This window comes from Vanellus vanellus (assembly GCF_965231255.1).
Source record: "Vanellus vanellus genome assembly, chromosome: 2".
Classification (NCBI taxonomy): domain Eukaryota; kingdom Metazoa; phylum Chordata; class Aves; order Charadriiformes; family Charadriidae; genus Vanellus; species Vanellus vanellus.
The window spans coordinates 73,492,103-73,636,281 of record NC_138906.1 but is presented as its reverse complement, the minus strand read 5'-3'; the positions used below and the strand labels follow the sequence as shown (position 1 = coordinate 73,636,281).

General features: G+C 42.6%; 2 protein-coding genes and 1 long non-coding RNA gene across 4 annotated transcripts; 2 read left to right on the top strand and 1 right to left on the bottom strand.

The window, feature by feature from the left end:
* Nucleotides 1–37,586: 37,586 nt before the first annotated feature.
* On the top strand, nt 37,587–54,491 carry TMEM170B (transmembrane protein 170B; the record flags this gene model as incomplete). The annotated part of the gene is made up of 3 exons (XM_082479850.1): nt 37,587–37,683; nt 48,617–48,787; nt 53,801–54,491. The coding sequence occupies 3 exons, from the start codon at nt 37,587–37,589 to the stop codon at nt 53,929–53,931; spliced, it is 399 nt and encodes a 132-aa protein (XP_082335976.1). The 3' UTR covers nt 53,932–54,491.
* Nucleotides 54,492–96,416: 41,925 nt separating this feature from the next.
* Nucleotides 96,417–130,974, bottom strand: ADTRP (androgen dependent TFPI regulating protein; the record flags this gene model as incomplete). The annotated part of the gene is made up of 6 exons (XM_082479720.1): nt 96,417–96,490; nt 105,336–105,487; nt 110,447–110,562; nt 122,002–122,103; nt 123,549–123,683; nt 130,822–130,974. 6 exons carry the CDS (start codon nt 130,972–130,974, stop codon nt 96,447–96,449), a joined length of 702 nt encoding a protein of 233 aa, XP_082335846.1. The 3' UTR covers nt 96,417–96,446.
* Nucleotides 118,522–123,864, top strand: LOC309669118. Of its 2 annotated transcripts, XR_014268882.1 has the most exons (4): nt 118,522–118,587; nt 118,687–118,785; nt 122,413–122,508; nt 123,538–123,864. It is a non-coding gene; the product is annotated as an uncharacterized lncRNA (long non-coding RNA). The 2 variants fall into 2 exon arrangements; XR_014268883.1 differs by having other exon boundaries at nt 118,530–118,785.
* Nucleotides 130,975–144,179: the final 13,205 nt, after the last annotated feature.

The following is a 144,179-nucleotide window of genomic DNA, read 5'->3' as shown; positions in this document are numbered from 1 at the left end:
TTTCCTTGCCTCATTGCCGGGAGGGGAAGGGGGGGCGGGCAGGGAATGGAAATGTGCGCGTTAAAGATGACCAGCGGTAGCAGTGATTGCGTTTCTTGGTCTGCGGAGCGTGAATGAGTTTAGACAGAGACATTATTAAACCTGTCTCGGAGAACAGAAAGCAGCTGTAAGAATCTTTCCTGCTCGGAGGTAGTGCCCCATTCCTCGCAGAAAGCTGGATTCCTGAGCGTGACCTGGGAAATTCCAGCCCTTCCCCTGCCTCTGGGGGGCTGCCAGCTTCCACCTTAGTTATACGTGGGAACACAGCCATTGCCAGGCAAAGGGAAAAATAATAATAATAAATAAAAAAGCGGAAAGCTTTACAGGCCACAAGCACTCAGGAAAAGGGCTGCATTTAAAGATAAATCCATTTAGCTCTAAATACAAATGGCATGTTTGTAAAATGGTGCAGCATCTCAGCTGCTGAAAACAAAACAGTGATTAGCGGTGATGCTGAAGTCTGTGTCTTGAAGGGTTTGTCTTTTTTTATACTTTGTCCCTTCACAGTCTCCTGCCAGTACACAATGTCCTGAAAATGCCTTCTGCTGCCCTACGCCTCTCCAACAGCATTTTACAGCAAACGAAATGCATTTTTGTCTGTCTTTTCTTCGGTTCAAGCCTGCAAATGATTGACTTTTTAAATTGCAATTCCATGCTGCCTGAACCGAATTTTCACCCGGAGGCTGCTTTATACCACACCGGCAATGCCAAACTGCTGAATTGCCGGTGTGGTATAAAAGAGACCTGGACTTTAATAAAACATCCTTTCATGTCTCTAGAATATTTTCCATATTCTACAGAAGTACCAAGTACTTCTGTTTTCTCAAAAGAAAAAAAAAAGCAAACACCCATTTAATATTCTTACTCCCCATATATACCATATGGTATTTTAAATACCATCTTTCAGGGCCCTTCTTTTTTAAAAACAAAGAAGTTTTACGGCATAAATATTTTCCTCGTGAGGTTAGGAAACCAATGTGTCAGACACTATATTTTTTAACAGTTATGGTATATTAGATCATGGTCTTTTGTGGTTAGGTATGACATCAGGCCACCACAAAGCCATACCAGGAGAATCAGATGGAGGAAAACACGTCAACTTAATAGCTTTCAACATTCAGGGGAGTTTTAAAAAGCCAAAACATGGGTATGTGGAATAATCTGTTGTTATTCTGACAAAGCTAACCTGAGGTGACTTGCAAACATGAGTACTTATAAGAAGTTTAGAGGAGGAGATGAAGCGAAAAACATCATTATTTGGATGCTGCAACTTCAGTGAAAAAATCGGCAAGGCAGACAGGGCAGCCACCACCCCCACTTGCCCTCCAGTAAATCCCTGATAATTTACCTGCAATCTAAAGCTCTTGGTACTGGCTTTCCTAAATGAGAATGGCAGCTCAAACTACTAACAGACCCAGCTCGTGTTCCGGTGCACCTGACCTGCCACTTTGGTAACGTTTTTATTTATCCATTCCACTGATCTGTGTTGTTGTGGTGTTTTTTTGTCTTAATGCAGCACTGGCAATTCTTCGACCTTTCGGCCATCATCAGGAGGAAACACACAAGAAAAACGACTTTTCTCAGAAGACAGATCTGCGAGAGCAAGTGCCAAAATGTGAGCACAGTGATGCCTCAGGCTGGCTCCGGGTCATTTAGGTGGGGGGGAGGAGGCGGAGCTCGGGACCCAGCCCTGGGTGGATATAACCTGCTGTGGGGGGTTGTCCCACTTTGGGCTGGGTTGTGGAACTGCCCTGACTTGTCACGGCTGCAGAGGGATTAGTTCCTGCCTTGTGCTGCCCTTATCCTCCCGCGGCTCATGCCATCACTGCTCTCCCACCCAGAGCATCTGGGGAGCCTGGTTTTGCTCTCCTGCAACCTCTGCAGCTGCAGGCAGCGATTGCTGTGGAGCAAGGGCCTCTCCCAGACACACAGCATAGTTTGGGAGGAAAGCAGATCTCGGCAAGGTCTGCCCCTGCGGCAGGCAAGCAACCATCTAGAGAGATTTGCATCAGCTGCTGAGACGTCATTGCCTCCATGGAGCTCCAATCCTAAAGTTGTGGAGGCAGGGCGGGGGGGGGGAAGTGTTTTGGTTTTTTTTTTTTAGAGCAAATGTCCCCAACTTTATCTGGGAATTTGCTATTTCTATTTCTGACCCATAAGGGGACTCTTCTACCTGTAAGGTTTTCTCCTTTTTTTAACTCTACTGTTTGGGCTGGTGAAAAATATTTCCTCTACCTGTAAGCTTTATCTTGGCTCGGACTTACTCCGTCGCTTTCCCAGCAGAGAGCAAAGGGCTGTCCCCGCTGCTGGCCTTGTATGTGGAAGGATAGATGCAACACGCGAGATATCCTGTATTTCCGATAAGCCTCGGAGAACCTGAGAGTTACAAGCAGTCTCATATTGATGTACATACATATGTGTACTCATGTATGTGTGCATACATAAAAGGAGCTATCTCAAATGGCAAAGGCAATCTTTATATTGGCATTTCTTAAGTTCTCAGCTTTCTAAGCTAATTAATGTCCTAATAGCATAGATTTGCATTTGAGCATGTAATAAAATGCTTTCAGATGCTGACACCACCAGCTATTTTATGTCATCCAGATTACAGATTCATTGATACAACAGTGGCAGGTTTTCTCCCCAAAACAGAAAGGGTAAGAGAGACTTTACATTCAGATGTATTTTATACACTGATGTTATGAACCTCTGCTACTCCTGCTCCATCCTCTGTTGTCACTGCTGCCCCTGTCCCTGCCGCAGCAGAGGGGCAATGACAGATGCAGCGATAGGAACAGTTTCACCCTCAGCAGCAGGGGATGCAGTTGGTACCAAGTTTCTCTGATTTCCCTTTTTGAGGAGGGACACGTCTTCTACACCAGTATGCCTTAGGCACTGGAAAATACATTAGTTGTTGGGACTACTCGTACATGCAGGACTCTCCTGGGAGATAATCCATTGATATTCATTTCCATTATAGCATATATTGATTTGATGGCTATACTCAGTAAAGTCTGCAATATTTTTTTAACTGAAAAAGTGCCCTATGACTATTTTATTATTTTTTGCCCTTGTAATGTTTATATAGCTATTACGACCTTCTATTCTTAATGAGGCTTTCCTTTGCAACATGTGGCTGAGATGTATAAACAAAAGATATATAAAAACAATTTCATATGATCCATCAGGTCATTCAAACTTAACCAGTCTGCCTTGTACTTTGAATACTGACTATTCATGCCGATGTGATTGCAAAGGTTATACAGCTTGGGGATTCCTGTCAGACATTTTTAGGGACATCATTCTAAATAAAGAAGTCATTCAGATTTAATGGTTTTTTTTCAGCTGTTTACAGACAATCTACAAACTCAGTGAGAGAATACATTTGTGGACTGCGTTGCATAAAATTGTAGCAATTACACAGAATCACAGAATGGTCGGGGTTGGAAAGGACCTCTGGAGATCATCTAGTCCAACCCCCAAGCCCGAGCAGGGTCACCTACAGCAGGTTGCACAGGACGGTGTCCAGGTGGGTTTTTAATGTCTCCAGTGTGGGAGACTCCATAACCTCTCTGGGCAGCCTGTGCCAGTGCTCTGCCTCCCTTGAAGGAAAGAAGTCCCTCCTCATGTTTAGATGGAACTTCCTATGCTCAAGTTTGTGCCCGTTACCTCTTGTTCTATCACTGGGCACCACTGAAAAAAGACTGTTCCCATCCTCCTGGCACCCTGCCTTTAATTATTTATAAGCATTGGCCTGACCTGCCCTGCTGCTCTCCTGAGTGAATGGACACAGAGGAGAACTGGGGCTGTAGGACGGGTGAGGCTCGAAAAGAGCAGAGGGACCCCTTTTTCTTTGCAAAATGACAGATAAATACAGCAGGCCGAGCTCCCAGGCACATCCTTGGGTGCTGCACCGAACACTGGCCTCCAGTAGCTTGCCTCTAGATTTTTAAGGCACTTTCCTGAGTGGGGCTGGGGTCTTCGTAAGCACCTCAAAGCCACATCGCGCTGCACCCTTGTCCTGCGTTAGCCTCATCTGTAGCAGCCTCCTGCTCGTGGAGAGGTGGGGGGAGCCCTGTCGGAAACTCACGTCTCATTAGACCCTCTAACAAAGGCAAGATACTCAGCCTTTGCCTAGTGTTGGGCTGCGCTGGGCATGCCTGTGCTTCTAAGCCTTTAAGGACAGGGAAACGCAAAACTGGGTTATTGTGAAACTCGGTTATCAATGGTTGACAGGTATTTATCGGAGAGTAATAAGGAACTTCCCGACTTTTCAGGGAAACGTTTGCTGTGCCTTTTCTAAACCACCGAATAAGGATTATGCTCGTGATTTTCAAAGAAAAACCCTCAGCTGGGCACAGGAAGGAGAGAGGTGGTTTCCACAGGCAGCAGCACCCCACAGCTCCCCTTCCAGCTGTGGGGAATTAGCACAGGGAGCAGCGAAGCAAAGCAGCTTTGTGTGTTATCTGCAGATGTTGCTGAGGATAGCACTGGCCTGGGGTGGCCCAAAGGAAGAATTTGTCCCAATCACAGCAGAACCTTTGGAAATTAGCAGAGTGGTAAGATTCCTCGTCAGTCTAGCAGCGAAATCCTCTCCCCCCTGCGTTCTGTGAAAAAGATGGAGGATAAATATTCTGGGCTGGGAATTGTACAAAAGGAGCCTTTGGAAATTTTGCAGTCCCTGGTTTTGGGCCCTTAGCAAGGGATTGCTTCAAGCTGTAGGAAAGGAGTTTAATCATTCCCCAGTTAACCTCTTTTCTTTGTCCAGAGTCTTCTCATGTCTCCAGCTGCTGTATTCATGTGCCTCCACAGCTGGAAGGGAGCCAGGCACGGGGCAAGCGAGTCTGCGAGCGCAGAGACTCCCTCTCTTACAGTGTATGGAGAGCAAAGTGAAAGTGTTAGGGAAAATCAGAGGTGGCTCTTCCCTGGGCTGTTTGGTAGTCTTTTGGTACGCTCTTACCCCAAAAGCTGGCGATCGCTAGCATAAGGATTGCCACGCCGGTGTTTTTCCATTCCTAGTGGAAGATTAAAGTTTCTGCTTCTGACTGGTGTAGCTCATCGCAACTATCAATAAAAGCAATGGGTGAAGTCCTTGAACTCTGCGTTGGCGAAGGTCCAAATCTTGTGTCTACTTATATTGGTGTGCTACAATATACTATAAGCCTCTAATCATAAACTTAGATAAATACTGCTGAGGCAATGAGTAATGCCCAGGGGTTAAAAAAACCCCACACAGTTGTTTGTTGCTAGGATGGTGCTTGTCTGTTAGAGGAGGAAGTGTTGTCTTTTTTCTGATGCTGACAACTTTCCCTGGCAGAACAACCAGCCTTTCTAAGAGCAGAAATGTGACTGGCACTTGTCTAAAACCTGTCTCTCTCCTACTTTGTATACTAAACGGTGCATAAAAGACCATTCATTCGTATACTGGACAAATATGCTAACCCCTTTGAAGCTTGTCAAAGGAAGGGTTTTACTTGTTATTTTTCAGGCAGTTCTTGGTGAGTTCTGGGCACACAAAACATACCAAGGCCACGAGACCCTTCCTCCCCTGCCTCTCTTGTAAGGAATGGACCTTACGTTGTAGAGGATCATGTTTTCACGCTGTAAGCAAGCTGTGGTGCTGTTCACACCAGCATGGTTTAGAAAAGCAAGTTTTGTTCTCTCTTTTTGATAGCTTTTATTCAGAGGGAGTCATGGACTTCAGTTTTCCATTTAAAAAACAACCTGTTTCTCTTACTTTTTGTAATGGAAGGAATCACATAAGGTACTTAATGCTGGACTAGACGTTGTTGATACTGCTTCTCAGGAGACTCAAAGTAAAACCATTCATAAGGCTGATGGCCAAATCAAAAGCTCTGCTGGAGGCAGGACAGTGGGCTTTTTCCATTTGTATTACCAATGCTTAATGGGCAATTTGTCTAGTGTGGTAACAATCTGGACTGGACGAGGTAGAAACGGTAAACTAAAATAGGCAACTGGGCATCACCTGAAGTGACATCTGTTGCAGTACCAATGAAGCTCCTGGGAAAGACTTATTTAAAGGAACATAGAGAAATGGAGTATCTTGTCCCTGTACTACAATCCTCCACCATCACCACCATGAGCTTCTGTAATACGTACTCAGTGAAACAAAGCAGTCACCGTTAAAATTTTGCTGGCAGAGCTCATGGAGTTACTTGAATTATTCTGTGTTCCTGCTCTCAGAAGCTGAGGAGGACAAATACAGTAGACCCATCCTTCACCTCTTCACCTCTCTCCTTCACCTCTCAAGCACTTTGCCTGATTACACTTCTCTGCATTTTCAGGTGCCTGAGGACTGGAGAAAAGCCAATGTTACTCCAATCTTCAAAAAGGACAAGAAGGAGGACCCAGGAGACTACAAGGCAGTCAGCCTCACCTCCATCCCCGGAAAGGTGATGGAACAGCTCATTCTGGATGTCATCTCTAAGCATCTGGAGGAAAAGAAGATTATTGGGAGTGGTCGGCATGGATTCACCAAGGGGAAATCATGCTTGACCAACCTGATAGCCTTCTATGATGACATGACTGGCTGGATAGATGAGGGGAGAGCAGTGGATGTTGTCTACCTCAACTTCAGCAAAGCTTTTGACAATGTCTCCCATAGCATCCTCATAGGTAAGCTTAGGAAGTGTGGGTTAGATGAGTGGACAGTGAGGTGGATTGAGAACTGGCTGAATGGCAGAGCTCAGAGGGTTGTGATCAACAGCGCAGAGTCTAGTTGGAAGCCTGTAACTAGCAGTGTTCCCCAGGGGTCCAGTCTTCAGCATATTCATCAATGACCTGGATGAGGGGACAGAGTGTACCCTCAGCAAGTTTGCTGATGACACAAAACTGGGAGGAGTGGCTGACACACCAGAAGGCTGTGATACCATACAGCGACACCTGGTCAGGCTGGAGAGTTGGGCGGTGAGGAACCTAATGAAATTAAACAAGGGCGTGTAGAGTCTTGCACTTAGGGACGAATAGCCCCATGGACCATTACAGGTTAGGGGCTGACCTGCTGGAAAGCAGGTTTGCAGAGAGTGACCTCGAAGTCCTCATGGACAGCAAGTTGACCATGAGCCAGCAATGTGCCCTTGTGTCCAAGAAGACCAGTGTTATCCTGGGATGCATTAAAAAGAGTGTGGCTGGCATGTCAAGGGAGGTCATCCTCCCCCTCTACTCTGCCCTGGTGCGGCCATATCTGGAGTATTGGGTCCAGTTCTGGGCTCCCCAGTTCAAGAAAGACAAGGTACTACTGGAAAGAGTCCAGTGGAGGTCTATGAAGATGATCAAGGGACCGGAGCACCTCTCTTACGAGGAAAGGCTGAGACACCAGGGTCTGTTTAGCCTGGAGAAGAGAAAACTAAGAGGGGATCTCATCAATGCTTATAAATATCTAAAGGGTGGGTGTCAAGAGGATGGGGCCAGACTCTTTTCAGTGGTGCCCAGCAACAGGACAAGAGGCACCAGGCAAAAACTGGAACACAGGAAATTCTGTCTCAACATGAAGAAAAACTTTACTTTGAGGGTGACAGAGCACTGGAACAGGCTGCCCCAGAGAGGTTGTGGAGTCTCCTTCTCTGGAGGTATTCAAAACCCACCTGGACATGGTCCTGTGTAACTTGCTGTAGGTGAACCTGCCATGGCAGGGGGGTTGGACTAGATGATCTCCAGAGGTCCTTTCCAACTGCTACTATTCTGTGATTCTGTGATTAACTGTAGACTACCTGCCTGATGGACCTAAGGCCTAATTACAGTGGGTGTGATTTAAACAAACAGATTCTCTTAAGATTTTTTTTAATAGATATTTGATAAGGAAAAAAACCTTTAAAATTTGAATAATTAAATTAATTAAGTTCAAAGCATATTAAATTCAAAGCACAAATCTGAAGTTGAAACAACCTCCTTCCCTCCCCAGCCCAACAAAAGAGTGTATCTGGATTTTTAGAGTGGAAGGCTACTGGTGGGTGACAAAGGAGACCTTTGTTCTGCTCTTGGCCACACTTCTTGCTCTAAGGCTGACCTTCTTCAGGCCAGCCTCTCTCACCCTGCTTAAAAAGGGAGTGTAATTATATCGACCTATTTGGCAAAGGGCTGTGAGACCTATCTGTGAAAAAGTGCTGGGGGTGAGTTGCCTATGCAAACTTTGGATGTTTCACGTTGGTATGCTACTTCAGCTTGGAAAATATTACTTGCTAAATTTGGACAGGTTTTAGTGTTTGTGATTCATTCACAGGGAATTCCTGACTCCTTTAAGCTCTTCCCTTATTTGTAGGTATTTGCTAACTAGTTTACTAAATGGGCTGTTCTGAGGCTGTTTGCTACACTTGACATCACTTATCCCTCCGTGCGACTCAGTCAGACACGGACCAGGTCTTACACTAGTGTGTGGCTCTTAAGATAAGGTAGACAGAAGCAAAAAACCTCATCCTTGAGCACAACCTACAGCTTGGTATGTTGGGGTGGAGTAGGGTGGGGTGGGTGGGGTGGCAGCTCCACTTCCCCCCCAGCCTGGACCCTGTGGACGGGTGACTCAGGTCTGGCTGAGCCGGCAGCTGTGGGACTTCTGGCGGGTCAGAGGCTTGATAACAGCTGGGGACAAAGAGTAGTTGTTATCTGGTGTGCACGCAGAAGTACTCTCGGTGCAGACAGGGTATTTGGCACGTAAAATCATGAGCTAAGCACTACATGCAAAAGGTAACCGTAATAGTACACTGAACACATTTTGTTCATGGTTACTTCCTTGATAAAATAAACCATAAACTGCGACAGCTCTTTCCTTTAGCTCCTCTTATGAATATTCCTATTCCATATTCTGAAAAAAAAAAAAAGTTTCTCATTATTTTGAAGCCTCCTGCAGGGAACAAAGATGCAGTTACAACCTGCTCATGCTTTCTCATAAATTGATTTAAAACCTTGTTACGTGGACATACTGTGATGTCAACTGGTACTCAGACTGATGTCTTCAATGAAGACTCATAGCTGACCCTTAATGAGAGATTAGTGATTCAGTAAGGTGTCTTTTTATTACCGTTGTTTTCTCACTAATGAAACAGGCTTGTGCCATGTGCTATCAATTACATTACGAATCATGTAATGTGATGACTTGGTACTTTTTTCATTTTAATAAAATGTAGCTCTAAGCTTTGTTCAGTCTGATTATTTCATGGCTTCAATATTTGTTGACCAAGTCCCTAGTTACTGCAGCTGTAGATAAGACTTGAAAATCTGAATCTCTTAAAGCTCAGGAACATGACAGAAAATAGCCCCTCAAAACTGTCACACACAGTTTGTTTCTGTGGGAGAGGAGAAGGTGAGGAGATAAAAAAGGTGACATGGGGTATGTGCAGGTAACACTGCTGTCGGTGGGGCTGCTGGCCCCGTGCGGCTCTTGGGGCTCTTTGGAAAATTTTCTCTGTTGAGCCTCTGAGCCTGAATTCCTCCAGCCTTGTTTAGTCTTTCTGGGCTCCCTTAAAGGTCAGCTGAGAGAAAACATGAATTGGCCCTTTCAGAGGGAGCGGCCGCTTCTCTCTCTCTCCGTTTGGCAATGCAGGGAAAGTATCTAAAGCACGGTGGTGTGAGAGAAATTAGCTGCTTCTGCTTTCTCCCTTCCCCTGTAGTAAATTTTGTTCCCTGAATGAATGAGCCAGACTTAGTACCAATTTTATTCCCAACAGTCCTTGATACGCAACCTAAAAAAAACTCAAAACCCACACATATCCCTCATAGCCCACAGCTTTTTCTGGAGCTGATGAAAAACAGAGCTGATGTCATGGGCTATTTTTATACAGTGATGTCTAAAATACTTGATTTTTGTAATTGTGAATGACTGCACTATACTTGTAAGTAAGTTATTTTCAATTTTATTGTTTCCATTTATGTAAATTGTCAAATAGCAGAGCTGAACTCAGATGGAGCAAGTCTTTTTTTTTTTTTTTTCCTCTCTAATTTCTTTCAAGTTCTTAAGACCCAATTCCACCCCTGTCCTCTTGCCCCAGGTCTCCTCCAACAGCAAACACCAAGGTAACACCTGCCAGGGATGGGCTGAGCCCTCAAGACAGTGGCCCTTGGTCTCAAAATAAGAGCAGGTAAGTAATTGCATGCTTACAGCTCTGGACCTGAGCGGTGAGTGCTGCAGCAGCGGCGGCACATTCATTTGCAGTCCCTGGAGGCAGACGCCGTGGTCCTGTCAGCCCCGCATCCTCGTGCTGTCCTAGCAGCTGTGATAAGCCACCAAAGCTTCACAGGGAAGTTCCTGAGATGGTGGAAAAGACAGAGAGAACCCAATGTCCCACTTTGATGTAGGATGAGCAGTTGCCATTAGCCATGTCAGAGGGAGGCGGGGTGTTTCTCCTTTTTTTTGGTTTTCTTCTCCTTCGATGCTGCTGAACTGTTTAGGCAGCCGGTCTGTTCTCTGTCAACTCCCACTTTCACTTTTGTCCTTAAAAGTAACATTAAAAGTGCGTGGTTGGGTTTTGCTTGTTTGTTTGTTTGTTTGTTTTTCAGTATCAAAGAGTAGCCCAGCGTGCAGAGTCTTTCCTGCTGGGTTTACATTTCTGCCAGCTAAGTCCCTGCCCCTGTCATGCACTTGACACCCTCTTGCTGATCACTAGCGACCCAGGTGGGGACAGCACAGCCTTTGTCTCGGAGCCATCCATTAGAGTAAAGTGCGTTCTTTGGCAATTCAAGCCGTTGCTGATCTGCAAAACTGAAAAATAGAAGTTCACTAAGTGGAGCGCAGGATGCTACTGAATGCGGAGCTGTTTTAAAAAAGAAAGTGTTTAATGAAAGCAGCACAGGTTCTCTCCATCTTTGCTTTCTAAAAATCAAAACAAAGAAATTAAAATGTTTTGGGTTTTATTCATGCCCTACTTCGGCAGCATCTGCCTTACATGAGGGAAACAGGAGTGATTAAGGTGGTAAGCAAACGGCTCTTTTCCAAAAGGATTCAGGTACCTGCTGTCAATTTGAGGTGCTTCTGTCTAAATGCAGATCCTCAAAACGTCTTTGCTCTCCTATGGGACCAGAAAACCTAACTCAGCAATTATATCAGAGCTCTGCATCAAACGGTGGTGGCTGGTTTTTATCTGCTCGTTTTTGAAAGGGGAGTTAAAAACATTCATATCTCTTTACTGCCCAGGGACATTGGAATTCGTATATCTCACTTCCGCGGAGAATGTCCTAAGCAGCTAACTGGAGAGTATCCTGAAGTGTTGCTCTCTTTGTCGCAACAATTCCTGGCTTAATGTAATTACATGTACAATTATGAAGGTACTGACTCTGCCTGTGTGGTGGTTAAATACTCATAGTAGGCCCCGGTTCTTACTCCAAGGTTGTTAAGGTTTATTTAAATATTTATTTATATAAGTCTAGTATTCAGTGAATTGTTTAGTTCAGAAAGGAACAAAGCGTACTGATTCTTCATAAAAGCTTCTGTTAATTCAGACCCACCATTTGGGCCCGTTATACATACGCAAACACACGGACTCTAAAGGCCAGACTCCGTGATATTTCACTGAGCAAAACGCTTTGCAGGCAGCCGTGTTCCACTGCAGACCAAGTGCTGGCAGTAAGCACCCGCCTGCGTAATGGAAAGGAAATACTCTTGTTGCCTGCCCATAAGCAGGTGCGGCATCAAACGGGGATGTTTTCATAAACACAGTATCATACTTCTCTGTTACATCTGTGTCATGTAAAGAAAAATAAAAGGGTAATCTTCTCATTGCCATCTTCTCTGCTTCCAGCTTTCTGAATCTTTTTCACTGATTTCATGGCAGGAAATGCTGATCCTGTGTTGCAATACGTAGCCCAGGCTGGAATAGTAATTGCATCTTACATGCTCAAGGTAGAAAACATATTCCATTAACTTCTTGCCACCTAAAGGGTCACATTAATCAACTTTTTATCAGTATCTTCATCAAAGCATTCTCAAATTGCTATTATATAATATATGCTTTTCCACTGTTTTTTTTCAATATCATTTTGTCTGACCACTAATACACCATCTGCCTCTGGAGTACAAATAATTACCCCAAACCTGCAGCGTGCTTACTTATCTGTGGAAAAGTAGTCACCAAAAGCAGCTGCTGAAACCCTTGGCCACCAAGACGAGCGTGCTGAACTTGCTTCAGACGGCCCTGGGGAGACTGCCTCCGTCCCCCAGCTGCTGTGGGCCAGAGAAGGGGGAATCCAGTCCGCGAGAAATGGAAACAACATCAGAGGGTTTAGGCAGTTTTGCCCACTGAGGCTGAGGGAAGAAAGAGATCAATCAGTGACTGTCAAACAGCAGACCCATCTGCATCGGCAGGGTCTGCAGACCCAAGTTTTATGTGGTCTACACAATCTGGCAAGTGTACCATGGTACGTGGCAAAACACTATTCAGAAGAAGCAGTCTGAAGTTGCACCTTTTTGATCTTGACAGCATCCCGGCCCCTCAAAAGGTGGCTTTTGCATTTCTAGTTGGACCTGCTATGGTCTGATGGACTAACACAGTCCACCAGACAGGTTGCTGTAACCTGAAGAGCCAGGAGAAGCGCGAGGTAAGTCGCACAATTTCAGCCCAGTGTGATATCACTATGGATTTATTAAGACCGTTACTTCCCTCTCAGGAGTTTGTCCTCTTGAATGCCCAAATGCACCCCCAAAATCTCCGTCCTCCATGAGCACCTTGCAACTGACATCTGCCTCCTCTGTATCTGTTGTTTTGATGGAGCTGAGCGTAAACCTGCATGATGTGGCTGCCCTTATTTCTCTCTCCCTTCAAGATTCAGCAGATCTTTTCATAAAGAACCAACCTTTCCTTTTACTAAGTCTAGCCCTTTTGGAGAAGTGCCCTCTCCTCAGAGCCATGCCACCTTCCTCAGAGTGTTTATGTCCTCTCCCCAGGAAAGGATTACAAATTATGGCATGACTGCATTTTTTAAAACACATGACCTCTTATTAGACATTGTTTTTAAGTAAAACAGCAGGTGAGCTTGTTAACTCCATCTGCCACGCTTCTCGTGGAGTGTATGTTTTTTAAACAAACTTTAATATCCTCTACCAAATTAAAGAAGTGTTGTTTTCAACATGAATATCCTGACTGTAATCATGATATACGCGTGCCCTTTTTTTAAAAGAAAAAACACAATAACTACCATCTGCCGCTTTCTTAGTAAACATTGTGATATTATGTCATGAACTCAGTTACGCGGATCACTGGGGTGTGGACAGCCGGTTGCTGCTTTTTAAAAATAAGTGTTGAAATAGAGCTTTGCTTTAGGTGCAGCAAATCCATTACTGAATGTTCGTCAAAGAGAAGGGGCTTATTTCAGCCAGCTGTGAATGTTCCCTTACGTCAGCGGGGAAACTGCCTGGGCGCAACTGGCTTGATTCTTATTGACTCGTGTAATTACAGGCAGGGTTAACAAATGGCACCAGTCACTGCATTCTGCTGTCTGTCTTTGGCCGAGCCTGTTGAGAAATCATATCTTCGATCCGCTTTTTGACCAAGTGTTCTCTGTGGAAGGGGATGCACGTCTCCGGCTCGGTTTTAGAAATAGATTCATTTATTTAGAAAAACGCCAGCCTGAAGGGCTGAGACGCTGCTAGTACAGGGGAGGAAGAGGAGGCGAAAGAGAGTCCTGTTCACATGAGGAGAAGGTTCGGTGACCCCCTTGAAATCTGAGGTTGGAAGCCACTGGGGAAGATCAGAAGGAAAGTGGGGCTCCGAATGGGTAGAAAAGGGCTTAAATTCACTAAGCAAAGGCGTTGGGCAGAGATAGAGAGAGCATACGAGAAGAAAGGCAGAAAAATAGCAAAAAGATTTAACGATCATTTAAGGAATAGAATAGGGGTGCCTCCTCCCTCTCCCCCAGGTCCTAAGAAATCACAATTTATTCCTTAAAGAAATGGTGGAATCTAGAAAGCTAAGAACTCCAAAGTTGAGATGTTTGTTTTAATTTGAGCCTTTTTAGATATAAACAATTAGAAACAGTTCTTAATTGTACACTAGGTGTGATCGTGCAGTGTGCGACATCTACTAGTTGAATGAGGAAAGCATCTTTTAGGAAGGGAAACAAGTTCCAAGTCTAGAGGCAATCTATATTGCAAACCTAAGAGGACAGTAACGGTTATGATTCCTAATTTATTACTCACAGGACACTGAGTCACCTTCTCTGGAAAACCTACAGAAATCTACTGTGTTACACCAGGTATTATTCAGAAACAAGTTTCACCCTTTTTCAAACTACTACTGGCATCAGTTTCAGCCTGACACTTCAGGACTTTTGGCTTATTTCACGTTCACAGAACATATGGGTCAGACTGCCATCATCCTGCTTCAGTATTAGTTGTAAATTGATGTTAGGTTGATACACCTGAAATGACTCCTGGGAATTTTTAATACCTTCTTGCTCTCTCTTCATTTTGGCCTGTCTTCTTTCCCCTCCCTACCCAAACTGACCTGCTGTTTCTTACTGATCTTTTGAACAGGTGATGTGGAGGGAATGAAACCCAGGAGCAAGACTCCTGGTGACTTTAATGGAAGAAGAATCAATCCAAACCCTTTCACTCTTCTTTTGGGTGTTTTGTTTTTTTTTTTTTCCGGTTGGTTTTGGGTGTCTTTTAGGCCAAAACGCAATAACATGCTGTGTAGATGTATCTATTACATTCAGCAAGACACAAATAGAGAGCTTTATAACGTTCCCATGACCTGTTTATTATTCAGGAGGTGTCTGTGTTTGATGTGGTGGGCACATTGCGCCTGATTCGTTACACCTGTTTGGTTCTCAGCTGAAATCCACTGGTGCAAAACTGCAGCCCATTGTACGAAGCAGACTGGTCTTTTGGCAGGTTCATGCTGAGTAAATGATACGTATCCCTCTGGCTCGGTAAGACCTTGATGAATTTGTATCAAAGGATTTTCTGAACTCCTTTTAGGAGCATGATGTGAATTATATGGAGCAGGTGTGAGTGCCAGAGGAAGGCGGAGGTTGGTGTCACACGTCACAGCTGAAAGCCACCCACCATCAAGGCTGCTTTTCATGTGCTCTGCCAATGTGAACCCTACTGGAAACAGAAGGCCCTCTGAGGCTTTATGGTAAGCCTGAAGGGACAGAGCAGGCTTTTGATGGAGGAAATAAAAAACACTGGAAAAATTCCTGCTTCAAATCAAGGTATTTTTTAATGACTTGTAAGTCAAGACTAGACTGAAGAAAAAAAAAAAAAGACATCATGATTTACAGAAATCCTCTCCCTTGCCTTCAAAGTAAGACAGACACTTTCCAGGTCAAATCAGTTGTATCACTCCACCACAATAAAACAGAAGAAGGCTTTGTAGAGAGAGCCGATCACAGTCCTAGCATTGTGGTGCTACCTTCTGTTAGGAAGGTATGTGGGTTTGTGTCAGATTGTGTCGTGTTCTAGGCAGTGAGAGTCCTTTAGGGTGGCAAACAATTGTCTTGATGGGGAAACAGGACCATGCTGTGTGGCCTCTTTTCCCCTCCAGGAAACAGCAATGCTTGGATTTGACCCTTTTTGTGCTATAGGTGTTGGGTTAGAGCTACCTGACACCTGGACTCTTTCCTCCTGGAGATACAGTTTGATGATGCCCTAAGGCTACAGGTAGAATGCCTTAAATGGGACAGCCTGTGGCTTTTGCTTCCAGCAAAATTCATGAACTGCTACAGCTGACAGAGCTTTTGTAGGTGTGGGGAAAGAAGTGTATAAGGGTTGATGAAACTTGCTTTAACAAAGTGATTTTTGGTGGCTCCGAGCAGTTAGGGAATGCTTATATTGTATGCATATCGGATGATATCAACTGACAAGTTATTCTCATCACTGTGTTTCCTGAGGCACTGATTTTTTTTTTAATTATTGTTCTTCTGATAATGCCCCTGTGTATCCAGTGTTAGATGCTGCAGAAGACACCTAAGCCTACAGTAGATATTCCAGTGCACTCCATGGAGACTGTATCTCTGGTCCAGTGTGGGATAAACCCGAATCATAAAGTAACAGAGCTTTGGGTATCCATGCTCTATGAGCTGCTCTGGTTAAGTATTTGGGTTTTGTATTGATTTGTTTGTTTTTCAAACTGAGTTGGCTCTTCTGTATTGATTCTCCCTTGACTAAAGGAAGCCCCTGGAAAACACTGCCATGGAAGGTTTCTACACTGTAGTCCCACTAAATTAAAATGACGGCCCTTCACCATAAAAATGTTGTGCCTCCAGAAAAAAGTTTCACTAGTTAAATCTGACTAGTTCCAGCATGTTTTGCAAGGGGTGCAGGTCTTTGCCTGAAGGGAACTGGGAATGGGGGATGCCTACAGCGGTTCTGACAAAGTTTCGTTTTCAGCAACTGAAATTGGGGTTGGGGGAAAAAAACAGAAAAATAGAAGTAGTAGGAACATAGTAAGTTACTAAGAGTGGCAAAAGGAGCCTGAAAGACTGCCATATGAAGCAGACTTCCTGAAAACTAGGTAATTTCTTTGCAATGTTGGCACATATCCGAAAAAAATGGTAAGCTTCCTTACATATTTCTGATTACTTAAAAAAATTGGGGAAGGTGGATGACAGTGTTACCCAATATCAGCATGCTTTATGTAATTCTAAGGCAGTAAAGTTACAAAATTCAGAGGCAGTTTGTTGTTATTTTTTAGAAGATTTTAAAAAGTACAATGTGTAATAACAGTTGCTAACTATAAAGGGGGAGGAACATTTTCTGCCAGTTCTTAAATCAAGGGTTATGTTTGCAGAAGTGACCTTGCTTAGGGCTTTGCGTTTCAAAGCTGTAATGAAGCCATGTTCCTAGTAAAGTTAGTTCTGTTGGTGCAAACTGTGATGCCTACGTGTGCAGCCTCACATGCAATGGTTAATGTTTGAACTAAGCTTCTGGCTGAATTGACACCTCTCACAAATAGCAAGACATTTAAAAACAAAAAATATTTTTTTTTCCCCCACTTCTCAAAGTCAGCATAAAATCCTCAAAATCTTATTACTTAAATAACGCAAGAGAGAATCTCAGGTAATGCATTGACATCTGCAAACCAAAGTTAATTAATCCTTATAATATGCTTTTGAGAAAAAAACCTCCTTTACCATTTCTTGGTGAGAGGGGGTATGGATAACAACAGGTCCCAGTGGGAAAAGCAGGGCGAGCCCACAATCAACTACCGCACTGGCAGCAGGGACGGACAAAAAGCAAATCTGGGTAAATCAAAACTACTGTTTCACTTCTCCGTAGTCTTGATTTGGCAGCTTGCTTTACCCTTTGACCAGAGTCTATCGTGCTATACATCATCCTCTGACTTACTCTTTGCAGTTTGAGAATATGAGAAAGAATATACTTGGTTCCCTGATTAAAATTCTGCCAGTGGGGCTAAATTAAAAGAACACAATGCCATAAGGCACTCCAGCCAATGGACAAGCAAAACAGAAGAGGTAACAGAATAGCAGAGTTGGAGCAGGTATTACTGGGCACCAGTAAAAGTCTTGAGATGGTAAGAAGGATGAGACTAATTCTCCTGGTATTTTATTACGGATTTAAGGATAGGGCATCAGAAGGGACTTTAGGCTGCTGTAAGAAAGAGGTGAGGGGTAATGTTTTTCTAGGATAGCATTTGCCAGCCAAATGACCTGCACAGGATTTGTAAGACCATAAGTGACTGCAAACAGCATTTTGAAAGTAGATGCCTGAGGGAGGTTAGATGTAGAAAAGCAAAGACGACAGTCTCTCCTTCATTTTCCCTTCTCCTGAGAAGAGTACGTGTGATGTGCCACCTCCACCACTAAATGGGCTTTGTATTTGTTTGCATAGCCCCATACCAACCTCATCTCTTCCACCTACCTCCTCCTGCATGAATGCTTTTGGCCGCACATTTCTACTTTGATGCCAGGAATAATAACAGGGAGTGAAGACTATCAGAGGAGAAGACTTCTTAACCAATCTGCTGCATTCTGATGTACTTTTAATCTCATGGTGGCCTGGTTACCTCCCTGCTTTCTTTTCCCTTTAAACACCAAGTAATGTTGTCCGTGATGGATATCACAGATGTAGGTTGGTTTAACACCCCCTTGCTCTGGCCTCCACTCATGGTTTATGGCTACTTTAGTTGGGCTGGTTTGCCTTTTTTAATATAGCAGGTGGCAGGTGCTGATGGCTTGGACTAAGGAAGTGTGATGTAGCTTTAAACGTGATTTAGGTCTTCTAGCTATTCCTTAGATTAGCAAAGTGTATTCCCTCTTGCATCAACCCAAAAAATAGTTGAAAGCTGTAGCTATAAATATCCATCAATTAGGAGCAAAGCCTGGGAAAACTAAAACCAGGAATCTGATGCTTTTATGCTTTACTTTCAAATAAGCCTATTTTTCAGCTGGATATTATTTAGATGCCTCCTCTGGACCAGGTATCATGGGTTTTACTTGTCCTAAATTCTGGTTTTAAAGTAGCTGCAGTGCAGTTAAGGCATTAAATGACAATGGGCACATATCAAGGCACTGCTTGGAAAAAATGATATGACAGAAGAAAGGTCTTCTGTATCAAGCGCGTCAGCATGCATCTTGTTCGTATTTTAACAGTGACTAAGTCAAAATGTTGTAGGGGGTGTGGGTGAATACAAGCCAGTAAACTGTCACAGAGCCTGCCTCTTCTAAACATATAATGGAGTCCCCCTCCCTCTTTTGACCTCTCTTGAATTCAGCTGGATTAAAGCGGTGAACAAATATCGCATAATTGTTTGCCAGGAGTATGACGATCTGTGACAATTATAGTACAGGGGAAATGTGCCAAAATGCCCAAAGCTCCTCGCCATCCAGCAATTATGCTGGTATGACACTGAGCATAACTGAAATGCTGGTTAATAAAACCGTTAATGAGATAGTTCTAAAATTTGGTTCCTATTCTTCTGCTGGGCAGTATGAGAGTTTCCTAACCACCAGTGGCATGGAGGGACCTTTATAGGAAGAGAAGAGGAAGTCCAGAGAAAAGAATCTGGACATCTGAGCATGGAATTGAACCTAAACAAAGATATTTTTTTTTCTTTTCTTTCCTAGAAATGTGAAAGTTTTAGGACATAGTTACATGAAGCATTTTCTCTGTTGGCAAGTCTCATCTAAGGAGACTACTGACCCCTTGCTCCTATGACTGTGCTGCCATATGGCAGCCTCTCCGTTCTGTCAGTGCAACCATCTGTGGTGCTGCATGCTGAGTAGTTTCCCCTGCCAAAGGACATGGAAGGCCACTGACCACCCCCACGAGCAGCAGCAGCAGATGCTATGTTGAAGAACTTGACAGGCTTTTCTGGATAAAATCATGCAAACGCAGCGGCTGATGATGCAGTGATAGGCCATTCAAAAAAGCTGAAAGCGCCTCTTGGAACTTGGAGCAGAAGCCCTTAGGAGGGCATGGAGGTCTGATTTCTGCTTACAGCTGGGTTATGAATTTTGGAAGGATCGCTCTACTTCACAAAACGCATTGCAGGAGACTATTCTGGTCTTGCCTACCACATTTTCCGAAGTGCAAAATAGCACATTGGAACATCCAATGTCTCCGCTTCCGGCTTTCCCAATAAGATCTCTATGAATTGTGTTTGTCCCTTCTCTTCCCCTTTATCAAGAGGTAGAAACTGTGCTGCACTGAGGTCTGTAGTGTGAATGAAAGTTTAGACATGTAAATATTCAGCACATTTCAATTGCCCTGCAGGAAGAAAAACTGCCTGACTCTCCTTAATTCCAAGCTTCTGTGCACAGATTGGTCTTTTACAGCTTCAATGCGCTTGTCGTAGTTACTGTCTTGATTAAACAATACCTGTTTGCTAATAAATATGCCAATTGTTCTGAGGTATAAATTGAGGAGGAGAGAGGATTGCAGGTCATACCTGACAGGACTGTCAAAGGATATGCAAAGTCTTTGACAGAATCACAGAATCACAGAATCACAGAATTATCAGAGTTGGAAGGGACCTCTAGAGATCATCTAGTCCAACTCTCCTGCTAAAGCAGGATTGCCTAGAGCACATTTCTCAGGACTGCATCCAGGCGGGTCTTGAAAATCTCCAGGGAAGGGGACTCCACAACCTCCCTGGGCAGCCTGTTCCAGTGCTCTGTCACCCGAACCGTAAAGAACTGTTTCCGTGTATTTGAACGGAACTTCCTGTGTTCTAACTTGTGCCCATTGCCCCTCGTCCTGTCACTTGGAACCAATGAAAAGAGCCTGGCTCCATCCTTCCCCAACCCACCCTTTAGATACTTGTATGCCATAATCAGGTCTCCCCTCAGCCTTCTCTTCTCCAGGCTAAAGAGTCCCAGCTCTCTCAGCCTTTCCTCATAAGGGAGGTGCTCCAAGCCCTTAATCATCTTAGTTGCTCTTCGCTGGACTCGCTCCAGCAGTTCCCTGTCCCTCTTGAACTGGGGAGCCCAAAACTGGACACAGTATTCCAGTTGTGGCCTCACCAGTGCCGAGTAGAGGGGGAGAATGACCTCCCTCGACCTACTGGCCACACTCTTCCCTATGCAGCCCAGGATTCCATTGGCCTTTTTGGCGACAAGGGCACATTGCTGGGCCATGGATAATTTACTGTCTACCACAACCCCCAGATCCTTCTCCTCCAAGCTATCTCCCAGCAGGTAAGCCCCTAACCTGTACTGGTGCCTAGCATTCTTCCTCCCCAGGTGCAGGACCTTGCACTTGGTTTTGTTGAACCTCATTAGGTTCTTCTCTGCCCAGCTCTCCAGCCTGTCCAGGTCACGCTGGATGGCAGCACAGCCCTCTGGGGTGTCAGCCACCCCACCCAGTTTGGTATCATCAGCAAACTTGCTGAGGATACACTCTGTCCCCTCATCCAGGTCATTAATGAATATATTAAACAAAATAGGACCGAGTATTGACCCCTGGGGGACACCACTGGTTACAGGCCTCCAACTAGACTCTGTGCCGCTGATCACAACCCTCTGAGTCCTGTCCCGCAGCCAACTCTCAATCCACCTCACTGTCACCTCATCTAGCCCATACTTCCTCAGCTTCCTAATAAGGATGTCATGGGAGACAGTGTCAAAAGCCTTGCTAAAGTCAAGGTAGATGACATCCACGACTTTCCCCTCATCCAGCCAACCAGTTATAACATCATAGAAAGCTATCAGATTGGTCAAGCACGATTTACCCTTGGTAAATCCATGTTGACCACTTCCAATAACTTCCTGTTCCTCAACGTGATTGGAGATGACATCCAGAACGAGTCGCTCCAATACCTTCCCAGGGACAGAGGTGAGACTAACCGGTCTGTAGTTCCCTGGGTCCTCCTTCTTGCCTTTTTTGAAGATTGGAGTGATGTCGGCCTTCCTCCAGTCCTCAGGCACCTCTCCTGTTCTCCATGACCGTTCAAAGACGATGGAGAGTGGTCTAGCAATAACATCCGCCAGCTCTCTCAGCACTCGCGGATGCATGCCATCAGGGCCCATGGACTTATGAATGTCCAGCTTGGCCAAGTGGTCTCTGACCCGGTCCTCCTCAACTGAGGGAAAATCTTCCACTCTCCAGACCTCCCCTTTTGCCTTCAGAGGGTGGGATTCATGAGGGACAGCTTTAGCAGTGAAGACCGAAGAAAAGAAGGCATTCAGTAACTCTGCCTTCTCTGCGTCCTCCACCACTAGGGCACCTGTCTCGTTCACCAGCGGGCCTACATTTTCCCTAGTCTTCCTTTTTCTATTGATATATTCAAAGAACCTTTTCTTATTGTCTTTGACTGCAGTGGCCAAGCTGAGTTCTGATTGAGCTTTGGCCCTTCTCATTTTCCCCCTACATAGCTTTGTTATATCTTGATAATCCTCATAAGTTGCCAACCCCCTTTTCCAGAGAATGTAAACTTTTCTTTTTTTCCTGAGGTCCAGCCAAAGTTCTCTATTTAGCCAGGCTGGTCGTCTTCCCCGTCTGCTCGTTTTTCGAGACAAGGGGATGGCCTTCTCCTGAGCTTTTAAGAGCACCTGCTTGAAGTATGCCCAGCCTTCCTGGGCACCTTTGCTCTTCAAAACTGCCTCCCAAGGGACACTCTCGACCATGCTCCTAAACAGGCTAAAGTCTGCCCTTCGGAAATCCAAGGTGGCAGTTCTGCTGGCTCCCCGCCTTACGTGATCAAGAATTGAAAATTCTATCATTTCGTGATCACTGTGCCCAAGGCGACCTCCAACCTTTACATCCTCCACAAGACCTTCTCTGTTAACAAACAGTAGGTCCAGTAGGGCACTTCCCCTAGTTGGTTCCTTCACCAGCTGTGTTAGGAAGTTGTCTTCCACACACTCCAGGAACCTCCATGACTGTTCCCTCTCTGCTGCATTGTATTTCCAGCAGACGTCTGGGAAGTTGAAGTCCCCCACAAGAACAAGGGCAGATGATTGTGAGACCTCTGCCAGCTGCTTGTAGAATACTTCATCGGCTTCTACATCCTGATTAGGAGGTCTATAACAAACTCCCATCACGATGTCTGCCTTATTAGCCTTCCCCTTAATTTTTATCCATACACACTCAGTGTTGTCATCCACACTGTTAAGTTCCTGGCATTCGAAACTGCCCCTAACATAGAGGGCCACCCCACCACCTCTTCTTCCTTGCCTATTCTTTTTGAAGAGTTGGTAGCCATCCATTACAGCACTCCACTTGTGTGTGTCCTCCCACCACGTTTCTGTGATGGCGACTATATCATAGTTTCCTTGCTGTACAATGGCCTCCAGCTCCTCCTGTTTATTTCCCATGCTGCGTGCATTAGTATAGATGCACTTCAGCTGGGCTGATTGCCCTGCCACTTTCTTGGGGGGACAAGCCCTAATTCGCACCTGATCATACTTAGGCACTACTGTAGCTACCAAATTATCACTACCCCTCGTGCCTTGGCTGTCACACAATTCACCATCCCCCACCACCACTGGGACAGGCTGCAAGACCTTGCTAACACTTTTACCCAGAAGCACTGGTACGCTTCTCCCAGGCACCACTTTTGTAATCCTGGTCTCATCCCCGTCCCCCTTCAAACCTAGTTTAAAGCCCTGTAGATGAGCCCTGCTAGCTAGTTGACGACCTCCTCAATAATGTAAGGTATGCTTGCATTTTAATTAGAGTCACGGTCTACTCCTGAGCAAGACAGAAAGCAATTTGTGCCCTAAGGAAAGGTACGTGACAGAAGTCTGGGTTCTTAGAAAGCAACAGTAAGCAGTGCCAGCAATATCCGGTAGATCAAATGTTTCTAGGGTCTCACATTACTTGTCTGTGAAATCAAATTGAACCGCTGGCTCCCAAGGAACTTATAACGTGAGTAACCTTCCCAGCTAAAATACTGCTTTGTAAACCAAACAGCACTATACGCATATTAAATCTCCTTCATGACTACTGCTAGGCATCCCAGCATGCAATTGTTAATTCCAGCTGCATTTATTAGTGGGCTCTTAGGCAATGAAACATTAATTCTCCGATGTCATTTGCTATGCCAGCTGCAAAGTCAGTGCAGAATTAGTCATGTTTCTATCAATGTTTGGTTACTCTACCCAAAGCGACTCTCTTGAACTCAATACCCTTGTTGTCTTTACTAACTAAATCAAAAAGCAAAATGAAAAACGTCTTTCAGGCAATGTCTACACTGGCATATGGAGGATCTCTTCCTTCTGACTGGTAATACAGGATGCATAAGGCAGAACATGCATGCTTCTGGACGTGCTGTACACCTCCAACACAAGGTGTAGGTATAGCACACCTTGAAATTTGACCTTTGCTTCAAATCCATTTGTGGTTGAGTTAGCAGAGGAGTCAAAATGAGTTACAGCTGGATGATACGGAGACTAGAGTAGAGGGATTAAATAGTTGTGCCCAGTGGTATAGTATGAGAAACAGGAAGGAATTCAGAGTAAATTCAGGAGATTGTCATTAAAATGTCAGAAGTTAGAGCTTATAGACACTAACTAGAAAATAGACTCTTGTTAGGCTTGTAGAATTATTATGTGTTAGTAATATGAAGGCATGTTTTGGACTAGGGACAATGTATTAGTGATAATATCTGTGATGTTAATTGTAGAAAGAGCTCATTATTCACACCTGATGTACATCTGGCATCATCCAAAAGGTAGCTTTATAACTGCATGATCCTGAGCTTATTGAAACCAAGACTGACTGATGTAAAACCCAGTAGGCTCTGTCTGCAACAGGAAGATGTGGAATCAACATGATAAATGAAGCAATTTCAGAAATATACTTTTTTTTTTTTTTTCCTGTTTTTATGAAGGATGATACTTCAGCCTTACGTGGAGAACCTGACTAAAGCCTAGGCAATACTTATGTACTATCTAAGCCTGAGCGCTTTGGAACCGCTATCAGAGTAGCGTGGTTTTGTGCTACTTACTCTGGTGCTAAATTTCACCCTTTGGGTTTATATTATCATACTTTGTGTTGCAAAAACCTGGTGAAAACTGAGTCTGAATATGACTACACTCTACCAGTATGCCTTCCTGAAGCTGACCTCTTTGCATTTCATATCTGGTTACATTTAAAGCTGCTGACACTTTTATGTAAAATTTAGTCCCATCTATCTGAAAGAAAAGACCAAATCTAGCTGTGTTCTGCAGAAAACCAACACGGCTCCTGCGGCTTATTTGCCCAGGTGGCCCATGATACTACGTTAGTTGTTCTTGTTGTTGAGCTTTTCCAATTAACACCCTAGAACAAAAATTCTATATTGAAATACCTGTTTAAGTGCTGAGGATCAGTCCCCTGTTTAATGCCTTGGCAAGGGAAGCTCCACTGGGCAATTTCTTATTTCACAAAGAGCATCGCTATCAATGCTGGAGCCCGTAACAGAGTGAAGTAATTGGGGTGTCAGAAAACTGGCCTTTCACCACACATCTTCTGTATTTCTTACTGTATTTATGGTTCAGCCTGTGAAGATCAAAGTGGGCAGAGGTAACGGTGATGCTGCAAACCACTGGATCAAACATCAGGATGACCTCCTGCTTAGCAAAAAGAGCATGGGGATTCACCCCCGTGGAGTGTAGAACTGAAGGGATTGTCTGCTCTGCTAAATCCCATCCCTGCAAATCACCTGACCAAACCAAGTTCATCTCATGCTCCAGAGCCTACAGAACATCTCCCAGCAGCTTGTAGTAACTGTATGGTCTGTAGTGAAAGATGAAATGTAACATAATGTACCTCAGCTCAGGACCTGCCCCTTTCCCTCTGCCTGCCTCTCTCTTCTGCATCTTTTTAGATCTATCTAACATTTTATTCTTACTGAGTCTGAATACGACTTTTGCCGCATCGTGACACCAGTGCCCAAAGTAGCAATAGTCTGTGCTAGTCTGCTGAAAAAAAAATATGTGAAGGGCACTAAGCTTAAATATCTCTGAATACAATTCTAATGCAAAATAATAGTCTTCATCTTCTATAAAGTACTGAACATAAACAGGGTAATATTGGCCTTGATCCAAAAGTCACAAGGTGCTTTAATTAGACTGCTTAATGTTCTTGCTGACTTTTTTATATCAGACGTCTGTATGGCAGTGTTAGGTCAACCAAGCTAAGGTGGTGGTTCTAACTACAGGGTGAAAGAACTGGATTATAAAACGTTGACATTAAAGGTCTGCTGCTCCTTGTAAAGAGCGTGGTTTTGTAATTTAAAGAAATCTGATCTTCTGAAAGTGCCCTGCTGGGCCTGCAGCTGACATCATGTTTGTCTGAGTTTTAACAGATTCAACAGGACTAGTATGATTAAAGCAACTTTCAGCTCCCTGTATTTTTGGAACAGAGCTGTGGAAAAGACACTTGGAGTTAAAGATGACAGCTCCCCGGAGATCTTGACTTCACCAGCTTCATTAGAAATTAAATCATGAAACTTAAAGCTATAGCTGAAAAGGATCCAGAGTTTATTTGTGATTCCTTGGTTAACTGTGAAAAATCAGTTATTTTTTAGCTGTGCTCATTTAGGATCAGTGTGAAAGGTATGTGCCAGGAGCAAGTCACCACAAAGTAAATTAAGATTGCATTCATAGCCTCTAATTTAGCCTGCCGTAACTGGCTGCGCATGCATTCTTAACCAGCTACAAATGCATGGCAGCTACCTCTCAGCAACAAATTTATGGTGAGACAGGGTAATAAGACATTGTCCTTGCTCTGCACTGATTAAATACAGAGCAGACTTTCAACTCTGCAACTGCGCTGTTAACATTTTATCACAGCCTTCATCAAGAAGACTATCTGGGAAGGTCCAGAGGGGAACAAGTGCATGTAATTACCACATATGCAAATAGAACAATTGTGTGTATCAATGAGATAATTCTTATCTACAAAGGTCAGCAGGTAGGTGCCAGCTGCACTGCGTTTGTACACAGAATGTCTATAATGTAGACAGGTATATTTCTGCACGCAGACCTTGAGTCCTGCTTTAAAGCATTTTTTTTTTTTTGCATTCTTTTAGCAATATTATTGTTCAATTATGTTGGGGGATTTCTGTATCTCTGCCTTTCACTGCAACTGCCTATCTTGATCTGCTTGAACTCCTTATCATGATCATCACAGCTCCCATCACTACCATTGCCTTTTGTCAAGAAACCATTCTGGAAAACTAGTTTGTTACCTCACAAAAAAAAAGCACTGGCTGTAATTCACCACTGTGAGGCATCTGGTCTTGCCTATGTTATTCACCAATGAGATCTCAGCTCAGTCTGAAAATTGGAGTGATGTTCTAACCTTGCCCTGATCTCTTCATTTAGCGGTGAATTTATCTTCTTAGAAATCCGTTCAAAACTGTAAAATAGAAATTACAATATAATCAGCAAGCCCCTGGCATAAAAACCAGACTGCACTTGCAGAAGTCAAAAGAGAAGTAATACAGCCAAAAAGTCACTATGAGCAAATCACCATCCACTATAAACTTTTAGGAATAGACTAAATTTCCAACTAAAATACACTTGAACTTACTCTAGACTTTAAGACCCTCTCCATGCTTTCAGATGCAGGAGGAGGGAGTGGGTTGCCTCTAAACATTTAGAATCATAGAATGGTTTAAGTTGGAAGGGACCTTGAAGATCATCGAGTTCCAATCCCCCTGCCATAGGCAGGGACACCTCCCACTAGACCAGGTTGCCCAAGGCCACATCCAGCCTGGCCTTGAACACCTCCAGGGATGGAGCTTCCACAACTTCTCTGGGCAACCTGGTCCAGTGCCTTACCACCCTCAAAGTGAAGAATTTCTTCCTAATATCTAATCTAAATCTACCTTCTTCCAGTTTAAAGCCATGCTCCCTCATCCTATCACTACATGCCCTTGTAAAAAGTCCCTCCCCAGCTTTCCTGTAGGCCCCCTTCAGGTACTGAAAGGCCGCGATAAGGTTTCCCTGGAGCCTTCTCTTCTCCAGGCTGAACAACCCCAACTCTCTCAGCCTGTCCAAGCTGAAGCTGAAGAGCTGAAAGTCATAGGTTCAAAAAGTGTTCTGCGTGGCTATGGAGACTTGCAGGGAGGACTCTATCCCAAAATGAAGGGAAGCAGCAACGTTAAGGTACATCTTCAGCACACACCTTAGCCTGGGCAAGCCTTGCAGTTATGGAGCTTCCCGTATGGTGCCATGCAGACTGGAAAGGAGGGTGGGTGAAGGCCAGGGCAGCCCTAAGTCTTGGGCAAGCCTCCAGAAGAGCTCTGGCAGGAGTGGCTGCTGGTGGACGGCGTTGAATCATTGCACCCTGGTGGCGCAGCTCTCCAGCTCGCACCGTGCGGCTTTCTGAGCAGCGCCGGTTCCCTTTGGTAGCTCTGGCAGCAGGAAGGTTGCAGCCACTCGCTCCAGCTTCCTCCCCAGCCAGACAGTCTGTCTGGAAGGCTCCGTGCCAGGGTTCATGCTGGCACAAGGGTTCAGCCCTAGTTAGGAGGATTTTGTTACTCACGCGTTTGTAATACTGATGATATTAGTACTTCCAGTACTGTCGTGCTTTTTGCAGAAGCTGCGTTTGTTTGCTCCTACATGAACACGTAGAAACAGAAAGGGTATTTTTCTCATGTTATGTAGTGAGAAGTGGAAACCAACCCCTAAAACCTTTTCCCTAATGTCCTGACCCACTGTGCCGCTTTACCCATAGCGGCTGACAGAAACAGAGAACTTGCACCAACGTGTGTTTCTCCACATTTTGCAAACCGACCAAGTTCCTCTTGCTGATGCGAGGTAGTACGTGTATACACACTGTAAGACCAAACTGTTAGCTAATCCTCTGTTCTGGAATCCATCTGACAAAGGGGTAGGGAGACATTTTCCTTCTGTAATCTGTTTAAGTAAACGAAATGAAATCTCTTCTTGGCCAGTTTTAAAGATCAAGTCATAAAAGCCTGGAATAGTTCTGTTGTATACATTTCCATTGGAAAGTATCTGCTTCAGCTTTTCTCTTTGTTAATCAGGTCTGAGACCTCCATTACAGAATAGTTTATGCCCAGCTTTAGTTAATATTTTTCAAATGTGCTGTGTTTGTATACATTAATTCCTGCTCTCTCAGCCCTCAAAGATTATCTGAGGACAAGACAGCTAATGTCTACCTGAACCCTGTCAGATTTTTTCCCGATGTCAGTGTAGGGACAGGAAAACTACCTGTAGAAAATATCTTATTAAATTAGTTGTGGTCCTTTCCATTTTTAAAGACTATTCTTAACTTTGTGGTTTGGTTGTTTTTTTTCCTGAGTAGTGGAATTTTTTTTTAAAGAGTTCATTATTCAGTGCACATTGCAAATTCTGATGTTTTCAGGAAGATTGTTCACCTTATGTATTCATTTTTTTTAATAATTTCTGTGATGACTGCTACCTGCATGCACTAATTCTCCTGTACTCTTTCTGTTCCTTGCCAAGCAAGCAGAAGGTGAGGAAAGTATTTGTGAGATGGTCTTTATAATTTTCTCGTGACTTGAATTATTTAAGGACAGGGCCATAGCAACTGGTGCAGTCAAAAGCTAACATTGTGTAAACTGGGAGTATTGGCATCGCATTCTTGGCCACTTTGGGTCAGATCATGCCTTTCCTAGCAGGGATAAGTTTGTATTACCTTCTTTTTCTTCTGCTATTGCCACACAAAGAAAGAACTTAGGACATATTGGTGTACAGATCTGTCTACCAGTGTCTTAAAGGAATGATGGCACCTTAACAACTAGTTCGCTCTCTCTCCCACAGATGAATTACTTTTCAGGCCACCCAGCTTACTACTCTGGTCTCAGTGCACAGCTTTGCCAGTGCTGGCTTGGAGGGGGGGACCTGAAGAAAGAGTTTGAGACTGTCGTTTTCAGTGTCACTGCAGCCTTAGGCGTACTTAAACTGATTATGAAACTGCACCTCTAATGAGGGCTTTGGACAGGGAACATTGACACGAATGAGTATATTTGCTTGCAAAATGCCCCTGACTGCAGGCATTTCCATGCAAGCAGGTGCAGACTACTTTCATGCAGTTCAGCCTGCACTAATACTTGAACTGAAAGTGCAGGAGAAAGAAATGCAGATGGCAGAACTCCTTTTCTTGGGCACAGCCCCGTGCAAATGTGGCCACCCTGCTTCCGGACCCAGGGTGGCAAGAGGGTGTTGCACTGTGTGACCTTCTCAATTCAAGCCTCTATCAGCTAGGTGCTCTATACAACCAAATGCCAAACTTTTCCCCTCCTGAAAGAAGATTTCTTACAGCAGATCGGATGGAGGCTGAGCCCAGACACAGTGGCCGAGTGGGAATGCACACTTGCCATCCTCACTTGACTGCTTTTTGTCCCCTGTTCTTAAGAAAATTAAGTATGATGACAGCCCACTTGGAAGCGACCAGAAGAGTGCTTCTGGACAAGGTGTTAAATACTGGCTTGATCAAGTACTTCACTTTTCCCCACTTCTGTTTTTTAATCAGCTAGAGCTTACAAATCTGGTAAATCACGTATTTCTCCAACCGGTGGTATTAAATTGCACGCAAAGCAATTTGGGCATGTAGCCAGAACAATAACAAAGCCACCTTGAAAGTACTTATCTTTGGCAATACTTCATACTTCTCATTGCTCTCTTTCTGAATCTTTTCAGTGTATATTAAACTGTCAGTAAATTAAACCTCGCAAGTAAGGTTATCTCTCTTTTCCAGTTGGAGAAACCAAACCCAAAGGGGTTACAAATAGAATTTGGAGACCCCTCTTTGTGTTTTGAGTACTACCCAAGCCCTGGGACCCACTGATGACAAGAGGGCTATTCACAGAGCATGATATTGTCTAACGTGAATCTGGCCGTGTGACTTACCTGTCAACATGAAGTTAGTCTAGAAAGATGCCGTTTCTCCTGATTCTTGGTTGTGCACCTCAGTTAGACTGCTGGGGTTTTCCTCACTTTAGTGTTATTAAAGTGTCAGGCAGCAGTAGTAGTATTGGAGACGACAGTGCAAATAAGCATCCCCAAGAAGCACGTCAGTGTGTGATTGGATCACACACGCAGAATTTTCCAAAGCATCAAGTCCTGATCCAAAGGAAATACGAGACTCCGCGTATTTACTGCTTTAACAGTTAACAACGACCCGCAGTTTCATATGACTTCAGCTTTCTTTTCCTCAGAACAGTTTTCTTTTTGTCTGCCCTGAGTCCTTTTGCTCAACAATGTGAAGGTGGATACATTTGTAAAGCATAGTTGTGTGGCATATTTATATGATCAACTTGAACTATGAACTAGGAGAGGAAAATCTAAAGGGGATGATAGGAATTCAAAGACTTGTTAAAACAGCTTGAAAATTCCAGGAATTCACAGGGGAACCTCACAATGGTCTGAACTCACATAGGCTTGTGGTGGCGCCACAAATTTCAAATTATCCAGTAAATTAAAATCAAGACAGGAGTCAGATTTTTAATTTTATGGGGTAGTGCTGGGGGAACCAGGGGAAGTAAAAAATGATGGCAACGCAGTTGTACTTTTTAAAAAAGGGGAAGATGGCCTCAAAGATATTATCTGAAGTAGACTGTATTGATAAAATGGACAATTAGGTTACGTAAATCAGCACTGCAAACTGTGTTGGGGTAATCAAGAACTGGGTAAGACTAGATAAAACTGGCTAATACTATAGAGGAACAAAACCACCTACCAGTGGCCCTTACTGACAGAAAGGAACTGTTTGTTTCCTAAGGCAACTGAATCTCTAGAAACACCTGTAACAGTTCTGCTAAACATAATTATAGTTGTCAGGTGAAAAGATGATCAGATAATCCCACCATTCAGAACTGAATGTGAGGTTCACTGACATCAATTAGATATTTCCAGGTTACTTCAATGGATTCTGGGTCAGTGGGGGAAGAACCTGCTTAGGAACTGACTGGTGTTGCAAAGCACAGATATGATTCATGCATGCATGCATAGCATAGCTGCCTTGGGGGGAAAACTAGGAGTTTTGAGGAAATGTCCTGCTTTGTGATGCTGATTTGTAGCCTCCTGTCTGCTCAAGAGTGCATTGACTGAAGATCAAACAAGAGATGGAGCTCAGTGTACCAGTGCTACAGATAATAAATACATACACACAGGTATCGCTTTAACTGTGCAGAGATTGAAGTTATAGGTATTTTGACAAAATTTAGATATTTTGAAGCTGATTTTTCTTGGATTCTGAATCATAAAAGAAATGCAAACACGTATTGCAAATCATATATCCCAGTGCTCAGAGATTGTATATACAAGCTATGCATAAAAGCCTATATACTGTCTGGACAGTAACATGCTTATGTGAGGGTTAAATAAAAATTAGTTTAATCAAGGAACAGATTTTTCTACCAAACTTCCGGTGACTTCAAAACAAAGAATTTAAAAATAGGATATTTCAAACCTAATAACTTGACAATATCCTTGCTAGGTAATGACCTAAGCATACGAGAAACCTGATGTGGCTATCATGCATCGACTTGTTGACATGGATCTTGAGAGTCTGGAACATTGTTTAAAAAATATTGTGGAGGGGGGAAATGGGACTGTTCTTAAAGAAATATGTCTTGTAGCAAGCAACCTTTTTGCCTTTTAGCCAAACAACCTTTCTGAATGTGGCACTGAAGATAACAAAGGATTGGGGGTTGTTCTGCACTTTTACTTTGTTCTTAACTGCTGAGGGAACAGTGAAACTGTTCTCATCCATGTTTTGAAAGATGGTTCTTTCCTCTAGCCTATTCCAAAAGTTTTGTAATGACAATTTTCACAGGTAATTGCCTGCTTTCAGCCAGCTTAAAAGGGGAAACACAAATGATATTTCAGACTTCATGTGAACCCTGATAATGTTCTTAATCATGATTCCTTGAGATGTGTTCACAGAGTAAAAAAATCCTCTATAAAAATCCTATAAAATCCTATAAAAAATAGCAGCATAGTTGATATTAACAGTAGTCCTGACTTAAAACTGCTGCGTGTGTATGACTGCACACTCACGTGTGTGTGTGAAGAGGGTAGGAGAAAGCCTTATTTTTCTGAGTGGTGATACTGTTTAAAACAAATATGTGGCTTGGTCTTTTAAGCAGTGCAGGGTTAAATGGTAAAAAACAAATTTAGATCCCAGTTTAGGCAAGAGTTTATTTATGACAGCACTTTAAGTCTTTTTAGAGTAGTCAGTGGGACTTTTATATGTGTTTCATGATGGGTCCAATCTTTAAGGCTTTTTAAAACATGCAAACGGCTGTCTAAATGTGTCTTTTACAGAGGGATATTCTGACATGACTAAGCAGACTTTTTCTTTCAAAGCTTTAATTAAAAAAAAAAAAAAAGACATTCTAACTGCGGATTTGAAGTAACCACAGGTGTTGTGTTAACATTGCAAATAAAGCCATGGCAGCATGCGGGAGCTGGTACCCGTCGCTGCAGCAGTCCAGGTTGCAGAGATCTGCAGTACCACAGCGCTCCATCTACCGGTGCGTGGGAGAAGTCTCTAGCGCACCACCGCCTCCCTCTGCGGCCTTGGAAGCCGTCTCTGAGTGGGGTTTTTAGTGGCTTAGGTCAACCTGTGAGGCTGCTTTCATGCTGGGGGAGAGTCGCGATGTTTAGCCTGTGATATCACCTTCCTTCCTTCCTCTCCTGCATGGCTTGTCAAGGCGTCTTCATCCACCAGCGAGGCTTGGGGCTGAGATCGCGTTTCAGCCTTTTAAGAAAGGCCAAGGATCTCTGAACGACCAGGTTCCCAAACGACAACTAGCTGTGGCTGCCAGTTCTTCTGATTGAGTAGTAACTGCTGTGTGTAAAATGGTGGTCTAGAAGGGGGGCAAGTACGTGGAAATCTACTGCTAACGTCTGAGGTATTCATTAACTATCTGCACTTGGTAATGTCTTGTCAGGGATGTGAAACATAGGCTAAAAACACCCCTTTGAAGTGGGAGAAAAAAATGTCTGGATATCTGAACAGTGCTGGGGTTATCCGTTCAGTAAAGCCAGATCTCGAACAGATCTTTAACTGCAGTGCCAGGCAATCTGCATGGCTAACGCTGCTTAGAAAAACTCCAGTGGAAATTTTTTCTTCAAGGGAACCAAAATATATTGTTTGGATTTTTATTTTCTACTATGACAAAAAGCTGATTTCGTGATGCAAAAATCAAATATTTGTTTCAAAACATGACAATACAGGATGCTCAGTTGTTTGTTTCCGTAAAAAGACATGATTTAAGAAATTGGTTCATTTTGAAAAGCATTACCTTTCCAAGTGGAAAATAATTCAGCCAAGGGCTCTCCAATCAAATTTGTCATTATTTCTTCAGCTTCTGAAAGCAATACCAGAAATTAATAACAGCTTATGTAGACATATCCTAATCTTTTGCAGGACAGAGAAACTAAGCTGGCCCTACTTTTCCACCTGTAAAACTAATTTCCTTCAGCCGAAGTCAGGGTTTCCAGCCGCCTCCTTGCAGAGCTTTGCATTCATGCAGCTCGGGGAAGCTTCCAAATCTCCCAGCTACTGCGAGGGAAACGGGAAGCCAGAGTTACACTGGAAGGACAGTGAGATCATCTGGAATCAAGATTAGTCCATGTGTTTTCAGGAGTTCCTCATGGAGTTTTTTGTTGGTGTGTTTGTACTCATAAAGGTGGCCTGGAGTCTGTAAGGCTTTCATTATCACTCAGTGCTCAGGGCTGGTTGTCAGACAGACCGTGTTTGCCTTGGGCCCTGTGCGGCCCCCTCCCTCTTTGTCTACCAGGGCAGCGCTGCCCCTTGTGATTTCTCCTCCTTGAGGTGTTTTCAGCCACCACTGACTTTGCTTGCCTTGCCCAAGTGTCCCTGGCTTCTTCTCCCCCAGGGTCACAGCTTCAGCAGCAACCTAAGGCGAGCTGTCTCAGCCCCTCTGGGGACCCCTTGACGTCATTGCTGTTGCCCTGTACGTTGTTGTCTACAGAGCTCGTAATAATCCCCACAGGGATCTAATCCTCTCAGGCCTTCCTTGGCAACGCCTCTCAGGTGACAGGTCTTGCTGAGAACGAAATGCTGGCCACAAGTCCCTGCTCGTCTGAAGTTACAGTTTGGAGAAGTGAATTTTGGTTGTTTCTGCTGCTTCATTCAGGGCACTCCATTTCTCCTGAGTGGTCCTCCCAGTGTTGTGCTACTGGGAAATGCCATTGCCATGCTCCACATTTTTTTGCTTTAACAATATTTTCCTTGATGATCCAGTTTGCCTTGTTTTCACAGGGCAAAAAGTGCATTTCAAATTTGTACCCAGCTCACCCACTGGATGATGGACTGAGGACTAAGTTGAATAAATGAAACAAATTATCATCCCTTGAGAGATGAGTCTCTGCCCCTTTATCCCTCTTATCCCTCCTGCACTGTCAACAGAGCTTCTCCAAGGGCATCAACAGTGTTTGATCAGAAAGTGTTCAGTTCGTTGAGATTAAGATGTTGTGTGCCTGAGGTTTTTAGCGTCTAAGGCAGAGTTTCAGCAGAAGCTGGCCTGTGGCTTTGGTGGATCGCTCTGAGGAGAGAAGCTGGTTTGCTCCCCCCTTAGAGATCTGCTGTGCTCCTGCAGTCCCTGCTCTGCTGCAGAATGATCAGCCCTCCCTGGGGGAGGCCTAACAGGCTTCCAAAGTCTCTGTCTCTAGGGTCACAGCATCTGTGCAACCTTGAAGGACACTCCCTAGGAACTATTACAATAGTCTGCAGGCTACAGCAGTACTCCTCGGAGCGATACTCGCTCGGCCTCTACACAAATGAGTTCTCTGTACCTCTATCATTCCAATGGGAAGGTTGAAAAGTCACGGTGCGCTGATGCTGCGTTACATATAGAGATATATGCATGTTTCCATGCATGTCTCTGGCCTATCACACAGTCATGCTGACATCTGCCAGTAGGTTCCAATAAGTTTTATAAGCTAAAGTGTTCACAAAATGTTACTTTTCCTTTTATCTGGAAGGTTCTCTGATTACACCACAGTGTCCCGAGGAGTATACCTGTTCTTGGGACATTGGTTTACAATACAAACAGATTTAGGGCTGGGGATTCTTTAAGTGCATTGAAAAATATTTGCTTTCTTGAAGTTCAGCGTGCTTAAGTTGAAAAGAATAAACAAAAATAACTGTTTCTAGACACTTTGTTGTATTTTTTGCATTGAAATATAAACGGCAACGCTATTTTCTAACTGAGCCCTACTCAAAGCATGGAATAATTCTGCCCTAAAAATGAATCACTACTGTGTAACAAAGGGGACTGTTTTCTGTGAGGCCTGAATTATCCAACTGTAAGTTGCTGTGGTGGTGGTATTGCAGGAAGAGGGAGGGAGTACTTTTCCATAGTCATGGAAGGGGAGACCTGGCCCAGCAGCTGGGTTCTTTCTCCATCGCAATGATCCTGTGCTTAATCAGTCAAATCCAGAGACCTCCAGGGAGCTGTTTGCTGTGAGTTTCCCATTGCCTGGCTTGATACCTATTTGCAGAAATGCCAAGCATTGTCAGCTGCAAACAAAAGGCTTTGGGAGAGGTCCGCTGAATCAAACATCCTGCAATAGTTTATCTGAAAAAATCAGGTCATTAGCATCAAGCAGGACATTAGCTGATTTATCTGTCGTGGCCCTTCATCGATAAATTGCAAATTATATTGCAAATTACTTTACCACTCCAAGCCTTGCATCAAAGGATGCTGACAAAAAATGATGTTTATGAAGTGCTATAGCAAGCACTGTTGAAGAAAGGCCAGTGAGGAACTGTGTGCACTAAATATGGTCTAGGGCCACATATTTAAGAACGGGGGCGTGGGGGTGGAAATTGCTGGCTTTTAAATCAGTAAGCACCACACATCCTGTGCTCTGAAAGAGGCAGCGTTCAGCTTCAAGACTGCGTTCTTTTATTATATAAAGCAAAGGAACTAACTAAAGAATGGTTACAGAAATAAGATTTGCTCAAGCTTTCTCCCGTCTTCTAACCTTCGAGGGCTTTAATCCGCCGCATCACTGGGCGTAGAGCTCTTAGGTTCAAAGGATCAGACAGGCACGTTACGCAGCGTTGCCTGGATGTCGCCTCAGGATGACAGCTCCTCCGCTGCACGCCCTGCTGTCACCTGAGCTCAGGCAGCTCCGGCCTTCCTAACCAAAATTCACCTCGAGCACAACCTGCCTGACCTACACCGTCCCTTCGGCGCTCACCGCTATATCCTCAGCTCGCCGCCTCCTTACCCGCGTCCCCCGACACCTCAGCGGCGAGCGGGGGGACGGCCGGGCCGCCTCAGACCCCGCCGCGCCGGCCGCGGAGGTGACAACGCCTGCGCTCTCTGGGGCTTTGTGCTTTAACACTGCGTGGAAAAGCCGCTGCCGCCTCTGTTCCTGGTATCCACGCCGGTCACGGCCCCCCGACCGCGAGTCAGCTCCCCGGCCAGTGAGGGAACCCCGCCCTGCCCCGCCGCCCAACGGCAGCAACGGCCCCCCGCCGCCCAGGAGGTGGAGGGGGCGGTGCCACGGGCACGTGGGGTGAGCCCGTCCCTATGGCGAGGACCAATCGGGAAGAAGGGGCGCGGCTCGCGTGGCCACTGAACGGTCAGAGGGTCCCTGCCCCTTCCCAAGCGGCTCCTCCCACTGCGCCTGCGCGGGGCGGGGCTGCCCCGCCCCGCCCCGCCCCGCCTCTCCCCCTCCCTCCCCCGAGGGCGGCAGCTGGCGTCGCGCGCCCGCCCCGCCCCGCTCCAGGTGATGCCGGTGCCCGGGGTGACGATGCCGTCGATGAGGCGGCGGAGGTGGCGGCCGTTACTGATGGGGAAGAAGGAGGCGGCGGTGGTGATGGGGCCCACCGGGGCCTTGTCGTCCGCCTTTGGCTTGTACCTCATGGCCGCCCCACCCTGCCCCTGAGCCGCGGGAGAAGCGTCGGTGGCCGGCCCGATCGCCCGCCTTCCCGCCCCCCCCCCGGCCGCCACCTCCCCCGCCGTCCTCGATGTCTCCCCCGCGGCGCGGAGGCCCCGTCGCCGACGCCGTCGCAACCTCCCCACTGTCTTGCTTCTCGCCGCCGCCTCAGCCTTCCCACCCCGCGGTCCGGTGGCGAGAGGTGCCCGGCCTCCCAGTCGCCAGGCCGTCGCTGCCGCCCGTCTCCCCCGGCTGAGGAGCGGCGGCGGAGGAGAGGCCGCTGGACCACCGCCGCGATGAAGGTGGAAGCGGGAGACAACTCCATGATCAACCTGTCGGTGCAGCAAGTGCTGAGCCTGTGGGCTCACGGCACCGTCCTCCGCAACCTCACCGGTAACCGGGCGGCGGCGGCGGGGCGTGGGTATGCCGGGAGGAGGGTGGGGGGTGGCTCCGGCACACGCGTGGGGGCGGCGGGCTGGGGGGGCCGGAGTGGAGTCGCGTAGGTAATGCGGGTGCGCTGCCGCGTGCAGGTGGGGAAGTCGTGGCGTGGGAGGAGGAGTGGGGGAGCCGCTCCGTGGCTGGAGGGTGAACCCCGGCGGCACACAATGGAGGGCGTGGGTGTGGGACCGGTGTGTAGAGCTGGGGGCGGCCTCCCCTGTCTCTTACACGTAGTATAGGCTGGTGTTCGTGTTCCTGAGCGAGTGAGCGTGTGCGTGTGTGCACACGCAGATGCTGTGGGTGTATGCTCGGGTGTGGGGCTGGGATGTCCAGGAAAACGAGAGGGATCTGTGTGTTTTGTGTTGGGAGGACTGGTGTGCGCACCTGAGATCTGGTACGCCTGCCTGAGTAAAGGAGCTGAGGATCATGCTCGCTTTTGTATTCATGTGTATAAAAAAAGGCTAAAGGTATAAGGTGAGTGTGTATATGTGCAAATTGATCGGTACCTGCCTGTGAGTAAAGGGTTGTAGAAAGTGTGTGTGAATGTATAAATATGTCTGGAAGGCTGGAGTATGTTTGGGGGAGTGTTTTGGGTTTTTTTGTGGATATGTGCTCATTGGCATTTGACAGAGAGCTATAAAAAACCTCAGTGTGAAACAGAATGTGAGAATCAGGGACTACCCCCTCCACCCCCCCCTCCCCCGAGTACACCTCTGGGCAGTGAGAGCTGTGGGAGGTAATGAGGTGGCAGATGTTTCCTGACAAATAGACGTAATCTTAAGCATTAGGGATTCTTAAAGACTGAACTGTTCAGAAAAAAATTATGTGAACCAAAGTGGAGTCAGGTCTTCATCCTCAGTTAAGAGAGGGGAACTTTTAGGTAGCTTTGGCAAGAACTTGCTTTCTTCTGCTCAGTCTTATGCTGAAAAATGGGTGTGGACTATTGTGAGACCCAAGGCATATAGCGGAGAGGTGGATTTTCTGATTGCCTGTTCTTTCCAGGTGTAAAGAAAAGCATAAGCTTCCAGCTCTGAATAAGCAGGGATTGGTGTCAATAACAGAGATGTTACTGAGTAAATTCTTTCTGCTTTGTATAGGGATATATTAGGTGGTGACAGATTAGTGGGAAATGTTGAGTAAAGGGGGTATGTTCTGAATATTTATGAAAATATTATAATATTTATGAAAGAGTATTATGCTATATTTTTCTCCCTATATTAATGATTGATAGATTATTTTATTTTAATCTATTCAAGGTAGAAGTGGTATGATGAAAATAGAGATGAAGCTGAAGTAGAGGCTGTAGCAAGCAGAAAGTGATCATCTTAAGCTTTATCATCTTTCTTGTTCTCTTAACTTCCAGGATACTTTTTGATGTAATAAAAAGGTTATACAGTTATCTCTTATTTGATCTATGACCTTTTTAAGATGTGTGTCTCGCAGCTCACTTTGTGAAATGTTATTTTTGCATACTTATTATAAAAATACATCTTGTACTTTTAAAGGAAAAAGTTAGCCATGGATTTAACTTTTCTTTATGCCAGACATCCTCTATAAAGTTTTTCTTAGAGCATTGTGCAACACAGGCGTTCCTATGAAATTCAGGGCTGTTAAGTAAGCAAAACAGGGTTTCTCAGTGCTTTTGCAATATAACGAAGGATTTCACAAGGTATTTTTGATGTGGAACAGTTGCTCTTTTTAACTTATAGAATATGGAAAAGAATTATTTATCCATTGTAGTATTGTTGGAGAATGTCAGTTGTAGTTGCACTACAGTTTCTGATTTGGTGCTTAAATGCAGGTTGTCCTTATAGCCGTAACCTGATGTGTTGAATGGACCGTTGACAGTTAATAACTTTCACTGGATTTAAAATCTTCTATATAAGATACAGTGTTACTAATTATATCTTAGGATTTTGTGTTTAATACAATAACTTATATTAACAAATGGCTGTTATTAAACTTACGTAAAGCCTTCCTAAAATACGTACCAAATGTAGAAGTAAACTTTATTCAAAACCAGAAGTTCTGGTTTTCCATGCTAAGAAAATAGGTGTGTGAATGAGTTTGTCTCATTTAACTACTTAATTCATTCCCTTCTGCATCTATGTCAAGTATAAGGAGAAACTTCATCAGAGTACTGGGAAAAGAAATTCACAAATATACAGTATCTCATGAATATTCATTAAGAGTGCTTTGTGTTTATTTCTGGACTGAAAGTTGTGATCTGGACTTAGCTTTTAAGTTGCACAAGTAAAAACTTATCTTCTTTAGATAAACACTGTTGATTATGTTTGTGCCAAGCTGTAAAGTTTTATCAGCAAACTTCTTTAAAATATATTACTTTTCCAAAACCTTCAACAGGGACCTGATATGAACCGCAGTCTAACCGAGGAAGTGCTTCAAACCTTAATGGTTTAATTTTGATTATTGCCCTTCCCACCCCCTAATAAGAAGCTGAAACATTATTTTTGTACCATATATCTGATTCAGGTTCGACAAAAAAAAAAAAAAAAAAAAGTCTTTCATGGCCCAAAATACCCAGGAGACTGCAGACAATTACATTCCCACCACATATACGTGCATACACTGCGAGAGCTAAAGCTGCAAGCACTGTTCTTTGTAGCTGAACCTTGGCCCACCAACATGATATACTTTGCTTCACATCTTCCTGCCCTCACTTAGGAGGAAGAGGAGCATTACTGTAAACGGTGGAGGTAAGTCTCTAGTAACCATGGGAGAGGAGGCTTTTACCTCTTCCAGCAAATCCTGAGAACAGTCCCTTTATAGGTACCGGTTGTGTTTTAGAGTTAGTGGTGGATTAGGGTTTACAAGAATAAGTCAGATAATAGATGAATCTGAACTGAAAAAAACCCATCCGGTGTTGAGTGCCCATTAAAATAAATATTTATGTTTAAAGGCTACTTCCACAATGAAGAACTTAAGAATGTTTCTACTCTTCCTGTAACCAACGTAAATGTTTTGTTTACATCTAGTTTTTGCATGTTCTAAAGATTTAAGCTTCTGGTCCAAGTTATCGCATGTTCCAAAGAACATCGCATAGCCACTGAGAAGGTAGTGGGAGAATGTCATCTTCTTGGTGCCACCGCATGCAGAGTTGTACTATATGACTTCTAAAGTGTGAGTCGTCCTCCTTCCCTCCCCCCAGTGTCCTAAGGTGATGAGCTGAAGACTCCACAACTGTTCTTATATACTTTGAAATAAAAGTCTATAACTTCAAAGTTCTGGACAGTAATAACTCCTGAATTTGTTGAAAGTGAACATTTTTAAGAGATGATGGGTGTCGCATAGAAGATGCTCCTCATCTGTTATTTTGCTTTTTCCTAAGCTTCATCCTGTAATCATATGTCCCTGATTGTCTGGATTATGTCTTTGTCCCCTATCCTGTATCTTGAGTCTGTAATTCATGATTTAAATACTCTTCAGCAAGGGCTTCACTTCCACTTAATGCAGCAAGAAGTTAGCATCTCCAAACAGCAATTTGACAGTATAGTGCTGATAACTTAAAGAATACTGGGTAATACAATAATTAAGGAAAGGACCCAGTGATGAAGAAAGTACTGTAACACGTGAAGAGCTGAGTTACATTTGCAGGTATAATATACTGGCATTTCTTAACTGAGTGCTTTGAGTTTGTAAGTCTACAGGAATGTAACATTATAGAGTTTCTTAATTCAAATGTCAACATGTGTTACCTTGTTGACTTAAACTTGTATCTTTGTATTCGCAGCACAGATACTTATTGCTTGACTTCACTCTGGCTAATAGTGGTATGCTGCATATAGATTAGACTATCAAGAGAGATACTTTCTTTTGGAGTAATCAGTCTTGATTTATGAAATGTTATAGGCAATCATTATTCATTTGACAAAACAAGCAAAACACTAGTGGAAAAGAAAACTGCTGAAGTACTCCATGTTTACTGATGCTGAGTGTCAGTAGGACAGTGTATTCATATATATAAATAATATTTGAAAATGTTAGCATTTATATACTTTGTGTGTTGACTTAGCTTTTTTTATTTGCCCAAGATAAAGCTGTTGATGCAGTGCAACTTCAAGTTTTGATAAGTTGGAAGTGATAAGAATGTTATTCTAAACCATACCATGCTTAAAACTTTTTCTAATCTCAAATCTAATCTTTACGGTTGTATATGCCCACACCAATACGTATAATGTATATATGTAGTACATAAGAATAATGTATGTATGATACGTATCTACGGTATGTATAAATACCCAAATTAACAAAGTAGTACTCTAACTGGAGTAAGAGTGTATGAATTATGAGTTATTTGAGCCTTGCAGCTTTTCTGATAAGGAAAAAAAAAAAAATCCTTACCCAAGTAAAACCAGTGGAAAAGAACATAAACTGAAGACAAGATTTAACATAGTGGTTAATTGCTAAAATTTTTCAATAAACCCAAAACATGGATCTCTATTGTTTTTATATGAAAAGCTCTGGATTCTGTGCAATAGATTGGACGTCACTAAGCTTGTAAGCAAGTAAGTACTGGATCTTTCCTTGTTCCCTGTCAGTGCATTCCTTTGGCAACTGTGGAGTTTTGATAAAAATAAGTTGTGTTTTGGCTATTTAAAGTAATTTGGATACACTAAAAGTAGGCTCTGAAACTTTCTTAGGGTCAAGCAAAGGAAGCTGGGAGGTCTTTCTAAAGTTTCATTTTATTCATAGCTATTTAGGGTAGCCCTGTGAGGACCTGACTCAATAACCCAAGGCTAGGTTAGTATTTGGAGCTCTCTGCCAGATAAAGCTAAGTCTTTATTGCCATACCAGCAAAGTATTCCATATGTGCAGCTCATCATCAAAAGAGCAAGCTATTTAGTATAGCTAGACAAAGACTGAATTTTTTTGATGGCATGCTTTTTTATCAAGGTAGCAACAATGATCATGTAGGTAAGTTTATATCTTAAAGTATGAATCAGTATATAGGATACAAATAGTTTTTGTACCAGCATGTCCTTAAGATACTTCAGTCTCACTTCCTCCTTATAGATATTGCAAATCTTTCAACTACTTGGTTATTTTTGAACAACCTCTTGACCATTTGTGTCCAGAGGTCTGCATTCTCTTTCTCTATTTTCTAGTGACATAACTCAGTGTTAACCTCAACCCATTCTTTGCTTTTCGTTGTTACTCTAGCGCACTTTTTTTTCTGAGGGTCATCTCTCTTCATGGTTCTGGAGTTAGATGATAGTGAATTTTAGTGAACTTCAAACTCTTCCACTCATAAATTCCTCTGCATTAAGTTGTTTGCCCTCAACCTGTCAGGAAAGAATGACTAAGTTGTCCTCTGGGTTTATAGGGCTTGAAGCATCCTCCAGTTTGCTTAAAAGGTTGGCTGTACTCCTTACCCACCCATCCATGTTAAACAGCTTAGTCATCTTCATTTCTGGCCTAAGTAATGAGCAGAAGTAAATAAGTGAGTGTATTGAACTACCAGGCACAGAAGGGATAAATAAAGGAGGATAAGAAAGGATGACTCTTTCTGCCTTTCCTATGGAAGGTGCTCAAGAGATTTGTCCTATTTCAGCTTCTAGGACTGAGATGATGTTTTAATTAAAGTGAGATGGTGATTTAACAAAGTGGATGATGCCTGCTCAGGAATCTAAAGAAATTTTAGTGTTCAGAAGAATTGCTAATAAATACACAGTCACTTACTACATGTGTAGTCTGAAGCTGAAGAACAAGAAACACTTGAGTGAAATAGTCAATTGATACTATTCTCTGACTTTACAGATCTTTCAGGTTTAACAGCTGCTTTAACATGACAAAGATGACTGTGATGAAAGGTTCATGAATTAGGATTATAAATGGCTCCAATTTTGTACGTTGTATAAGTTTTATGGCAAATAATGTTGCTGTGTTTCATTGAGTCCTTCACTGCAAAAGCCAGCTTTGCAAGAGAAAGATATTATCTAAATCAATGATTAAAAAGCTTTGTGTGATCAAGTTTTCAATTTCTTTAATGTCAGATTTTAAAATGCTACAGTCGTATGACAACTAGGTAAGCTATCATCCCAGAATATTTGTTGAGTAGTGTGATGATGCCTTTCTTCATTTTGCAACAATAGAAATTATTGCCTATTCCTTGCTAATATCAACTATTAAAAAATAAATAATAATAAATCTCTAGGAAATTAGAGGTATCTTGGTACTGAGGGTAGATACTAGAATAGTTCTAACGAGAAGACAAAGCGGCAGAACTGTATTTTGCTTCCTGGTCAGGGAGACTTCACTTCCTTCCCTTTTAAAATCTAGTTCTTGTTGCAGCAGGTAAGAATCTTTAGTAAGAACGTGTGTGAGGGGAGTGGGAGGACAAAAATGTTCCTCTAGTCTCTCTGTTCATAACTCTGTCTAGTAACTTGGTAAATAAAAGCTTTTCAGCTGCTTAATTTAACAAATTTAGATCTGTAAGTTGGTGGAGAGTGGATAATCTAGAGTATATGTACTTGATGGAGTTGCCCAAATAAAAAGACAATCTGTAAGTAATTTGCCTAGTTACAGGATAATGACAGTTAACCAGTCCTCAACTGCTTGTTGTGTCCCTCACTCTGCAGCCTGCCTTCTGCAAATAGGAGTATCGCAGGCCTATGTCCCTAACCCTTCTGCTCACACCTGGCACTTCCCCTTCTGTCTCCTTCCCAATTAAACAAATTTTTGGTCCTCCTCCCTCTTATATTCAGCTGGATGTGAAGGTGTTGCTTCCGTCCACCTCCCTTCCCTCCAACTGCTCCGAAGTGAACACCTACAAGTTTTAGCATTTACAGTCATTTTGGTGAAATGATAAGCTATTATGAGTAATTTATAATAAGAAGGTATGGGATTATTGTAGGTATGTATAACAGTACCCGTGTTTCTTGTGTCAATGACTTTACAATGCTCTTGACTTGGAAACATGAGCCTCTGTGAAGTGATGATTTATAACTGGTTTCTTTAAATGCTACAGATGCATTTATGTGCAACAAGGAATAGTTCTGGATGTTCTCTAATTTTCTTGTGAATGCATTCAATATGTGTGTTGCTTTTAAGGAGTAGGAGAAGAAAATGTGTACCAAAGAACTCAAGTTCATATTCCTTTATCCAACAGGATGTTTGGGACTGGCTCTATTCTCATGTTTCCTGCCCTAAATATAAAGTGAGGGGTGATGCTAACTTTCCTTGAGCCTTATTTGGAATGTAAATAAGACCTAAGATAGTTGCTGACTGTGCAGTTATCTTGTTGTGTAAGGGTTTGTAAATATTTTTGGTTTCTTATTTACAGGGGAATAGTTAGTCTTCCCTTTTCTTCTGAAAATACAGTCATCCTAATAAGTCTTCCTAAGACTGGAAATCTGGTCCCTTTTCTACCTGGTGAGGGTTGACAATGACCACAAACACTGATTTCCTAAAAGGTAATGCAGTACCTAGTAAACCCTGTGGAAATTACAGGTGATGACAGCATCTGAGTCAGATTCCAACAGACTTCTGTGGTCCAGTTTCAAGCTTTTCATCTGCAATGGCATTTTAAGAGAGAATGGAAGTGCAGTTTTCAGTGTGCTGGGACTGTCCCTCAGATACATTTGCAGAGAGACAATATAGAGAGCTTTGCTTCTCCTCCCCAGAGCATATCTACTTATTGGCTGTTCACTTCAGAATAACTGGCTGCTGAACAGGCTGCCATAATCGCGGGTGTCTTCTCACCTGAAATAACTCCAAGTCTTCTGTTCTTGGGCTTCATGCTAAATGGGGACAAGTTTCTCATTCTGATGCAGTTTTGTGAAATCAGTTGATACCTGCCTGAATTCAGTATCCACAACAGCACACCTTCCAACAGTTTATTTTTAGACTGTGGAAGAGATGATGGGACAATACTAATCAATACACCATTGGTGAAGTTATGGAGTGTTTGGCAATCTTGGAAGCCTGCAGTTGTCATGTAACACTACATAAGAATCAAGCTTTTTTTCAACTGCAGATTTGAAATATGCGTTCTCATAGTCCGTCACTGGGGTATCAGGTTATCTTTATTCTAGTAATATTGCAAGAGGTACTCACTTTTTCTTGGTAGTTGATGCTTCATCTCTTGCATCCATCTTAGTAAGGAGAAATGAAAGTTTGGGTCAAGAACGTCGTAAGCACTCTGTCCTGATGATTCAAGCTACTCTTTTACTGAGTATTTTGCATGTTGGTATAATCTGAGTGGTATGAAAATTGTGTGATGGACTTAATTGCAAGGAAGGGTGCTGTGTCCAGAAAATAAGTAGCATCTCCACTGCAGTATTTACTGGCAAACAAAGCAAATCATCCCCTTCTGTGTAAGAACAAGTTATCTTTTGAAATGGTGCATTCCGCAATGCATTCACTTGCCAGCAGTTTTGTTTTGTGTTTCTCTGAATAATCTGGGAGATGGGCTCAACCACATTATACTGGAGAAATAAAATGGAAGATCTAAGATACACACATAATACCTTCTGGGATTCAAGGCCTTCAGAGATCAACACCTGCAAGCTAGGAAATGCTTGCTCTTGCCTTCTAGATACATTTTTAGTTCCCATATTAGACTTCTTTTCTCTAACTTTTGTTTTTCATAGTTATTCATATGGTCAAATGGAACACAGACATTGTGTTTTTTTCACTGCCAGTGTTGACAAAGCAGTTTAGACTTGAGGACCTGTTCAGTCTATTGCTGAACTATAGTCTGCTTGGTCCATACCTCTAAAATTTATTAAGTATCAGCTAACAGCCTACTTGGTGCTCAGGGAAATGATCCCTCATGGGACAGGAGCTTAGTTTTTATAATTTTGATATAAGTGTTTTGATGTGTTAGGAATCTGATTTTGTGGCATTTTTTCAATGAAAGGGTTTTCCCTGGTAGTTCTTCCGATATAAACTAGAAGAATGAAGTGTTCCTTCCTGACAGGGTTTTCCTGGCCAAATTTGTACGTGATTTAGATTTGCAGGAAAATAAGCTTTTTCCCCCGTCTCCTAAGGCTTTGACCTACGGTCAAAGTGTAGGTCTAGCAGGACTGCCAGGTTCTGCATTGATAGATCCTTTGGTTAATGTCCTTGCTTGTTCGCTTCGACTAGAAAAAAACAATGGGAACACCCAAGATGTGTTAGTAACAGACAAAGCCTGTTAGGACTACAGGAGATGTTCCTCTCCCAAAATATCCATGACCATGGCAGATTAGATCAGCAGTCAGTCAATATTTCTTAATGTTGGTGAGGGGGTTTTTCAGGTATTTGTAGAGTGACTACTTGGCACTCTTGCCACTGTTCTGTCACAGTAGCTTCTGGGAATGGTAAGACATTTAGGAGAACAGTACTGTGGTCATTATCCTTTTGCAAAGATTTTTGAGACTCAACTTGGGGCCAGGGGTGAAGGGATGGAGGATCTGAGGAGAGTTGCTTGGAGGCACTCTCAGCATATGTGTGTATATCCAAGCACTCAGAGAAGTTACATCTTGAACTACAATTGTTAGTATTAACTGGATGTAGATTTACCACCCAACTTCCTTAATGGTCTCCTACCAGAGCCTTTTGTTTACCATAATTTAGAGCAGTTTTAAGTCCTGTGACATAGTTTTACCTTTTATGCCTGTACGAAAGGGGAAGGGTTGAGTTTACTCTCAAAGTACTGCTAAATGAAAAAGCTTAACCTATATTTGTGCTATGGGTATGCACACAATATTGACATTGAACTCAAAGGACTGTGGTGGTTGTCTAGGAACCATTCTTTCTCAGCATCCTTTCACAGTATGTTTTCTTTGAGCTGCTAAGTATTTTTAAGTTAACTAATTGGGTAACATTTCTGCTTAAATGACTGATGTGTGTCAAGCTGCAATAATACAAGCTCACCTCATAAACAATAAGTATCCTGCTGTTGTAAAGAAGCTGTATTTTCTTTTTTGAGGGGGGACTGCAGCAAAACCTCTGAATTAATGACAGTTTCATGGGATTATGTCAACCAGGAAAATGTGCCCCAATTTGCTGAATTCTGTGATGATGTATACCCATTGTAGTTGACTTTAAAAAAAAAAAAAAAAAAAAATCCCTTTTGTTGCATTCTTATGTAGCTTCATTGATGGTTCCTGCTCTTTTCTTTGAGGGTAATGATCATGGCTGGCATTCTTCAGGGAAATGTTTGTACTCCACACATTCTCATAATCTCTTGTCTGTGCTTACTAATTTAAATAATAGTGGCTACCTATCTCTGAAGTTCTGTGCTAAGCAATCAGAAGCAAGGAGTTAGATGTGTTAAAAATTCTTGTTAAAATTGTTGTGTTTTTATTTCTGCCTTTGAAGCTAATTGGATAGAATACACTATTACAGCTCCTAGATAGATAAATGGAAGTCTTTAATCTCAGTTTTCCCATTTGATGTTACCTGATGCTGTCTCTTTTAAAAATAATTAAAAAACAAACCAAGAAAATCCACAAAAAACACACCCCAAAAAACCCACAAACAAACCCCTGGTTCTTGAATTCTTCCTGGTTCAGTCTTTGTTTCAGAGAATACTTTATTCTTCAGGAGTAGTTACAATACCTAGGAAGAAATTGCAATTAACATTATTTAACGAAACCATTAAAAGAATGATGGACTTCTTGTAATAATATATCTGAATCAAGAATTGTGCTGGAATCCTTTTTATAATTTTTGGTCATAATAGAGTTATTCCTTTATGATAGACTGCTGAAAGGGGGAAGTGTTGTGAGCATATGCTGGTGTTGTCACATTTACTCCTTTTAAGATAGAAATCAGTATTACTTTTCTCTTACTTTTGATTATATGCAATGTTTTAAAGTTTCTTACTTATAAGGTTATTGTCTCAGAAATATTAACCCTTTATTTGACTGCTTTCTTTCAGAGATGTGGTACTGGGTTTTCCTCTGGGCTCTCTTCTCCTCTCTCTTTGTCCATGGTGCTGTGGGAGTATTAATGTTTGTGATGCTGCAGAGGCATAGGCAGGGGAGGCTAATCTCTGTCATTGTGGTCAGCATTGGATTTCTGGGTTCTATAACTGGAGCAATGATAACCAGTAAGTCTGTCTTTTGTTTTGTTATTTGTTTGTTTCTTTTTTTCTTTCTTTCTTATTTTACATCTAACTTCTAAAAAGAAAAAAAACCCACCTTTTTCTTGGTGATTTGTTAATTGTTTATTAAGGATTTTGCCTTAGTTATATAGCTATCCTAATGATAATGACAGCTGAGTTGCTCTTCTATTGTGTAAAGATAAAACTACTATAAATTGTTAGAGGGGTGCAAAAATCATCATACTCTTTCATTTTGGAAACATTGGGTACCAAGCTATTCGAAAGGTGTATGTATGCTCAGCAGGTAATATCTTTTGGGGATCAGGAAGAGCAATCCTGTTCTACCATACTTGTTGCAGATTTTTTTGTCAAAGGTTTCTGATCGAGGTCACCACTTAGTACTCAGAAAGCCATGAGTTTCTCTTGGAAATGAGGTCCCGATTCCATTGGTGGTGAGGCTGAATTCCTGCTTGTTTCCTCGGGCCTGATGGAGGTTTTTAAATTGCACCTGAAGAGGATGTTGCTCTTTTAAAAGAAATAAGGTGCAATGTAGGTAGTGATTTACAGCTAAGAAAATCGTTTGTTTGGAGAAGTTACACTTGGTTCATGGATTTGAAAGAACTTTCCAGTTTTTGGCTTGGCCAGAATGTTACTTTCTAGTTTATTTGGGGTAGGGAGGAAAACGGGAGGAAGGCCAGTAGATGCTCTTTGGCAAGGACATCTGTTAGAGTTTCTTATTGTGTTAGTCTAATGCCTACCACTCAAGATACATTGAAGATATTTTTTTTTTATTTCTTGATGTTGTATCCAGAGATAAGATGCTAACCATTTTTCTGTCAAAGCATCATGCTGAAAGGTTCACAGAGCTATAGTTAAAAGCTATACGTGTCATTAAAGCATTGCAGAAAGCAGGAGTATTTTATGTAATAAAGTGCAGAAGCGTTACACCTGACCAAATATGGCACACAAGTGATGTTGCCAAGATTGTTTTGAGGAAATGCTGCTTAGCTGTTTTCATCTAGAGTTATTGGTATCAGCTGCTGGTTTTCCACGTTTCCCAAGAAATTCCATTATCTTTTTCAATACTGAAATATATGCCATCAGATCAGTAGGACACTTTATTCAGTTTTTGGCTTTATCACATCCAGCTATGTTTATCTAGCTTATAAATAGACTATAGTAGCTTTCCCAAGCAAATAGGAACATGGTGAGTTTCCTGGCGGGGGGTGGGGGTGGGGGGAATAGTGAATATTATTTTCACAGGAAAAATGCTTGTGTTTCTGAAACAATGCAGGTAAGAGGTTATCAACATAAAAATCAATGGATTGAATGGGGCCTGTGTTAACCTGAGTAGTAGTTTCTGCCCAGAGATTTTCAGTGGTGTTGACAAGATGGTCTAACTTGGAAGGCCTTTGAGGTTAAGGAACTGTAAATCTAGCAGCCTCTTAAATTGTAGACAAGCCTTGCTGCCTTTCATTCCCATTTTTCTGTGTACTGCCCAGATTATCAGAATAGTGGTATCACTTCAGCTTTGGAAACATTCATGGCTGATTTGTGACATATTGTTCCTTATTGCTACTGAAAGACCTTCTTGCCTGTTGGCTTTTAAGGTTAAATAAAAATGCAAGTTTCATTAAAAGTTTAATTAAAACTTTGCTGAAAACATTTTAACTGTTGTATGTTTCTCAAGTCTAGAATGTCCATCATTTAACAACAGTATAGTTCAGTATAACTACCTTTTTTTTTTTTTTTTTTTCTTTTGCTAAGATGAGGTGGAACCAGCTGCGTGCCTTGCATTACGTTATACTGATTTCTGTCCTATGATTAAAATGGCAGTAGCTCTGTTACAAGGTCCATCACGTATGAGCATTTCTGAAAAAGTGAAGATAGGAAATGGGATGCTGGACTATCCAAGCAGAGATTTTTACAGTATTTTGTGGTGGGGAAGGTTCAGGTTTAGTGTTTCTCAAATGAAAGTACTTTGTCTTTTATCTATGCATAAAAAGAGGAGCAACACAGTTGTATCTTTAGCATCCAGTTTTACAGGTGAAAACTTTTAATAAGTAAGCAGGACTCTGTTTGTGTAAATTCAGCAGAGAATTTCTCCAAGCTTAGACTATAGACTCCTTGTGTAGTTCCCAAAAGTTTTGCACAAAGCATTGCAACTTGGATAGCCAAATACTCTTGCCTTCAGGTATTTTTGTTTCTGGACAGAAGCATGGTGTTTCATACTGAAATAAATTCTGAGGGGGCATTCTGAAAACAAACTATGGTGACAAAATATTAAAGAGAGGATTCTTGATAGCTATTGTGCTGCAAACTAGGATGCAAGTTGAAGTATTTAGTTGTTTGGATATGCCTGGTCCAGTGCTTAAGAAATGAAATAGCAAATAGACTTCCATTTTGTATTTCCAGTTCTCTGCATCATTTGTGTAAGTGAATGAATGCAGTATAGATTATTAAATAATACAAATTTAATTTTGCTCAGGTAGATCTTTCAAACTTTCTGGCCTGCTGGGATCTGTTTACCAGCATATAGAAGAGCAAGAAACCCTTTACTTTCTAGGCTTTGAAAAATCATAGAACTTAATGGTTATAAAAAAAGGTACAAAAAGCCTACTAAATAGCAGTTGATAGTGGGGGGGGGGGGGGGGAACCCACAAAAAACCCCAACCAAAACCAAACCCCACCAGAAGAACAAACACCCCCCCAAAAAAAACCCAAATCAAGAATAGATAAATGTCAGGCAGTTTGAGGCAAGGATTTTAGACGTATTTCATCCAGAAGGGTCTGTTCTTCCTTCTTTCCCCAAGCACACTCCTTTTTGGTGACATACTCTTATTTTCCTCATTGGCAGCACATTGTAGTATACTTTGGCTTTGTGCCAACTGTGCTGGGTTATGCATTACAGACTGTATTGCACACTGTTATTTGAGTATAAACACATAATTACCAAACTACCACTTTTTCATGGTTTTATTACTGATATTTTCCAGAATATCTCAGTGTCTTCTGAAGAAGCAAAAAAAAAAATCTTTTATTGATTAACTAAAAGCATCAAATTCTGGTATCTCAATTTGGCTGATTTGAAGCTTTCACCTTGAGAGTTCAATCACCAAAATAATTTTAGTGTCAGTACTGGGCTCAGTTTGAAGGATCTCTTTCATATTTTGAGAGCAGATAGTCAAAGAACAAATGGAAAAGCTTATGCAAGTGTCGTGGCTTAGGCCAAACCAGGACAGCAAGGTAGCTGAGTGAAATACCATAAGGTTAGCCTTCTGGTGAGATATTTCTGACAAAGTATAATGTACAGAGTATGGTGGGTTTAAAAAAAAAACAAAAACAAACAAACAAAACCAAAAAACCAAACAAACAAACAAAAAAAACCCAAACCAAACAATAAAAAAAAAAACTTAGACAAAACCCTCCAAACTTACCTAACAATCTGATTAATAATGTTTGTAAATACTGTTATGGTCACAATTATTAGTGAATTCTACTCTTCCTAAAATTCTTGTAAAGGTGAGGTGTTACTTTTTTTAAGATGTCAGATGATTCAGATACAGATTGTACTTTCAGAAAATCTGTTGGGACTTAATGTATTTATATGTCACTTAATGGGTTTTTGATCACTTCAGCAGACTATTTCTGTTAGTGACTGCAAAAGAATTCCAATTTTTTTTAACTCTTGCCTACTATTTAAAAACTGTGGTGGCTTTTCAGTTTTCTTTGAGCCTGAAAAAACTTCTGTGATCTCTGAAAGCATTTAATTATGATTAGATGGCATCTGAAGGTCTATAATTAAACTTTGGGTTTTGGTCTTCAAGAAAAATTCAGTCATTCTGAAATAAAGGACAATAAACTTCATGTTTGTTCTTTAGGCAAGAAAAGCAAACACTGTATAGAAGATACCAGTTCAGAAAGTATTAAATAAAAACCTCATTCTAAGTGAATTTTTGAGGTTTGGATTGAGTAAACTTTTATGTATGGACACAGCTATATACAAGCCTATATTTCCTTTTTTGAACGAACATTTTAGTATCCTTAAAAGGCTCAGTAGTTGTTTGAGCAGAAAATGTTATTCATCATTAGCACGTTACTTTTTTGACTGATTGATATGAAGACTTATCTCGTTCTCAGGCATTTGCTTCAAGATGTAACAGCTATACATTTGCTTTGTGACTTTTGTTCTTCAAATGCATGTGATAAATTCAGTATGTGAAAGACAGTAGAAGAGAGTTAGTAGCATCTGGCTTTTTTTTGCAGTGCAGTATTTTGTTTCTGGTTTATGCTGGCTATTTGATATTATACTCTAAATGGGAATTTGCACAGAACTGTCCAACGGTATCTTAATTTTTAATGTGTTATAGCTCAAAATCTAATTATATTGGTTAGAAATTTCCTCTCGTATGCATTCATGGATAACAATGCAATACTTTAATCTTTTTCATGTTTTGCTTTATTTGCTAAATAATTATTAACAATTTATTAGCTTAAGACAAAACTAAACAGACATAATATGACCAGGTTATTCAACTGAAATATTAAGTGAAGCTGATAAACGTGTTCACAGTTATTTTGTAGACACTAGCAGTTTTACTGTTGTTGTCTTTTCCCTGCATATACAAGCAATATTAAACCATGCTTTGGACTTGATCAATTTTTAGAGGATTTTTTTTTTTTTTGCTGCCTTTTCAAATCAGCAGAAGGCAAAAATGTAAAAAAAAAAAAAAAAAAAAAAAAAAAAAAAAAAGATTTGAAGATGTCTGCAGGGAAATAGCAAGGTTCACTTTTTGTAAATCATGCTGATGTTGGAAAAACTAATCTGGTTCTGTTGGGAAGGACTTAAATAACTTGAAACATACAAGCAAGGCTACTAATTCTATAATGCCATGAAGTAGTACAGTGTTTGGTAATATTCTATAAATAGCTAATGCATAGACACAGTAAATCATTTGTCATGTATATCAACCTTGGCTTTTTCTGTGATTTGATCATTGTTTTTCTTGTGATTCTTAGGTGCTGCAGTAGCTGGAATTTACAGAGTAGCAGGAAAGAATATGGCTCCCTTAGAAGCTCTTGTCTTTGGTGTTGGACAGACAGTACTGACGTTAATTATCTCATTTTCAAGAATTCTTGCAACACTTTGAGACTTACGTAGAAGGGGAAAAAAGTCAACTAAAGAAATCTTTAATCTGAAGAGAAGCTTCCTGAAAGTGGATTCATCAACATAAGAACTTGAATTCTAGTGCAAGAGAAAGGAAGCTATGTGGAACCTGCACTACAAATCTAGAGGTTCAGTTAAATGAACAGACTGTCCTCTAGTGTCTGAATTGTTGTACTTCTGCACTGCGCCTTATGTGCCTCAATCACAGGCAAGGTGCAACCCATGCGTGCGAAGTTGAGATAAAGCACCTTGAATAGCTGCGAGTCAGGTTGATGCTTGGTGATGGGATCGTTGTTCTTAAGTGTTGTAATAAAATAAAGGGACGCTCCTGAAAATTGCTGCATCTGCCAAATATGGAGTTTAATTCTGAACTGTTGGTTGGGTGAGCTTTGAAATTGTAATTGTAGAAGAATGCTGTGAACATACAGTCTACACAAATTCAGGTAAAGCAGCAAGAGAACAGACTTCTGTATTAGCGGAATCTCTTTGAATGCTGAATATTTTTATTTGGCATCCAAAGCAACTGTTAGGTCTGTTTTGAAATGTAGATGAATATTGATGGGGTTTAAGAACCACAACTTTAGCAACCCTGATGTAATTAGCATTATGTGTAGAATGGCTCATTGGCAGTTTTCTGAAGCTCAGCACATAATTTTTTCATGGTTTTAGCTTGTCAGAAATCAGTAGTTTAAGGAGACTGTATGAGGGTTACTAAATACAATCTGTTGTGTATGCACAAACAAATCTTAAATTGATGCTTCTCTTGAAATTATTTTGTCTTAAACACAGAGATAGTTACCAGCCCTTCTGAAAACCTCAGAAAGGTTACTTTTTGCAAATAAATTCCCTGTATTTATTTAAGCACTGATAGGACCCTTAGCCCTACACGTATTCTTTAAAGAACACAAATATCACAGACTTTAAGAGAATATACCTATGAGAAAAATAGAAAGGGATAAAAAAAAGATATACTGGTTTTCTACCAAACAAAAATGTTGAGTTTAATAAAATAGTTACTATACTCCAAAAGTTTGGAAGTGGGGCAGCATTAATGTATTTACTACCTTATTTCTGAACACTTTGTATCTTTGGTAAGGTTAAGATACCTGGAACTTTCAAATACTTAGCTTTCAGTAGAGTTTGTGCTTTTCTAGTTTAAAAGGGACAGTAGTGTTGTGCATGTGAAATGTCTTAAATGTGAATGCTCTGGAGTGAATAGAAATTTAAGTCTAAGTACTAATTATTTATGAAATACAGAATTTAAAGGACACAAAGTTCTGTGGGAGGAATAAGGGATCTTTTACATCGTTCCTCAACTGAATGCTTTTCAGCAATCAGCTTTTAATGCTGACAGGAAGAATAAATTGCTCAAATGTTTTGCTGTTAAGATGTCAAAGACTTTCAGAACTACTGAAACCACTGGCACCTACTGCGCAGATAAAAGGGTATGGTTAAAATATAACTTGCAATCCAGCTGTATTGCTTAGTGCTTCAAAATATTATAATGAATTAACCTGTCTGCCTTTACTTTACTCCACAAACTGTTTTTTATAAAGTGCAAAGGATGCTAATATGTTTTTTTTCTTTAGAAGTATTTAAGTCTTGTTTGGAAAATGTACAAAGTTATGGACTTTGCAGGGAACAAAGTAAAACATAGGTTTATAAACCTTTCAGTGTTATATTTTGGCTTTGAACTGCTTTAAAATGTGGCTGAATACATATATTCTCACTATTTTGAATGTCTTCAAAAACTTATTTATTTTTTGTGGTTTGGGGTTTTTGTCTTGTAGTTTTTTACTTTCTGCTGATACTTTTTGACATAACAATCATTGCACTTTAGTAAACAATGAAATTATTACATCTGTAAAAGGCAATTTAAACTTCTCCCTATTTTGTTAAATTATGAGAAAACTGGTTTCAGGTATTTAAGTCAAATTGAATAGTAAAATAATTGAAGATATTTCTCCTAATGTGCCTTGTTACATACATTTTTAGGGGAGAGGATTTTAAAAAAATAAATTACCATATCTTCATTCTTGTTCTGTTTTTGCTATTTCTAATTAATTTGGTTATTTTATATAATGTGTTACTCAACAGGCATTAAAAAAAAAATCTTTTTGACAGCCTGGAAATGCTTGTCTGGATCAAGCCCAATGGTTTCATGAAGCACTGTGTTCAGTAATTTAGATTGTCTCATGACTTTGCCTCACACTTAAAGTCCTTCCCACTTTCCAAATTTCCTTGAATGTCTTGATTCTTATTTATTGTACAAGGCTATTGTGCTACCAGTGATCAGTGGCTATAACAGACTACTGTGAACTTATGAATGCATATACAAAATGTTTATTGATGAACTTCATTCTTAATTCTAATTGTAGTGCCAATGAAATTGTTGCCATTTTAACTTTCCTCCTTTGACAAGGGACATCTTTGCAGATGTAAAGTTACCTTCCTCCAAATAATTTTTTTTATTGCATAGATGGTTGTAATCACTTTTAAAACATTGTTAGGTGCTTAGTTGTCTCTGCTTTATATGGCATTATTGCCTGGCAACAATGAATAGGCAGGTAGTATAATGCCAAAGTGGCTTAACAGAGACAAAGTTATGTATTTGATAGAAAAGTGTTTTTAACTATTTGTTGTGAGGGATATAAAAGGACAAAGAGTTTGTCTATGAAGAAGTCTTTTATCATAGCATGAACTTGCTGCGTAACTCCAGCAGTGACAGAAAGTATAAGTGGCCTTATGTCTGAGAAGCTTTGAAGTTTCATTCCACATCCTTAGGAACAGCATTGTTAAACATAGGGTGCTCTAATCAGAGTGGAGTGTATGCATATATATGTGTGTGTATATATATGTATGAGTGAAGTTTTTGGATGTGTTCTATACCTTACACACATGAACAATTGAAATAACTTGTTGAAGAAAGACAAAATTACTTCAGATAACTTGTTTGTTTGTTTGTTTGTTTTTTCCCCTTTTGCTGTTAGACTACAAAGATATCTTTTGTGTGAATGGCCCTGATGGTATTTTGGTTCCCTTTGGACAATGCAGTCTTGTGCAGATGTCTACACAGGATCTTTTAGCACTATCTTCAAATAGCTCTGCCTGTCTCTGCATTGTGTTACTAGGCACATTCTGTGCATTGTTAATGATTAATTTCTAGTAAAGAACAAATAATACATCAACACAATTTAATCTCTGGATTGTATTTCCAAGTAATTATTGTCTTTCACTTCCTGGGTAATTCTGAGTTTATGGATCTAGTCTGTGTACCATGGCTAGTGATATAATTTGAAGTTTAGTGTTGACAGTTGTTTCTTTTTTTTTCTTTTAAGAAACCAATAATTTAACCAGATTTGAATAGTCACCATGGACCGCAGAGTAGTCCTGATTTTGTGTAAGGTAGCTTTCTATTTTTCAAGTACACTGTTTTTATTGCTCTAAAGGAATTAGTATTCATCTTCAACAAATTGCACATTGATATTTGTTTTGGTTACAATTTCTATTTGAATTCTGTTGATGGGGAGGCATGTATAATGTCAATTGAGTGGAAGCTGTAATGGAGTCTCAGCCCTAATAACTATAAGAACTGATTTAATTTTTCTGTTTTAATTTATGTATTTCATGCACAAAGCATACTCTAATAATGCCTTTCCTCACCACATCAGAATATTTTATCACGAGCATATTAAACTGCATGGTTTTGTACATAGCCATTCAACATTATGCATTTATAATTCTACATAAGTGATTTTCTTCAGACACAGTATTCCTAGGTGTAATGAAGTGTAGATGAATCAGTAAGGGGAAAAAAAAAAAGTACACGACTAATAAGGCTTAGAAAAAAAGAAATGTGAACATGAGACTACTTTTCAGTTACTCTTCTCTTTCTGTAAATATGCTTTTTTGTTATACGTGTTATTTCTGTTAAGGGGAAAAATGTGGAGATTGGTTATTAGGATGAAAACTGCAACCTAATCTAATTCCAAGAAATTTGAAATAAAATGAAATTCTTAATTTTGTTCATAAATTATAATGGAGTGATGCATCTATATAAGTACTAGAACATAACTTTTAGAGTGCTACCAGAATTAAACATGCAACTGCATCAACATATTGACAAAATACCTTTAGAATTCTTTCTTTTTTTTTTTTTTTTTTTTCCCAAACCTCTAGATTGGGAGCAGCTCAAGCTGAAAAGGCTGGTTTAAATCGTCAGCTGTTGTTTCTGAAGAAATAAGTGTTCTTTGTGTACAGGTGAATTTAACACAGCTGAAAACCCAGTATTGGGTTAAAAGTCAAATTTTTGGTCACACCTTGGTCATACCACCACAACCTTTTAAGGTCAGTGGGGAAAAGTATTCTGTACTCTGTTGCAGCAATGAAATTTTCAGCTGGGCCGCTTGTATACTTAACTGCACATCCTTTGGTGAAAATGAAGTTGTTGTAGAAGGTAGACTTTAACCTGAGTACGTACCATTTGATACCCTGTAAGTGAGAAAGATTGTGTTCTGACAGTGTGCTGTTTCCCATGCTTGTGCCTAGAGCTATACTTGAAATCAGTTTCTGCGTTAAGTTGAGATATCTTTGTGATTATATTTAAAAGTCTGCAATGATATGTTACTGCTTAGGGTATTCTTCCAGTATAGCAGGTGTAAAAACAATTATACTCTAAAGTAATGATGTAAAGAAGGACTTTCTTTCAGGAACACACTTTTTCCAGTTCTAATTTTTCATCTTGTAGTTATTGAATGCTTTAAGAAGTCACTGCATGAATACTAGTAAGATTTGCCAGTTGTTAAAGGAAATGGATAGTATGTCCTTTTGTGCTGCTTCTGTGAATTGAAAAAACCCCACCCTATAACACAAAGTAAATACTGAAAAGATATTTTCAATAAAATAAGTAATACTTGATCGATATAAATGACATTCCTTCTGATTTGAGATCTAACTTTTTAAGTTTAGTTCAGGTATTTAATATCACCATTGTAAAATCTGTTTCTGGACTATGCATCAATATGAGGTGTATTGATGAGGCCACCAGAGCTAAAAATCTAAAACCTCTTAAAATTACTTGGCTGGAGGTTTTTACTTGTGTGAAACGTACCTAACTTTTATACAGATAATGAAGTTTTGAAAGTCCTTAGTATTTGAGGGGTTTAGAGGATAATCAGGTATTTCTGTAACTAAATTTTTGACTGTGGCAATATACGGAATGGCATATAATTATTCAGAACTGCTTACGGAAACCACTAAAGATATATAACTATTTTACAGTTAGTAAAAGGCTACAGTGTTTGACGTCTATATTCAGAACTATAACAGTTGTACTATAAGCTTTACATATACAATCAAGTATTATAACCATTTGGATTTGGCTGAGCAAATAAAGACGAGAGGAAAAGGGAATTTGAAAATCTTTAAAAAAGAAAAAGGCAAAAAAGTATCCATTAGTCCACTGACAAAATTGTGCCCCTCCAATAATGTTTTCCATCAAGCATGACTTAAACAATAGATCATACACAATGCAGCATAATATTTCTCCATAAAATGTCTTATGGATAAGAACGCGTTCTGTAAATCTGTATTAGAAACAAATGTTCACATTTTCACTTGTTGAAGTTACCTGAGCTAAAGGATCATGACCTAAACATTGTTATAAAGCTCAAAGATAGCAAGAACAGCAATGGAGAAGAGTGATTTTAACATATAGTTGATTTATGCTTTGTACAGGACTATACTACATAGCAAAAAAAGCCTTCACTTTGAGTTGTGGATGTACTGCACGTTCATGTAACGGTTTAGCTCCAATTAAAAAAAAATAGTACTTTAGTGGGTGACATTTAAGCTGTAAATATTGTATACTATTATCTTTCGGGTTTTAAGCAACTTTTTTATTTCCCTATTTGTGTACAGTTCTCTATGTACATATAAAAAATCCCACAACATTTGGAAAAACTTTTTGTAGTTACCTTTTGTGTTTTAATTGCAGTACTGATCTAAACATGTCCATTTGGCTGTTTAGTTCTGTTTTCACTGTGTGTTTCAGGTTCTTTGAAAAGCAGCAATAACAGTTGGACAATTATTTAAAGTAAAACTTTTTACTGCACAATTTCTACTTCCATGCTTTAGAATGGAGGCACAGTGGACCACTTGTCCAATTGTAACATTTCAAGAGCCTTTAAGTAGTTCTTATCTTTTTTTTTTTGTGTGTTAGGGAATGTTTTGTAGTAGCTTATATACAGAATTTACAAGTCAAACACAATTTTTCATGCTCATTTATTTGATTAAAAGTTTCTGTTAAAATGTTTTCATAAACTTCCCATAGTTTATTGCATGTGCTTATAAATAAGTAGTCATAAAGCTATGTGTCGACCTCTGTATGAAATACTCTCATAACAACTTTTACATTTTGTGAACCTGATTGAAATGTACAAATGTACACATAAAATAAAGCTAAAATTAATACTTAGGTGATGCACTTTCTTCTAGACTGTAGTGGTGTGTTTCTGCAAGCATCTTATTTCTGCTTTATAGATAGAAAAAAAACCACAACAAACTCAGTAGGACCTATGTTGGCACAAGATGAAAACATGTTGTGGGTGAGACTTTCATTTCTCCACTTTTTGCACACATTCTTTTAATACTTATGGTCCCTGTTTCTGATAGTTAAATTCTATCATGGGGGGGAGGGAGAGGGGGGAAAGCCTGAGCAAATGAAACATGTAAGTGGCTAGTCACAATAGAAACTGAGGTACCTGCTTTGTGATTATAATAAAGATTTATTTATGCAACTGGATATGCATAGTTTAGAAAACAAATTGGTTGCGGAAATGATAACCAGATTGCTTTAGTTCATCAAATTAAGCCAGCTCACAATGGAATACTGTTTGGGGAAAAATATGCTGAGTCAGCATAATGTAAAACTTTTTTTATCTTTTTTTTTTTTTTTTTGTTCACATGCTGAGGTATGTAGATGCTATTTATTCCTGCTTTTGTCATGTGTGCTTTGTCTCTAAGGAATTCTAATTCATCATGAGTGCATTGGTCATTACCTCTTGGAGATGCCATTTTGACAAAGTAAAATGTAAGCTTTGTATTGCCGATTTTAAAAGGTACAGTTTTACTTGCTTTGTATTTTGTTAAATGAGTCTGAGAATGTTCACCAGTAAACCTGTATCTCTTCCATGCAGACTGAAAGTACTGCTTTTAGAGATGGCATCATAATAGCTAATCTCTCATGAAGAGGTTAAGGGGCTTTAGAGAGTATAAAACCAGGTTGCTATATCTCGAAGTAGTGGGAGATTATTTTTTTTTTTTAATTTGGTGCCTTTGGGGATTTCTTTGTTTGGTGCTTATGTGTTTTTGTTTTTTTTTTTTTTTTTTTTTTTTTAATTTGTAAGTTAAAGGTGCTTTCAAGATGAGCTTTTATTGCACGTGGTAGAGACACAAGAAATTAGTCTGGAGGAAAAGATTCAAAATACCTGAATCTTCTGATTATAAACTCTGGGGGAACTTGTGCCAGGTACAATGCAATATTGTACAAAAGTATAAGCTTTCAGAGTAACTCCCAGAAGCAAGTAGCTACTTTTAATTCTGTACCCTGCATGGGCTAACTGCGGCTGCAGAACAGCTGGGTACCTTTGGGGTCTGCCTCTGGCCGCAGCAGGGATGCGTGGCCACCACAGTGCTTCCTGGCTGTCTGCCCTGTACTGCTGCAGGAGCATCTGTGGAAAAACTGAGCTGCCTCCGCATTGGGAACCAGGGGGAACAACAGGAGCCAAAAGCACTAGAGCTCTGCTCCAAGGTAAGTCATCCCCGCTCCCAAAATGGAGCCCTTTTTCCGGGAAGAGCGATGTGCACATGCCATTTCTAGAATGCCAAAATGGCTCATTCAGGACTAGTTCGGGGACTTTTTTTCCTTCTTGGAAATAAAAATAAACACACTTTTTTTTTTTTTTTTTAAGACACATTTACTCCTGAAAAAACAGGTTTTCTTGCTTTCTGAGAAGCTTACTTTCGTGGGCAATGGTGTTAAGCCATTTCATCTTACATTGCTGCACAAAAAGGTTTTTGAATCGGTTTCACTCTTTCTGACGCACAAGAGAAATAGTTTTATCTTTTCAATACCAAAGCTAATTAGCCTGGTGAGATAGAGGTTGCCAGAATAAAGCTCCACATTAATATGTTTTATATATTATAAAATATATAACATGTCTGCATACATATATGTAGATACAAATATAGAAGTATAATACAGAATTGTATATGTATGTCCATGTTTAGTTGAACTTCTCATACTGGCTATACTTGTGTAAATAATAGACTTTTTTTTAACCTTTTCTTTTAAAAATGATACCTAGCATTTCTAGTAAGCTTGGGCGCAGAAGTATCGTGTAGGTGGAGCTTGTTCAACTGTAATAAAGGATACACGTTTAAATTATTCAGAGAGCATGAAGACCTGATTTTTATTTCAACTATGTTCCTTTTGTCCAAATTAATTATGGCATGTATCAGCCTACCTGTGTTGACGGATTATAGAACAACACTGGTTACTGGCATTCCAGGCATGATGGATAGTAGCAGTAGCAGGGGTTTTTTTTGAAATTGTTAAAAGCTGAATAAAAATATTGTTGTAGAATAGCATCTTAAAACTTTATTAATAGAAGAGCCACAGTAATCAATTGTCTGAGCATATAGCCTCCTATTTAACATGTTATGTATTTCAACACTGCTCCAAAACCAAAGTTATCCCTTCATACAGTGCCTAACTATCAGCTGAGCCGTACCTTTGTACAGTGGTTGCGTTTTACTGTAGAGCTGTCCAAACTGTCCCTGGTGCTATTAAAAAAAAAAAAAAAAAAAAAAAAAAAAAAAAAAAAAAAAAAAAGCCTTAGAAAAGAATGTTTTTGATTCCTGCACTATTTGTTCATTCTTCAGTGCTGTAGTGGTTGCAGCTAATGTGTGCCTCTTTATTTCAAAAGCTTTCTGGGTGTATCTTCTGCTTTTAGTACAGTTCCTAGTATCCTCCCTCGTTGTAGGATTTAGATGTTATTTGTTGTGCACTAATTGTTCAGCATCAGCTGTTGCTTCGTTTTTTTTTTTTTTGTTCAGCCGGTACCTGGGAGAGGTGTGCAGCCCAGTGCCTAGGACTGGGTGACCTCGAGCTGTAGTCTCTGGCTGTTCCCCTGTTGTGCTACCATGCCCACACATGACCTACCCCAAACTGGCTATAAGTAATGTAAGACAGTAGAAAACAGTCATCTAAAGACAGGATGGGCAATACAAGGTAATACATAGCATTGTTTGGCATGCTAAAATGACAGGATTTAAATAATTGTTTTTTTAAAGGCCACGATTAATCCCATTTTCACAAAGCTTGAGTGATTAGGTATAAAGCGTAACAGTGTTTGGGAAGTTAATGACTGCTGGATAGTGACATGACAGGCCCACTGGATGCAGGTGAAAATACCTTTATAATTTAGATGGCCTGAGTGGCACAAGCTATGGAATACCTTCAAACAAAAGCATGGAACTTAGCTGGGATGGAGAGGCAGAGCAAGGGATGGGGTCACCAAGACTTAGGATGCACTGGGTTATGGGAGAGATCTTTGTAGTGTATGGAAGGGAGGGAGCAAAGAAAGGTGTATTTCTCGGCACTGGGGAAAAAAGGTACTGCAATAACAAGAGGGTAGGTGGCATGAGCTTCATCTGAAAGGCTAGTTTTCAACTCGCTGTCCGTAAAAGAAATTTATTATTCGGAACATAAAAATGTAGACACCCACGTCAAAGATCATGCCTCAAGTTTACTATTTTGAATGATGGCAGTGTAGTCCAGGGAGGGAAAGTAGGTAGTGAGACACAAAAGAAAATAATATATTCTGCTGGAAGAATTAAAGACAGATTCTAGGGAATCTTTGTACTTCACCCGGCTCTCCTTCCCAGTCAGGTGCTGCATGAAGGCACACATCCAGGGCTGCTGCCCTCATGTCGGAGAGATGCTTCGTCTTTCACAGAGTTCTTATTTTGTGTTTTTCAGGGTCCCACCAGTGCAGAGAACTCCTGCCCCTGCTGAGGAATGTATAAATAACTAATTTTAAAACTGTTCACGTTCGAATAATATTTAAGGTATTAGTTATCTAAATTTTTAGCTTAGGGAGTATTAGAACAGATGTCTTGCCAAATTAACCTTCCACAAATTCAAGAAAATATTTTCTTGATTGTTTTTAAAACAAGCAAAAAGCCAACAAATTATTAAGTACCTTACTGCACCAGATCATGTGCTCTGATTTTTTTTTTTTCCTAATCCTGAAGGAATAGATAATCCTTGCATTACCAGGATTATTATTGTAAAAGTATCGGATGGCTTGTTTCTCTGGCGCAGCTTGTCTGATGGTTAAGTAAACCGCCTGCAAAGCAAAAGTCCTGTCACTAGGTGGTGATCTTGGCCTGTGCATGCTTTCTCCTCTCTCTCTCTCCCCCTTTCCTCCCGCACCGCCCTTGTAGATCCCGACCAAAGCAACAGTCCTCACCTTCTGTTCTGTTTTAATGCTGCTTCTGAATATTACGTCTACAAAGGCAAAAAGTATTAGGATTTTAAGGCTTAGGGCAAACTGAAACAATTCATCCTCATCTCTTTCTTCTCAACTTTACCTTTGCTTATGATGTCTGGTACTCGAGGTATTAGTTATTATTTATGACTGGTAGTTGTACTATATGACATGAATGCTTCTAAAAGTAAAAATGAAAACTACAGATGAGAAAATCCAAAGCTGGAACACTTAAATGTTAAATTATTCTTTACCTGAATAGCAGGAAAAAATAGATTTTTTTTTTTTTTTTTTTTTTAAGTAAAGAAATAGAGGGACAGTGTATTGGTTTGGGAATCCGAGGCAAAAACTTTTTCCTGGTGACAGTAAGGAAACAATAAAAGTGAGAGGGGGGCAACAAACTGGGATAGAAAGGAATCTGTCCTTGAGACTACTTTTATTTGACTTGCTACAGTGGGTGCTTTCTTTGGTACCCTTCTTTCGTTCCATGTAGTGCAGCTGTAACTTGGCATTTTATAGAGGCATCCAGTGACAAACTGGGAATTTTTCAGGAATTTACTAAATGTGATGGGTTTCTCTTCCATATTTGCTAATGCAAGTCAAGACTCGGACTTGCATAGCTAAACTTTAGACTCACCTTTATTAGTGCATGGCCTTTGCCTTAAAGCTCTCTATCACTCCATTGTGTGTTTGGGAAAGTGAAGTCCTCTTTGGCTTTCTAATTGGTCAGGTTCCTCTGCTCCTAAATATGAAACATGTTTCCAAAGCAGAGATTTTGGAGGTATTAAAATGTGAACAAAGCTCAAACTCTAGTTCTTCGGGTTTGTGTGTATAACACTAGTCATCCTTCTGCACAAGAAAACATTGTGAACAAAAAGAAAGTCTAGAAACTAAAATGATTTTCAAGCTACAGCCCTTTTGACCCTTTCCTCCTACTGGTTTTGGAGCATTTTTGGTTTAATAAACTCCCTTCTTAAGTCTGATGTACCCAACTTTACCAAGGTGCCATCTTTGCCTAGATGCATCTACCAAAGTAACTGATGTACCAATGGTTTTCTTGCAGTTTTCTTCTCCCTAGCTCTAGGGACCTAATCACACTTCAGCTTGTTACTGCATCCTATCATAGCAAAGAAAATGCTTTTTAACGTTATCTTGCTTTTCTTCCGTTCTGTAGATAACACAAACTAATCACTATTGCTATGATAAACAGATCGCCCATTTGGTTGAGGGGGAAAAATACCTAACCAAAAAAAAAAAAAAACCAAACCAAAACAACCCAAAACCCAACCCAAAACATAATGGGGATGGAGTTGTGTGGCTTTTTCATGTGGGTTACTGTATATCTCATTCCCCCCACCTCCAGAACTTCAAGATTCCTGTTTCAGATAGGAGATAGTTGAGGAAGAAACACTTCAGTGCCAGGGCAGGGTCTTGCATTTTAATCTCTGCAAAGGACTTACAATGTGTTTGGCAATCAGAGTAATTTCTTTGCAGAGAGGATGCTGGTCAACTAATACCTTCACTGACAGGTATAAGGAAGATCAGCCTTATAAGCAACCAGATCAGTCAAAATAACATTAAAATCTGTCAATTAACAGGAAAATTTACTAGTTCCCACTGGAAGTAGAGCTATTTTGCAGGACCTCATCTCCCATGGGAAAGATTCCAAACCGTCCTGTAGTGAACTTCAACTCCACCAGCTGTTACAGTAGAGAAGGAAAGTGCCTGAAATTCCTGGTATAAGCATAAAAAAACCCATACTTTAACTTATGTGCCTAAACAGTCACATAATTGCAGTGATTGCATACGCCCAGGGCCGAGCCACCTATTTTCATATTTAAGATTTATGACTTCAGGGCTTACTCCACCTCCCAGAAGGCTTTTTAAAAATAGATATTTGAGCCATTCAGTTTGTGTCACTTGGACTTGATGATCATCATTTTTCTGCCACATTTCCCAGACTGGATGATCCTTTTGACAGATTGGTTTCAGACAAATATGGTGATTTGAGGATGCAATGTTGTGGAATGTGTATACATTTGGAAAAAACAAACAAACAAACAAACAAACAAAAAACAAACAAACAAAACAAACCCAAACAACGCAACAACGAAAGGGAGAACTCAGCCCTATTTTGGAGCAGAAAGATGAATGCTAGGTGATTTAATGCAGAAGGGGCTTCCTTTTTCAAACTTTTTTTTTTTTTTTTTAATGTGGAATCCCCCTCTTTATTGAAACTTTTTGCCATTATCACAATAGAAATAACAGCACTTACATTGCCTTCTGTATCTGACAACTTATGTCCTGATTGAGAGGTATGCTATGGTATAGTATTAACATGCACAGCATACAAGTTTATTCGTGATGGTTTTATTTATTTTATAATAGTGTATTATCCTGCAATGAAACAGAGGGGAAGGAAGGACTTCAGCCTTTGGTGGTCCCTTGCATTTAAAGTTAACTCCTTTTCGGATCTGTAAGACGGTCACTCCTCTATGTTTAACTTTGCCAACTTCTGAGTACCGATTTCAAGTAGGTTAATAATACAAAAAAACCCTTCTGATTTCTGAATTCAAAAGATGTGGGGGTTTTCTTGTGTGTTGTGGGGTTTTTGTGTTTGTTTTGTTGGATTGTTTTGCGGGTTTTTTGTTTTTTGTTTTTTTTTTTTTTCAAACAGGCTAAACAGTCTTTGGAGTGCTTCTGCTAACTGAAGTCATCCAACTAATTATTTCAACAGGGTAAAGTCTGTTAAATCTAAGCTATAAACATCTTTGAGAGATCCTGTGGAAACTTCCAGTAGAAAAAATAAATGGTGAGTCCCTGTTGTAAACTTTCAACAATGCCAATAACAGTAATATTCTGCCCTTTGCCATCAGTCTGAGGAGTAAGTTTTCTAGTAAGTTTGCAATGTAATAGTTGAATGTTCTTGCCTTTGTTGAGGGGCCTCTGAGCACGCACAATGTAGTGTGTGGACTGTGTGTTTGAAAGGTACTTTAAATAAACTGTAAGGGAGAGATTTATTAGTCCAATAATTAAACAGAAAAAGTAATCTAAGCGCTTATTAAACACCAGAGATTGCATGATGCGCCATTGTTCCTGCTGTCAAAATACTAACTTAGAAGTGGTAGAAGATTCATTGAATAAGTTCAAACAGTTCCAGTGTTGAACCTGAACTTGTAGAGCTGTGAATTTTGAAGGAATAAGGCCTTTGTTTAAAACTAAAGCAAACAAACAAAGCCTAAATAGTCCAACCTATTGCAAAACAAGTCTGTAACCTAAAGGTCAGGCTGAGTTCTGGAAGTGTAGGACGAATGAGTACTGATAGCCATCTTCTGAGACAAAACAGTCCAGCACAACCCCTCTGGAAACCCAGTACCCATCAGCACCACGATCAGTATGAAAATATGCAGCTATGGCTGATGAAGAGATTGTTGCCCTTGACTCTGGATGTCCACGTGAGAGAAGGGGAAGGTCTCCTTTAGTTGAAGTCTGAGTGTTAGCTAAACAATGAACCCTATCCAACTGTAAAAATGTGCATTTGAGGCTTTAAAGAGTATATTTGCTGTTAGATAAAGTGGCTATTACAAATCTTAAACCAAATGTCTGCAAGGTACATAGTATTAGGCTTCTTCAGTCTTCTCTTCTGCTGATCTTCCTCCAAGTGTCTGACACCGATCTCCCTTGGATCGTAAAAGCTGAACCTGCTAATTTCACCCTATTCCTAAATTATGGACTCAGGACTGAACATCTAACAGCCCCATGCCAAAAAGACCAGCAACAGATGGTGCTGCACCTGTGTGACAGTATTAGCGGTTGTAACACTATCTGCCCAATTACTTCCTCTGAATAATAGGTGGGTCGTGACCAGGTTATATCAATTGGTCTTTCCAGCTTCTTTTCTGTAATTGTCAGGAAATTTCCTTTTCCAGGCTCAGTTTCACAAACATGTAATTTAATAGGGGCACGGTTGAATTGCTTGACTCGTAGGGTTATATGAAAAGAACGGCTGAGAGCTCAGGAGCGTAAGAATATGCACAATTTAGGGGGATGGGGTGAAGGGTCGTAACATTTATTGCTAGACCATAGTGAAAAAGTTCCCTGCAAAAAGTGAACGTGGTGTTAGTTTTGAATCTCCCCAGAGCTTGCACGGTCTCTAGTTCTGTATGAACAGCGAAGGGAGGGACTGTGTGCCCTAAAAGACCGACCTAAGCTTCAGGTGTGAACAGCTTTAAGTCTAGTTTGTTTCTCAAGACTTTCAATTCACTAATAAGTGTTAATGTATTGCCTTCTCCTTCACAGGTTCTTGATGTGGGTTTTGCAGCAGCACTCTTCCGAAAGGCTGTTACCTACCTGCACCCTTCTGGTTCCCCCGACCTCCTGTAACTCACTCTTTACAGTGAGTATGAGATTAAGTAAAAAACATGGGATGTATTTTGCTCGTTACTGTAGTCAGCTGAGGTATTTTGGTACAAAGCAAAAATCCTCTATGTATGTGCTATCTCATACATATACTTACTAGGGTAATGCGAGCCAGAGTGAAGGACTAATTCCTGGTGCGTACCAGTCCTGCAACACACACAATGCTATTCAATTGCTTTTAACAGGTTTTTAAGGGTTTCAAAATTTCAGCAGTCTGCCTGGTCATACTCATGCTGTATGTTTTTTGGCACTTACACTGAATCTATACCTCTCTTTCAGTGAGGATAATTTTCTTTCAAATAGCTTTTAATTCCTGCTGGCAGCCTCTCTCTGACTTCCCATTTTTTTAATTAAGTTGACACTTTTTTTAACAGTTTGATTTACATTCTGATATGAAATTGCAACTGCTTTTGCATGTCCTTGCATCATTCCCCCCTTCTCCCACAGTTCCAATACAGCTTGCCTCAAAATATCCAAAATTATTTGTCTTGAACTGCCTGGGATGCTTGATATTACAGATATGTTGTTGTGCATAAGCACTGTCAAATATTCATCTTCTCCAAGACTTGCTTTGAGCTGCATCTTATGGATGGGGTTCCTTAAATGGGCTATGGAAAGGAGAAATTTTCCTTCATGCAGCTTGAGACAGAAATTAAGCAGCCTAAAAATAACTCATTAAAATAAAATCTATGAAAAGCATGAATTAAAAGAAAGAACACTACTATACTAGGGGCCAGCAAAACCATTGTTTGCTCCCTACCCATGGGAATCTTTTTCCAGGTGCTTTAAGGACATGCAGTAACTGACTGACTGAACACATTTATAACTCCTTTTAGCTATTTAAGAGAAATGTGATAACTGACCTATGCCAAACAAAAAGACATCAGTACAGAGAGAGTGGTTCTTGGGCTTTAGGAGCAAGGGGAGTTGTATGGGCATACAATAGTAAAATCTCCTCTCCTCTTTGTTCCTTGCTACTCTAGGAAAGGCAGTCTGCTGGGGAACAGTAGGGAAACTCAAGCTGAGGATGCACAAGATTTCTGCAAAACTCTACAGGATGTTGTTCATCTGCTTTTCTGCCATGAGGACTCTTTTGTCGCAGCTAGAGAGGAGAAAGGGGAAAAGAAGTATTGGTGTAGTCTCATCTTTTATTTTGGGACCTGGGGTTATTTTAGAAAACAGCAATTCTAGGATAATTGCTTAAGTTAACAATATTCCTTAGCTAGATGAGCACTACCACAGCTTTGCTTAGCAAATATACTGTCTTGTCCTGGTTTGAGGTAAAACAGAACCAATTTTATTCAGTAACTTTGCTTCTTAGCTGGGCCTCTTCTAACTACTGAAATTAACTGCATATTGTGCAGACACTGTTCGCTCTCAGAGTGATAAGACCAATGGTTATAGCTGATGCCCGGGCATGGGATGCAGAGAGTCTCTTGTGTATAGGTATTGCTGTAACCCCCAAGGCCAACCAACTTTGTTATTTGCCCCATTGGAGAGTTGGAAGCAGAAAAGATCAGTGGAATCCCACCTGAGGGGAGAAGTAGACAGGACAGGTGACCCAAAACTGACCAACAGGGTATTCCATCCCGTCTGCCTCATGTTCAGTATAAAAACTGAGGGACCAAAGGGTCAACTGTCTGTCTTCAATGGCCAGCATCCAAAGAGGACTCTGTCTGTTCGTCTGCCTGTGATCCCGATCCTGAATGCAGATCCGGAATCCAGTTCCCGTCTGTCACTGAGTCCAGCCTGGGACTGCCCCAGTGCCAGCTGGTGTCATGATTGTCATCCTGGGAGCTTGATAGGGTTTTGTATATATTTCATTATTTCCTTTAATATTTCATTAAAGTAGTTATGTTCCTTCTAAACTCATAAATGTCTTTTTCCCTCCTCTGCCTCCCTCTTAGAAGAGGGGTAGAGGGGAGCATCTGTCGGTCCCATCTGAGGTGCCCCACGTCCTCAGTAGCCAATTTGGCCTAAACCATGACAAGCGCTTTAAATTTACTTTTGATGAGCTGCATATCCTAAAATCTCTGGAATGTTTTTCCTAAGCCGAAAGACACTTGAAAAGAAAAAAACAAATGCAACCCCCCCCCCCCCCGCCCGCCAAAATAAACAACAACAAAAAAACCAACAAAAAAACCCAAACCAAACAAACAAACAAAAAACAAACCAACAAAAAAACCTGGACACTCATGCCACTTCAAAACTTTTCAATGGTCCAGGATGTATCTTGACATATGTTCATGATTTCATCCTTTGCAGATGACTGTTCAAATTGCAAATGCCGCCATAGCAAGATATTAGTACGTTCTGAAAGATGACATGTATTAAATAGCCTTGGCAGTAGAACAATTTTCTTCCTGTAAGCATTCATCATTTGCTGGGACAGTGGTATCATGAGGGAAGGGCTGAAGGAGTAGGGAAGGAGAATATGAAGAAGTCCTACTGCTCTTTTCTGTGGCATACGTGATTTATGGGTGGAGAGAGTGTTCCCTGTCTCGTACTGAATAGTATTTGCAAGTCCTTCAGGAGAATTACTCTTATTTTAAGCATGCTCTGATTTATTTTCATAGAAAAACTTTGGATAGATGTTTCATGCCACTGACTTTTGTAAGGAAGCACTCTATGTTTTGCTGAAGCAGCAGTAAAAGCAAACCATACATTAGTAAATGCATTTCATCCATAATTCTTTGTTGCTGCACACTTCATGGGTGCATTGATCCAATGTCAAAAGAAGGGGTCAATTTAGTTTTAAATACTTACTCTTGTCATAGCAGTTCAGGCTCTGATGAAGGATACAACATACCACGTGCACTGGCTACAGAAACAAATTGCATATGGACAGGCGCGATCTCAAACCCTTCAAAAAATAGAGGCTTGCAAGAGAAGATGTCCAGGGCCTGGCTTCCTATGGATGTCTTCCATAATATGAAAATAAGGTGGATAAGTAATTAATTCTGAAGTAAGATGGGCCGCATACACAGATAGGTGGGAATGGTTAACCTAGATTACGTGTGGACAAGCGTTGTTAAAACCGGCCTCTAAAATTGGTCTGTTAAAGGTCAGCATGTGGAAGACTTAATTGATGGGTCCTCTATGGTGCTGACAGAAATATCCAAAGACCCAGATGACTTCCCAAAAGTGTCTGATCAAATTAATTACTGGCTAAAGCAGGGATGGCAAAGTCCTAAAACTTTTCACCTTTTCTTTTTTTTTTTTTTTTTTTTTCCCCACCCCCTTCCATGATCACTGTATTTAAATAATCCACTTAAAACGAAGCGGCAGTTGTTCTGCACCCTGCCTACCCGTGCCTGCAGCGTGCTGGCGTGTTGCGTACCCCTACTCCCCTTCGCCTGCATGAAGCGGCACCTTCTGTTCCTCCAGAAATGACTTCTGCCGTCAACAGTAGTATGCTATGTCGATATCCGGAGAGAAAGAAGCTCAACGCGTCCATTAGGATATGGTTTCTTATGGGCAAATGAACAACTGGTGAGAGGAAATGTCCTGTGGAAAAAGTTGCTGAGTGATGTGGGATGGTGAAAGGAAGCAAATGAGCAGTTGGTGATTTAGAGAGAGGGAGAGGGAGAAAGATGTTACAAGTCAGTCTGGCAGTGAGAAACAAGGTATTTCAAGCTAATTAGCTGAAAGAAAATTGGCATGTTTTAATTTCCTGAACAATTAGGATGAATACAAATGTCTTCTGCTCTCTTTGGAAAACATTTTCTCAAGCACCTCATGTTAGGAAAAGTATTAAGGATTTGCAATAACAGAAATGGGAAGTCTAATAATCAGCTAATTAAACCTGGACAATAGATCCAGCCCTCATAAGTAAGATCACTGTCTGTCCTTTGGCACTGAACGAAATCAAACCTTTTGCAAAACATGTTTTGAATGAAGGCTAATTCACTTCTATATAGCGGCTGCTTATTTTCTTAGGAAAAAAAAAAAATAAAACAAAGCACCAGGGCGTTGATCTTGTAAGCTGAAAAGGGAAGTGTAAAATTTTGACAGTGAAATTTTTACAGAGTGCCAGTGATCCTTGGGGAAGCCGATCTCCAGCTGGTACAAATAATCAGAGCTTCATTATTCAGCTTCATTTTGTAGGTGGCTTTACAGAAGCTGTAGGTTGCCCCTGGGCAACCTAGATGCCTAGTCAAATTGGTTCACAAATTGTATAAATGGAGAAAATCTTCAGCTGTGTGGTGAGGCTATGTGGGAAGGAAGCATCGCTTCCGTTCGTGATTGAATGGGTTGCCCCCTTTTTTATTCTCAAACCCCACAGCATCCTCGTGGCAACCTCATTATTAGTCGCCTGGAAGTTAATCGTAAGTGTAAGTGCGTATTTGTGACTGTCTTGAATGTGATCAGCTTTCTGTACTTGCAGCACTGTCAGCTCTATCGCTGTAAAGCAAGTGGAAAGAAGGGCGGTGGATGCAGTTTTCTGTGCTGTATCAGGGCTACTGGCACTGCTTGGAGGGCCCTGTGCTGGGCCTTTTCGCTCTTCTTAAATTAATCATTTTAGGTTAAGCTTTGCCAGAGTGAGTTCCTGGGATAGATTTTTGTTTTTCACCTTTGAACAATAACAAAACTGGCGCAATACCAGGAAGGGCAGTGGCTGGGGTGGGTAGGAAGGAAAGAATCATATAGGAAATAATTGTGTAGGAGGTTTTTGAGTATGAGGAAGTAGAAACCAAGAGTCAGGTCTATAACAGATTTGCGATGAATACATATGTTTGGTTATAGGCGGTATCTGCATAGAAAAATGATCTGTTTTTTGGTTTGCAGGCTTTATATCACTGTTCTAATGTAATATTCTTTTTCATAGAATCATAGAATGGTTTAGGTTGGAAAGGACCTTGAAGATCATTGAGTTCCAACCCCCCCTGACATGGGCAGGGACACCTCCCTCTAGACCAGGTTTCTCAAAGCCCCATCCAGCCTGGCCTTGAACACCTCCAGGGATGGGGCATTTTCCCAAATGTATTAATCTCTGCAGGTGAGTCTGAACGGGAGAATTAAAGGTGAGCAACTCTGAATGCTGGGGAAAATTCGGGCTTCATACCCAACCCAGGTTTCTTACTCATCTCTGCTGTGTGTGAGACTGAGAGAAAGAATCACCTGGAGATTTGAACTTTGGTGGAAAACCAGCTGACTGCCCGGGAGTTGTGGAGTGGGCATGGGATGAAGGAAAGGAGATCAGAGATTCTTGCACCGTGCAGGTACTCCCAAGAACTGCCTCTTCTCTAGTAATGGAAACAATAAAATATCCTGACTTCCCCAACCACGTAGTCCTCTTAACTGTCCACGGGACAGACAGCTTTCTCTGTCCAGAGTGGGCATAGTGCTGCGAACAGATGTTATTTGGGAGGAAGGGAAGGAACAGTCTATGGGAGTGAATGACTGACATTACAGCTTTTCTTCATTTCTATGGCTCTGCATTTCTTCAGAAGTGCAGATGGAGGGCAGAGGAGAAGGGGAAAGATTTGTCGGGATGTGGATTACCAGTGAAGCAAAGGGCTGATTGTCTTAAATACATTTCTGAAAACAGAAAGTAAAATTAATGGCAACCTTTGGGGTTTTCTCCAGGAGATGGTTATGCAGGCAAATTGCAGTTGTTAAATAGCTTTTTATTACTTTCTGTGATCAGGTTGACACTTTCTGTGTTCTTAATTAGAAGCTGCTGGAGCGCTTGAGGATAATTTTCAGTCCTTGAAAGATGAGAATGACTAGTAACTTGTTAATCTTTATTCAATTTTTAAAATAGGGTGGTCTAAACAGTGTCCTCCAAGGCCTGTGAGAGGATGTTGTGCAACTGGAGCTGGAAACAGAGCACTGCATAAACATCAATACCGACAGCCAGGCAAAAAGATGCTTTAAGGAACAGAGCCAGAAGTGGAAGTTATTGTACAGGACACCTACCTGTATTTGAACCTTGGTGTTTTTCCGGTCATATGGTGTTGCACCCTCTACAGCAGGATCCTTTTCTAGAGGGTCTCTTTGTAGCTGGCTTCTGCTGTGGGTGTGTGTTTTGTACCCACCAGTGCATAAATTCTGGATACCTTTAAGAAGGAAGGGGGCAGTGCCTACCTTAGCCTTACTGAACAGCTCTGCTAATTTTTGGGGGTGCCTGTGAAAGACGTAGCCTTGATACAGATAGCTCAGTTGTTGTCTTGGTGGTCTTCACAGCACTTTGTTTTTTTGGCTTTCCTACCTGGAATAGAATAATTTGGGTGCCTTTTTCCAAAGTCTTTTTTTCTACCCTTATTCTCTGCCTTTATTTTTTATTTATTTTTTTTTTACAATTTAGCTAATCATCTTCTGGCCCTAGGTCTTGGCATGAAGGCGTTTATCCTGCTGTTGAAGTGATGTGTTGTGAGGTGCACTGTGATACTCTGCTAGGGAGAAGTGATCTTTGATGATATCAAAGAACTTTTACAAAGCAACACCATGAAGATCTGTGTTGTTTGTACTGCTGTTGGCAGGAATATCTGGAACAAAGAAGCCAATGAGCTCTTGGGGGTACTTCAGATCTGGAAGAGAAGCAGCAAACCTCAAGGTTGAAAGCAGAGTGAGGTAGTAGGTTTGATCCGATTCACAAAAGTGCAATGTAGGTGCTTTCTGAATCCTGGGGCGCTCTTGATCTTTCCTTGCTTGGTTCTCAGAAGGACATAGTGAGTTATGCTTCTCCTGTGAAATCTCGTGCTGCATCACATACTTCCAACATGCATGGAAGAACTCTGTCACCTCAGCAAGGGCTTTTTGTTCAGTCTCCCATTCCTTCTCCCTCGTCTCCTGCAGCCTGTGGGACTTGGCCAGTCAGTCAGCATCGATAATTAATAGTGAATAACAAATACTCGCTGCAGTTATTTCATGATCTGTTTGTTGGTCACTGAACAATGGGAAACAACAGAAGGAATGAGTATCTCAGGCTGTTTATGCTCAATTTATGAGCAGCAATGAAGTGACTACTTATCTGTGCAAGTAGTGCAATGCCTAAATGAAAAGGGTGAGAAAGCCAATTTAAAGAGATGGGTTCAATCTTCCTAGCTGGTCCTTAACGCTACATTCAGACAAGTAGTTATTTGTGATCTGCTATGGGAACGTGTTTACCACTTCCTTAATGTGGCATTTACTTTATTTTCTATATGTTATGGGTGCATATGCATATTTAATTTTTTAACCTGTTGAAAGGTAAAGATCCTTACAACTACTTTCTGCTGTCATTTACTCGGGGGTTTTCAGACAGACTAACCCCAAACTGTTCTGCTTTGTTTTCAGAAAACAGCCAGAAGTGACAAAAACTTGCCAAATCTTTTCTTTTCCTTGAAAGCGCAGATGTCTAAGGGAGTGCTGCTTTGCAAGGACTTTTGCAACCCTTGTTTTTGACTCCTCTGGAATGTGGCACATTGTTATCGCGGTTGCCTAAGAAGGCTTCGGTTGCAGGTTTATCATATACTCCAGGCTCATGAACTATTTCCCTGGGGACCACACTGCATTCTTGATTTGCATGGCGTCTCGTGGCCAGCCAGCACCATTCAATTCCTGTCCACTTGGCATCCTGTCTTAGAAAATGACCTTCTATTCTCCCTCAGTAGCTCCGAGTCGCTATTGAAAAAGCGCCTGCTGTTCAGGAAGACCCACAGGGGTGTCTGGCAAGAGAAAACAGCCTTTGAGTCTAGGAAGTTTCACTGATGCATACACACACACACACAGAGGCATCTCAGGAAAAGCAGAGATGTTTATGTTCCTGTCTTTGAAATGATAAAGAATACAGAAAAATTCCAAGTATGTACAGTATGAAACAGGTGCAGAGGAGCCCAGTGGCACACAAAGGCCGACGCGTAAAACCCCAGCTTCCAAAACACGGGTTGAAGTTGCGCTTTGCAAAGTGCAAACTCATAATTTATTTCCAATATACAGTTGGGCAGATGCTGGGTTGGGGGGTTGTGTGTATTTTTATTTTAGGGTGTGGGGTTTTTTTTGGGTGTTTTTTTTTTTTTTAGAATTCAGGTTTGAGAGGAAGAAAAAAAATAAATAATCCCTTTTTTAGGAATTCATTGCCAAACTGTCGAGGCAGTTCTGCAATGGTAATACTGTAGACATTAAGACACTTATAGGCTTGGCAGAATCCCTATAGAACAACATTTTTAATCCAGTATCCACTTAATTATCTTAATTAAGGACACAAGTAAATTTATGTTAAATTTTTGGGAGCAGGTGCCCATTAAATCCTCTGCATAGAGTAATGACGCTCTAAAAATTACATTCTGCTGATAGGAAAAGCTCTTATTTCCTTAACCATCTCAGAAAAAATGTCAATTGTATTATTTTTTTTTTTTATCCATGAGAATTCTTGTAATGGCACAGAAAAACATTTATTTCAACTTCTGCTCATTCAACTGCCATTCCAAACTTTAGCTACGCATTCCCAATTGAGAAAATGGGACAATAAGTTCCTGATTTATTTTGTAGCAGTTCTTTGCAAATCTTACAGTTCCCAATTTAGCAAGGTGGGTAAATGCATACTAAGCTGCATGCGTGTTGTTTTCAAGGATTTAAAGGCAGTGTACATACATAAATTCCTTGCTGATACGTGTCTATCCTGTGCACTCTAACCAGTTTGATATTTTTAAGAAACACAGTCTAGCTACATTTTATAAGAGCATTGCTTGTATGAAAACCCAGTCTGTAAGGAACATATGCACGTGTATGGTGATTTTTAGAATACTTACATATGTGAGTGTACACATGAAGTCTCTGCAGTGTGGTGATTTTAGGAAAAAAAAAAATCATGTTTTTAGTGGGTATAGGCTGGACAACGTAAAACATAAGTTCCAGATCATAGAGTTGTCAAGGATCTCTCGGGAGAAAGAGGAAAGGAACGATTTATTCCACCTATTGCACTCCTACTCGGGCTGCACATCTGGGATTAGAGGCACTGCAAAGTTCTTAGTGACCCTAAAAAAGCATGGTTGGGTTGGTCTCTGACCACAGCCCTTTCGCTCACCTGGAGGGCAAGGAGTGTCCTGAGGCACAGAAACCAGGTGCCTCTGCCAGGGCTGCGTTTGCTCTGCGGGTGCCGAAGGTGCGCAGCTCCTGATGCTGGAGATGGGGATGCCCAGCCTGACTTCAGCTATAAATGTGCATTTCCCCCCACAGCTGTGGTTCAGCCTTACCAAGCAGCCTTGCGCTGCAGCTAGCAGCTTCTTTTAAAAAAAAAAAAAAAAAAAAAAATTTAAAACCAGTTATTTTCTGAAGTGTTTTCTAGAACGTTTAAAAACCCAGATAAGGAACAGTGCCCTAGGAGACCTTGGCTCGCTACCCAAGCGTTTTTTCACTCATGTTTCAGTTTCAAAAATAGTTCTTGTTGTTAAGGCTAATCTCAAGACAATAACAAAGTGGTGATGGTGATTAAAAAAAAAAAAAATCTCCACCTTCCTCAGAGATTGGGTAGAAGTTCATACCCTGATCTTTCTTTCAAATGTAGCCTTTCCCCATCCTAGCTTTTAAAGCAATTTGAGAGTTTTTAGTGACTAAAAAAAAGTCACATCACTGTGGCACACCAGCCAGGAGATATTTTTTTTTTTTTTTTCCTTATCGTTTTAACACCAGAAAAACCCAAACTGTAAGTTTTGTTCTCTTCAGATATTTGTCTTCAGCACTGACAAAGCTGATACCAAGAGCCAGAGGCTTACGTCCCCAGGTATGCGCTTTTCCAGTCTTCTCAATCTCAGCAAGTTTTAAGGCTGAATGCCACCTTGATGGTGGTGGGCAGGTTTGGGGGTGGGGAAAAGACCTTAAAACCACAAAACCTTTCCCTGATTTCAGACTTAGAGGGCATCCTGTTGCTGCTTGACATCAAACTGGGGCCAGGGAGGCCTCCTCACCTTTCTTAACAGCTGTTCTTGGTACTATTCCCAGGTCTTTGCCTCGGATACTAAAAGACAGTGATGTAGCACACCTATGGTCTGACAATAGTTATAGGCTCCCGTGCTGATTTTTATGTTAATCCTTTGATTTGGTTTAATCATGTAGGTTTACATTGATTATATGATAAGCTCTTCAGGTGAACCTAATTGCAGTCAACTATCACCACTTTACTACTTAGTCATGTTTGTTCTGACAAGTCCTCAGAACTTGCTATTGAAACAAAGCAGTTGGGCTTTCTTCTTATTTAAAATAAACCAATAAAAATGTCAGTAATTCCTTTTCCCTCTCAGGAAATGTTTAATGGATGTGGTTTGAAGTTTGTTGTTTTTTCTAATCTCTCATGACATTTTTATGTGCCTATTGAATAGAAAGCTGTAAACAAAAAACTTTATATTTAACGTTGCTGAAAACCTTTGGTAACAATTTTATATTTAAAAACCCCCTATTCTTTATTATTTGAAAACTAAGCAAAAACACAAATATTTTCTCCAAAAGTTTTTTTTTTGCAGCTAAAAATTTTCCAGCAGACAGTATATCAACATTTATAATGCTGCTTTGAAAATTTCTTTTTGATTTAAGTAGTGTTAACAATAGGTGTTCAATCAGCCCTAATTATTACAATAGTCATTGATTTTTCGAGGGCAGGCTCAATCTGCAACATTCTGCAATTTCTTCCCCAAACAAACTTTTGTTTATCTGGTAATGATAGAATTTTTCAAATTTTATTATAAAATACTGCTGAATTAAACTGTTAATCTGAGATTTAAAAAGATTTGAAATCTGGGAGGTTCATTGCTAACTGGGATAGGAAACCTAGTTGAAATCGACCACTGGGATTACATTGGGAGACTGCTGATGGTGATTTTTAAAAAAAAAAAAAAAAAAAAAAAAAAAAGGGGGGGGGGGGGGCAAATAAATTGCCCAGTTGGACTAATATTGGCTCTGTGTATAATATCTTTTCATTCCTCTTTTCATTCCTGACTGGTTAGATGATGTTTCTTTGCTGGAGCAATTGCGCATTCATCTCCCCAGGGGCCCATGTCCTCACGTAAGTGTTAACACACATTCCTCTCTAAGAGTTTTTGGGCATGTCCAGCTGAGGTCACAGTAATTAGCGATAGAAAAGACCCTTTGGATCACCATGTCTTTCCCCTTGCCAATGTAATTCTGTTTTTTCTTTTTAGAAGGTGTATTTACAATTGATCTAACAAAGCTTTGGAAAAGTGACTCAAGATGAGGCAACTGCTCTTCACTAGGGAGACTGTTCCATGTCCAATAGACCATAAGAATAGTCTTTTTTTTTTTTTTTCTGATGTTTTCTTATATTTTTCTTTGCTGCAATTATTTTTTCATCTGACAGGCACCTGAAAATCCCCAGTAACGATTAGATTTGGAGCTTGTCTGTCATTAACAACTTCCTACTTCATCATGCTGTGTGTTAGCTCACTCCCTGAGTAGACATTTGGTTCAGAGCTCAGCACATGTTATGGACTTTTTTAGCTTTTTATTACTCTGTTGTTGAGTCACTTTCTTTCCTGGGAACTCTTAAGCTCTCCTGGGCTCAAAGTCAAATTTGCTCCATGTGAACAACAGCATGTCAAACTAAGTCAGACCTGCAAGGAGAGATTTTGGTTTGAGGTTTGGTTTGGTTTGGTTTGGGGGAGAAATGTTTGTTTGTTTGTTTTTCCCCAAGTTCTTCTGCTACTTCTTATTCATAATACTGTTTCAGTCAAATTATGATTACTGGTCAACACTTCCTCTACCCAACACCTCTTTTGACGAGATTTAAAAGATTGATTATGAGCTGACTTAGTCTGGGCTTACATCATTGTAATTCCATATGGTAAAACCATAACTCTGTTGAAGGCAATGGCAGTTTTTTACCTGTTTTTCCTAGACTTAACTGGTACAAGTCAGACATGAACATGTCCATTGTCACCACATTTTCTCTTGTATATTCTAATGCATCTATTGACCAAGAGAGGTTTTTCTTTCCCTGCCTTCTTCGCTGCGTACCAGGTGATGGGAAAGCTCCATGTTCTGTCATCTTTAAATAAATACCTTTGTATTTAAAAAAAGAAAAAAAAAAAGTAATTGTTTTCAAAAGCTTGATGAGAAGGAAAGTGCTTTCTAGTTGTAAGTGGTGGTTAAGATATAAACAAAAAGAATTGGGAGATTTTTTTTTTTTTTTTTTTAAAACCCCTATGTTCGTAGCTGACTCTGCATTAGCAGTAGGGTGGGCTGGATGATCTCCTTAGGTTCCCCCTCCAACCTGTGTTAACCTGTGATACTTTGAACCTGTTTGAGGTGACAATAGATAATCTATATACATTGCTTGAGGAAATTTCAGTAAAAACTGATGCAGTAGAAATTCATTGTCTGCTTCTTTCTTGCATAGCTGTTTTGTTTTTGTTTTGTTGTTTGTTTTTTTTTTTTTTCCACAGAAAGAGCCACAGGATTTTAGAATTAGGTTTTTTAATAATTCTTAGAATTTATCACCATATTTTCTTTGCTCTTTTCTGATATCAGACACTGTAAGAGACCATAGTTTTGTCACTGGGAAGCTAAATTACCTGCCAAGCTCTGCTTTACAGTTAAATTGTTGCTTTTACAGAGAAGATAAAAGCTCAAAAAAAAAAAAAAATCCCACAGAACCACAGCAACTTTCAAATAGCATGCAGACAGCAGGGTGCCTTATAGACATCCATGCTTACACAGTCACCTTTTGAAATACCAGCAATTATACTGCATGAGGCACTCTTGCTACTCGTGTGCCAGTTGTCGCTTCTTAAAAGATGACTATTAGTTATATTTCCTCCTTGTGAGACTCTATGAAATTGCTTGGCATTTTGTGCAAGCAAGCGTGTTTTCGAAAACACATATCCCTTAAAAAAAACCCAAACAAACAAAAAAAACCCCGAACAACCACCACACAACCAAACAACTTGGCATCTTTAAGTGGTGTAGGATACCCATGGCATAAATAAAAGCTCACTTTCTGTTGCTGGAAAGAGCTGCTCTCTGTACTGCCACTGCCACCTCGCCACTAGAAGAGTACCGTGAATTTGTTTGACATGCAGGAGACTACAAGGGAAGAATGCAAAGGCAAGTTGTGGAATAAAAAGTAAGTCTATGTCACCAACTCCAGTGCTAAAATATTTTCATTATTTTTTATCCATTACACAGTCTTCTGATTCCTGTCCCTATGCCGCTGTGTTTTTTTTTTTTTTTAAGTGCTTATTAAAATTTCTAATAAGAGTTGCTCTTTTAGGTTCATTGATCTCTTTCACCCAAAGTGAAAGAAAAGACTTGAAAAGCTGACTCAAAGGCTGTGAAGTAACTGTGCTTTCTAGAGGTCTCTTCGTCCTCATGTTATTCTCACTGTGCACTCATAGAAATTGGGAATGTGGGGACAGGCTTAGCAAAAGGGTTTGGTTTGTAGGAACTTCTAAATCTCTCTCCGTTACATTCCTTTCTTTCTATGTGGCTGGTATTAAAGAAAGAAATGGAGAAACTGAACTGGAGAAATGGAATAGAAGAGGTAGAAAGAAAATGCTATTCTTGGGGGCCGGGGGGATGGGGGATGGGACATGGCACACCAAAAACAACCAACCAACCAAAAGAGCTTTCCAAAATATCAACCAAGGCTTTGAATTGTTGTCCCTTTCTTCTACTTGCAGAGTGTGTAACAGCAAGCCAGCTAAACAGAAAATAAATGGGCCCTAGTCTCATAAAGTGTCATTGCCAGAAGGGGCAGAAAATGGACGTGATATTTTTATTGCCTGTATTCCAGTTGTAGAGTATCTTTGTGCGATCTAGCTGGTGCAAGTGACAGCATTCAACCTCCTGTGTCACCTTTCCCTGTGCTATGCTGCCTTGCCGTGACTGTGGCCAGCAGGTCAAAGGAGGTGATTCTGCCCCTCTACTCCACTCTCATGAGACCCCACCTGGAGTACTGCATCCAGCTCTGGAGTCCTCAACATAAGAAGGACATGAACCTGCTGGATTGTGTCCAGAGGAGAGCCACGAGGATGACCCGAGGGCTAGAGCACCTCTCCTATGAGGAGAGGCTGAAAGAGTTGGGCTGTTCAGCCTGGAGAAGAGACGGCTCCGGGGAGATCTTATTGCGGCCTTCCAGTACCTAAAGGGGGCCTACAGGAGAGCTGGGGAAGGACTTTTTACTAGGGCATGGAGCGATAGGATGAGGGGGAATGGCTTTAAACTGGAAGAGGGCAGGTTCAGATTGAACATTAGGAAGAAGTTTTTCACTTTGAGGGTGGTAAGGCACTGGAACAGGTTGCCCAGAGAGGTTGTTGAGGCCCCATCCCTGGAGGTGTTCAAGGCCAGGCTGGATGTGGTCTTGGGCAACCTGGTCTAGTGGGAAGTGTCCCTGCCTATGGCAGGGGGGTTGGAACTCGATGATCTTCAAGGTCCCTTCCAACCTAAACCATTCTATGATGCTTCATGTCACTGCGGACTGAACGAGAGTCTGGATTCATTAAGCAAATGGTACTTATGCAATAACATACACTTGTCACTGTCCACTGAGGAGCAAAAGAAGCCTGAAATGGGAATATCTCATGTTCTGGCCTTCTGCAGGAGCTCTGTGTTGTGCAAGCCTAATGTTAAGTAATTTCTTGTGCCTGTCAGATTTAATTACAAGCACTTTCAGAGCACAACAATGAAGTAGCTAGCAACAAATCTCCAGTGCAAAACTAATCTATGCCACTAATTTTTCATTCTGATACGCATTTGATACAGTGGCAGGCCAATTGTATTAGAAATTACGCTCAGCGAGTAGTACTTATTTCTTTCTGTTAGCCGCACTGGTTCTAACAAAATGCCGACTGTTCTGTGCTGTCAAAGAAACACAAAATGTTGCTCAGGACAGGCAAACTGCGTGGTGTTTCTCTCACACAGAGTCAAATGAAATATGGTTGATACTTGCCACTGTGAATTGGTTCTGAATGTATTCTGTGTCTCCATCCGCTGCCCAATTTAGGTATCTACAGTCTTTACTAATATGAAGATTAGGGAGGGGATTAAAAAAGTAGGTATAATGAAGGGAGTATTAAAATTTGGTTCTATTAAGAACAAATAATATTTTTTTCTCTTAACTTCTGAACTGTCAAATTCCAGGTACAAGTCATAATGATCACAATGGCTTCATACCCACCGCTTCAAAAGAATATTGCTGCTTATTTGCATTTGAGGAGGAAAAACGCACGCTTCATTATGGGTGAGTAGTCACAGGAAAACTTGCATTAAATCAAAGCTAATCAATACTGTGCTTAAAAACACATTACCTGGGAAAACAAAGCAGGTGTTTGAGAAGAGGGATACTAATTACCATTCTGTTACCAAAGTTAATTAGTTAGTTCTTGCACTTTTTCTTTTTGAGGAATGCTGAACAGATTTTCCTCCTTATTTTTTGAGAAAAAGCAAACAGATAATTTTTGTTCTATCAGATCTGACCTCCAATCTCTTATCAGAGAATTGCCTACATCTTTTTCTGTATTTTTTGGGGGAGGGTTCCAAGAATAGCTGTCTCAGGGGACCTGGCTCCATTTTTTCTGAGATATATAAAAGTCTGATTCCACCACCATATTTGAAACCCCTTTAATTCTTGAGAAAAGGATAAATCTTATTGTTTAATTAAACTGGATGTGATTATTTTTTTTTCCTGTGGCTGCATCTATGAAAAAGAAGGTAACCAGTCTTCTACAGGCACAAAGTGTTTTGCTAAAAATAGACCTATGTGGCCCATGAATAAACCTTGTGTGAAACAGGTTTTGAGGAAGGGATGGATGTGAGAACAGCTGACATCCTTTTCTCTTAAGCTAAAGAGCTCAAGAGGAGATACTTAAAACTCCTCTATATGGAGAAGCTGTTGAGAAATAAACCAGAGGGGGAAGTTAAAGAACAAAAGCCGGTCTCCGAGAAGAGGCGGTTGTTCCAGGAAGACACCAGTACTCCCCGCCTAACACCTTTGGGGCACCTGGTTTGATTCCCTTCCAGAGATGCTCGAGGGCTTTAACAACTGCCCTGTTGTACCTAACTGCGTGTGTAGCCTTAGCTGGCCACCACGCTGAGGTCAAACCTGGGCTTGGGCTTTCTCAATTGTGCAAGTGTGAGAGCTAATCATGGTGTGAGAGCTAATCATGGGCTGTGCACCAGACAGTTTTTTACATGGTACAGTAGCTGTGTTGCAAGCTCCTATTTTTTTCTTTTTTTTTTTTTTTTGCTGTGAATTGTGGTGGTAGCTCAGTTTAGGCACTGCGTTCTAGTGTCATTTAATTATAAGAAAATCTGGATTTATTTTTTTTCCCCATAAATAGAGCACAAAAGTTGGGGGGGGGGGGAGGGAGGGAGAATTCTAGTCATTATTTTGCTTCTGAGAAAAGCATAGGATGTAATGGGTTGCTGGGCAGAATACAAAAAGAACCCAAACTGAAGTACCTTTAATACCATGGTTTTTCAACATGGCATTTAAAGACAGTGAAAAGCAAAGCTTATTAGTAAGCTGGATCTCTAGGAGGCATAATTAAACTGAATCAAGCAAGGCTTAAATAGGTAAGACTATCCATACAAGAGTTTCCAGGTATTGAATTAGATCAATTAATAAGCCTTTTTAAGCAAACTTATTGCAAATTTTGAATATCAGCACTCGTCGCAGAGATCCAAACATAACTACCTCATGCTAATTCCTAAGAACCAAAAAATGACAGGCTGAATAAGAAAGTAAAATGGACTCAGGGAAAAGTAAATAAGAAAACAGCCATATGGAGTGATGTGTCAGGTAATAATCACTTTATGTAGGTTATCACATATAACCATTTTACCAGTAGAAGAAGAAAGTTCTGTTAATTTGCAGGGGCCAAAATTTTGGTGTAGTTTACGCATGACTGTTTCCAGTGCAACCAAGAACAGATTTTGTTCCACGATTTCAGTCTTCTATGTGCACTTCTATTTCAAAATACCCGATTGTGTGCACGTGTGATGGAGCTGTTTGTTTCTTTAGAGTCTGGATGAGAGTGAAAGGGGAACAACGTCCAAATCCCTTTTTATCTCTCATTATTGTTTTGGCACAGGAAGAACTCTCAGTCAATTATGGTATCTGAGCCCACTGGCTAAGAGCAGCCTGGCTTGAGGTTGAACTCAATGCAGCGCGGCTACAAACGATGTGCTTTGTCCGTTCAAACGGTGTCTCTTTGCTGTAACATCATTTACTGCCGCGTCGTGGCCAAGGCACACCCATGTCACCCCTGTCAACGTGTCCGTTTAGGTGGGTGCAGTGATAAGATTTAATTCGGCTGCCTACGTGGTGCGGGGTCGCTGCTCACCGCAACGCCACAGTAAACTGCTCCAAGCTGGTAAGCTGGCAGCAGGGTTTGGGAGAAGGGAGGGCAGGGGAGGAAGGTGGGCGTGTGTGAATAAAACAAATAGGGAGCTGTAATTACAACAAGTGTGCTTAGTTTGATTACTTGATAACCTTGGTTTTCAGCTGACTGTGACTATGTGAACTTTGTGGCCAAAACTTTACTGAAACAATAGATATAGCTGTGTAACCTTTACTAATTAAAACCATAATAATAGCATGTGACTGTAGGGGAATGCATAGTTGAGTGGATGGCCAAAGTTAAAGCCCAGTGCAGAGGAAACACTTTTTTGCATGTATTGATCCAAAGCCCAGAAAAGGCAAAGGGAATGAAATGAGGGTCTTGTGCCGAGAGCCAGGAGACCCAGATCCCCTTCTGGTAAGTCTGTAGCATTCTCGCCAGGCCTTTTGTCTTCATGCGTTTTTAAAACTAGCTTTTGATTTTTGTGCTTTTCTATTTGAGGGTGATCCGGCATGAGACCCCTATTGACCCAGCCATGTCAGTCAACCATTTCCCCCGACTTCTGTTGTGCTGAGTCGCACTGACACTCCAGTCCAGACGTATTTTCACACACACCCATTCAGAAGCAGTGGATATCATGGAGAAACCAGGGTCTTCGCTTTTCAAGACTCAGTTTCGCTGCTTGTAAATGTGGTACTAAAGTTTTTATCCCATTTTTAGGCTGAATTAATATATTATTTTTTTTTTTTTAATATTTAGGTTTTCTTAGATGAAAGAGCCACAATACAGAGTTATGTTGTGCTGGGTCAGCGACTTCAGACTTAAACTGACATGATGCCGCTGACTTCAAATAGAGCTATGCTGACACCCGGCTGAAGTTCCTATCCAAAGTACCTGGAGATCTGTTCAAACACAGTATTGTTTAATATGCTCTTAGGGGGAAGGTCAATCTGCTGAAGTAGAATTTCTGATTATTATTCTCTGACATTTCCTCTTGCTTAAAGCTCCAAAGCTTTTTTGGTATCTTGGGATACCAAAAAAAATCAATTAGTATATGGCAAACTATAGATCTTTTCCTGAATAACTTTTCATTAGGTAGGGTTAATAATGTTTTATAAAGTTTCCATGTTTGCCTTGGAGCAGGAGTTTAGAACAGGAGAAGGAAGAGGAATGGTACTTCTGGGAGATCCTGAGGGGAAGGAGGAGGGAAACTTTGAGAGGGAATATGGCTTTTTGTAGAGGGTGGATGATTTGCATCGGCTAGGGAGTCAAGTCTGGGATGGAGGAGGAGGAAAGGAGGAGAAAAAAGAGGAAGGCTTCCTTGTTCACTCATTCTATTTAAGATGGACATGGGAAGTTTGAAACCAAGTTTTGAGAGAACACTTCCAACCCCTCCAGGGGACAAGGGCATGCCCTGGAACAGAAGTTGAGAATTTGAAATGACAACAGATTTTTTTTCCTAAAGCATAGGGCAGAAGTATCACCTACTAAATTCCTTGTGCAAGCAAGTGCAAGCCGGGTGAAGAACTGCATCCTTTGTGTTTTATTTTCTCTCCCCTTCAGCAGTCACTGCTGGTGGAGCGCACCCGAGGTGCACAGACCTGCTCCCCATCGGATGGGTGAGCCGTTGTTCCTCGAAGCTGCACGCCAAACCAGGAGCCGGGCGCGTAACAACGCGCTCGTGTCGCTTTGGCAGCGATGGAGCAAGCCGCTCTCCTCCCACCCCCTCCCCCTGACTCCATCCTCTCCTCCCACAGGAATACCCTAACCAGGGAAGTATGCGCAGGCTGTTTAGCAAAGGGGTCAAATCCATTTGGATGAAATTCCAGGGCTGCGGGGATAACAATGGCAGGAAGCGAGGTCCTTGAGCTGGCCCACGCTGCCCGCCCATAGCAGCACGATGCTGATGGACGTGGCCCGCTGCCGGCCGCACCGCGCTGCCAGCCCTTGGGAAGCCCTGGCTGCTCCCGACACCGCAGAGGACCGAAAGCTCACCGCAAGTGGAGTTGAGCGGCAGGAACCCCTCCATAATTTATGAAATAATTTTATGACTGCATTGCTTGCCCAAACCTACATCTCCTCCTCAACCCTTTGGGAGTTTTAGGTTTTTTGTGTTAGCAAGTGGCGAATTCCTCTTCGCCCCTTGCTGCTTTCCCACAGGAAAACCCTCCCATAGGAACCCCAGGAACAGCACGCTTTGCATTACAAGCCCGGGTCTCAGATATTTTCAGTCTGTCTGAGGGAAATCACAGTTTACTGATTGCTTCTCAAGGTGTGCAAGGCAATACACAAATACAATACAGCGCATAAGCTTGTTACTGATGTTTGACACAACGGTTTCTTTTTCATTCCTTCAGCTACTGTTTTTTCTGCTCTGTTCAAACTCCCCATCAGTTAAGATAGGTGTGCAAACGCACCAAATCCAGGGCACGAGGCGGCATCCGGCATTTGCTACAGCAATGCCAGTGCTGGAGCCTGGGAGATGTTTCTCTGTCTGGCTCTGACCCTGAGTCGAGGAGGAACAACAACTGGAGGGCTAGTCCAAGTTAGAAAGAGCTTAAGCACGTTTTTTCATTGCTGACATGCCACACAGTGCTCCAGTTGCCTGATAGCGACTGTATGGGAAAATTCCATCTTATCAATTTGTTAAAAAATGCATTTCTCATCAGGGAATAGGAGACAGCACTCGCATGCACAGACAGGCAACGTAGGAGTGCTTTGTGAGTGCTCTGATAATTGGGAAACTCCAAACCCCAGTAACTAAGAAAAACAAACCAGAAACTCCTAAAAGGCACCACCACCACTAAAAGGAAATGCATTTTTTTCTGTCAGGATCATGACCAGATCAACCTCATTTCCCTTCTCACTGTTTTGTTTGGGTTTTTTTTTCCAGCTGATGACAAGAGCACACTGGTGGAATGATGTCCCACGCAGTTTCCTCCAAGTTGTTTCCTTTTTCTTCAGTTCTGGAAGCAGCTTGCACGATGCGGATTCGGGTGGTCCGACCTGGACCCATGTGCTTGTTTCTCTTGACATATAGATGCCAGATCCCCTGAGGAGGAAGTCACTGCAGCTGTATGTTCGGTGGAACATACTTTTACAATGAGCATACAGAGATGCCACCAGGGACAGAGCTGGGGGATGCATCTGAACGGCACAGGCTTCGCCTACAGATGGTGCTTTACATGGGTCATGTTTTTCTCCCTTATAAGGGACGGACATATTTAAAGAGAGAGCATAACTGAGTCTCTCCCACAGTCTGGTCCTGCTGGCCACGTGGGATTTGGGGTTTTTCTCTTTCTCCCCTCCCCTCGTGCTTCTCTACTGTTCTTCTGTGACCTTCTAACACTGCAGATCATTGATGCCAGTAATGGCGAAGCAGAGGCCCCTTATAGCAGGCATTTGCAACATCTTGTTAGCGATAAATATGCCGTGGTTAGTAAATATGTTGTAACTGGATGGCATTACATGGAAACATGAGCTTCGGTATTTGCCCAAATTTCAAATTGGACTTAAAAAATTAGCTTTCTTCTGAAATAGTTGAGGTGGCCTTTCTTAGCCCATTTTGGTTTTTCTACACTTTTGAGATACAGGACTTGGATGAAAGTTCAGCTCTAGATTTGTGTCAGGATCTGGAACTGAGAGTTGGTGTGAATAAGTAGACTGACTAGCAGTAGATATGCGGAAATTTGAAATTCAAACTCTAACCCAAGATACAGTGTGCATATGGTTTTGTCCTTTCTTTCACAGCTTTCTGTATTGGTACGATAAGTGTATTGCTGACAGAAGATGAATGTTCTTTATTTTATATCAGGAAATGTACGCACAGACAGCAGCAACATGAAGTTCCACTGGTTGACCAAGATGCCTCTGCTGTGGCCTGGACTATTGAAAAGCCAAGGTCATCCTTAATTGGTATTTTTTGAACTACAGGTAGGAAATAAATTCCATAACTAAGGAGGCGCTTTGGAACAACTGTTTTTTTTCCGTATGTTTTTCTGCAAAATTTTGAATTCAGTACAGCCTGCCCATAAGCCAGAGGCTGTGTATATTTAGTCGTGTGTCTGTGATGCCTATGATTTCCAAATATTTCATCTTCAAATAACTTTTTTGCCCCAACCAGAGTGGGTAGCCATTTTATGTTCCTTCACAAATAGTTGTTCAAACAGATGTTTGTGTCTGGAGAACCAATGCTGGCAAAGCTGTGGTAAAAGTTGAAGCGGGGGAAAAAACTTAGAGACAACTACCTCAGCCTTCTGTATCATTTTCCCTCTTTGCAACTCATTTTCTTTGTAAAATCAGAGCCACATAAAAGCACCGTTTAAGGTGCAAAAGCACAACTACCCTGCTCAAGAATACTACTCAAGTCTTAATGATATGAGCACACAGAGTATTCAAATGTGTTTTGTTTTCACCTACGCAACAGCATAAAACCAGCTGCTTACCTTAAACATTTCACTATCTTTTCATATAAACTCTTCCTCCTAATGTTTTTATTGTCTTCCATCCCCTACCACTTTCTTATTCCTCCTCCACCCACTTCCAGTGTTTCTACATGCTTTTCAAGTTGTTCTGCTCCTTTTTGGTTTATTTGTGCTGTACACCATCCATAAAGTCATCTCTGGAACTTATAAGTGCTTTCGCAAAGACAACAGTGGGAAGGCAGTTGCATATCGTATTATTTTTGGCTAGATCCTCCGGGAACAATGGCTATTGTTTGGCAGCTAGAGGAGAGGAGGCCGCTTTAGCGATGTAATGGTTTAGAGCCGGGGGGCTGTTCCTCAAAGGGTTGTGAGCCATTTTAAGGTATGTGTGATTCAAGGTCAAAACTATTTGGCAACATCTTTTTTTAAAAGGAGAAAAAAAAAAAAAAAAAAGAAGGAAAAATAAAACGGCAAAACAACCGCAAATCTGAGACTATGGGTAAAAACAAATGGGCTTTATTAATTTTTGTTTCTTTCTTTTTGCACACCATTGTTACATGACCAACTTTCTATTTATTCTCTCGGTGATTTTGGACTTAATAGCACAGTGTTGGTTGGTCGGTTGTGAGCGGGGGCAGAGCGGGGGTTTGCTTTTTGGGCTGGGGCTGGTTTGCGCCCCTCCACGCGCAAGCAAAAAAAGCTGCTGGTGCCCTAAAGCCTTCACCCGTGCTCGAGGAGTAAAATGCTCGCGCGTCGGCGGCCAAACTTAGGTGGTGTGTGCTGAGATGACTAATTAATTAACACTGCTTCTAATACTGAAGTCCCTCCCTCCCTAGCCCCCCCCCCCCTCCCGCCGCCAGTTACAGCATCCCTGAACGTAACCGTTAGTGTTGAAATAACCCACAGCCGCAGCTTTTCTACAACTGCGTATAACGCTGCAACGACCCCAAAAAGCGGGGGGGAGGGGGGCGGAGTTTGCCCGGCAGCTCCCACGGGCGCCTCCGCGCCGCTCCGCGGGGGCGCGGACAGACGGCGGCGGCGGCGGCTTCGCTTCCCGCGCGCCCCACCAGGGGGCGCTGTGGCGCCTCGGCAGCGGCGGAGCCCGCCCCGCCCTCCGCAGGCCCCGCCCCAAGCCCCGCCCGCGCCCCGCCCCGCCCCTCCCCGTCCCTCCCGCTGGAAACGAAACGAATTCGGAATAACCCCAAAGGCAGAACCTTCGATGGTGCGAAGCTGCCGAATTTTGGCCCGTTTTATTTTTGTTTGGTATTTTTTTTTTATTATTATTTTTATTTTTCTGGGGTGCGAGAGCCCAGAGCGTGGGGGCAGCGATACCCCCCGCTTTAAATTGTGGGTTTGGATTTTTCCCTCTTTTTGGAATGATCGAGTCCTCGCAAGCACAGCTCGTTTCTGCAGATTACTCCCCAAACTGTCGTACAAACAGACCCCGATTACTTGAATTGGGGCCAGTGTCAGAGAAAAGCCCGAAGGAATGAAATGCTTAAGCGCGGAGCCCCTCTTCTTATACACACGCTGCTCACTGCCGGCTTTGGCGCTGATGCTGTGGCCGTGCCATGGTGCGCACGGCTGTCACCCAGGAGCTGAGACTCTTCCCGTCGTTTTGGGGAGTACCAAGGCAGGGCAAGGTGATTTGTGGGCCTGGATGAGAACAACCCAAGTCCTTGCAAGCCTCTGGGCGAGAGGTCCATCGGCGTGGCAGGGAGGTGCGCTTGCCCGCTCAGTTGCCCCTGCTCTGGGATTGGTCACCTCCCAGCTGGTAGGACAGGTACCTGGGGACAGTCCCCTCTCTCTGCAGCACAGGGTTTGTAACCTGGGGCCCAAACTCTTCCCAGATGGACCCTTTCCCTGTGGGCACGTACTGTGCAGCACGCCTGCCTGCTGTGTCAGAGCCAGGGGATGCCGCTACCAGAGCTTTCCATCCCAGAAAAACTGGTTTCTTTTTTCCAAACCCAGGCGGAAGTGGCAGTGTTATGGAGGCAAACTCTTGGTAGAGTAAGTGACAAACATGCCTTTCACCTGCCGGCTGGCGATGGCATCGTCCCAAGACGGTTCCACACCACAAACTTGAATGAACACCTCAAAAAAAAAAAAAAAAAAAAAAAAAAAAAAAATTATATTCTTACATATGTGCTGCGCTCTGGCTAATGAGCAAAATTACTACCTCAAAGGGAAAGGAGCTTGAAGGTTTGCTAAATGTTTTGAGAGTGTTTGATAGAAGATGACATTGAAATACCAAGTGTTGTTGTTAAATTTATAGCTCAAAACTATTATTGAGCCATATCCTAGAGGTTTTACTCAAATGCATGTTTTGAAACACAAATGTGTGGAAATTAAACTGAAGCATATTGACATTAAACACCTTAGGTATTTTGGCTTGCTTTTCAGAAACATTGAACTCCTTGCAGGGTAAAGCCTCTAGAGACTTTAAAAAAGGCAAAAATTTTACTTTAGGAGCTTTTGACCACTGGTCATGAGGTCTGGCCTATTGTAATTGTATCTAGTTTTTCCTGCTATTTTTTCCAAGCACTTAATTCAATCACAAATGGTTCTTAGCTGTAAGCAATAGCCTTAGGTCAAGAGCAGGACTTGATATTGAGGTTATTCATATGAATCCACACAGCCAACAATCTCTTCCTTCGAGGTAACCGGATAATCAGTAAGGTTAAATACTAACAAAAATTATGAACCCGTATATGAATGAAATATTTTTTTTCCAATATTTACTGAATAACTTGCCTGGGAAATGGGTCTTAGTTTGGCTCTCATGGATGATTCTAAGCCTCCTCTTACCAATACCCCTGAGACTCTCTGGTTAATTTTGTGGCACAAAATATTTAATTATGTGCTCTGCCAAGTGAATACAAGGTCTCAAATTGAATTTCAGCCTCCCTGGGCAACTATTTTAGACACTTTGGTAGAATGTAAATGCATATTTTCTGCATGCCAGATCCCGGCCCCTTATCCATCAAAGTAAATCTTCAGTAGTTCCACTGAAGGCTTGGAACAATCCTAAGTTATGCTATTGAGGTCAGATTGTGACCCCAAAGCTCTGGCAGAGACCCAAACCAAGAAATTTGTGTGGGAAATTGGGGAGGGAATAAATTAGGGCTTGCCTATGCTTTTTGCAAGAGTAAACTGTTACAAAGGTGTGAGCTAAGATGAAAGCTCCTAATTGTGGTGGATATTCCTTTCCAGCTGTATTCTGCTGGAAATAGCTCTCTGTGTGTATATGGGATAGGTTCTTATTTTTTGATATTTTCTGATAGTGCTCTGTATCAAATGACAACTAGTTTTGCTTCCCCTGGCTGTCCCCGTCCCCTCATTCACTCCAAAGAAAAATCACTTAATCTTGTAAAAAAGGAAGTGCAGGCGTAGGTTCTAGTTTGTGGGGTTTTGCTCTGGTGAGTTTAAACCTTCATTTTCTTTCTCTGCCAAACAGAAGTGGCAGGCCTAAATAGTATTAGGTAATTGTGGCTGTCATACTGCACATTGTACTGTGGAAAAAATTAATTGCTGGGGTTTTTTTGCCCGAGGGTTTAAGCAGTGGGCCCTTCGTCTGACTGGGAAGATGTCATTTTTCTCCCGATTGAGACCGCGTACCGTGGAGCAGCATGAAAGGATTCCTGTACAGCTGCACTGGGTGAGTGGGCGGGCATCTCATTCAGTAATAACATCTAATTTATACAGCCATGAAAATCTACAGCTATAAATAAACAGTTCTGACTGACTTTGCATACTTACTCAAAATAAAATGAGAGAGAGAGAAATGGACTGGAAAGAGGAATCTAGTGTAAACGTGGTAAAGGCCAGATCCTTACTCGGAGTACCTCGCTCACGCCTTTGTGAAATCACAGGGAAAGCGTCGGTTTGCGAACAGCGACGCACGCGTTCTTCCTTACGGGGTTTTATGTGCGTCGGAGAAAGGAGCAAAGCAAACCCGAGATCCCAGCGGTTGTGTTTTGGGGACAGGCGTTCCTGATCGCCTTCCCAAAGCGCATGACGGGGGTCCAGCCTCTCCGCGCTGGACGTAGCAGTGAGTAGTGCCTCTTCTGAGCCCTTTTCAAAGAAAGAAACAACCTCCTTCCCCCTCCCCGATTCTATTCAAACCCTGGTAGTGCAGGCACCATGCCAAATCCCAAAGGTAATCCCGGTGCGAGCAGGAGCCGAGGATGAGATCTGCTGTTCAGCTCCTCTGGTTGGACATGGGAAGAACCGGGCCCCCTCCCTGTCAGGGCCCAGGCTTTGGTTTGAGATTCTGACATTTAAAAAGTTTACGCTGGACTATCAGTACAAAATAAAATGATAAATTAAAAAAAAAAAAAGAGAGAGAGAAAAATACCCAACAAACCTGTATAGAGAGTCTCCTCAACTTTTTCCTCTTCCCTAATTCCCTTCATGATTTTTCTTCTGTCTGCCTCTCTGAAATATTTCCTTTGCCCAGCACCTTTCAGCTGAATTCTTTCCATGTACTTCTTTAGCTTCAACAGAAAAGGAGGGAGGGATGTGTGTGTGTGTGTCTGTGTGTAATGGCTTACATTCGTTCCCCTTGCAAAGTTAGTTGGAGTGAGTTATCTAGATAAGTTGGGAATTATTGAACGTGTGCACATTTTTCAGTGAGTTAACTTAGTTTACAGTCTAGCCCTAGTATGTTAACTTCCCAGGCTGGAATTTTATCAGGTGCTTAACATGTGAGAAGAACACTCTTATGTATACACTTTTTTTTTTTTTTATTGCTCACAGGCGGCTCACAATGTGTTTCGTTTTTACTAAGCTCCAGCAACATTCGAAAGATGAAAATAACACCCCCGTGAACTGTGCACACAGTAGCTCTAAGCTAGGGCTTTTGGCGGTGAAGATCGATTTAGACATTTAAGTACTGCAACTAGTTTCAAATCCTCATTTAAATGCAAGGCTAATAACAGAGATATTTCTTTTTTCATGTTGACCATTAAGGGATGCTTACTCTCCTGTTGGTTTTGCCTGTTTATTGGAGTTTGCAAAGCAGATCTCCAGTGTTTTAGATGTTAACAAGATGTTGAGGCTAATAACAGAAATCAACTATATTGAGCAAGATTAGTAAACATGTGAATGGAGTATAATTATATGGCAGGCAGCTTTATGTTAAACAGTGCTTTAAATTAACATGCTTTCTGTCAAAGCAATCATACAGTCAGTATAATTAGGTTACTTTTGCTGCGAGATTAACTGAAACCAAGAAAAAGGAAGAAAGTGTTGTGTTCAGATTTCCTGTTAAAATGGAGGGGAGATATTATGCATATTAATATTCCAGAATGTTTCTTGTTAGAAGAACTTGGCTTCACGGTGAACTTCTGAGCAGACATTCCTAATTACGGTCCTTGTTAGCCCAATTTGTTATCTAGCTAGCTTGGAAGTCACAGCACTGTTAGAATTATCCCTCCTCTTAATTTTTTCCAGACTTGATGAAGGCCGATCCAAACAAGAGCTGGCTTGCATTCACAGGTCTTTACAGAGTGGTGCCAAGCTCATGAGGGAGTTCATTTACCAGTGACGAGTTTTAACCATGGACACATCCTCACGTACATTGTGCAAGAGATGAGAAATCTGTGTAAACAGATGAACGCAATTTTCTTATTCATAGCAGTTGCAGAGTTATCATGTAAGAGGCAAACATTTCATATTTTCCACCAGTTTTCCATATGTCTGATGACATAATGGCTTCACCAGAAGCTGCAATGCATTGGAGAAAGGATTTATCACAGCTGCATTTATTTTCCTCTACTTCATGGCTTCAGCATTCATGGAGAGATTGTTTGGCTTGAAGAGGAGGATTCACTTGCCTTTCCGCCTGTAGTCCAGTATTACTATTGAATCTCCTGTTTGGAGGCAGAGGAGAAGAAGTTATTGGGGAAAAAAAGAAAAAGACACAACAAAGAAGCCCTCTCACAGATCAAGCATGCTGTTGGGAAGAGGATGTGAACTTGGCCCCAGCTTTCCCAAATCCCTGGAGATCCAAACCTGTCTGGGAGTAGGAGTAGGCTATAAGTGCATGGCTTGAGCCAGTTGCTAACGCTGAAGTGCTGCAGAAGTGGAATGAGTCTGGGACATCCTAGCAAGGAAGGGATTACTTGACTACTAAGGAATGATTTTTCCCTGCTCATGGCTTGGACGGGCATACTCTTCGCTGGATAAAAAAACTGGCTGCATGGCCAGGCCCAAAGAATTGTGATGAATGGAGTTAAATCCAGTTGTGGACCAGTCACAAGTGGCATTCTCCAGGGCTATGTGTTGGGGCCGCTCCTGTTTAATATCCTTATCAATGACCTGGATGGGGGGATCGAGTGCACCCTCAGTAAGTTTGCAGACACCACCAAGTTGGGCAGGAGTGTTGATCTGCTTGAGGGTAGGATGGCTCTACAGAGGGATCTGGACAGGCTGGATGGATGGGCCGAGGCCAATGGTATGAGATTGACCAAGGCCAAGTGCCGGGTCCTGCACTTAGGTCACAACAATCCCATGCAGTGCTACAGGCTTGGGGAAGAGTGGCTGGAAAGCTGCCCGGTGGAAAAGGACCTGGGGGTGTTGGTGGACAGCCAGCTGAAGATGAGCCAGCAGCGTGCCAGAGTGGCTGAGAAGGCCAACAGCATCCTGGCCTGTATCACGAATAATGTGGCCAGCTGGACTAGGGAAGTGATTGGTCCCCCTGTACTTTGCACTGGTGAGGCCCCACCTCGAGTACTGCATTCAGTTTTGGGCCCTTCATGACAAGAAAGACGTTGATGTTTTGGAGAATGTCCAAAGAAGGGCAATGAAGCTGCTGAGGCATCTGGAAAACGTCTTATGAGGAGCAACTGAGGGAACTGGGGTTGTTTAGCCTGGAGTAAAGGAGGCTGAGGGGAGACCTCATGGTTCTCTGCAACTACCTGAAAGGAGGCTGTAGCGAGGTGGGGGTTGGTCTTTTTTCCCAAGTAACAAGCGATAGTACAAGAAGAAACGGCCTCATGTTGTGCTGGGGGAGGTTTAGATTGGATATTAGGAAAAACTTCTTCACCAAAAGGGTTATCAAAGATTGGAATGGGCTGCCCGTGGAAGTGGTGGAATCACCATCCCTGGAGGTCTTTAAAAGACAGGGAGAGGTGATGTTTAGGGTTGTGGTTTAGTGGTGGTTTTGGCCATGTTAGGTTGATGGTTGGACTTGATGGTCTTAAAGGTCCTTTCCAACCTAAACAATTCTGTGATTCTATAAAATCTACCGTGGGTCACATCCCTTGGAAATAACAGTGCTTTGCCAGTGGGGAAAAAGTATCTGCCACCAAACAAGCCTAGCTCGGTGCAAGAATATGTGAAAAGCTTTAAAATAAAGCTCATCTGAAAATGGCAGCAGATGATTAGTCCTTCAGCTAAGATACGTGGAGCATCCCCACGTGTCTGGCCAGGATGGCAGAGGACGTACCAAAGACCCACAGCTTTCCAAAGCACTAGCTAGAGATCAGATGTGCTACTTTGGGGCACCAAGTGTGGCAACAACTGAACACATTTGGGTACCCTTATCTAAAGCACTGTCTCAGACTCTTGTTTTTCCCTGTTGATGATTATTTACTCACAGGAAACCCTCTTTTAAAGGTGCTTTCCTTGTCCATAGACCTCAGAGGCTCTGAAACACTAATTGCTCTATTTTATTTATCTCCAGCCTCCACAGCATTTGGCAATTGACCTGATATGGAACAAAATCCTGGCATTTCTTCCTTCCCAAAAGATACTGTAATTATTTTGTACTGACCAAATAGTTATTTTAAAGACGGGGGAGAAAAAACCCTGCCACAAAACCAGACTAGCCTATGAGGCCAGGGACAGCATATTTGCAAGCACCTGTTACTGTCTGGCTTCCAGTGATGAAATCGTAAGCGTTGGGTTGCCAGAGCTTCCGATCGGGTCTCCCTCCAGTGGATCATCAGATAAACTTGTCAGCAAGAGTACAGCGTGTGACAGATGGTGCAGGTTTCCTTTAAATAGCTAGACTCCTCTACCCGAGGGGTAAACTGCGGCTTGGGGGAGTGACAAATATGCAGGATATAAATATGCCATCACAGGTTTGTGGCACAACTAGGATGAATGGATAAGACAAAAGTAAATATTCGTATTTAGTTTGCAAACTCTGGGCTGTAAATCCTCTCAAATTTGAGTTCCATTTGTCACTGGCAATATAGTGAAATTGTAGATATAAACATTATTTGTTCACTGAAAGAAATAGATATACCCTGGACTCTTATTCTTTGCTTTTAAAGGCATGATAGAAAAAATGAAGATATCTTCTGGAAAGCAGGTTCAGTTTAAAAATCCCTCCTGGACACTGTAATAGTGAAGGGTGGAGTGGAACCTGTGTCTGGGTTGATAACTACCTGCAGAACATGAGCATTTTAACATTCATATTAAAACTGCTGTTCATAAGTCTGTACTAGTACAATGGTAGAATGACTTTGTATCCCACACAGTGGTCCTCTGCATCCCTTTATTTGCCACTCAGGTTTCTGCAGTCTCAACAGCTGCTCGGAATAATGAGAGCATCAAGAATTCAATTGCATTACAGTATTGCTTTGTATCACACAGATTCATGCGCTGCCACATAGGCTGGGTTTCCCAATAGCTGACTGCAGGGTATTAAGGAAGCTTGGCTTCACAAGCAGGTAAATACAAAAATAAAACCCAGGGAAAACAATCAGTTCCTAACGCATGTTATATATTTCTGGAAAAGGCATTTAATGCACAAGTACTCCAAAAAGAGGAGAAAAAATAAGTTAAGGAGAAGATTGCCATCTAACTTTAGCACAGCCTTAGGTGAATCCATTTCAGCAATGTCTTTGCAAGGTATTCAAGAGCTCCCAGAAGATCTGGAGGAGCATGTCCATCCGTGCCCTCAGCAGGAGGAATTTACTCCACTGTGTTTCCTCTTTTTCCTGAGAGCGATGCCTATCATTTTTGTTGTACTGCCTTATCCCTTGCTTTAGAGTATCTTTAATTCTGGCTTTGCCCCCTGCTCACTGTTCCTCAACCAGCTGCTGGCCACAGCTTTCCCTTTTGGAGGACAGTGAGCATCTAGGCCGGGGCCTGTTGGAGCTGCTGCCCACTCTGGCAGCCAGCCTCCCTTTCTGCTCTGTGTCTGTCCCAAAGGATAGTTCCACCGTGCGGGGCTGAGCATTTCTCTGGACTTGGCAGAGGCCTTGTGGCCATAAAAATCTCACAGGTGGTTTCCCAGAGTCACTCAGCAGACATTTAAATCACTGGTGGAGCGCATAGCTGTTGCTAGCTATAGCTCCTATCCACCTGCATTTCAAAATATTGAAATGAAGCATCTGATGAACGTTTGGGGTTTTTTTCAAATGTGTTAGACGGAAGACAAATGAATCTTCCCCATCTTCAAATGCTGGTGCCAGAGAAGGCACCTCACCTGAAATGTTGCTCTGAAATGTGGAGAACTTTGATCTGAATTTCTCCTGTGGATCTAATTGTCTCACCAGGGGCAAAACCTGAGGGAAAACTGCCATGCTTTATTTTTGAGGGTTCTAGTTTGACTGTTCAAAGTAACGTGAGATCAGTTGCCTGCGTTATGTTTTCTACCCATGGGGAACAGGAGAAGCTGTCACACGGTTCATCTTTGGTACTCGGACCCTGCAGCCAAATTCTTGGCTGAGGTAAATTTATGGCAGTGAAAGAATCAGCCCATTGTTTCCAGTTATCCTCTTTGGAGTTTCTGTATTGCTCAACATTGTCTAGTACTCTAGAAACTCTGGGATTTAAAACAAAAAAAAAAAAGAGTCATTACTGGTACTATTTTCTGTGCCTCTCAGGCTGTGCAGCTGGGTTGCCTTAGTTACCACCAATCCAACTGTGCAAGGGGAGGGAGAGGCGCATGAGAGATAATACATTTTTAAAACCTCCAATACCGTATGAAACAGTTTGTCTATAAATAATAAAACAAATTTAGGGTCTGGCATCTTTGGGTTGTTCTGAAAAGGAAAAACAAGGTCATATTATTTGGCAGCCTGGCTTTTCCAGCTCTCAGAAATGATAGTGCATCTTCCTGGTCAAGCACAGGACATAGCTTTAAAAATTACTTGCTTGGAGCTGAAAGCTGCCATCCGTGGACTTTGGAATAACTTGGAGCTAAATACACCTTTAAGAGTGAAAAAGCGTAAATATTTACACAGCTGGTTTTAGAAAAAGTGACAGTGGCCTAAAGCTATAAAGGAACATGGAAGAGAGCCCATATGAAGCATGTTATGCTGTGGGACAAGCTTCATTTGCAGCCTACAGTCCGCTACAGGATGCAAGTCCAGAAGGAAACCAGGCTTGCCGCTCATGGGGAGCTATTTGGTAATCGCTTCTTGCACCTCCGAATAATCACAACTTATCTGGGCACACACTTCAAATGGGAAGGAAAGTAAAAAAAGCAGCAGCTGCCCTGGAGCCTCTCCCTTTGGGGCAAAGCCTGGTTGCAGCAGGCCAGGCAGGGCTCTCTGCCTTGGCAGATGCCACCAGCATCAGGTCTAATTGCTTGGTGGCTACAGGTGTTGAAGAAAGTGTTTGCAGATGTGCCTGTAGGAACCTATGGCATTACTCTGTAACTCAGACTGTGGCTTTGGGGGACAAAGCAGGCAGCAAAAGGGAGGGCAGAAGCGCCCTTCCACGTACCCTTTCTTTTGGGGGAGGGAAGAGGTGGGCAGGGTGGAAGGTACGGAGAAATGAATGGTTTGTTCTCTGCCACCACAGATTGTTTTGCTTTGTGTGTGTGTGTGTTTCTTTTCTGCAGGGTTATTTTAACTGCATCATCTCCCTTATGGTGATGGGAAGGTGAGACAGGAAAGGAGAGGATGAAAAAAGTACGCGGAGACATTCTTGCTGCAAGGAGAAAGGTATGTTGGAATCGTGTCTTCATTCGGTTTGCAGCTGTTTTTACTCTGGTGATGCTGAGCCAAAGATTTGTCTCAGTCAGGAACATATTAAGGCTCTGGTAGATTGTAATTTGGAATAGCTTCCCCCTGGCTGTGTTGCAATGCTTATTGGGACCTTGTTATCAATACCAGCATAAGAAAGTCTTGCCCTTCTCTTGGGTGGACACAGCTGGGAAATGATTGGAAAAACAATCAGAGTTGGAAACAGCCCCTGCTCACAAGAAGCAGGCATGTGTGGTGGAGCAGGAAGGAGTTGAGGGGTGGCAGCCAGGAGCTTATTGAGAAGTTATTGCTGCCAAAGCCCCCATATTATCAAACTGTGGCCTCAGATACTGCAGAGTTGCCAGCTATTGGGGTGCAGCTGGCAGCTTCTTTTATCCATGTACAGCAAATCTGGGGAATGCTACCAGTCTTGGAGGTGAAGAGCTGAGGATGCATGTGAAGTCAGAAGGGTTTGGGCAAACAAGGGAAACTAGTTCAGGGGAAGTGTCCTGCATGTGGCTGAAAACACCATCTAATTGTTAAGGCTGTGATTTTGTGGCTCCTTTGAAAAATATCAAGTATGCGTGGAGGGGCAGACCCACCACACACAGGGGGCCCCCATGGATTGCGAGAGCACTCCAGACATCAACAGAGGATATCATGTATGCTGTGTTTATATATATTCTCTGAGGTTACATTCGTACTGCCGCAGCTGTGAGTGCTTTTCAGCCTTTCTGTGTGCACAGGAAAGTTGGGTGCTTGCCCCGGTTTCTTTAGAAATTTCTTAAATTAACATCTTTTTCTTAAGTGAGTATATTTAGTCAGCTGTTCAAAATGCATCTAATTTTTACAGTTAATTTGATTTTTGCTTGGCACGACCTTTTGTCCGATCAATTAACACCTTGGAAATCGAATTATTTTAATTCTAATTATCTCCAACGTATGCATCAGGCATACTCTAGGCCTGAAATTACTAATATGTACTCAGTGATGAAAAAATCTGGTATCTAGATGTATCAGATATCAGATCTCATTTAAAGACTTATACTGTCTTGTAGGGATGATGTGGTCTTTGATTAGTAATAGTTACTATTTATGTGATGCCTCTTAAACCAGAGCTAGCGTAGAAAGGCTGTGGATCTGTTTTCGTTTACCAGCAATCCTCATCTCGTATCGTGTTTATGCAAGAAGAGAGTTCAGCCAAAATTTCCAAACATGGACATGTAGAGCAAGCATCTTATTTGCAAAGGTATCAAGCGGTGAAGTTGGTTATTCAGCACATTTGAAAGTCAATCTGCTGCTTTTAGGTAGCTGAGTACGGATGGTGAGAGACTAGCTACAGACACTCTACTTTGGCTTGACAGGCATGTGAGACTTCACAAAATGGATCAGGCATCAAATGTTCCCAGAGAACAGAGGGAGGTTGTCTTATTTATTTTCAGAGGTGTTTTTCCATGGCTTTTTCTTTCATCAGAAAGCTAGTTTAAGAAATTGCAAATGTTCACACATTTGTCCTAAATAAAATACACACGTTTTCCTGACAGGAACACTTTCATCCTCAAAAACTTAATCTTGAATGAAAAAGGAGAGAGGAAACCAGACAGGAGAAGGAATAATAATAATAATAATAATAATAATATCATCCCATGCCAAAACCCCAAAGGTGCTTCATCACTTCTTTCTTTCTTCCAGCTGTTGAATGTGTCTTCCTAAACTACTTTTTTTTTTTTTCCTAACTGCCCATTTGTCCAAGGAATCTGTATTTCATTTTCTTTAAATCAATACTGATTATAGCACTACCAAAACAGAAGAGGAGATGGCTGAACTGCTCAACAAGCCACTTTCCATCATTTACCAGCAATCCTGAGTAATTGGGGAGGTCCCAGCTGACCGGAAGTTAGCAAATGTGATACCCATCCACAAGAAGGGCTGGAAGGAGGATCTGGGTAACTACAGGCCTGTCAGTCTGACCTGAGTGCCTGGGAAGGTTATGGAACAGATCATCTGAGTGCCATTACATGGCACATCCAGGACAACCAGGTGATCAGGCCCAGTCATCGTGGGTTTATGAAAGGCAGGTCCTGCTTGACAAACCTGATCTCCTATGACAAGGTGACCCACTTAGTGGATGAGGGAAAGGCTGTGGATGTTGTCTACCTGGACTTCAGTAAAGCCTTTGACACTGTTCCCCACAGCATTCTCCTGGAGAAACTGGCTGCTCATGGCTTAGATGGGTGTACTCTTTGCTGGGTAAAAAAATGGCTGGAAGGCCAGAAGAGTGGTGGTGAATGGAGTTAATTCCATTTGGTAGCCAGTCACAAGTGGTATTCCCCAGGGCTATGTGTTGGGGCCACTCCTGTTTAATATCTTTATCAATGACCTGGATGGGGGGATCGAGTGCACCCTCAGTAAGTTTGCAGACACCACCAAGTTGGGCAGGAGTGTTGATCTGCTTGAGGGTAGGATGGCTCTACAGAGGGATCTGGACAGGCTGGATGGATGGGCCGAGGCCAATGGTATGAGATTGACCAAGGCCAAGGGCTGGGTCCTGCACTTAGGTCACAACAACCCCATGCAGCGCTACAGGCCTGGGGAAGAGTGGCTGGAAAGCTGCCCGGTGGAAAAGGACCTGGGGGTGTTGGTGGACAGCCAGCTGAAGATGAGCCAGCAGCATGCCTGAGTGGCTGAGAAGGCCAACAGCATCCTGGCCTGTATCAGAAATAATGTGGCCAGCTGGACTAGGGAAACGATTGCACCTCTGTACTTTGCACTGGTGAGGCCCCACCTTGAATACTGTGTCTAGTTTGGGGCCCCTCACTATAAGAAAGACATTGAAATGCTGGGGTGTGTCCAGAGAAGGGCAATGATGCTCGTGAAGTGTCTGGAGAACACATCTTATGAGGAGCAACTGAGGGAACTGGGGTTGTTTAGCCTGGAGTAAAGGAGGCTGAGGGGAGACCTCATGGTTCTCTGCAACTACCTGAAAGGAGGTTGTAGAGAGGTGGGGGTCAGTCTCTTTTCCAAGTAACAAGCGATAGTACAAGAAGAAACAGCTTCATGTTGTGCTAGGGGAGGTTTAGATTGGATATTAGGAAAAATTTCTTCACCAAAAGGGTTATCAAAGATTGGAATGGGCTGCCCGTGGAAGTGGTGGAATCACCATCCCTGGAGGTCTTTAAAAGACAGGGAGAGGTGGTGCTTAGGGATGTGGTTTAAAGGTGGTTTTGGCAGTGTTAGGTAGATGGTTGGACTCAATGATCTTAAAGTTCCCTTACCACCCAGATGATTCTGTGATTCTATCTTCTCAACAGTTTGTAAAACTGTCTGAAGTTCTGTTTTACGCACAGTGCTGCTGCAATGCTTTCACTTGGATACACTAATGCCTTCCTATAAATAGTCAGTAAACAGTGCCATTCCCTAGTCTGACAAACACCACGTGATGCAGGTATAAGAGTTTTAGCCAGAGAGATTTGGTTTCTCTGGAACCTTGTTTGAGAAGGAATTAAAAATCCAGTGATTATGCTGGTAAGAGGTACTTCTCGAGCCATGTTAGGGAAACCTGGCCCAGTCTTTTATCTGGTAGGATTGGGATTCTTGCTCCGAATTGTCTTCTGTTTGTTAATAACTGTTTAGGACCTGGCAATCTCTATCAGACAGCCAAATACCACCCCCCAACCCCCAGCGTAGAAGGGCCCCCTTCCTCTCCCCACCCGCCTAGGAAATCACAGGAATTCATTTTAGATACTTTTTTTTCATATGGATAGAAGTGAAAAACAAAACTTGGACTGACCCCATATCATACGGTTGAGGAACTCTCCGAAGTTGTAGAAAGAGATGATGATGGCAAGGCTACCGGCGAAAAAGGCTGCTAACCCGGCTGGGCTGAACAACGCGAAGAGAGGATATACCCACTCTCCTGTTACAGAATAAATCCACAGGACCCTGGGCAAGGAGAGAAATGATCTTTGGTTAGGACCATTAAGTTAGAAGAACCACTTCATGATTTCTAACTCCTGAGTGGCCGAGTTATCAAAACAATATTGATACAGAGAAAATTAGGTCAGCTGTCAATACATCTTCTCGGCATTTGGGCTATTTGCCGTGAAGCACACTTGAGCCGCTGCAAAATGAGATGGGTTTCAGCACAGGTTGAAATGCACACGATGTTCTGCTGTCACCCTGGTGACATCGACTATTAACTCAATAAAATAGTAAAATGCTCAGAAATAGGGATGTGCACTTGGCTATACTAAGTGAAGCGTATCCAAATAAGCTCTCACGTATGCATTTGCTCTTTAGTTACAACAGCTTTTCAGCCCCTATCCAGATCCTAAGGGTCTGTGGGGACAGAAAGTGCTGTTTCCCACTGTCCCTATCCTGCCACTGCTGACCACTGTTTTGGGAATGGAAAGAAGTTTGCAGGAGGCGGGAGGGCAAGAGGAATTCTCCGGGACCTTTTCTCTTGGTCTAAGAGGAGGAGGAGAGGAGGAGCAGGTATGTAGGAAACAGATGTAGCTGCTTTGCTCCTTTTATGCCAAAGCCATTTGCAAAGCACTGTTTGGAAGAGGGAAAGAAGGAGAAGGAAGAAGATTAATATGCCTGCTTTATAAGGCTTCTTTTCTTCTACTTGAGCTCTCCTTTTCTGCCTTTTTCTTCTCTCAAAAAATGTCTGTTAGTGGCTGTCAGTTCACTGATATTATTTTCATTGCTTATGGCTCGTAAGAGTGTCTGGTAGCAAAGGCCTGGATTTAAGAATACAAAAATGGTCTTTATATATTAAATATAGGAAAATATATTTTTTTAATGGATAAAATGAAATTTATTTGCATTGAATATGTAAAGAATATTAAAAAAAAATAGGTCAGGTCTCCAGTGATTGTTATGAGGATGTGCCATTCTAACGATGGGCAGCACTTCCCTAAAACGAACCTTTTGGTCAAAGAGTCCCAAAAGGCTTAACTCCTGATTAAAAAAAAAAGCACATCTGAGGAGTATGCCATACTTTCCACCACCAGTGCTAACAGGGGAATGCAGTCCCACTCTCTCTGAAGGCATCCAGCCTGCCATCCTGCCCTGAGCATCACACCTCAGAGAGGTGACAAACAGGCTGCCCCGCCAGCCTGAAACTGTGTCACGAAACTGAGGAATGGGAGAGTGCTGAGGAAAACAAAACAAAACAAAACACAACCCATGTCTGAAAAGATGATTTCTCATGTCTCTAGTTAGAGCAGTGAGAGGTAGGACATAGAGAGGGAGGGGTTTTACCTTGCCTGGAAGAGAGATTTGCTAATCCTCACCTAAGGGGTAGAGCGGAGAAATGAAGGAGGGGGGTGGGGGGGCGGTGGTGGTGGCGGCAGTGGAGCTGTCTGGGCTGAGCATGGGGATGTTAAGTGTAGAGACTCATTTTCATTACTTTAACGTAGGTTCTTTCATCAAGCAAACTGGGCTGTGACAGAGCTAAGTAGTTTTTAAAAAAACAAACAAACAAACAAACAAAACCCAAACAAACCACAACCAAACTGCACCAAAGGCCACAGAGAAGCTGAGAAGAAATACTGAAGACCAGGTGCTGACTGGAGCCCATGCAAACGTCAGCATGTGTTCTTCACTGCATAGGGCTACTATTTTCTCAGTGTAAAACAGGCAGTGACAGAAATTGTCTTTATACAATGAAGAACTAATATATTTACTTTATGTAACGAAGATCTTGATCCAATTCAACCAGCCGGTGTGCCTGACATGAAGCACTCCAACCTGTATTTTTGAACCTGAACAAATGGCTATGCAGAAGCACTGAAGCACTTTCAGCTTTCTGACTTGGTGGGAGCTATGTGTTGCCAGTTTTTTTTTGTCTTGGGGCATACCTCCAGATTCCTGAGCTTACTCATTTTGATCACAGAATAATTGACAGTTTTGAGGTTGGGTTTTTTTTTTTTGCTAGGGATTTCATAAATTGCACCCCACAACTTGCAAATGCACATTGATATTTCGTATGGGTAATCACCTGTTAAATACACATGTGGGCTGCAGAGGCTTGTTATTCTGAAGATTTCATTTTACAAAATTTCAATTTTCACCAACATTTTACCTTGGATATCGGTGAGTGAGTCAGAAGCAGTCAATGGCCAGAATTATGGGGACATAACAGCCCTGAGTATAACCAAAGTTGCCAAACTGCTATAGAATGGAGTACAGCATATAGACACAAGGGAGAGGTGATGTGCTGTCATAGTACAGCCGGTTGCAACCAGAGGATTTATCCTGTCCCCTCATTACCCATTCATTAATGGGACCACTGTGTTCACTGAAGGGAAAAAAATAAGTATCTCTGGGGAATTATTAAATAGGAAGATCCAGAAAGGAGAAAAGAACCTATTGGGTGCATATGAGTTCCCTGAGACTGTGGTTAATTCAAATTAAAAGGTGGTGAACTGAAAATGAGCGTGCAGTGAAGGAAAAATATTTTGATTCCTAACAGAGGTGGAATATGGACATATGACAAGAAAGCCGTCAGTCTCTAGATTGAATTTGGTTTGGGTTTTTCTGTATCTTAGTTTTGTATACAGAGTGAAATCTAGAAGGATTTATACTCCCTTGCAAAGGTAGTTTGAACTTTTCTTCAAAAACATATGCAAAATTGTGAAGATTCAGATTTATTTTATACTGATCTATTACCACTGAAATGGGGAGGGGCAATCTATTGTTACTCCCTTTTTAAGATCTAAAATGCCAGTTCTAAAACTTTTATGTTCTTCACTGTTTTCAACATGATGATTCCTGGAGTAAGGCATTACTTAATGCAGCCAGGAGATGCAAGATCCATCCTTGCAGGAATTAACTAACATGCCTAAAGGTTCTCTTAGCCCTGGTGTCCCGCAACTGAAAACCACCTTTCCTTTTTGAACACGATGGGTATTCCAAGCTATAGCGAAGCCCCGCTGAGAGGCAGGTACCTGGTGCAAGGTGTCACTGGCTGCTCGGTTTCGCTACTGCCTTGCAGGGACCAGTCGATGCTGGGGAAGGGGGAGGACAGTGATGACGGTGGCAGTTCAAGGAGAGGCTTTTAGGAAAGACTCTGTAGCTTGTGAAGCATAAGGGGCCCAAATGAGGCTATTAAATCACCAGGTTGTAGCACTGACAGTAAGATAGGTACACGTGTTAAGATTTCAGTGCACGGGCTAAAAATTTTTTCTGTTAGTTGAAAGCTGTTGCCTGCGGTTGCAGGGAACCAAGACAAGGAGGGAAAAAGAAAGCAGACGGGAGGTCCCTTGCTGCTTCGGGAGGAGAGAAAGTGACAGTACTGAAATACTAATGTCATTTATCCAGTTATCAGGGCTCTGGGATACAGGCCACAAGTGCTCTAGGGACCACCTTCCACTCAGGACCCCGGCTGCAGCATGCAACATCAATTCAAAGAAGATACTGGGAGGGCTCAGATGTGTTGATCCTCATCCTTTGATGAGGATCCAGGTCCTGGCACGAGCCATGTCTCCTGTGGGGTGAAATTGCTCAGCTGATAGGGGCTTTAGGGGAAAGCATGGCATATATGACTGCAATAGTTGCATGGAGAGCTGTCTGGTCTCAAAGACAGTAAAAATCAAATGCTGTCAGAAGACAAGCCAAAAAAAAGCTGGCGTTAAGCAACTGAGTGAACCAGAACATAGAAAAGGAATTTAGGAAGCCGTGGTCATAATCCTATTAGGCTCTGGGCTGGATTAGGATAAATGGCTCCTAACTTGGTTATGTACTGTAGCAGTGAAGTCCATTGCTTCTACAGCCACTCTGATGGGTTTCAAGTCACAAGAGCATTTCATCTGTGCAGTTTATTTTGTATTCCAGATTTTCATTCGGTGGGCTGAAGGTAGTCTCTAGCTGAGAGTAAGAACTGGTGGGTAGGAATGGGATGGATGGATTCCCTCATAGTCCCAGTGACTTCTCAAAAGTCTTTGCATGAGGACGTTGCCTCTCTGCTGACCTGTTGTTCTGTATCCTCCACCCTAGAGCCCAGGTGTTTCCTGAGCTCTGGAAAGTGATATCACAGCATACCCTGAAACTATGGACCTGTTCCTGAGCTGAGACTCAACATAAGGCATACTCAGAGTGGTTTGAAGTGTTGGCAGCTGCCCATAGTTGGATGGCGTGGGCAGTGTCTCCAGACCCTGGTACTGCAGGCAGGATGCAATGAGCAGCAGTAGATGCAAACCCAGCTCCAGGGGTGCGTGATGCACATAGGAGGTGGGTGGATGGCTATGGGCTGGAGGGGGTGGTCAGATATAGTTTATTCTCTCAGGATCACCCTCCTGCAGGTTGGAGATCAACTGTGGCACGTTGCTGGAAATGTAGGCGGTGTCCACTGGTGGAGTGGGAGGTGGTAGTGGGGCTACCTTGCTACCCGTCAGTTTGCACCTGGCTCTGAGTATCATTTTCTGTCTCAAGTTTCTAAACCCAGCCATGTGTCCCTGACAAATACCAAATGGAGTTTTACTCCTCTCCTGCACAGCGACCCCCAGACCTTTGAGGTTTGGTGTTTTTGCAGTGAGCGAGACAGAGAGAGGTGGTAAATTTGATGGTACCGGTAGAAATAAAACCTCCAGTCCAGCAGAAATAACTCAAAGTACCCTGGAATTTATGACAATTTAGTTGCTTTTCTATAAGAGGCTTTAGAAGAGCAGGAGATACTATGTATGTTCTCAGGACCTGTATTGTGTTTGAAGAAACCTGCTCTGCCTACATTTGGAAATAGTTTTGATGTGTCTCAGCTGAAGTTTAAATTACTTCTCCACAGAACAGACTTCTGTCTCCCATGTGCCTGGGAGGGAACTTAAATCTAAGTACAGCATTTGGCCTTGTTTTACAAAGTAGATCACTGGAAGAAAATGTTTTAAAGTACATAAATCTTACCAACTGATATACAGAAAAGAAACAAATCCCAAAAGGACCAATCCCTTCTTCTTTGCTGGGTAACGATGCGGTGTGGCAAGGATTTCCAGGACAGCAAATGGTAATACAGCTGTGTGCTGAGGAGAAAAGAAAGTCTGTCAGTGACAGGTCACAGTGCGTCACCTTCAGTCATTGCTGTCACAAAGCTCAAGAGCCTGCCTGTAAGCAAAGGATTATTTGACAATACTGAATGTTGTTGTATACAAATCTGCATACTATATATATTTTTTTTTTTTTATATAGTGAAGAAGTAACCCTGCAGTAACGAGCATGGAAATTTCCTTGTTAGTATGCTGTAAAAAGTACTGTAATGAGGTCTGCCTGTAGAATGATCTGCATTACTTTATAATAGGTGAACTTTCATTTTACGCTTTATAATGAAATGTATTTTTGGGTAATTCCCATTAGAGTAAAAAAGATATTGAAGTCTATTGTTATGCGTGCTTGAGGATGTCAAAAGTCTCCTCCTTGAACTCATTAAGCAATTGCTAAATTGCCTTCATGTTCTCTTCTATTTGTTACTGTATTTGAGATATTGTCATTTATTGTTTACTCCAGTGCAGTTGCAGTGTGTTTTGCTTCTCTTTGTAAAGTGAAAAATGTGGTGGTAAACATACAGGGGACTTAAGTTATCTGTGATTCAGGATGATGAAGGCACTTCAAACAAGCTTAACCAAGAGTTAGTAGAGTTAGCTTGCTGGAGAAGCTTTTTTTTCCTTCTCTCTTTTCTTGGTCAAAGAGTTTGGATTGTATTAAGCAGCTTCAGTTTCAAGGGCTTTTACGATGACAACTGTCTGAGCACGGTGGATTTTCAGCACAGGGCAGACAGCTTGCTGGCACTGACTGTTTTGTGGTGGGGACCTGCCCCCAAGAGGGGTGGTCAGCACTGTGCACCTGCAGGGAAGTCGGGAGCACAGCAGAAGCCCTTCTGGGCTCAGATGTTAAACAAGCAATGCTTGTTAGCTTGGGATGCTAACGCCTCAAGTTGTTGGCTGATTTGTGGCAACTTCAGAAAATAATTTTTTGGGGTGAAATTGCCCCACTGAAAGTTTTGTAATATTCCCTGAGCAAGTAAACAATAGTTTTAAGTTGCAATACCTATGAGAAGGCCTAAAAGCACGGCAAAAACAGTCAATGAGGTGCAACAGGAGAAAACTATAGCAACAACTGTAGCTGACTAGTTGGTTAAATTCCTATTAATTAAGCAAACAGTTTCATGGGTAGATGGGGGAGGAGGTGAGGGAGGGCAGCAGAGAAAGATAGATAGACTTTTAAACAGAAAAAAACCCCACCAAGCTAATGAATATTTGGTTTTCCCTAAAAGCACCACCCGCTGCGTGTCTGGTAAGATGTTCCTCTTGTCCCAAGGAAGTGGTTCGAGTACCTGCCTTCAATATACGTATTTGTCAGAAGTTGTGCTGAGTATCTGATATGGTAGTATGCTGTCAAAGCTTTACTGCTGTGTATTTATAGTATAAGTTGCCACAAATACGCATGAAATTCTTTAAATGCACATTGAGCTACATACAGCATTCATGAAAACATTCTTTATCTATTTGTTTAAGAGGCAGACATCCCTTTCTTGTCTGCTGCTGCCACGTGACAGCTCACTGGAAGCTACATGTCCTCCCTCAGGCCCCCCAGCACACCCCCAGGAGCTGCTATGCGTACCTGGCTGTCCTACTACCAAAATAACCCTTCCATCTCAGTTGTTATTCTGCAGAGAAAAGAGATAGAAACGATTTATTTGACGTTCCAGTTCCTCTTACTCATTGGCACTGAGATTGTCGTCTGTTCTGTTTGTCACGAAGATATTCTTCAGCTCTGTAACCCGCCTGGTTGACTGAAGAGGTCTCATTGTATCAGTACAAGCGATTCCTGGATTCATTCAGCTAGAAAAATGTCTTTGGTGCACACAGTTTTCATATATAATCCCTGTAACTGTCTCTTAGTTAGAAATCTATGTGTTAAGCTGCTTTTAGAATGATTTAAAAAAAAAAAAGTTTATTTTCCATAGTTGGTCAATAGTTTGACTAAAACACAAAATCCCCATGCAAGACAGCAATGACGGAAAACTTGCACTTTGTCCACACTTTTAGGCTTTAGCCTTTCGCTGTGGATTTGTCCGTTATGCCGAGTGCTTGTAAGTCCTGGTTTTCATTTGACAGCTACAAAATTCCTTTGGGATACCTGAAATGTCCTTGCTGGTCTTTTAATTAATTTAAACACTTTTAACAACTATAAGCTGGTTGTTCCAGCTGTATTATTGCTGTCCTAAGAGGGATTTAGTAAGACCGACCTGGTGAAATGATGCTTTGTTGAAGTGAACAGTTTTTAGATGGGGGTTATTTTATATACTTATTTCCCTAGTTTGGGGCATTTTGTTCTCAGAGTGGATGTTAAATAAGTACAAGTCAGCACTATGATGCTGCTTTAATAGAAAAAGCTTGTGGCATTCTGGGATGGCATTAACAGGAATATTGTGTGTAAGAAAGACCTGGGATAAGTAACTATGCTGCTCCACTTGAATTGATGAGGTTTTGGCTGGCACTCTGTCTCTGATTTAGGGCACCCCATTTTGACAGGTGCAGATAATTTAGACCACGTCCAGAAAAGGACAGCACAAACAGCAAGACACTATGAACAGGCAAGCAGTCCAAAGACAGGCATAGAAATCAGGACTGAATGTGTCGTTGCGTCTGGAGAGAAAGATGAATGAGAAAGGTTTCAAAGGCTTGAGAGGTTGGTACAGTGATGACTGTAATGGGGAAGTTCTTCATGCCCATCGCGGGTAGGACCAAGAGTGATTGGCTCAGTTTTCCTCAAGAGAGGTGTAGATTTATACTGAAAAATATGTAGCAAGGTCAAGCAGGGAAACGATCACCTAGGGGAGCTGGGCAAGCCCTTTACAGGAGAAGCTAGAAAGGAAGTTGAATGTGATTCTGCCAAGCATCCTCTGGGCATCTCTGACTCAGCCTCAGTTTTCCTCTGGACCAGCTCGCCAGGGGCCGTGCAGACTCCGGAGCTGGTGCAAGTGCACGTGGTCCAGAAGCAGAGAAGGAAAGCATGGAGAAATGGGGGCTGTTCTGACAGGAGCAAGCTCTCATGACTAAGACCACCAACATCTCCACTTGCTTAGCCAACTTCTTCTCTTTCTCAGATCATACATCTTTGCGCTGCCTTATGGTACCAGAATCCGGCAGGAAACAGGGAAGAGGAGGGAAAAGCAGAGCTTTGCACCTCATTTAGAATTTCTCATTTGCCTCATGGGAGCGAGCGGCACTGCACTGGATGATGGCTGGAGGCACCCTGCAGCAGCACATGAACAACGTGAGGACAGCATGATATGGTCACAGGGAGCAACAAGCTGGGGGTGGCGAGAGGGAGCCCGCTGCTCTAACACACACATCGGCACTGCAGCAAACTGGTAGTGGTTACGAAAGACAGTTGGGAGCTCTTCTTTTTATCCTGCGTTGATTTAGAAAATGCTGATTTGCTTAACTAGTAATTTTTTGGTGGGCTCCTCCACTTATGGAGGAGTTAGAGAAAGTACTCAGGGACCCGTAAATCACAAGAAGTTTGAAAGCCACGGGCAAAGTTGGAAAATTGGTCTGCTTTTGGAAATAGCCAAGAGTTTGGTGGAAGGGCTAGGTTCAAATTTCTGCTCTGTCTGATTTGCAAGGGCTTGAAGCTGAGCTTCCTACTCCCTGGGAGAGTGCTTCCACCTCCAAGAGCTGCAGAAGCGTTCAGGAGTGGAACTGTCTGCCTCTTGTTTTGTGAACAGTTTTTTAAAGGTTTTGGATCTATCCTGATTTGGAAAAATTAAAAAAAAAAGAAATTGTGGCATAGGAAAGCTGCTTTCCTCTGTCCAATGATGACACGGGCACACGACTTACTAAAGTATGTGTTATGTCTTCTGTACAAATAATTGTATCTTTAAAAAAAAATTTGCCATATATTAATCCAATTTTATTTATTAATGGATTATTATCTTATTCCTACATAGAGAGAATCGCCGTATCTATTAGCTAGATATGCTTTTTGTAGGGCCATTTAAACTTGCCATGCAAATGCCTTCTTGAGACAGATTTGTACAACAGTTCTCAGCTACTTCATGCACCCCAGGATGAAAATTTTTTGGTTAAGCATTTTTCCTTTGTGGAAGTAAAGCTTCTTTCCCCCCCCCCCCGCTTCCTTCTCATGTACAGTCCAGTCCCAACAAACAGGTGGGAAAGTCTTCCCTTGCACTTCTTTCTGCTATCTCAGAGTCTACTGGTGACTTCATGTATTCTGAGCATATATATGCTGAGCCCAGTTTGTCCATTTATGTTAAAATCACAGTGGAATTTCCCCTCAATAACTGAGCATGTTTATGAGAGCAGATGCGTTATTTACACAGGACACACCAGAGGAATGCGTGGTTGGCTATGGGGTGCAAAATCTGCCCTTTGCCTATGACACGCAGTTGGCTTTCCAAATGATTTCCCTCTCACAGCCAATAGACGTTGACTTTGGCAGCATGATTAGCGACAGACCATATATCATGGTTAATCATATCTGCTGAAAGGCTTTAAAGACGTCTCATATCCTTCTCAAAAAACCCCCGATGTATTTTCTCATTTGAGTTATTTTTACCATAGGTCTCTAGCGCATGGTCATTAAATATACTTTCAACCCTATTTAGCTGCACTTTATATCCTTAAACTGACATATGTCTGAAGAGTGCAGTATTTGTATGGGGCCAAGTTCAAATATACAGTTTTGCCTCTTGCTTTAAAGAAAACTTAATAATTAAGCTCAGATTGACACAGATCAAAACATTGGCAAAAATTGCTGGAAACAGTGACTCATTTTTTATTTCAATTAACAGTTTCTCAGTTTCACATGTAAACAGTGAAACTGTCAAAAATCATTATCGTAGAGGGAGAAAACCCCTGTTTCACTCCAAGGTAAGGAAAAAAGGCTAAAACAATAGCTGCATGCGCTGAGCAGGCTATCAATGACCCAAACTGAATCAGAGAGCTATTTTCTTCTCTTGGCAGGAATCCTGTTAATATTTATTTTGATGTTCTTTGAAATGTTAATATATTTACTTGTTTAATAACCTCAGCTTGTTGAGGAAGGCTTTCAGCTTACAAATTTTGTAAGGACAGAAGTATTTTAAGTGCCTTTTTCTTTTAAATTTGTTTGTACAGCGGAAAGATAAAAGTTATGGGACTTACAAAATTATCAGAGGCATTTTGTTAACTAATCACACTTATAACCTGAGTTCTAATTCCAAACATTTGATGTGAAAATCCTCTGTGGCTCTTTTTGACAGTTGTTATGACTTTTAACTTGGGTTTGATTTCTTTGCTTTTTTCCTGACAAACTCAGGTGAATTTGAACTAGTTGTAAAATGGCAAGATTCTTTTTGTTGCTCCTAAAATCTGTCATCTGAATACAGGGGAGGGAAAGTTTCTTAAGCATATGCTGAACTTTATCTGAAATATTGGCATGATAACTCATCTCCTGTGGAGAAGAACGAAATTACAACATTCTTCTGTTTATTTTTTGTTTCCTAGCCTATGTTGTATGTTTCCCAGGATACATTTCAGGTTCATGAGTTTAAACTGAGATAAATAGTCCTCTCTGGATATTATTTCCACTGCTTGGTAAGACCGCATGGAATTTTTACTTCCCGTATATGTTGAGTAATTTGTGTATTTATTCAGTATTATAGCCTCGTTTTGCTGTTGAGAACGTAAGTGGAAGCGGGTTTCCTGGGGCTGAGGAGACAGGGCTGGGTAGAGCTTGTGCTCAGCTGGAGGCTCCAGCCTAGGCTGAGTTTTAAGCCCATGAATAATCTCCCCAGAGCTGCTGAGATCACTCGCCCGCCTAACGCGCGCGTCGCAGTCTGACTCGCTTTGACCCGGTTTGACTCCAGAGCGAAGGAACCGATGCCTCGGTTGACCTTAGCTGTTTGTTTCTAATTCGTCTGCATTTACGCGCCCTCCGTGTCTGCTTTCCATTAACATGTGAGACTTTAGCGGGGGATTTTTCACAGTTACCACTGGCCAAACTAAACTCCACTGGGTACGGTTGGACACCATCGAGCGCTTTTGAAAAACTGCCCGCGTTTCTCCTTTCAGGCAGATTCCCTGCAGAGCTTGGGGTGCTGACAACCACCGGTGGCCGATACTCATGCTGGCATCTTCTCCGTCGGTATGTCACTGCGAGGAAAAAGTAAAAACCGGCTTTGGTGCTGTCTTATGAGGCTCCTGAAGTCAGTGTGCGCTGGTTGACCCTTGAGATGTTTACTCAGTTATTCAGCTCTTAGTTGGGAAACGTCTTCTCGTCTATGGAAATTTCCTTGGGTTGGATGTTTTTATAAACATTACAGCCTGTGTTATCGGTGTGTAATAAAATTAAATGGCTTCCTGTCACCATAACCTCTATTTAGTTTTATACCCCTCATAATTTTCTGTCTGTCTCTATGGTCTCTCCTTTCTTGGCTTCATTTTGGAACAAATTCCCTCTTTTGATTTATTTTGCTATGATGCTGCCTTCATTCAAATGCCTCCTTTAAAATTTTCATTTGTAATCTGTCCTTATACATTTTTCTTCCTCTCTTAAACTCTCTTTGTTTTTTAGGGTGGGAGGGGCTTAAGCATCATCGTTTGTTTTATTTCCTTAACTAGTACGTTGCCTTGGTTAAAATATTTCATTAAAGAAATAATTCTCTCTCAGAGTTACTACCTGTTTTTTATATTCTCAGCCATCAGTCCATCTTCAGGGAACCACAGGTTTATTTTATGGATCGAGCAGGAGGTACGAGGAGTCCTGTTACTGAGCAGGTGTGGTGACAAATTAGCCAGGAAGCTATTCCTCAATTTATGTCCAGCAGCACTCATCTCTGAACTGTCAGCTCCTATCTGTTTCTGCCCTTTCCAACTCCGTTCATACTCACCTGAAAAGCAACATTATTTTTTTTTCTGCTTTTGCTGAGAGATGTAGGTAGTTTGGGAGCATTGTCGTGAAAATGGACGAAACGTCAGACCACTGGTACGATAAAAGGTAAAAGAGCTTCAGAGATAACATTCCCTGCGTGCGCACGTGCATTTTTGGAAATAAGGCCCTGGCTGAATATCCTATTGCTTACGAGCAAATGTTTTGTCTCCATGTCAATGCCAGAATTTTAATTGCATTTCTCCCTGACATTAGATACCTCGTCTAAGAAGCTGATGTTGCGCTGCAGCTGGAAGCTGACATAAGACTGAAGTGACACATCCTTCGCTGCGGAATATTTGTCTCCAGCTGTTCCTTCACGGGGTGGGCTACGGAGGCTGCACCTGTGCGCGTTGGGGTAGCGGCAGCCCGGGAGGATTCCCTGCCGTAACACTTGTCTGTGAAACACATACTTTCTCCCTAAGGAAATGGGCTTATGTCAACATAAATGGAAACTTCAAAACCGTATATATGTAGTGCTGGGAAAAGCCGAGCATCTTTGCTCTTAAAAGTGTGGGGTGATTAATTTCATGTGCCATATCCCTCACACACACATTCTTCTTCTTTGCCAAAAGCCGAATGTAATTGGAAGACTATGAATGTCCATGGTTGCCAGACAGCTTAAAATTGAGATACTGTGAAATGCAAACAAATGGAAATGTTTCTCTCTCGTGTAAATATGCAAGAATTATTAAGCATTAAATACCAGTTGCAAGGAGGATCGTTTAAGATGGTCGAAGATGAACTTGAGGTGGTTCTAGTGTACACACCTGGAGCAGGAGCCCAGTTAGAGTGGCCTGGACAAGCGGGTTCTGCTCCACACTGATTTTGCACCCCCTTGGTCGGTTAGCATTGCAGCAGCTTCCTAAAATAGCTGCAGGAAGATATAATCCTGCACATAGATGCCCTCATATGGGAGTAAGAGTAATTTGTATTCATACATCTTATTTTCTTTTCCAGGTGAAAGCAAATCATACTGATCCAAAATAACGTTTCTGCTGATGTAGTTTTGTACACGCTAGAGAAGGTAATGCTTTAGCTAGGAGGGCAGAACACAAACATCTTGGAGAGACCAAGAAGCTCCAAGACAAGAGGGGACGTGGCGAGTCTTACTGGTATTCTTAAGGGCACGGTGGGTTGCTTCAGTGGAGGAAAATTACTCGTATGCACCCAGGTTGTTCTTTCACTCCCCTATATTTTCCTTTTGTGTTAAGATACTGCTTAGCTACTCTTCATCGGGAGAAAGTGCAAAAGAGCTGGAGAGGCTCAGGCCACGCGGGGTCTGTTGTCGTATTTTGCTGAAAGTCTGCCAGGTAAGCGATTTTTCTTTCGTGCCTCCATTTACCGTCCCTCCTTTTTTATTCTTAGTTATTTAGCTTATAAGGTCTCCAGAACATGCACGGTTCATAACTGTGTGTCAATAAAATGCCCAGGACACCGAAATGCTGATTTTTGTCAAGGTGAGAGGGTAGCACGGCTACAGAATAAATTGGGAAAAGAGATGGCTACACTAAACCTAGCTGCAGCCTGAAAATAAAGAAAACCGCTGTTTGCAAGAAAAAATGTGTTTTACAAGAACTGTGCGTTACAGACTGAAAATATAAACCTCTTTTGCAAAAAGGCAACTGTACCCTTACCATTTTTCTGAACACATCTGGTCAATGCTGATATGTATCTGTTCTTTTGTTATAGATTGAAATGTTTTTGAGTGATCTCTTCTGACCCACCATTGCCCCTCTTTGTTTAGCGTTCAGTTCTGTCAGACCCTTCAAAATGTAGTGTTCTCCTATACTGCCATTAAGTTGAATAATACATGCACATGATTTAATCCAAGCTGTCTCCAGCAGTTAGTCGCCTTCTGGAGAGTATCCAGATGTTGCTTGAAAAGAGATGACTGGGAAAGAAATAAACAATTTCACTTGACGAATTGGCCAGCGTATCTTTTGTCTCAGCCATCTTCTCCTTCGAAAATCTTGTTCAAATAAAATAATTGTGCTTAAGACATAAGTAGGGTGGGGGTTTTTCATCCGTGAAGCTCAAAGCTTTGTATAAAGATGGTAAAAGACAATTATCCCAGACAAACAAAAGTGGAAACTGAGGAGCAGCCCTTGGGTTAAATTCAGTAGAAAGGCAAAGAGAGAAACCCAGGTATTCTCAAGTATTCGGCCTCCTTCAGATATTAACAAGATTCCTTTCTGCATTAGCCATCCTTTCTGCAAAACAAAAAAAATGTTTCGGCTCAGAGTGCAAAAACATGCCTAAAATGTAATGCTCTCTGTACGACTCTGGGCTACCAGGTGGGCACCAGTCTCCCACTGCAAGAGCAGTAAATGTGAGAAAAATAAAAGGCTAGTTCACTTTTGCAAGGGAAGTGCTGCAGCATCACTGTGAACTCAAGGAGCTTGGTATTCCTGAAGTGCTTTTGCATGATTATTTTTTAGGTTCACTCTTCAGTTACATAACGACATATGTTTTCCCTATTTACAATGTTAAAATAGACCGAGATAAAAAAAAATACTCCCACTGCAAATGATATGCCACTGACGTCTACTACTGATACACCGATGCCTTTTTCCACCAAAGCCAGCTAGATGCTGCCTCAATCTGCCGTGAAATGGCTGTAATCTCAGAGCCATAAAGTACAGCAACGTGCAAGGAAATGAACCCAAAGAAAAAGCGCCTGCTTGGCAATCAGAACTTGGAGATTGTCCCTTAAAGTGTTGGTAGCTCCCTGGATCTTCCCAGTGTTCCCAGTGGATATTTTGGGTTGGAAGAAAGAAATGCCTCAGCTACGCCTGAAGGCACCTGTTGGAAGGTGTCCCAAAATGGGGGGCTTGTCAATAGCGGGGATCAGTCTACTGCGGTGGCAGATGTTTTACACGCGATAGTGACTGGAAGGAAAATTTCCCACCCAGGAACTGTCAAACACAAGATGCCTGCAGTGTATTAAGAGCTTTAGAAATAAAATACTAGGTTGTGATAGAGGTTCGCTTTATGCGAAGTTTCTCTCTCGTCAAAATAATTTTGAGGAAGAATTGTTTTCCTTTTTTAACACCTGTTTTTGACATTTCTGAAGTGGAAAAGCTTTTTGTTGTTGTCAGAATGACTCTGTTATGAAATGTAGATGTAGGTAGGGTAAGAAAGGAGTTATAACGAATACGTTTGAGGGATTCCTGCAAAGACTTCTTGCACATGAAATAAAAATGTAACTTCTAGCACCTCTTAACCTTCCCACGTCATAAACAAATGTGGAAATGGAAAGGGCAAATTCTCAGCTGTGTGCTGGGATTAAAACAAGCAGCAAAGCCCATCTCCTCTCAGCTCCACCCTGTCCCCTCCCCTTCCCCAGCACCTCCACTGCCACCAAGACTTTAAACTTCAACCAGTCGCGCATACCAAATCCCGGACCTGAAACCGGTGTGGTGCTGAGGACCCAAGGAATCTTTCTTTTCGGTGGACGATGGTTTTGAGAAAGATGGGTGCCCGTTTGTGTCTGTGCAGACAGCTGTGTAAGGAGTGCCCCGGTGGAGATGGATTGGTGGGCAGAGAGCAGGTGATAAGGTTAAAAGTGCAGGATGGCTGCAGTTTATCACTCGGGTGTCGGTAACGCAGACATGCGTATGTGTGTTTGGATTCCAGGCACACGTATCTGAAGATGCCTGTCTAAATCAAGTGGCTGCTCAAAACCTTTAGCAAGCGTCCTCAGCCAGAAACCCCAAAGCCTCCCGCGTTTACCTTCAACGCGCACCGGGAACTGCTGCAGTGGGTCACAAAGGGTTGTACTTAAGAAATGAAGTCTGGAGAGAAATGAGTCTTCTGTGTGATTATTTCATACTTTCTGGCTTCTCTGATTCAGTCTAGTGCTGAACCTCTCCCTTCTCTCCCCCTTCCCGTTAGCCCCACGAGGCCTCCCTGACCTAACAATCCACCCACGGTTTCCATGTTACTGTCAGCCTCCTTACACTTGACTGATGAGAAATATGTGATTATTCAACACATCATAAAAACAGCCAGAGCAAATGAAGGAGAAATCTGGAAAGTATTTATAGAAAATCTGTAAACAATCATTGCAATTCAGCTATTCAAAGCTGTGCACACATTAGCTTATTAGCTGTTGAGCTGTCAGATGTTCTTTGGTTCTTTCACCTTTTAAAAAAAACTAAGAACTGCTTTGTTATACTCTCAGCAATTTTGTATTTCATAGACTTCTGTTTGCAGAAACAATTTCTTTTTTTGCGCTACAATAACCGAGAAGAAATTATTTTTTTCCCTATGACTACACATCATTTCGTTGACTTCAGAGGTTTGACAAGCACCGATTCACTGACATTCCTTGTGCGCTAAAAGGCTTCTCGAGGCGACTTCAAGCACACACGTCTGTTTGCTGTGTACAGCTCAACATCAGATTCAGCTAAGTAGGAAGGAGGAGGTTGAGAAAGAAGAAGCCATGAAACTCTTCTGGAAAGAGACACGATGTGACGGTGGGACACTCATTGCCTCTGCGAGAGGCAGGGGTGTTTCTTACTCACCATAGCGTGATTTAACCAGAGCGGGATGACTCCATCAAGGCTTTTGGGGTAAACCAGCTCTCGATTGTAGGTATACAGCGTCCAAAAGGATATAGACACAAACTGGAACCAAAATACAAAATGAAACAAATTTCAAAATGAAAGACAAACATCATTGATGGGATTTGGCTAGTGCTTTCATTTCTGAGAAGGCAAAACTTCTCCTACATGAAGAATGGTGATATTGCCAGATAAACTCATCTATCTCACATGTTACAACATAAAGAAAGGAATTTACTCTGAAGTGCAGTGTTCTGTGTTGATACTGCAAGAAAAAAACTCTTTATAAACTGCCAACACTAACATTTTCTGTGAAATACTAGATTAGCTTTTAACTTCCTTTTTTTTAATTTTTTTTTTTCCCCTTTGCAGATGGGATCTTTTGATGGTCCAGAAGTTCTTCTCAAGGGATTGGCTGTCAAGCCACAGCATTTGTTCTACTCAGTAATGAAGTAAAAACAGATCTTGGTAAGACAGTTCACCTAAAATTTACCCTTATCTTCACAATCCCTAAACCTAATCCATAAACTGCAGGTGCAAGCTGCACCGTGGGCACCCGCTTTTTCCCCAACAGGGGCGGATTTATGGTGAGAGAACTTAGCTATAAAAAATGTACCCTGCTATCGGTTACTGATATCTGGAAGCTGATTTGCACTTTTTTGGCCTGGCTTTGTATTTGAGCACACTTTGTGCCTGGGGTGTGAGATGCTGGAAGAATGAGACTACCCTGTGCCTCTGTCCTGCGGGCACGGCGAGGATGCCTGGGGGGATATGACAGCAGCATCGTGAATACTGCTGTGCAGGGGAGATAAATTAGCCAATCTCTCTGTCTCCGTCACTGGCAGGACTTTTTTAGTGAGCCAGCTGGCTGAGCTGCTTGTGGACCAGATTTAAGCAGCGCTTCTGAGCCCTGTGAGATTCAGAGGTGGCTGCGGGCTTCGTTCACACAGAGTGGTACCTACATGCATAAGTAACCCATCAGTTCCCGTCCAACCCACAGCACCAGATAAACAGCCTTGTCTGTGAGGGAGCAGGTGATCCGTGGTGAATCTGATGTTGGCCATGACTGTAATTATTGTCCTGAGAATCTGTTTCACTCCAGTGATTATTTAAAGCCATGCTGGAGTCAGAAAAGGAGATGTGAGATTTTGCTGCCTCTTAGGTACCCTCTCATGTCCTCCTGGCCCGTGCTGCCCTTTAGAGAAATGCTCTAAGTCGATAATACCACAGCTATTTGGACCGTGAGATTATCGGAGAGGTTACACCTCATTCACCCTTTGGGGGTCAATCTGTGTTCGCTCGGGGACAGCAACCCTAAAGTTTGTGCAGGAGGTTTTGCTTTCAACCATAACAGGCTCAGCACTGTTTATTCTTCTAAACGGTCCAAATCCATTTGCAAATGGTAAAAGAAAGCCTACAGCTCTTATCCATTTTATACATGTGCATGTTGTGCTATACACCCCTAATCATTTATGAAAACATTATTTTTACGTACAGAGGTTACTTACTGTGGACACTGGGAAAGCCAGGACACTGAAAAGAAGGTCTCTGCTGGAAATTACGCACTTAGCACATCGCAGTTTCTTAATTAGTCTCAACACATCAGCCAGGAAGGACACCCCATAGAAGACAGCCTGCAAAACCTAAAGTAATTACACCTAATGAGGGAAACTCATCCAGCGTTAATTAGCACGTTCCTCAATGAACTCTGTTCCTGCTCTTCAGGGAGCTGTTTTGCTCGTGAGCTGCGAGCCCGCGTGAGGGAAATAGCTCTTGGCTAAATCTTTTTTACTAACTGAAACTGATTAAATAAAGTTGTTGGGAAGATAAGTTTAACAGTATCTCATTTAATAGACCAAACAGAGATGTGTGATGTGATTCAAAGGGGAGGGGTGGAAGGCCATGTGGAAAGCCAGCTCCTTCACACTTCGCGTGTTAATTGTCAGGTTCGATGGATCCGAGCAGGAGAGAACAAAACACGCCAGGAAATGTTTCCCATAAAGCAATTGCTAGATAGCTTCTCCCACCATTTAGCCAACGCAGGGCCTGCTTTCTGGGGCCTCATGGTGCAGTTGATCTCAGAGTCAAGTACCTCAAAATGCTCTGACATGAGAATTCGTTACAGCAGTTACCAAAACCTGACCCTCTTTTGCTGAACTCGGAGGGATTCAGGAAAGGTTTTCAAGTGCTTAGAAGCAGAGATCCAGACTTCACTAACTAAAACTGAATAAGTTAAACCCTTTATAACTAATGAATTTTGGAGATGGGGAGGGAGGGGCGGGTAAGGGGGGCATTGTCTTTTGGTTTGGTGGTTTTTTTCTTTCTTTAAATCATTTACTAGTAATGAGGGTGGGGTTGTTTGGGGAGGGTGCTAGGAGGATTTGGAGTAGAGTAAGATAAATGCACAGCGACAAAACAGAATCCCACAAATTGCGTATGAAATTGTCAGAATATTGTGGTTTAAAACAATATTGCTCTTCTGGTTGCTCCATTTTCTCTCCTAATGCTACATGGCAGATCATGCTGAAGAAGATTTGTCAGATAGACAAATGCAAAACCTAACAAAAAGATACTTCTCCCGCTACCTTGCGTTCAGCACTGAGTCTAGTTCAGCTCTGTTAACTCACGGGGCGGCCTCTTCTTTTTAAGGTTGTCCCAGAGAGATGCAATATGGGAAATGCCGCCTACTGCGAAGGCTGGACCCACTAGCAATGCTGAAATGGAAAGAGGCTGTGTTACAGCTTTCAGGGTGAGATCTCTTTTGCCATGATCTTACTCTGAATCAGATATTTATTTAGAGCGAAGCGTCTGAAGCTGTGGCTGATTACTTCACCAGCGTCTGAAGGAGCTGAGCAGGGTGGTGCTTGGGAGGGGACAGAATTAATGCAATGCTTTTCCATTGGCAATTCCTCTATTATCGAAATATCCGAGGGAAGGAGGGGACTATGATTTCACCATGCCCATCTTCAAACAAAGGTTTCTGCAAGCTTTAGTTTGCAAGTTTGCAGGTCCCAGGGTCGCCTAGGGCAAGGTATGGGAGGTCGTGCACCACCTGGTTCAGCTGCAAAGCCCCCTGTTTCTTCTCTGAAGCACAGAGTGAACGGCCACATTTTTACATAAAAAAAAAAAAAACAAACAGCTTCATCAGTACTCATACGGTTTTGCTCAGTTCTGAGGCACTCAAATCAGCTCTATTAAATGTGGTTTTCTCTCTTCCCCCCCCCCCCCCCCCCCCCCATTATCACAATTAGCCTCTGTAACTGCAGGCCCAATCTCAGTCTGCAGGGATTCAGCCCTCCAAGTCATGGGTGGGTCTAGCTCTCTATGGACTTTTCTAGTCCATACTGGGGCGCAGCATACTCAGACCCAAGCACGTGTTCAACCAAAACATCTGCCCCAGTCCTTGGCCTCGCCAGGACACCAAAACCAAGTCCTCGAAGAGCTAAGAAAAGCCGGGTAGTAAACAGAAGCTCTTGTTACACCCTGTAGAGTCAGCAGTAACTTTCTGTAAAAAAGCATGAAAAATGAACGTGAGGGTGGTGACAGTCTGGTGACACACGGTGACTAATTGCCAATAAAGCAATTAGGGAGAAGCCTGGTTCCCAGAGGATGGGGCTATTATTATCTTGTTCATGGTCAGCCTTACATTAATCATGGGACAGGGATAGGCTGCTTCTTTCCCCCCCTTCAAAATTAACTAAAACAAACATTTCTGAAAAGAAACAGTCCCAAAACAGCCACGTTCCCTGTCTGGTATTCTGTCATACGCAGGGGAGGACAATGTTATCTTCCATATGGAAAATGCTTATCTGAATGTGTAACCTGACCCATTTCTCTGGCTGAACATGGAGAAGAACAACTCCTGAAGGAGTTTGAACTCCATCTCAGGAGCTTGTTTTTGCGCTGCTCGTATCTCTGCCCTTGTCCATCGGTGTGGGTTCAAAGGGGTTTCAGGCACTTTGTGATCATCCTGTATTTTCAGGAGCATTGGAAGAATATACAGGTAATGTTCAAGCCAGGAAACTGGACCTAGCTGGAACCATCCCCAGTAGTGCTCAGTCTGGCAGGGTGCACCGCCGGTAGACTCCGGTCACAGCTCCGAACCTGTGCTCTTCCAGGCTTATTCCTGTAAGAAAGGTGCATCCAAATCTCACAGCCCTTCACTAGTGGCAAAATGTTGACATTAAAAATAAATAAATAAGCTGACATGAAAACAACAAATTATTCCAGATGTCCTGTGAATTTCCCAAACAGCAGTGCTGGCGCTCGCAAATCCATTGCAGCCGCTCGTGGTGTATAAATCCGCTGGCTGTAAATAAAGAGGATCCCCTACAGTATTCCCACATGAACAGGAGGAAGACTGGAAGCATTCAGAAAGCTAATGATTAACTCAAAGAGGAGAATATGGAGATGATTATCCCTGTTGGAGAGACGCTGCTTTCCTCTCTAGACCCCGCAGAGCTCCATGGCGCTAGGTGCTGTAGAAACGCTTAATTTGGCCAGATCGATTTTCCAAACTGAGACTCATAGTGACAAAGACAAACCTTAATTTTTATCTGCTGCAGTGATCAAAGGGCTGTTTCTGTTTAACTAACCTGACATGATTTACTTTCGCGTATAAGATCTGGCCATATGTGTATCTTGAAATCTCCAACTAGTACAAATAAACTGGGCTCCAAGCTCTGCCCTTAAGGGGGGATAAATCCAATATTCTGAGTAGGCTATTAGACAACAGTCAACATTTAGTGTAGCCACACATCCATTCACATGATAGCACCCTGGAAAATATGTATACTAAATAATGGGTCCATTTTGAAATAAATAAAAAAAAACCAGCTTTCAGGAGAATTGAAAAGTATTTCAATTATGAGAGACGAAAGCGCAAGGAATAAAATGGGTCAGGAATGCAATTAATAGTTTTTAAAGGTGCAGTGCGCTCTTTATGCAATGATTTACTAATAGATTTACAGCACTGAGCAGATTTTTATGAGCTCAGATATTTCAGGCAATGAATGATTCAGCTTGTACTGTTTGTGTCACAGACAAATGAATACAAAACCGTTTTTATCTGTCATTTCTGCTTGTTCAATAATCGGTCAATGAACTCCTTTGATACAAAACCCACTTATCTTTTTTTTTTTTTTGCCTTACAAAAATATTTCCTTTCTGGATCTTGATTGCTGTGATCATTAACTAGATAAATGAATCTGAAGTAACGTCAGAGCTGTAGCTCTCTTGGGAGAACCGCATGACTGGTGAGGAATTGAATGAGGTGCTTAAAGAGGGTCATATCTAGAAGAAATTCTTCAGCATCCCTCCAGCAGAGTGAGGAGTCAAGCTGCATTTCCATCCCCGGAAAATGTCACATTTTCCAGTATTTCCATTTCGAATCAGAATGAGCTGGCCACAGCAGCTTTCCACAGAAGGAAATTTTTAAATGCAATTCCAAAGAGCTAAGAGGAATGGGGAGGGGGAGGGGTGGACGGTGGTGGTGTAGAAAATTTCCAGGTGATTCAGCCAGCTGGTGCCAGAAGCCAGGCAATCGCAGCCCAGCAGGAGATAGGCAGAAGAGCTGGACAAGCGCCCTGCCTGCCTAGCTCTGGGGAAGCCTCCAAGGCACGTCTCAGCCCTCTCCAGCGCGGTGGCTCCACTGAACCAGCACAGCCCAGCAGGAAGTTTTTCCCTGCTGTTCTTCCCCGGGACAGAACCTCCCGGCATCCCGAGGTATCTCCCGGCACTATTTCCAAAAGCACAGAAATGTAAAGCATCGGGCGTGCACCTGATGGACGTCTGCGGTTGACAGCCATCTCTTGTTCCTTGATGTCCCTCAGCAGCAACAGGGAGTGGGTTTAATGCCAAACCATGGGACAACTCTCCTAGGCCCTGTGGAGCCCCACAGGGAGCTCCATGGTCCCCTGGACTGTATTGTCTTCTCAGGAAACTTTTGCCACCCAGAGACACCCTCAAACGCTGTCCAGATCAAAGGGATAATGGGGTATGAGGGCATTTCTTTCCCGGGGCCCCTTTCACTCTTTGGCAACCCTTTCTTGAAAAAAAACCCATCTCTGCAGAATAAGGACTACTGACCAAGAAGGAGTCATTTTGCACACCCTGCCCCATTGCCGCATTTTCTGTGTGAGAGAAAGGCAGCATCTTTAGCCCAAACCATCTCCCTGCTGGTTGACAGCTCTGTTTTAGCGTCGGGATTGAATCAATAAGTGGTTAAAAGATAGGAGACGGAGAACTGGAGAAGTGGAGCAAGGGCCCTCGCTCACGGAGATTTAATGAGACCTGAGCTGTTCAGCAGATTCGTAAATGAGCTGGGGAAGGGAGTGAACACTGAGGTGGTAAAGCTTTGTAAATCTTTTTTTTTTTTTTCTATTTCTTTTTCTGTCAAAGCAAAACCTGACTGCAAAATTGCCAAGGAATCTCGGGATACTGAGTGCATGCAAGATCAAATAGCAGGCGAAAATCAGTGTTGGTAAATGCAATGATGTAATGCATTTTGGAAAAAAAGCAACTTCAATTATCTATTTTTCAGCAATGGGTTCTAAATTAACTATCACCATCCAGGAAAGAAATGTTGGACTCGCTGTGGATAGCTCTCTCAAATTGCCGGCTTCTTGCTCACCAGTAATCAAAAAGACAAATAGAGAGTTAAGAATTGTTAAGAAATAAACAACAGAGAAGGAAACACCTTTAGGCCGCTGTATAAACCCATGCTGTGCTCATAGCTCAACCGCTGCAGCCTGCCCTACTTACCCCTTCCTGAAACTAGAAAAACTACTGCAAAGGGCGACGAGGACGTTTTAATGAAAGAAGCAGCCCTTTGTGAAGAGAGATGAAAAAGGCTCGGACTTCCAGCTTGCAGAAAAGCATCACCGAAGGGAAAATTGGGTAGCGGTCTCTAATGAGTGGCAAAGAGAAAGCGAACAGGGACGGATGATTAAATTACAACACAGAAGTAAAGGGGCATCCAATTCAGTTGTCCGGAAGCAGGTTTACACCAACAAAACGAACTGCTCTTTCAAACAAGGCACACCTGAGTGGTGGCACTCACTGCCTCAGGATAGGGAAGGCATCAGAATTACAAACACGTATGTTTTTCCCTTCAGAGAGACGAAGGGAATTCTTTGAAGCTGGATGATCATTTCAATGAGTATTTCTGCATCCCAGAATACTGGGAGATGGGTTACTCGCTTTCTCCTCTCGATCTCGTGCTTTGCAGCTGTGTCATATACTGGGTGATAGATCTCATTCTAATGGTGCCAGAGGATGGAGATGCTTTTTTGCATAAGGGTATGGTTGGTACTTTAATGGGGCCAGCTTTACCCAAAACCCAAAGGAGAGGAGCTGGGCACACAGGGAGCAGCTTGTCTGGGACATGACTGGTGGTGTTTTAGTCTACTGACACGTCCCAGCGGTACAAGCTGAATGTCCTTAAGGTTGTTGAACCCTGACCATTTGATTGCAGGCATTTCAGAAAAATACATTTTTAAAAACATCACAAAAGCCGAGGTCTACTGATATGAAAATAACATAGCAACAAACCATTGCATACACCATCCTGACTGCAGCGATATATGTGCCCTCATCCTTCCACGGTGGCTTGGCCACTGAGAAGGGCGCTGTGGCTCCCTGACGCCAAGGTTGTTGTAGCCACCTCATGTGCCGTTCGCTGCCTCTTGGTTGCAAATATTTCACAAAATCACAGAATGGTTCAGGTTGGAATGGACCCAAACTTCTCAACCCCCCAGAGGTCTCCAAAGACCTCAGTTGGAGCTGGGGAGCCCTTAGGCTTCCACTGGACTCCACTGCAGGGTGTCTCCTGAAGAGCAAAAGTAGAGATAAACATAGCCCGGGCCAGACCTCCCACTGGTATTTAACTCTGACGGTCACACAGAATGGACAAAAAGCTACAGAGGTTCCTGCAGTCATCCTTCAGTTTAGCAAGTGTCCCAGAAGTATGTCCCTTGTAGGAACCCTCTGCACATGCCCAGTCTTGCCACCCCACTGCCACCACTGCCACAAGTCACTGATGAACCACTTGGACTGTGAACAAGCCTTCTCCCCCAGGGTATTGCATGTGCTTTCATTTTGTTTTCTATCTATCTTGTGAAAAGTTTGCGTATTAGGAGAACCAGAACACAATATGGTCTATGTTTTTCTGGGTATTTTTAGGAAATGCAGCAAGGAGATGATAGCACTGTTAAAACACACGTAATATTATCACAAGCATCCCTCTCCACAGGCTGGATTTCCTTTCCCTCATGCTCTCGACTGATTTTCTAAGCTTGTACTCTGGTGAAATTAGCACCATGCTATGCTTTTTTGCACCTTTTCTGTAATTTACAAGACATAAAAGCCTATTAAAAAATTGAAGCCAAGCTCCAAGCAGCATTATAATGTGTGTCGAATCAGGGGTTAGCTAACACGCATCAAAGTTGCACGCGTCCTGGCCGGACATACCCTACATTTCTGTCCCTACCCTACGTTTCTGTCCCTCTCCTCAGTAATAGCTTGTCTCTTACGAAGAGGCAGCTAGCTTCAGAGTACTTTCTGAAAGTCAAGCAGCTTGCCAGCCAATATTCTTTCTGCATAAAACCTGCGAACGCGTTTCACAGCACAAGCACGGATCCCTACTTAGTTCCCTTTGGGGCATAAACCGTTAAAGGAAGCAGTTTAACAGCAGCAAATATACCAGCTGCATATGTCTTGAGGCACAGATGGCAGACAAACAAATAGACATATTGGTATCACTGTACAACACGATTTGCTTACCAGATTGAGGACTGTCAAATATTTCCACTGCCCACCGTAAAGGAACACTTCAGATGGCCGCTCTTCTGTTCTTACATGCGTGATCGAATAGGCGACAAAAAAATACCAGACAAAAGCAAGGCAATGGTACGTTGCGAGAGTAGAGATTTCCATGCTTCAGCTAAGAGCAAGTGATAATCAGTCCAAAAGCAGCTTTTCTCTTAAGGTCCTCCGTTGCTGTGCATGGGAGATGGCAGGGCGGGAGGGTTTACTTCGGAGCAGACTCGGGACAGGTTGCCACTTTGCTCTCGTCGCAAGGAATATTCACGAGGCTGTGAACTTTGCTTCTGTTTGTTTCCCTTCTCACTGCACAGACAGGCTGGGGGGAAGGAGAGAAGAATAGGCTTATTCCCTGGATTTAAATGCCTCGCTCAAGATTAGTGAAGATTACTTGCGGAGTTACATAAGTTTTGGGGGATTTTTTTGCAAAAGTGGGGGGAGCTTTGCTGCTGATTTTGTGTAATGGGCTGTCGTGCTCCAGGTAGCGCACGAAAACAAGCAGCCTTTTCCTCACTTGTAGCTATGGGAGCGGCCATGTCTCCAGCTCACCTTGGGAAGCCTCTGAGACTGTTTTTCCCTTGTGCCAAAGGAAGAAGTGGGAAACGTAACGGTCTGTGAAAGGAAACAAGTGGATTTGTTGATAGGCTACGGAGGTGGCAAGGAAGCTGAAAGGATTCGTAGGCAAAGGTCCTTGGGGTTCACAATCACTGCAAGTGTTGACATATTTTTTTTGTGGGGGAAGGCTCTGTCGCCTTTACGCCGCTCCGTGCAGCTGGCACCCATCACAACCATGCACAGCAGGTTGGTCAAACCCCAAGTCGCTTTGAAGCTCTGGCAGGGATGGAAATATGGGGCAAAGGCCTTGGGTGACAAACCCTAAGCACTGAGCAGGACATCTCCCCTACCTGCCTTTCATCTTCAGACGGCCCCTCTTCCCTGGTGCGACATTATCGTGCCGTCGGGGCTGGAGTACAGAAGAGAAGAACCGATACTCACGCAATGACCCTAAAATGAAGCGATCAAAAAAAAGTTCCCATGGAAATGCTCATTTTCCCTCTCCTCCTGCCAAGGGCAGCCCTAATTAGCACTGGAAAATACAGACGGCATTTCCTATTTGGGCGAGAGTCTGCCTGATTGCAGTGCTGCCAGCTGTAATCGCCCCCTGAGTGTTTTACTGGTGCCTTGGTGGGGAGCGGGGAGCGGGTACCGTGCCCCGGCCCGTGGCTGGACCTTCCCCAGGCAGGACAGGGAGAGGGGGTACTCTTCTTGCCACCACGGAGGCTGTCCCCATGGGCAAGGCTGGGCTTTGGCCAAGCAAACTGCATTAAGGGATTTCTTTTTTTTTTTTTTTTTTTTTTCCCTCCTTCTAGCTGGCCTACAGGCAGCATTGAGCAATCTGCTGTGGTTTGGTTTGTTTTGGTTTTTCTCTTGCATTTTTTTTTCCCCCTGATACCGGACGTAAGGCTCCACGTGGGACGATTTCCTATGAACTCAGACAGCCATATGCACGCATGTTGGGAAACAGCCCTTGCGCTAAGGCACTTCAGTATCCTCCTGTGTTTCGTTGACTTCTCCCCTTATTCAGATTACCCGCATCCCAGATTCCCCAGGCATTCCAGCCATCACAATCCCGATGAAATATTTCTGCCTCCCTTAGAGGAAAAATAGAGATGTAGATCCTTTTGTTTGAGGCTGGGGGAGAAAACCCCTTGCCAGGGAAGAAAAAAGAAAAAAAAGAAAAAGATGGGAATATGTCTTTTGGACTCTGACAACGTCACCGGTCTTTTCTTAGGAAATCTGGCAGAAAAGAGTTTTCAACTGCCTTTACAGACTTTCTGGGTAGGGGCAGAGCTGCTTCCTCTGTTCCTCCTTGTTAAGACTCATCCCTGTGACAAAAGGCAGGAACGGAATAGGACTCTGGCATGGAAGGACCCTTTTTATTAGTGATTTGCATATCAAAGGCACCAAGCAGTCAGCACTTAACAAGTTATCTTCACACCACTCCTTCTGAGGTTTTGCTATAGTGCAACTTGAAAACTGGGAAGGCATGTGCTTCTGCTCAGTATGTGCCCGAATGCATGCAAATGAATGTAAATGTATGCAAAACGGCAAGGTATGTTTTTTCTTTTCTGGAGGATCTTGGCCAGTATGGCTGGGAAGGTGTCAAGTACGGTGACAGTTTTCTGATGCGGACACCTGTCCCACAGACTGAGACCATCTGCTTTGTTTTCCCGTACACAAGAAGCAAGATACTTATCCTTCAGCCCAGATAAGGGATGAAGTTCAGATGTGGAAAAATGGCAAAGAGAGGACGAGCGCCAGATAGGATCTGAAGTCTAGCACCCCGCACTTCCTGGGCTCTTTCTTATTCCCCTGCAGCGAGCAAACACACCGGCGAGGTTGTGTCGTATCCCTTCTCTCCCTGGGCATGAACATCTGCTCAAAGTTCATCGGAACGGGAAATTCAGCCCCAAAGTGTTTTTTTTCACAAGGGGGCGGAGAGGAGGAAGAAGAAGGAAGGGAGTACATCAGGGCACAGATGCGCTGCTGCCGCCGCCGATCTAGCGGGATGGTTTGGGGCAATACCATTTTTCCGTCTGCTTGGTACCACACCCCGGCTCACATCTGCTGCTCCCCAGCAGCTGAGCTGCATTCACGCGTTCTGCCAACCCTCCCAGTCTGCTTCAGGGGCTCATCTGACTTCAGCGGCGACAGGCTGACTTTCTGCTGAAGCAAACTGGGACCTCCTACTTCGTCCGTCAGCTGGAGAATAGTAACTAGAGCTGCAAATCGCCTTGCATGCGCAAAATGTCCCCTGCTCATGCCCTCTTCTAGGGGAGGGCGTTGGGCCAGCTTGCCCGACTTCGCACCGACATGGGCTTCACTCACTTGTGTTATTCGTATGGTTCGGGTACAGAGATGACAGCAAGCAGTGCAAACTGGTAATTTCTCAGGCCAGCCTGTCTGTTTGTAATGTCGTTGTGCATCTCCACTGACGGGCACGGTATTTCCAGGCTATCGAGCAGTCCGGCGTTACCACGTAGCGCTTGGTTACCGCCTCCTCAGCCTGTCTGTACCGAAGCGGGTGGTAGAAACAAACATTCCTGCTTCCTCGTGGGCCGACAATTTGTTTAGAGACCGGTTAGGCGCCTTTCAAATATTCTTCAATATTTTTTTTGCGCTGGCGAGGTTCGCTCTCTGTCAGGGCAGCATCCAGTGATGGCAGAACAAGCGAGAGGGAGGCAGGAAATCGCTGGCAGGTGACAGCACTTAAGGCCAGGGGGGAGGAAACGATTCAAAGCCAAGCAAAGCCCTAGGAAAGATTTGGGGGGCCTAAAAAGGCAAAGCTGGGTCTTTGTGTCTAGCTCTCTTTTCTCGGCACAATCTGATAACAAGGGACTGGTATGCAAATGGGACTTGTCTTAGTCAGAGGGAGATTTTACAGGGTGAAGAAAACATGAGGAGCTGAGTAAGTATATTTTTTTTTTCTAGTTTTCTGACGCTTGTTTCTATCCTCAATGCAGTTCTGTTTTCTCACGTGTGGATTTCATGATTTATTTATTTTTAATTTACTGCAATCGTAAACCAGCTTGCATTAAGGGTGGCATTCCCTGAAAGCGGGATCCGGGGCTGTTCTCCTACAGCATCCTCCACGTGTTAGGCGAGCGTGTCCCGAGTTAACAGACCCCGTCTCTGCTACATTCTGGTTTAGTTGCAGGTAATGCAGGGCTTTGTGTGGAAGAAGTGTTTTTTGATAAGCATTGGCCAAGAAAGCTTTTTAGCATGTAGTACGAGGCTGCCTGAGCTCTGTGTCCCTGGGGACGTCTGTAATAACCATTTGTTCTGCGATGGTCCTGAAGTATGGAATGAGATGTAATTGACAAAATTGCAAGCCTGGCATAGTCTGCTCCAGGCATCCTCAAATCCTGAGGCAAACTCCCCAAAATCATGTAGTTAGTGTAATTCACAAGATTTAATTCTTTCTGGTTTTATTTGTCTTGAGCTTTAGTAGCTTTTACGGGACTGAGTTTTCCGACTCTTTTTCATAGCTGTGTGAGCGACAAGCGTAAAAGTGTTTTAACTGCTAATAAAAGCTGAGGGCTTTGCCCAGCGACACAGCGGTGATAGTGATAACTAATGAAAATCCATAAAAATATCCTGAGGTATTTCACTAAAAATGTGAGAATGGGCAATACTGCAACATCTACCTGTGTATGGCAAGCAGAAAAGTTATACAGTTGGACGACAGCTTATGCATCCTCCTGCATGGGCCTCCCCGTTTATCTTGTGTGACGTTATTTTTTTTTTTTAATATATATTTTTAAGGAGAAGACAGGAAATGGTTTATCTCACCTTGATATGCTTGTTCTGAATTGGTTTTTAAAAGTTGTTCCAAAGTGCCAAAATCCAGAGGGGTTTTTCAGTCACGAAGTGATGACTGGTGTATGAGCAGAAACTGGATTCAGTAGTTGAAAGTGCTCATGCAGATTGTGGAGTTTCTCCTTCCCACGTAACAATGATCTGGCATTTCTGATTCTTTTAAATGAAAGACAATGATGATATTAACCAAAACAAAACCTTTTCAGCAAACAACTTGGGTTCTAAAAGTAGGTATGTCGAAAATAAGCAACACTTGATTGGAAAAAATGCTTGCCTATTGTGTTATTTCCACCTCGGAGATAGATGGAAATTAGTAATTATTTGCCTTATCACCAACCCACCCCAATAGAATCTTCTCTCTTGGTAAGGTGAATACTGGTTCGAAATAAAAGTCACGGTTTTCACTGATTCTCAACAGTTTCCAAGAACTTGCATAGTTTCTGAAGAGATATACAACATTGCTTCTCAATTTTATCTTTTCCTTTTTCTGTCAGAAATGGACATTTAATCTTTGACCATTTAGAAAGATTGTGCACGAACAACCTGAAATTCCGAGTGAAATAAACACACCGCAGTGTACCAGGGAAGAAATGGCAGGGTATTTTTTAGATCTTGGATACACAAGCTATGACTGGTTCTCATTAGACTCCTTCCTGCTAGATAATTGTGGTGGGCGACCTAAGTGATGCATTTATGTTAATTTTTTTCTTTGCCCTTTCTAGAGGGGGTCAAGAATGTACCACTGGGCTTGCAAATAGATGTGTGTTTGAAAACGTACGGCATATCAAAATGCTTTATGATTTGTTTCTTAATCTAGCGCTGAAATTCACCAACTTCTAGGGCAGGACACTATAAGTCTTTGACAGAATAGTTTCATGAAGATTTACGACTGGATGTAGAGAACACCTTGTTGGACTGATGGGATGAGAATCGCAGGTGGCAGAGTAGGAAAATCAGGGAAGTCACTCTTTCGTGACTGTAAGAAGACATCACTTGTGGCTTTTTTCCGCTTGCCGTTCAGAAGAACAGCAGGTCTAGTCTATGTTAGTCTTGACTTTCTGGTTTTTATATAATCGTAACTAACTGTTTGACATGCAAGGCAACAGAGAATCGCCCAACACTGAACTCACCGGTGCTACAACTTGCTGAAATGATGTAGTTTATGTGCAAATCTATCTAGAAGAACAGCTATTGTTACAAATGAGTACTGGAGAATTAAAATAAAGGCCTACCTATAGCCCGTATTAGTGTGGTGCCCGAATCTGTTACAACCTCTGGTACTTGGTTGCCACAAGTGCTGCACAGAGGAAGGAACTGCTTATGCCTGGAGAAGTGAGACTCAAAGCAGTGAAATGGTGTATCCAAGGTCATGCTGAAAGTCTCTGTTGAAAAGCAAATTAATGATCATTCTCCTGAAGTCCTGATATCATCTAAAGCGCCTGGGAGGAAAGGTTGTAATTCTGCAAGAGATGCTGGTTTGCTCCCCACCACTGGTATCATCTTGACAAACGACCCAACAGGCTATAAAACATGATACAACCACCAGAGCTGCCCAAACCCTGCCAGGTGCTGGCGACCTTGCAAGTTGGCCAGAGTGGCAAGTACAAGGATCTCCCAAGTGTCCTTGGGGAGCACTAATATCCTTTGTACACCAAACCCATGTCCAATTCCTGCTCGTTACCGGGCACTGAAGAACAAAGTAAATTTTTCAGTCTGTCAAAGGCAAGCGTAAAACAAAGATTGCAATGCTTTCATGATGCTAACGACATGATGTCAACAACATAACAAAGTTTGAAACAGTGGGTTGGTCAGACTGCCTGTCTAGCAATGGGGACAGAAAGTGGGTTTCCTTCTCAAGTGCAGTCACGCCATTGCTGCGGTCTTCACGTAAGACATCAGCAGGGTCTGACACAGCTAGTGGCTCTGCACGCTGTTTGTGTCTGCTCGTGGTCCCTTACTAGAAGAGGGGTTACTCAGGGCTGTGGGGGTTCAGGCGCAGCCCCCACAGCCCTTGGGGTGAGGCATTGCCTTGACAATTGGGCTGTAACAGGGCACTGTCAGAAGCCAAGTGTCCAGTTTACCAAGTGAATGGTGCTCTTCATCTCCTCCTTCTCAAACAAAAAAGCAAATCCTGGAGCAGCTGCTGTGTGGGATACCAATGGTATCTGAGTGTCTCAGCTACTGTTCTTCAGCAGCAGCTTATGAGCGTGAAGAGCTGGCAAATTGCTCCATGTTACCCAGCCCCTTTGCCCTGGGAAGTCCTCTCTGGATTTTCTTGCCTCTTTGTTGAAGATGGGATGGGGAAGGGTCACGTTCAGAGCAAGCCCTGCCCTCCTTCCCCAAGCTGAGGTGGCCTACTGCTTCCTCTCCATTTCTTCTTGTCCTGATCACCAGGACTGACCCCCGCATAAAGATGTTCTCCAACACCAGCATCTTTGTGAGGCGGTCAGTTTGCTTCCCCTGGCTTCTTCTTAGCTCTTACGTGTATGCCTGCTCACTGTGGTTCTTGATTTGCTCAGATCTTCCTGTCTGGGTAGCTTTCCCTTTTCCTACCTGCCTGAAGTACTGTGGTAAAGCGTATATTATCCAAATAGCTGTGCTAGGTAGTACCCAGTTCTGAGACACAGCACCTATCCGCAATCTGTGCGTGCTGGAGCAGCGCTGTAGGTGACGGACGTGGCATGAAGAGCGCTTTCTAGCTGTTCCTCAGCCCTGCTCTCTCTGTTTGCAGGCTGCCCTGGTGGGCACAGCTTCAGCTCACCCTCTGCGAGGGAGAGAGGTGCTACAGGGGAGCCCCGAGCTTCCCGCAGCAGCTGTGGTTTCCCTTTGCATCTGCAGCCAGGGTCTTTTTACTTGATGTAGCAAGTCACCATCTCATGGACTGGGTTGATTTGGTGGTGCCTTCTCACGAGCATTGTGTCATAGCTGTTTACAAGGCAGGTCATCTCCTATAACAAAAAGTTATCCCTCAAAAGTTATCCTACGTAGAAATGAACTTGGGTGAGGCAAAGGGGGAGGACACCAAAAAAACCCAAATCAAAACCACAAACCCTTCAACAGTTTTTCATCCTTCTTGACAAAAATCCACCTTAACTTTCATTCTGCTACTGTCAGTTCTGTTACGTGACGCGCACTGGCACGTTTCCTTTCCTTACAGCTATTTTCAGGGCTGAGGAAAAGTGCCTCCGGCATTTGCAACACTCCATTCGGTTATTGGTCAGATAATCGGATGTATTTGTGAGGAATTTGAGTTTGGAATAAGGCCATTTGCTACAAAACTCTTGTGCCTGACCCCTTCCTTCTTGCTGCCCTCTGAAAACATGTTGTGTTTCGTTATGGCTAAATGTGTTTGAGGGATCTGAACTTTCTTGGTCACATGTTTTAGCTGCTTAGGGAAAACATAGGTGGTTTGTATACCTTTACGTTTCTGGGATCAGCTGGTGGAGGGAGGCGGTGTTTGCTGTCAGCTTCCTGCCTCAAAGGCTTGGAGGCTTCTTGCATTTCGTGCTTCCTAACAGTGGGGGTGAAAAAGAAACTTGCCCTTGCCAAATTCGAGATGCTGGTTATCAGCTAATTCTACTGTTTACTGTTCACACGGCAAAACAACTGCTTGCGTTTGGCAGCGAGCTCGACTTCATCTGCGGCTTGCAGGACGGAGCTGCCCGCTTGTTTTCAGCAGAAGCTTTCCGCTGGTGTTTAATTGTAAAGCCCAGTGGCAACCTGCAGTACCGCTTCCCACTTGTGTGTTTCAAGGACCCTTTAAAAAGGGAATTATTGTCACCTTTGCATTGGAGAAGGAAACCTGAGCTTCTGGGCGAGCTGCGCAGGGTGCTGCTCCCAATACTTTAGATGGAAGTTGGTGAAAAGGCAAAGAACAGCTAGGAGTTCAGAGAAGCCTGTTTCTTCCCAAATTGTCTCCCGCAATAATGGCATTGCCCACACTGACATACGCTGATTCCGAGCGGTGCTGCTGCAGGTGACTGCGAGGGGGAGTCTGATTTGTGATGACTCCTTTTGGTGCTGGTGATTAAGGTAGGAAAATACATGGGAGGGGGAAAAAGGGGCAAGAGTGGAAAAATAACCCAAAGGACCCCAGACCTGGAGATATCTCCCAAGTACCATCGGCACCAGCTTTGTGTAAGCTGAGCTGGAGTTTTGCTGGGATGCGGAGCCTGAAGATTTCTTCGCAGCCAAACCTACCCGGGGCTGGGAAGCGCTGCCTTCCAGCAGTGCCGCTCTGGCGTGGAGAGGAGAGCTGGTGCCACCTAATGAGGTGCCAGCGCCACCTCTCTCTGCAGCCCCGGGGCTGCCAAGAGGAAATATCGGCCTCTGCGTCATTAGCGACAGCTTCACGTTGTTGAACGAGACTTTGATCCCTTCCTCCTCTGCAAAACTGCACAGTGGGTGGTAAATTAATCCCTGGAGTTCAGCCCAGCACGTATGCAGAAAGCACAGGGGGGGAAAAGTAGGTGATCCCGCGCTGATGCTGAGAGCCCGGAGCGTGCTGGTGCCCTTGGTTTTGGCTCGGTGCTATTCCACTGACCTCGGTGGCAGAAGTTCTCATTTGCATCGATGTACGTAAGCGCAGTCCGTGTTTCTTTCCTCGTGTCTGCGGATGGGGTCATGCAACAAGCATGAACCCAGATGCCACTGCTCTTCTAATTAAACGTGTAGTCACTGTGGAATAAAGTGACCTGGTTCAGCCTACTGTGGCTGCAAGGAAAGGTGATGTTGGCAGCTAAGTGGGCTTAGGGTTGTGAAATCAGATGGTATTTTACGCATGCTTTGTGATGAAACCAGGAGCAAAAGAGAGGACAATCCAGTCTCCCTGTAGTAATGAATGAAAACTAAGGAATAACCCAATAGCAAATGTAGTTAGTTAAAAGAAGGGACCTAAAGTTCACCCCAGAACGGGAGGGACAGAGACTGCCGTGTTAAAAGGAGGATCGTTCCCGGTTTCACTTATTTTGCTCCCTTATCCCTTTCTCTCTCTGTCTTGCTCTGCTCTCCACTGGGATGTAAATTTCCAAGCTCAAAAGCTAACATTATTTTTAGGATGCTTAAAGGGGAAAGAAGTTTTGCTTTGTACAGGACTGGGAAACTGAAAAATATACTCTCGCTGTATAAAAGGTTGCAAGTTTTGCGGTCAGCCAGCCAGCTTGGTGTTAGAGCTGAAGCACACTGATGCTGTGCTGGAAAAAAGGCTTTTCTGAGATTCCCAGTGATTGGATCAAACTACTGTCTGCTGAAAATGTCTAGTTCAATCCCCTGAGCTGTAGCTAGGATGCAGCACATGACTGCAGCACGTGCTGAGAGGATGCTTTGAACTGCCCTTTTTGCCTTTTTTTTTTTTTTTTTTTTTTCTGAGCTGTAAAGCATGAAGTTCTGGAAGACCAAGTGTCACGTGTGAATATTGCTGACTGTACAGCACAGGGAAGGTCTGTGTTGAAGGAAGTTGGGCCTCTCTGGTTCTTTGCAGATATTTAGCAATAACCTCAAGCAGAGCATCTCTGCTTTCCACAACAGTTCTTCTAGTTCAGCAAACGCGTATTCCTCTCAAAGAGCAATCTCTATACCCTGGCAGCTATTTTAGAGTAAAGCTGTATTTCACTTATTAAAGCATAGAAGTTCGGCTGTGTACATTTTCAGAGAGGCTTGTTCAAGGCAGAATAGCTACTCTAAAGACGGCGCTATGGGTTAATGACTTCCAGGCTGTCCAAAGCTGCATTCCTTCAAGTTTCTCCATCAGTGCAGTAATAAAGACTCTGTGAGCCACCTGGGCTGCATCTGTACTGTGTGGGAGGTAGAAGCCGTGGTGCATCCCACAGCCCGGCTATCCAGACGAGGCTTGCTGTTGAACTTCTCTCCTCCCGCATGCCTGAGTCTCCTTCCAGTTGAGCCAGAAAATGCAGCACGATGGGGTGTGTGCGTGCACACAGAAGCAAAACATGCAGAAAACCTGTGAAAATAGCAGGGGCTGGACCATGCAGGTGGTGGTTTCCATGAGCACAGCAAAAGTCAATGAGGAGAGGTCCTACAAAGGACCGGAAGGGCTCCTGCCCAGGACAGTTTGCAAGTTTAGGACCCAAAGCTGGCAGAGGGATTTACTAGTGCAGCTTTGCATTGCTTTGCTGGAAGCCTGTTGCAGAGGAGATCTTCTTGAGCAGAGTGAAATGAATGTGTAAAATATTGAGCGGATCTGACTTGCACCAAAGAAGACTTGCACCTTCATGAGATAGCACCTTGTTTCCCAACAATGGAAAGGTCAGGGCATGCAAGGGCTTTGCTGTAGATTATTGAAAACATGATCTGTGGGGAGTAATCAGTTTGGTTTTGTTTTTTTTTTTTTTTTTTAACTAAAAGAAGTAAGCTGCATGGCATTAAAATCCCAAATCTGTTTCTTCCACAAAACTGCTTTTTTTGTGGCTCCCCAGTGACTCCACAGAATTAATGGCTACTCTGGACTTTCAAAAGTGATTCCAATACTGACTCCAGCTTACAGGAGAGAGAAGATAACAGATTTCATCAACAAGCCTCATACAGTGGGGAGAAGCAGACAAGCTCTGAGAACAAAAGCCGTTCTTTAGGTCTGCAACAGGCGCTTTGCACTTCAACGTACAGGGACTTTGAATACACACAGTCAACAGCAAATGGGATATCTTGTTTAGTCTGTGGTCTTTTGTCTTTTTGTATCTAGAAATAAGGCCAGGAACACCCTGTGGCAACACGTAGGAGAACATAGATTTAAGTGAGCTCTTTGAAATAACTCAGTAGCGCAGTGGTCTGGGCATCTTTAAATGGTGGGTTTGAGGATTGCTGTTGCAAATCTGCAGCTAGACACATAATTCTGTGGGACACGTACAGAGTCTTAAAAATTCATTTGAAGTGTATTTCTGCAGCAGAGAAAAAAGCCCTTCGTTCTGTGTAATTGGTCTCACTGAGTGCACCTTCTTTCTCGGTGAGCCTTAATGGTTAGCTTTGCATTTAGGCCATGGAGAGAACTTTGGCAGACAAAACAGATGAAGTCGAGGAATGAAAAATATTCTGAGAACTGCAGGAAGAAAGCAGGAGCACAAGGGGGAAAGCGGTATGTAGGAATGGGAAGAGGAAACAGCAATCAATTTCCAAGAAGCTGGAGTATAATTTTTTCAAACTATTTTGCTTTTAAAATGTAGAAGATCACCTGTGGTTATGTCAGGAGCAGCAGTTCTGAGTGGCTACCTTTTGGCTACCTTTTGGGTATTGTTTCCTTAAAGAAGGATATACTGCTAAGGCTGTTGCTTTAGAATCAAAAAAATGTTTTGGTGAAGTAGGGATGGGATACCGTCTTCTGGATTCCCTGTATTTATTTATATCTATATGTGTGTGTGTGTGTGTATATGTATGTGTGTATATATATATATAAAATGAATGTGACAACATGCTGAGTGACCTTACATGGGTTGCTCCATTTCTATTGGAGCAGTGCTATGATGGAAGGAGGAGTTTCTCTGGATTGGATTTCTGTACGAGACCACGGTGTTGACCATTCTTGAGTCAGAAGTCACATTTAACTTCCAGGTTGCTTATTCTCTGATTAAGCCTCTACCGAAAGCGGGGTGAATTGAAAACTTGAGTAAGTCCAGTATACTTCCAGTGTGCTGCTTAATATCTGTAACTGGTAGCTCTTAGACATTAATGAAAATGGCAAAGCATACACCTATCAGCCTCATCCCCAAACCCAAGGCCCTAGGTGACTTCAGCAGCTGGTGTAAATAAAGATGAAGGCACACAGAACCAGCACAGAAGCAATGCAGAACTGGGGTTGCAGCTGCCCCTGTCGAGTTTCTGCTGCCCCTGGTGGATTCATACAGAAACAGCTGAAAGTCCCTGCAGAGGCCATATGCCTCTTGTAGTCGGGGAGAGGCATTGATTGAAAATGCTCGTTTGCACAAAATTACATCCTTCTCCAGAGGCAATACGTTAGCCTTGTGGAAAATCAGTCTTTGTCACCTGGCCCTCACCCTGTTCCTTTATTTCCCTACTTGGGCTGCCATGGACTCCGCACCCAGCCAAGCACAGTTATTTCTGCCCATTTTATCCCCTTCCCTGGGGATGCTTTGGGCTGCACCTTGGCTGTGGCCTGGAGAGGGCCATCCCTGCAAGATGCCAGGCTGGGGCTGGGCTAAGATCTCCAGTTCACCTCTAGCACCTTGTGCCCTGTTGCTGCCATCTGTTAGAGTAAACTGCTGGGGCTGCCCCAGGGGGTAGAACAGGTCTTCACAACCCCCTGGGTTGGCAGCATGGGCATTGAGATCACTCAACAGCCTCAAAGCTATTTAAAAAGGAGATTTCTTGTGTTTTGGTTTTTGTTCCCTACCCTCTGGCCCCTAAATACCTATTTTTCTTTTTCCACTTTCAATGTTTCAGCGGCCAGAATTCATCTAACCATGTGCACATGTGGTCAGCAAACACAGTTTTATCTGGAGGGGGTAACTGTTGGGTTTGACAGCTCTTAGCAAATACAGATGTGTTATGCTTGTTAAATGGAAGCAGTGCGATGTCTTGCCCTTTCTCTGGTAGTTCAGCTTTTTGGCGCTATGCAATTCTTGCAGAAACTTCAGGGAAGCTAGTGGAGGAGACTGACTTCGCACTGCCCTCCTCCACTGGTGCACAGCATGGCCTCAGCAGCTGGCTGGCTGCCCACTGCTGATGTGGGCTATTTTGTCAAAAAGTTATGGGAGATTATTAGCAGACCTTCTCCTCCTCCTAGTCTTGTTCATTTTCCACCCAGCTAGTCTTTTGGGGTAGGAGAGAAGAAGTTTCCAATGCTGGTTGTCTCCTGTGAAGGAATAGAAGTATAGCCCAGCAACTTTAAATTCAAGTGAAACACTGGAGGGAAGGGATCTGGGCTCCTTAGGGATGCCATACTATGTAAAGGACTGCCATGCAAGCCACTA